A 144,179-nucleotide genomic window follows, 5' to 3' on the forward strand; every position below is an offset into this window, starting at 1 on the left:
TCAGGAACTTTAACAACTTCTCGTCACTTTCACTTTCCATCACTTTAAAGCTATTGCAATATATGCGGCACAACAAATCGAACGATATATTCATCCTGTCAAATGCGTAAATTGTGGTGAAACAGCAAACTATAAGGGCAATCTTGTCTACCAGCACACAATAAGACGTTGAAAAAATCTTCCATCCCAGGGTACCGCTCTCCCCCAAAAATCCTTTACAAAAAGGAGGACTGTTCGTTTGTATGTCGTGGGAGCTCTGTCATACGCAAATGTCACCAATGGTCATTCTCGACACCGAGCCCAACAGGGTGTCCGACCCCAGATGCAGCAACTTGCAAACCAGCACCAGAACCAATTCCCTCCATTGGGAACAAGCAATAGGAGGCCTAACCAGCAACATAAACCAAAGGATCATCCCCGGCTACAGCCACAAACCATTCAGACGACAGTCCTACCCCAACAACAACACTCAGAGGCCCGCCAACAGCAGCAACAGTCCTTCCAGCAGCAACATCAACGAAATCTCCAGCAATTTTAAAACGATCAGCAATGGAAACGACAAGAACAAATATTTCTACGATATGAAGAAAAACTGTCTGACCTCGTTGGTCGGTTTGACAAAATACTCCACATGATGATGTCCATGATGTCCCTTATAACCAACCTCTTTCCCCAAATAGCGCCAACCGTGAGTCAAAACAGCCCACCTGATCCACCTCATGCCATTTTAAAACCTGAGGTCCTGGATCTCGTGAGGTTTAAAAGGACATTGCGCCGCAGATTTATGAGTTCTCGAGACCCTGCTGACAAAAGAGAATATCGTCGTGCTGAGGACGATCTTAAGTAACTTTTGCTTAGAACAAAGAGCGAATACTTGCCGATATGATCCACAATGATGATCCCACAAAGCCGTATGGATTTAATCTCTAGAGAGCAACAAGGAATATAAAACGACAGCCCCCTCGCCAAATTCCAATAAAGAGTGCCGACAACACATGGTGCAGATCAGACAGCGAAATTTCGATGGCCTTTCCTGGGGAATTGGAAGGGCGCTTTCAGCCATTCAATCTTGATACGCCTGAAGACATCGATGAAAGCCTAGCATTCCTAAATGCACCCTCCTCTGCAATCGAACCTATTCGGAAGAGTCCGGAAGAGGTCTGTCTTCAAATTCGAAAGCTGTAACGCAGTAAAGCTCCGGGTTTCGAAGGCATCGACAGCAGAACTGCCAAGGTTACCTTAGAAGGGTATACTATTTCTTTTTCTCCTTTTCAACTCCATGTTACGTATCCGCATTTTTCCCACTCAGTGGAAGTGTGCTGTGATATCGATGATAGCCAAGCCAGGAAAACCGGAAAAACTTGTTGGGTCCTACCGACCAATAAGTTTGCTGCCCACCTTCTCTAAAATATTCGAAAGAATATTCCTTAATATAATGATGGCAGTAAGAAATATACAGGACGTTATTCCAGACCACTAGTTTGGCCTTAGAAGTTACCATGGCGTCGGCACCCTGAAGATCTCTGGTCACGAGGACGTCATCAAACCCGCGTCTTGAGACAATAGTGCAGTGTTGTCTCTGTTAAAAAGTTGTTAAATTTTCCCATTTCTGTTATGTTTCATATTATTTTATCGTTGTTATTACGATGCGCTTTAAAGCCATTAAGTTGGTTGATCAACGCTCAATAAATATTTGTACAAAAATAAAATTAGAGTATAAGGGTAAACTAGATTCGTCAGAAAGTATGTAACAGGTAGAAGAAAGCGTTTCCGACCCCATAAAGTATATATATTCTTGATCATGATCCATAGCCGAGTCGATCTAGTCATGTCCGTCTGGCTGTCCGTCCAGAAGAACGCTGAATTCTCGGAAACTACAAAATATAGAAAGTTGGAATTTTGGTGAGTATATTCCTGAGCTACTTGCGGAGCGCAAGTTTATTTCAGCAGGGTGCAACGCCCACTCTAACGCTCAAAAACCGCCCAAACCTGAGGCACCCACAATTTTCATGCTAGAAAACAAATTTTTCACTGAAATGTATTAGTCTCGTCAATACCTATCGATTGACCCAAAAAAAGTTTGCCACGCCCACTCTACCGCCCATAACGCTTAAATCTGTCTGCCGCCCATATAACCAATCTCGCTTGGCTGCTTGCATATATCCATCTCCCTTTGGTCCCTTAAGCTGAGTATCGGCTATCTGATAGTCGAGGTACTCGACTATAGCGTTCTTCCTTGTTTTTTTCTTGTCTCTTATTTTTTCCGCATCTGCAAAATAAATAAATGTTTTAATAAATAATAAAACAAGAAAGGAAGTTAGCTTCGGCAAGCCGAAGCTTATATACCCTTGCAGCTATAATTATTAAATTTAAAATCACAAAAAATGATATTCCCAGTAGTATAAGATAATATGTCAAAAAACACCGAAGCTATAATTTGTTTCATATTATTTTCCTACCAATTTTCCGATCGTTCCTATGGCAGCTATATGATATAGTCGTACGATTTTGATAAAATTAAATTCAAAATTCAGAACTAATTAAAAAATATCATTTCCAAGCGTTGGAGGTTATAAGTTAAAAAACACTGAAGCTATAATTTGATTCATATTATTTTCCCACCAATTTTCCGATCGTTCCTATGGCAGCTATTTAATATAGTCGTCCGATTTTGATAAAATTAAATTCGAAACTCAGAACTAATTAAAAAATGTTATTGTCAAGCGTAGGAGGTTATATGTTGAAAAACACCGAAGTTACAATTTGTTTCATATTATTTTTCCACCAATTTTTCGATCGTTCCTATGACAGCTATATGATCTAGTCGTCCGATTTCGATAAAATTTAATTTAAAATTCAAAACTAATTAAAAAATGTTATTTGCAAGCTTTGGAGGTTATATGCTAAAAAACACCAAAGATATAATTTTTAAAATTTTTTTTTCCGATTATTCCTATGGGAGCTATAAGATATAGTTGTCCGATCCGGCTGGTTCCGACTTATATACTACCTGCAAAAGATATAAGACTTTTGGGAAAGTTTCAGCTCGATAGCTTTAAAACTGAGAGACTAGTTTGCGTAGAAACGGACGGACAGACGGACAGACGGACATGGCTAGATCGACTCGTCTAGTCATGCTGATCAAAAATATATATACTGTATGGGGTCGGAAACGTCTCCTTCACTGCGTTGCAGCTTCTGACTGAAATCAATATACCCTCTGCAAGGGTATAAAAGTACATAAATTATGTTTGGTATATTATTCTTAATAATTTTTTTACAACAAAATAAAATAAATCTAGTGACCGAAAACAAAAGTTTGCAAATTACTTCTCGATATTTTTTTCATTTTCTTATGTTTTTAGACAAAGCTGATGGAAAATCTATTAAAAAATGGAAGGCTAAGTCGTTCCATTTTAAGCATATTATCCGAGGAACTTGTTCTGCGCCAAAACATGGAGGGGGGACAGAACCATAAGATGCTGAAGGTCTACTCAAATTTTGACGGCGCCTTACTAAGTAAGTTTTTATTGGGCCGAAAGTAACTATTATTTCAATGTTTAATATTTAAAAGACTTTTAGGACTTTTACTTTAAATGTCAAAAATAGCATTTCTTTTTAAAAAAAAAAACTTACAAAAAAAGATTACTTTCGGTCACTCGATTTTATTCATGTCTCGTTCTATTTTGAAAACAAACTTTTTTGGAAAACTAGATACAATCGCTCACGTGGAATCCTCTGAGCCTCAAGAAGACGTGATGCGGTGCGTAAAAAAACTGAACTGCTCAAAAAAGAAGGCAATGCAGATCCCAGATGCTGGCGAGGAGGTGCCAATGACTCCGATAACACCGGGAGCCCCCGAGCCCAAATTTTAAAGTAAATAAAAAAAAAAAAATAAAAATTAAATACAACTGAAATTATATTTGCTGCTAAGCGCACAAAAGGTGCTGAACGTGTGCTTTTTCTGCTGCTTAATTGAGCGCTCAAAGTGTGCTGAACGTGTGCTTTTTCTGCTGCTTAATCGAGCGATCAACGTGTGCTGAACGTGTGGTTTTACTGCTGCTTAATCGAGCGATCAACGTGTGCTGAACGTGTGCTTTTTCTGCTGCTTAATCGAGCGATCAACGTGTGCTGAACGTGTGCTTTTCTGCTGCTTAATCCAGCGATCAACGTGTGCTTTTTCTGCTGCTTAATCGAGCGCTCAACGTGTGCTGAACGTGTGCTTTTTCTGCTGCTCAAAAAAGCGCTTAAGACCGTGCTCAAACAAGCGCTCAATGCGTGCTAGTTTTTGAGCACTGATGAGAAAATAATATGAAACAAATTATAGCTGCGGTGTTTTTTAACATATAACCTCCTACACTTGGAAATAACATTTTTTAATTAGTTCTGAATTTCGAACTTAATTTTATCAAAATCGGACGGCTATATCATATAGCTGCGATAGGAGCGATCGGAAAACTGGTGGGAAAATAATGAAACAAATTATAGCTTTGGTGTTTTTATACCCGTTACTCGTAGAGTAAAAGGGTATACTAGATTCGTCGGAAAGTATGTAACAGGCAAAAGGAAGCGTTTCCGACGCCATAAAGTATATATATTCTTGATCAGGATCACTAGTCAAGTCGATCTAGCCATGTCCGTCTGTCTGTCCTTCCGGATGAACGTTGAGATCTCGGAACCTATAGGAGCTAGGCTATTGAGATTTGGCATGCAGATTCCTGAGCTTCTTACGCAGCGCAAGTTTGTTTCAGCTATGTGCCACGCCCACTCTAACGCCCACAAACCGCCCAAAACTGTGGCTCTTACAGTTTTTATGCTAGAATAAAAAATTTTAACTGAAATGTATTGTTCTCATCAATACCTAGCGGTTGACTCAAAATAAAAGTTGCCACGCTCACTGTAACGCCCACAAACCGCCTAAACCTGTGGCGCCCACAATTTGCATGCTAGATAAAAAACTTTTACTGAAATGTATTGGTCTCGTCAATACCTATCGATTGATCCAAAAAAAAATTTGCCACGCCCACTCTAACGCCCATAACGCTTAGACCTGTCTACCGCCGGTAGGTGGCGCATTTCAATCTCGCTTTGCTGCTTGCATATTTCCACTTCCCTTTGGTCCCTTTAGCTGAGTAACGGGTATCTGATAGTCGAGGTACTCGACTATAGCGTTCTTCCTAGTTTAACATATAACCTCCTATGCTCGAAAACAACATTTTTCAATTAGTTCTGAATTTCGAATCTCATTTTATCAAAATCGGATGACTATATCATATAGCTGCCATAGGAACGATCGGAGAATTGGTGGGAAAATAACATGAAACAAATTTTAGCTTCGATGTTTTTTGACATATTATCTTATACTATTGGGAATATCTTTTTTTTTGTATTTTTAAGTTTAATAATTATAACTGCAAGGGTATACAAACCTCGGCTTGCCGAAGTGAACTTCCTTTCTTGTTTTTATTAAAATTGGGTGCAAAAAAGTGATGAACAGGGAGAAAGATTTCATTAAGATATCTCTCTCTCATTTGAAAAGCGATATGACTGTTTTGATTCTTTTTCTCAGATCCGACGCAGTTCTATAAAAAAATCTTCTTTCCTTCCTACGCAAAAGTAACAGTCCAGTTACATGGTCAATCAGACTTCTCCATTCAACTGGTCTTTCAAATGCGAAATGGCATCTCTTTCCATTTCTAAAAAAGGTTGCACGCACACAGAGTTGCACGCACACAGACTTCCAAGCCAAAATACTGTTGAAAGTATATATAACTTCTGCATACGTAACAAAATTTATTATCGAGTGCTTGTTAGAACATAATGTGAAAAAACTGACGTCATCATCATAACAATCCTTTTATCGATAAAAAATGTGATGGTATTGAATACTTTTACTAAACCAACCATACCGCTTTTGATTTGCCACCGATTTTTGCAAAGTTCGTCTTAACATTTAAAGGAAAATTAAGGGCTCAAAAGGTATTTAAAAAAAAGAGCGAGAAAATTTAAGTTTTGGTAACTTCTTTGGTAAATATCTCCGTTAATTGAAGAATTAATCTAAAAAGTATTTGTTGCAGTTACGAGGAAATCATTTTCATATACTTTTAGCAAGAAAATAGCAAGGAAACTGACGTTATGCATTACAACTTGCACCAAATTCTTACGTTCCCCAACACTGAAAATTTAAAATAATGTTTAACGGCCGCTGCTCCCGAATACTGAACTTGGGTATATACGTTTAAAAATCTGTAAAAAATCGATTTACCAACGGATTGTCGTGATCAATGGCTCATATTCTCCGTTAAAGTTTAACCTTTAAGAAAACAACATAAAACTAATTTCGGTTTTAAGGCGTGTATTTTTAAAGAAGCTATTTATGTCGTCGTTTTGCATTTTTTCCAACTTTTTCAACGTTGACGAAGAGTAGCTTCTAAATTAATAAATGGAACTAAATATTGTGTATAAGAAAGTTAAAGGGCATTCTATTACCTGTAAAATGAGTCTTTGATGACCGAATTCGGTTTATCAGAACTCGAGGTAGAAAATAAAAACGTGCGAAAAACGTTTTTTACAATTTAAAAAAAACTGGTACCATAGAAAAAATTTTAAGTGCCCTTTTCTTAATCAGGGAGATGTACCTCGCCGGAAAACTAAAGTCGCCTTCAAGGCGTATTTCGCCTATTTTTTTTGTAAACTGGTGTAATATAAACACAATACACGCCCACTATAAATGTACCTATGTTGTTGACTTTTCAGTAGCAAAAGGTTCACACTTGTTTTTCCTGTATGAATATTGATTGGCTTGAAAATTAGTTCAATAACTATGGTTGAGTTTTAAATAGTTAATTTAATTCAACCGAAAAACTTAAACAACGCGTTAAGAGCTCCCAATAATAACATAGAAATTGCTTAAGCGCGCATGTAGTTGAAAATGTCATTTCTCAACATTCATTTGGACTTTTTATACCCTTGCAGAGGGTACATTGATTTCAGTCAGAAGTTTGCAACGCAGTGAAGGAGACGTTTCCGACCCCATAAAGTATATATATTCTTGATCAGCATGACTAGACGAGTCGATCTAGCCATGTCCGTCTGTCCGTCCGTTTCTACGCAAGCTAGTCTCTCAGTTTTAAAGCTATCGGGCTCAAACTTTCCCAAAAATCTTATATCTTTTGCAGGTAGTATATAAGTCGGAACCATAGGAATAATCGGAAAAAAAAAATTTTTTTTAATTATATCTTTGGTGTTTTTTATCATATAACCTCCTAAGCTGGGAAATAACATTTTTTTGATTAGTTGAATTTCGTTTAGTTTTTAATTTCGAATTAAATTTTATCGAAATCGGACGAATAGATCTTATAGCTGCCATAGGAACGATCGGAAAATTGGTGGGAAAATAATATGAAACAAATTATAGCTTCGGTGTTTTTCAACATATAACCTCCTACGCTTGAAAATAACATTTTTAAATTAGTTCTGAATTTCGAATTTAATTTTATCAAAATCGGACGACTATAATAAATAGCTCCCATAGGAACGATCGGAAAGTTGGTGGGAAAATAATATAAAACAAATTATAGCTTCGGTGTTTTTTAACATATAACCTCCTACGCTTGGAAATGACATTTTTTAATTAGTTCTGAACTCGGCTGAGGAACTTGTGAGATGGTTCCAAAGTCGCCTAGCTGGGGCAACCGAGCGGGTCGCGGGTTGCGGATAGCGGACGACCTCTCTTGAGGCCAACTGTAAATAAGCTGGTGGGATAAGTCAAACACGGAATCGTGGACGGAAACCCCAGTAAATAAACAGTCCCGGACAGCCAGCGGGTATTTTGCAACGAAGCAATACCGACGATGCGAGTTGTTCAGCCGCATCCAAATAGTTGCTTTACACAAACCCACTCCCAACACAACACCTACCCAACTCCCCTCCCAAACAACATCTCACTCCGGGCCGGACTACGGTGTAATACGGACCGTGCCAAGAGTCAGCCTGGCTGGGGGCCCGGATCAAAACTAGCCCGGTCTCAAACGGTGTGCTCAGGGACATGGCGACCCCCTGTTCTAACTTTCGCCTTACCCGGCCATCGCGGATCTCTGCCCGGGCATACTTTTCCCCATCTCCGCAACTCGTGGGACCAATTATGGAACAAAGAAAATCAATTAATAAAATAACACAAAACACAGAGACGGGTACTCTTAAAAAACCCATGGATAAGACGAACACTGGTTCCACCTTCCATACCAGCAAGGTCCAGAAAGCGCCGCATCCCAAACTGGGATGATGGGTGGCAGAAAGCCAGTCGCAAACGCCTCCGCCACGTGCGCATCTGCGCCGAAAGCAGCGGTAGGCACTGCCAAGGCGCTCGGGCCACCCGCTGGTGCTAAATACACTTACGCAGAAAGGCGGACTGCCGCCCAGACACTGCGCTCACACAATAGGAGCACCGTTGCCACACCTTCGCCTGAATGGCTAAAGAAGGTAGAGTGGGCAAGGAAGGTGCTTCCAAACTACGGGCAAGAAAAGCCCACTCAAGAGGGGACTCAGGCGAAAAGGCAGCGATCCCTCGAACTATCAGGGCCATCGGCGAAGAGATCGAAGATCCAGCCATCTGTCTCTTTCGCCGAAATCACGAAGAACCGTGTACTACTCGGCCTGATTGACAGGGGAAATCCGGAGGGCAGGGTCCCCAGAAACAAGTGGAAGGCAGTGGAGTCCCACCTTTCCCTCATTTGCCTGCGAATGGTACGAGAGAAGCCAGGCACCTCGCCCTGCTGCATGGACGCGGGCTGGTACCAGGGCAGCGTCAAGGTGGTGGCCTGCGACAGTCAGCGGTCGGCTGACATGTATAAACAGGCGACGAGCCTGTAGACCCCGAGCCAGGATCTGGCTTCCAGCAGCGATCAAGGCGCCGGAGGACATCCTCTTCATGTTGCAAGAATGCAACCCGCACCTCCCCACGAAGGACTGGAAAGTCGTCAAGGTGGAGGAGTATGAAGGGGATGTCAACCAGTTGCTCCGATCGAGACTGCTCGAGGAGTGCTGAACTTCGGGTTCAGTGCGATACACATCAAGGTGTATAAGGGCGACTCCAACGCCGCTAGCAGCTCTGCCGGCAACCCAGCCGAGCAGGTGCTTGCTGAGGAGCTGGAGGCACCTGGAGGGCCGGAGGACGGCTACTCTACCAATTCGTCGCTAAGCAGAGAGATGCAAGCGCTCGGACCGGCAATCGAGGACGTAGACCTCAGCGACACAGAGGAGGCCGACGTCACTGTGGTGGAGGTTGAAGCTGTAGATGTCACTAAGACTTCTACAAATAAACCTTCACCACAGTAAAGCAGCGTCTGCTGCACTTCTGCTTCGCCTGACAGAAGGCGGAGCCGACCTAGTCCTCGTACAGGAACCTTGGGTAGTAGGAGGCAAGGTTGCTGGACTAGGAACAAAGGAATACAAGCTTATGCTTGACCCCAAAGAAGGTAAAATTCGAACCTGCATACTAGCCAAAAGGCATCTTAGTATATTTCTACTTCGCAATTACAGCAACGGAGACAACACCGCAGTAAGCCTGGAGCTGCAAAGTGGCTCTATAAGGGTTCTATCGGCCTACTTGGCCTTTGAGAAGGAAAACCCCCAGATGCGCTGGTCAGAGACCTGACAGAGGAATGCGAAAAGCTCAAGAACGGATTGGTAATAGGCTGTGACGCCAACGCCCATCACACCCAGTGGGGTTGCCCAAACAACAACGACAGAGGTGAGTCTCTTTTTGATTTTATTCTAAATTCGAACCTATTCTTATGCAACAGTGGCAATGTCCCTATTTTCATAACTAAAGCGTGCCAAACGATCATAGATCTAACTTTGGTATCAGATTCACTCCTAGGCGCAGTCAAAAACTGGGCAGTCTCTGACGAGCACTCCTTTTCGGACCATAGATTCATAGAAACTGTATTGTCTCTTAATTCGCCCTTGCCGGTCAGCTTCGCTAACCCCAGACGAGCAGACTGGCACAGGTACAAAGAAGTTCTGACAAATATCCTCCCCATGGAACCGTCAGAAAGTATCACAAACCCACAGGAGCTGGACGAAACAGTATACAAATTCACAGAGGCATGCAACACTGCCTTCAAAGTGGCATGCCCCACAGAGAAACCAAGAGGAAGGAAAAAACCCCCCAGGTGAACCCAACAACTATCTATCCTCAGAGCCAACTGCAGATGCCTGTTTAACAGAGCAAAGGCGGGAAATGAGGACACAAATTGGCTGAACTACAAGCATGAACTAGCCTCCTACAAAAAGGCCATTAGAAGAGCAAAACGAACGGCATGGCAGACCTTCTGCTCTGACATAGAAAAAACAACTGATGCCGCAAGGCTCAGGAAAATACTCTCTAAGACAGCCGCGCCTTTGGGCTATCGTCAAAAAGCAAATGGATCATGGTCAGACTCCAGTAAAGAGTCCTTGGACCTGCTCCTAGACGCTCACTTCCCGGGGAGCCAACAAGCAGGTCATCCTCTTGAAAGAGGAGCGGGAGAGGGAATCGAATTAGATACACTCCTATCAGACCGCAACATGAAATGGTCCATTCATAGTTTCAAACCATACAAATCGCCGGGACCGGACGGGATAACACCGGCTCACATCCAACAAGCAGGACTAATAACCATAAACTGGTTGAAAAAAATCTTCCAATCCATCCTGGCGGTAGGAGAACTACCAACAGCATGGCAAGAAGCAAAGGTGGTTTTCATCCCCAAGGCAGGGAAGGCCACTCACACCACAGCAAAGGATTTTAGGCCAATAAGCCTAACATCATTCCTGCTTAAGAGCTTTGAAAGAATGATAAGCCTACACATAAGGGCCACAGTAGACCCGACACAAATATCAGAAGCACAACACGCTTACACCAAAGGTAAGTCAACCGAATCGGCGCTACACTTGGTGGTAAGCAGCATCGAGAAATCACTCAACATCAAGGAATACACACTGATCGCCTTCCTGGATATAGAGGGAGCCTTCAATAACGTGCTTCCCACTGCTATAACAGAATCTCTCACAGAACTAGGGGTTGAGCCGCCAATGGTGAGGCTAATCCATAAATTGCTGATAAGCAGAATGGTCACAGCCACACTAGGGACCTCAACCCAGACTAGACTAGTGAACATAGGCACCCCGCAAGGAGGTGTACTGTCAATAAATAAATAAACTACTGCGGATTCTGGAGGGAGGAGGTTGTAAGGTCGTGGCATACGCAGACCACGTCGCAATCATCTTTAATGGAAAATATCCACAATTATTTTGCGATCTTATGACCGCTAAACTTAAAATACTATCGGAATGGACGATAACGAACGGACTCGGGGTAAATCCCTCGAAAACAGAACTTGTTCTATTTACAAATAGGTACAAAATTCCACAACTTAACCCACCCATTCTAAACAATTGTAATCTCTCTTTTAGCGATCACGCCAGGTACTTGGGGTTAGTGCTAGATAAACGCCTCAAATGGGGCTTAAACAACCAAGAGAGAACCAAAAAAGCGACCATTGCACTTTACTCCTGTAAAAAAGCAATCGGGCTAAGATGGGGCATGTCCCCAAGAATAGTTAACTGGATATACACAGCTGTAGTCAAGCCAATCATACTGTACGGAGTGGCTCTGTGGTGGACCGCCTTGCACAAAAAATGCATACTGACTCCTCTAAACAAAGAACAGCGAATGGCGGCTTTGTGTATTAGTGGAGCCCTTCGAACCACCCCGAATGAAGCGCTAAATGCGATCTTGAACCTCCCTAGCCTGGACTTAGCAGGCATGGAAAGGGCCAAATTGGCAACTATTCGTCTGAGGGACACAGGGCAGTGGAAAGCCCAATTTTATGGCCGTGCTAAAATTCTCCAGCAAGATAAATCGATTCCAAAGATCACGGATCTATGCAAATCCATTGAATGTACTCACACACCCTTTGAGGCCCTGATTCCCGATAGAGAGGAATGGGAACAGGGCCGACCGGGCACGACGGACGCAATCTGTTTCTATACAGATGGCTCCAAATTAGAAGGACACGTTGGCGGAGGTGTATACTCCGAACAATTAGATATCAGGAAGTCATTCAGGCTCCCGGACCACTGTAGCGTCTTTCAGGCGGAGGTTCACTCTATAAAAGAAGCACTAACCTGTTTAGGGAACTTTAGCCTCCAGAGAGGACACCTAAACATATATAGTGACAGCCAAGCGGCTATTAAGTCGATCTACTCGACAAACACCAACTCCCGTACAATAGCAGACTGTCGCAGATCTCTCCACGAGTTGGCAAATCAGTTTACTATCAGCCTAATATGGGTTCCGGGTCACCGGGACATCGTAGGCAACTGCATAGCGGACGAATTAGCCAGGCAGGGCACCGCCAAGCCTCTCCTACTAGGAGAGGAAAATGTCGGTATGCCCATGGCTACTTGCAAGCTAAACATAAAAAACCACTTCAACACACTACCCAACACCCATTGGCAAAACGCACCACAGTGTCGCATCTCTCACCAGACATGGCCTGTGATAAACAACAAAAAAACCTCGGAGTTACTCAAACTCAGCCGCACAGAGTGTGGCATGTTGATTCGAGCTCTTACAGGCCACTGGCTTGTTGGAGCACATGCCGGCAGGCTAAAAGCCCCGCAAAATGATTTCTGAAGAAGTTGCAGGGATGAGGAAGAAGGGGAAACGGTAGAACACCTTCTCTGCTTCTGCCCAGCCCTATGCAGACTCAGACTGAAACACTTAAGAAGCCCCTTCATCGACGATCTTACCGAAATATCGGAGATAAATCTCAAAAGCATAGGTGCCTTTATTAAATCTTCCGGGTGGAAGACATGCTGATCAGCTTAACATAGGCTGAAACTACTAGAAACGGGACCCCAGAGAAGGAAAAACGAGATCATGCGGTATCACAATGGACCCATTGAGGTCTAAGTGTGTCGGACTATAGTCCGACAGCCGCCCTAACCTAACCTAACCTAACCTATTAGTTCTGAATTTTGAATTTAATTTTATCAAAATCGGACGACTATATCATATAGCTGCCATAGGAACGATCGGAAAATTGGTAGAAAAATAATATGAAACAAATTATAGCCTCGGTGTTTTTTGACATATTATCTTATACTATTGGGAATATCATTTTTTGTGTTTTTAAATTTAATAATTATGGCTGCAAGGGTATACAAGCTTCGGCTTGCCGAAGTTAACTTCCTTTCTTGTTTTTATTAAAATTGGCTGCAAAAAAGTGATGAACAGGGAGAAAGATTTCATTAAGATATCTCTCTCTCATTTGAAAAGCGATATGACTGTTTTGATTCTTTTTCTCACATCCGACGCAGTTCTATAAAAAAAATCTTCTTTCCTTCCTACGCAAAAGTAACAGTCCAATTACATGGTCAATCAGATTTCTCCATTCAACTGGTCTTTCAAATGCGAAATGGCATATCTTTCCATTTCTAAAAGAGGTTAGCCGAGTTGCACGCACACAGATTTCCACACCAAACTACTGTTGAAAGTATATATAACTTCCGCATACGTAACAAAATTTATTATCGAGTGCTTGTTAGAACATAATGTGAAAAAATTGACGTCATCATCATAACAATCCTTTTATCGATAAAAAATGTGATGGTATTGAATACTTTTACTAAACCAACCATACCGCCTTTGATTTGCCACCGATTTTTGCAAGGTTCGTCTTAACATTTAAAGGAAAATCAAGGGCTCAAAACGTATTGAAAAAAAGAGCGAGAAAATTTAAGTTTTGGTAACTTCTTTGGTAAATATCTCCGTTAATTGAAGAATTAATCTAAAAAGTATTTGTTGCAGTTAAGAGGAAATCATTTTCATATATTTTTAGCAAGGAAACTGACGTTATGCATTACAACTTGCACCAAATTCTTACGTTCCCCAACACTGAAAATTTAAAATAATGTTTAACGGCCGCTGCTCCCGAATACTGAACTTGGGTATATACGTTTAAAAATCTGTAAAAAATCGATTTACCAACGGATTGTCGTGATCAATGGCTCATATTCTCCGTTAAAGTTCAACCTTTAAGAAAACAACATAAAACTTATTTCGGTTTTAAGGCGTGTATTTTTAAAGAAGCTATTTATGTCATCGTTTTTGCATTTTTTCCAACTTTTTCAACGTTGACGAAGAGTAGCTTCTAAATTAATAAATGGAACTAAATATTGTGTATAAGAAAGTTAAAGGGCATTCTATTACCTGTAAAATGAGTCTTTGATGACCGAATTCGGTTTATCAGAACTCGAGTTAGAAAATAAAAACGTGCGAAAAACGTTTTTTACAATTTAAAAAAAACTGGTACCATAGAAAAAATTTTAAGTGCCCTTTTCTTAATCAGGGAGATGTACCTTACCGGAAAACTAAAGTCGCCTTCAAGGCGTATTTCGTCGATTTTTATACCCGTTACTCGTAGAGTAAAAGGGTATACTAGATTCGTCGGAAAGTATGTAACAGGCAGAAGGAAGCGTTTCCGACCCCATAAAGTATATATATTCTTGATCAGGATCACTAGCCGAGTCGATCTAGCCATGTCCGTCTGTCCGTCTGTCCGTCTGTCCGGATGAACGCTGAGATCTTGGAAACTATGAGAGCTAGGCTATTGAGATTTGGCGAGCAGATTCCTGAGCTTCTTACGCAGCGCAAGTTTGTTTCAGTAGAGTGCCACGCCCACTCTAACGCCCACAAACCGCCCAAAACTGTGGCTTCTACAGTTTTGATGCTAGAGTAAAAATTTAAACTGAAATGAATTGTTCTCATCAATACCTATCGATTGACCTAAAAAAAAGTTTGCCACGCCCACTTTAACGCCCACAAACCGCCTACAAACTTCAAAAAATCGTAAATATGAACGCGGATATCTCGGAAACTATCAAAGATAGAGTATTGGGATTTCAGATTTAGATTCCGTAGCCTTGTACGCAGCGCAAGTTTGTTATGCGAATATGCCACGCCCACTCTAACGCCCACAAACCGCCCAAGCCTGTGGCGCCCACAATTTTTATGCTAGATTAAAAATTTTAACTGAAATGTATTGGTCTCGTCAATGCCTATCGATTGATCCAAAAAAAAATTTGCCACGCCTACCCTAACGCCCACAATGCTTAAATCTGTCTTCCGCCGGTAGGTGGCGCATTTAAATCTCGCTTTGCTGCTTGCATATCTCCATTTCCCTTTGGTCCCTTTAGCTGAGTAACGGGTATCTGATAGTCGAGGTACTCGACTATAGCGTTCTTCCTTGTTTTTTGTAAACTGGTGTAATATAAACACAATACACGCCCACTATAAATGTACCTATGTTGTTGACTTTTCAGTAGCAAAAGGTTCACACTTGTTTTTCCTGTATGAATATTGATTGGCTTGAAAATTAGTTCAATAACTATGGTTGAGTTTTAAAAAGTTAATTTAATTCAACCGAAAAATTAAACAACGCATTAAGAGCTCCCAATAATAACATAGAAATTGCTTAAGCGCGCATGTAGTTGAAAATGCCATTTCTCAACATTCATTTGGACTTTTTATACCCTTGCAGAGGGTATATTGATTTCAGTCAGAAGTTTGCAACGCAGTGAAGGAGACGTTTCCAACCCCATAGAGTATATATATTCTTGATCAGCATGACTAGACGAGTCGATCTAGCCATGTCCGTCTGTCCGTCCGTTTCTACGCAAGCTAGTCTCTCAGTTTTAAAGCTATCGGGCTGAAACTTTCCCAAAAATCTTATATCTTTTGCAGGTAGTATATAAGACGGAACCATAGGAATAATCGGAAAAAAAATTTTTTTTTTAATTATATCTTTGGTGTTTTTTATCATATAACCTCCTAAGCTGGGAAATAACATTTTTTTGATTAGTTGAATTTCGTTTAGTTTTTAATTTCGAATTAAATTTTATCGAAATCGGACGAATAGATCATATAGCTGCCATAGGAACGATCGGAAAATTGGTGGGAAAATAATATGAAACAAATTATAGCTTCGGTGTTTTTCAACATATAACCTCCTACGCTTGAAAATAACATTTTTAAATTAGTTCTGAATTTCGAATTTAATTTTATCAAAATCGGACGACTATATTAAATAGCTACCATAGGAACGATCGGAAAATTTGTGGGAAAATAATATAAAACAAATGATAGCTGCGGTGTTTTTTAACATATAACCTCCTACGCTTGGAAATTACATTTTTTAATTAGTTCTGAATTTTGAATTTAATTTTTTTCAAAATCGGACGACTATATCATATAGCTGCCATAGGAACGATCGGAAAATTGGTAGGAAAATAATATGAAACAAATTATAGCTTCGGTGTTTTTTGACATATTATCTTATACTATTGGGAATATCATTTTTTGTGTTTTTAAATTTAATAATTATAGCTGCAAGGGTATACAAGCTTCGGCTTGCCGAAGTTAACTTCCTTTCTTGTTTTTATTAAAATTGGGTGCAAAAAAGTGATGAACAGGGAGAAAGATTTCATTAAGATATCTCTCTCTCATTTGAAAAGCGATATGACTGTTTTGATTCTTTTTCTCACATGCGACGCAGTTCTATAAAAAAAATCTTCTTTCCTTCCTACGCAAAAGTAACAGTCCAGTTACATGGTCAATCAGATTTCTCCATTCAACTGGTCTTTCAAATGCGAAATGGCATCCCTTTCCATTTCTAAAAGAGGTTAGCCGAGTTGCACGCACACAGACTTCCAAACCAAAATAATGTTGAAAGTATATATAACTTCCGCGTACGTAACAAAATTTATTATCGAGTGCTTGTTAGAACATAATGTGAAAAAATTGACGTCATCATCATAACAATCCTTTTATCGATAAAAAATGTGATGGTATTGAATACTTTTGCTAAACTCACCATACGGCTTTTGATTTGCCACCGATTTTTGCAAAGTTCGTCTTAACATGTAAAGAAAAATCAAGGGCTCAAAAGTTTTTATGCCATTTTACCTAAGGTAGTAAAACTCCAAAAAAAAAGGTATTTAAAAAAAGAGCGAGAAAATTTAAGTTTTGGTAACTTCTTTGGTAAATATCTCCGTTAATTGAAGTCCGATCCCAACAAATTATGTGTCTTCGGGAAGGTAAATATATCTATGTACATCTATGTACAGATTGTCAACTGTCGAATTGGATTATGTAATATTAGCTCTTTAGTCAAACAACATCGAAAATCATGTTTTCCGCCAATATCTTAAGAACGGTTCTTTGGAATATTTTATGAGTGATACCAGCGTGTACATGAAAAACATATTTGTCTAAAAAAGGTGGGTTTTGTACGTAACCTATTTCGTCTGCAGTTAGGACTGGTTTCATAGATATCAATTAAACATACGGGTGCACATACATTCATTGTATATATTCAACCTAATCTAATGCAAATAAATGCAAGCACTTACTTTAATCATATCCAATGAAATATTGTTAAGTGGCAAGATGCCATGAAGACATTAACAGTACAATTTTAAGCGGTTTCCCTAGAATATATAATTTGATATATAATTTGTTTAACATTGAACAACCCTTATTCGGTTTATAAGCATTGTGTCTTTTAAGCTACCCCAACAGGGTGCTCTACCTTCTTTGGAGATAACGATTCTAGAATAACTAAATATCTTATGCCAATAAGTTGTTGTTAAATAAAGCGTACGATTTTCTACTATTTCTTTTATTGTGTACATCGGAATGACTTAATCTGTGATATAACTGGCCGTTTTAAATAAATAAATAAGATATACTTGCTCTTCATTTAGATCGAGACCAAATCAATGAATAACGTATATTTGATTTGGGCTGTTTGTGGGCGTTAGAGTGGGAGTGGCAAACTTTTTTTTAAGCCAATCGATAGGTATTGATGAGAGCAATACATTTCAGTTAACATTTTTTTCTAGCATCAAAACTTTAGGAGCCACAGTTGTGGGAGTCAGTATATTCGGCTAAGTTGGCATTTTTAGTTAGGACATTACCCATGGTAATTAACATAAATAGCTCAGATGCAACCCTTCAGTTTAGCAAGGATCCGATCCTCGCCCGAATACCAAAAATACCATTTTGATAGGTTTTGTGGATTTTGTGCATCCTACATCCACTCTAGACGCCATGATTTCCTCCTCTTTGTTGCAAGCTTCTCTCGAGATCGGTTCGTTTCCTGCGTAAAGTGTTACAATTTTCAAACCCGTCCGCATCCATACATCCGCGTGTGAAATTCTTAGAATTTTGTTGACCAGTACGACCTGTTGTCACTCCCAATATTGGTGGTAAGATGTTTGGGACGATATATTGAGAGAATCTAATCGCAATTCCCGGAAAAAAGCAGTGACCAGAGACACGTGCGAATTCTCGGAATTGTCGGAAGTTTTCCAGTCGTCCTTTGCGCACAGCAAGGAGCAGGTGCCGCGTGCAGCGGTTTATTACCGGAACCATACGTTTCGTCAGCGCCAGGCCAGAATCGCCATTCGAGATTCTCATACCGCACACCGTGTGAAAGGAATCTTTCATCCTTGCCACACCTGGATTAATTTCATTTCGTCAAACCATAAGAGGCTTCAACTATCGCCTCCGTCAACCTGCGAGAGGTTTTGACCTTACCAAGTCCGCACCACGATCTAAAAGTCGGATCACGTTGCAGTTCGGGCGAAAGTCGCACCGGCGCCGATTCGGTGTAATCCGGGCAAGACCGCGGAAGCACGATGCCGCATCCCAATTGGAATTTGAGTTCCAATTCTGGTTTCCAGTTAATTTTGGCCGGGACTGCCAACTTGTTTTTGTATCGCTAAAGCGATTGTAGCTTAATTTTCTTATTCTAAATATTTTTAAGACAAGTTTCTAATTTAATTTACGATTCCTATTTAGCCATTAAACTTGCGTGTGTGCTTACGACATAGTATGACATATACATATATATATATTCATTCTTGTCTGAGCCCGCACACTTTTGGTACAAATATATACATGTTATTTTTCCTACATTCGTGTATTGGTAAGTATTAAATAAGAATCGTTTGCCCTTATATAATTTAACGTAATCCGCCTAAGTGTTTTTCTGTAATTTTTGAATAAGTTTACCGCATATCGATAAAATATGAAATCAGTTTCGTAATAATTTAACGAAACTAAATATGGATTTCTTTATCTATTTGATAATCTTGTACTGACACACGATCATATAGAGAGTCGTTTGGCGTGAAGAACGCTTAGTTTTAAGGTTTTAGTGTTAGGATTTGTAGTATTAAGAACCATGAACCATATCGTATTTGCCGTATTAAATGAAATTTAAGATGAATTAATTTGTGATCTTTTGAGGGCACCTTAGAGGATGTAGCGCAGCGGTTGTTTTAAGGGTGGAGTCTGATGAGACTTCACAGGTAGGGTGGGTATAGAAGGTGGCCAATAACATCTGGGCCTCCGTCTTCGATAGGTACAGTCTCTCGTCCGAATCTTAGCTACTACTCTGTGTACTATTGTTAGTTCTTTGACACTCTTGTTTCATCTTAACACAGACCCACACCCATCTCCCTGAGCAGGGTCTGTTCGTGCAAAAGCGGTGTGGAATTTAAAAATTAAAATATGAAAGAAAAACCCAAAAAACGCCTAAAGTGCAGAAGAAAAAGGACGCCTAATCCAAGCTGTGGGATTGTGGGATTTCAACGACAGGAAGCAATACCACGACAGGGAAAATCAGGAGAATAGTTGAAGTGCTGGAGGAGATCCACTAGAGAATCCCAGTGGAAAGGTACATGCCGAGTGGGACTTCGCCCGATCTCCGACGAGCTTCCATTGAGGAAGCACCGAACTCCACCTCCAACAGCTACTTGGCAGCTAAAGCGGAGATGGAGGACGCGCCAGCTTCTATAGGGAGGAGGAAATAAGGTCGCCCGCTGAGGGACAACTGGAGGAGCCATCACCAGCCGTTACCAGGATGCTGGGCGACTTCGAGCAGCATCAGGCGGAACAACCCCGTTTCCAATCCGGCTCCCACTTCCTCAAGGTCCAGTTTGCCTATTGGAATTCGGAGCTGGACTGCAGATGGAAAGATGAGACGAGAAAAAAGCTTAAAACTACTAATTTACTTTAAAAAAACATTTGTTGAACATTCCATTTAATTTTTTGTTAATTTCTTTGTGCACCAGCAGACTTCTTTTTTAAATTGCTCCAGTTGATTTCTTTTCCGTTTGGCAACAAATCCAGCTACCTAACAGTAAGACCATGCTAGATGATTTACGGGTGAACTTTGAAAACTTCGGTCACACTACAAAGATTAAGATTTTTCAAGTCTAGTAAGCATAGTACTCAGATCGGCTAAGAGTTTCACTAGTCGAAAAATCTTATTCCTTATAGTGTGACCGAAGTTTTTAAAGATCACCAGCAATGCATATGGCATGACTGTCAAGCAGCTGGGCTTGTTGCCAAACGAAAATAAATCAATTGGAGCAATTTAAAAATGAAGAGTCTGCTGGTGCACAAATAAATTAAAATAAAAATATATAAAATGTTCAACGAATGTTTTTATTTATGTAAATTGGAGTTTAAGGCTTCCTTCTCGTCCCACGGATGCTCCGCCATCTTTCCCGCGCCATCTGCAGTCCAGCTCCGAGTCCCAATAGGCTGGCTAATAGTTGCTGGGCGACCTTATTTTCTCCTCCCTATAGAAGCCGGCGCGTCCTCCATCTCCGCTTTAGCTGTCAAGTAGCTGGTTGAGGTGGAGTCCTCAATGGAGAGCTCGTCGGAGATCGAGCGATGTCCCATGTTCCTTCCCACTGGGATTCTCTAGAGTATCTCCACCAGCACTTCAACTATTCTGCGGGTTTTCCCCGTTGTGTTATTGCTTCCTGTCGGTCAAGTCTCACAATAATGGGCAACAGCTTGAATTAGGCGTCCTATTTCATCTGCTCTGACCTTCTGCAGCCGATTTTGGTGTTTTCCTTACATTTTTAATTTGTAGTTCCCACATCGCCTTTGCACGAACACCGCCAAAGATTAAATTTCTTATTCTTTGGGCCGCGGCTAACGGCGTTCATCGAAAATTCACTCGCGAAATCTGGTATTTTTTATCGTATTTCCTTAGTTCATCTGAATACCAAGCTGATAAACAGATCCGACGAAAAGCTTTAGCCGCCTGTTTGCCTCTCGCTCACTCTTATAGTTAGCTCGCGGTTTTCGTCGATGTAAGTACAAGGCCTTATAAAAGAAATTTGGTCACTGAAGCGGAAACCCGCTCTGTGTGTATAGGGTATTAGAGGTTTTAACCCGGTATTACCTTAATAGTGTTTACACCGTTTTATAGTGTGTTCAGACAGATGGCGCATCAGCAGCGACTAAGGTAAGTATGATTTTGTTTTGATTATCAATATTCATCTATATGCCAAAAATATAAAAATCGGACCATTCATTAAAAAGTTATAAGCAAATAAAGGGTGCAATCTTGGGAACAGTCGCTAGCTGCTTGCATATCTCCATCTCCCTCGCACTTCTCTCAGCTGATAGTTGATGGCATCGACTAAAGCGTTCTCTCTTGTTAAAGTTGCTGTTAATCAATTTCTATTCCTTAAGCCTAGTACTCATATCGACGAAAACCGCGAGCTAACCATAGGAGTGAGCGTCGGCTCTGTTTTTCAGCGCGGTACTCAGATGAGCTAAGGAAATACCAGAAAAAATACCATATTTCGCGAGTGCATTTTCGATGAACGCCGTTAGCCGCTGCCCAAAGAATAAGAAATTTAATCTTTGGCGGTGTTCGGACTTGACCGACAGGAAGCAATACCACAACGGGGCAAATCCGCAGAATAGTTGAAGTGCTGGAGGAGATCGACTAGAGAATCCCAGTGGGAAGGAACATGGGACATCGCTCGATCTCCGACGAGCTCTCCATTGACAGCTAAAGCGGAGATGGAGGACGCGCCGGCTTCTATAGGGAGGAGAAAATGAGGACGCCCGCTAAGGGACAGCTGGAGGAGCCATCACCAGCCATTATTGGCCAGCCTATTGGGACTCGGAGCTGGACTACAGATGGCGCGGGAAAGATGGCGAAGCATCCATGAGAAGGAAGCCTTAAACTTAAAATTTACATAAATAAGAACATTCGTTGAACATTTTATTTTTTTTATTTTAATTTCTTTGTGCACCAGCAGACTTCTTTTTTAAATTTCTCCAATTGATTTGTTTTCCGTTTGGAAACAAACCCAGCTGCTTGACAATAAGACCATGCTACATGCATTGCGGGTGAACCTTGAAAACTTCGGTCACACTACAAAGAATACGATTTTTCGACAAGCGAAACTCAGCCGATCTGAGTACTAGGCACGGTTTTTGTTCTAGTCGCTTTTGGAATGATGCAGTTGCGGCTTTGCTTGATTTCGATCTCCAGAGGCAGTATTCGTGTACTTATGCACTCATATCGTTAAGTCATCTTCGCGAATTATTGGCTGCCGATAGTCGGCAAAACGTCAGCAACATGTAAAAAATTCAAAGCGTGTACGCTTTGGTAGTTCAGGTGGTCTTAGAGGCTTTTGTGAAACTTTTGGGGACAAACACTCTGATTTAAAAAAAATAAAAGCATGCAAAAAACTCTGTTAAAATAGTCTATGTTAAACTAAAAATTAAGCGTTGTACTTACAGTTTTGTCTCATTTTCTAAATGTGCTATTAGAGAAAAAAAAAAGAAAAAAACGATGTTGGGCAGATATATTGATGTTGAGATCGCTGTTAAAAATATCGAATCGGTGTTCGCTATTTTGTCTGGAATATCGATACATCGGGGATACATCGATGTATCGTCCAGGCTCTACTACAACACGCCAATTCTTTATTATATTATATTATTTCAATACAAATTTTTCAAGTTGGGACTGGCCACACACTGTCGATAACGTTTGTGCGCTCATACGAGAGAGCCAAAGAAGTCGTCAATCCTTACAGTAACACGTACCAACTTTCCCCGCACTTCAATGATCAAATCCGAGGCAAATTCCGAACGGACCAAGCTAGAGAGAGAGATCTCCGAATTGCGGGCAGCACTTAACAGGAAAGAGCAATGTCTGCGGGACCTGAGCTCCACGGTATCCGCCGTTGCAAGAGCACAGAATCAGGCCGAGGATAATGCTATGAAATCGCAAGGGGAGTCCGCCCACACCAAGTTGACTAAAGATGACGTAGCCCGGTATAGCCGGCAACTCATACTGCCGAGTTTTGGGGTCCAAGGACAACTGAAGCTGAAAAACAGCTCTGTGCTGATTGTGGGCCTTGGCGGATTGGGCTGTCCGGCGGCACAATATCTTGCGGCAGCTGGCTGCGGAAACTTGGGACTCATAGACTACGATGACGTGGAGCGGAGCAACTTCCACCGCCAGATTCTGCATTCTGAGGCTCGGTGTGGTATGTCCAAGGCAGAATCGGCAAGGATAGCCCTGCTGGAGCTAAATCCAAACTGCGAGGTACGTTGCCATTCCAGGCTATTGTATAGTCAGAACGCAATGCACATCCTCCGTGGCTATGATGTGGTTCTAGACTGCAGCGACAATTTGCCTACGCGTTATCTACTTAGTGATGCATGCGTGATGCTGAGGAAACCCCTCGTCTCTGGGAGTGCCCTGAAAATGGATGGTCAGCTCACTGTTTACAGCTATGGAAATGGACCTTGTTACAGATGCATATACCCAGTGCCTCCGCCGCCGGAAGCGGTTACAAATTGTGGCGATGGTGGAGTCCTGGGCGCTGTCACTGGTACCATTGGTGCAATGCAGGCTTTGGAGGCTATAAAGGTTATTGTGGGACTGGGCGATGTCCTAGCCGGTCGCCTGCTCATCTTCGATGGCAGCAGCGGCATGTTCCGAAACGTTCGCATTCGCAGCAAGCGACCCAACTGTCATGTGTGTTCTGCTCAGCCGATAATTACCGAGTTAATTGACTATGAAATTTTCTGTGGCATGCAGGCCACCGACAAGAACAATCCCGTGCAAGTGCTGGCGGCGGATGAGCGCATGTCCGTGGAAGAGTATCGAGAGAAGCTCCAAGCACAGTCCCATCTGTTAATCGATGTAAGGCCAACGGCCGAGTTTGAGATATGCCAACTGCCTAAGTCTGTCAATGTGCCATTGATCGAAATCCTGAACGATGGCTACTTGAAGCGATTTTCCAATCATCTGGAGGACAAGGCGCTGCCTATTGTTCTGCTTTGCCGGCGTGGAAATGACTCACAGATCGCCGTTCAGCATGTGCGCAATCGATTTCCAACGCACTTCGTGCGAGACCTAATTGGCGGACTGCACGCCTGGGCAAGCAATATAGACCCTAGTTTTCCGATATACTAATGAATAGGTATTATACGATCTACTAAATAAATGCACTATCAGTTTTTCTTATTCTCATTTCTAGCTTTTTTCAAATGTTTTTAAGCTAAATCGTATAATGCGTCAAAAAATTCCAGTACCGTTACACAAAAAACATGGCAAACCGACAAACATACTCGTTCTTTTAAATCCTTATTTGAAAATGGCCTGAAATTCATTTAAATTGTACAACTTTGCGATGGAATATCGTATTGCAATAGTACCAAAAGCGCGTATTTTGTTAGGAAATGTGAAAAAATGTAAGACCGGTAAATTTTGTTTTTCCGGTTTATTATTATAATCTTTTAAATTTAACTTTCTCCTTAACCAATCGACTTATTAAAGGTCTTTGTACCAAAAATTAAAGAAAATCACAAAACCTTTCGATCAGTGTATCACTCGTCAGTCCGTCCGTGTGAAAGCTGCGATCTCGGAAAATATAAAAGCTAGGAACTTAGGATGACGCAGATTCTAGAGATTCTTGCGCATTGCAAGTTTCAAAAAATCACGAAGGAACTTGACAATTAGATACCCGATACTCAGCTAACAAAAAGCGCCACCTATCGTTCATTCCTATCGGATGTTTACAAGATTTCACTAATACGCCACATAATGTGAAACCTAGGTGGTGCTAGTGAAATTTCGTAAGCAGTCGATTTTCCTTATGAATATATCTAAGTCCCTCTCGCACTCTCTTGAGTTTGTTTTGAGTTTATTATTGTTTGGATATAACTTTTTAATGAATGTTTCGTTTTGAATAATTTTTGGAATGTGGATGGGTATTGATAATAAGAACAAAGTTTGTACCTAATATTAAAAAGTGTGGGTGCTAGACGGGTTTTAGCGTTAAGCATCATGCTGAATCAAACTTGCGCAGGAAGCCCAAGAATCTATGTACATGCCAAATCCCACCATTCTTTCTCTTATAGTTTCCGAGATTAAAGCGTTCACACGGACAGACGGAGACGGCTAGATCGACCTGTCTAGTGATCCTGATCAAGAATATATACATATACTTTATGGGATCGGAAACGCTTTTAATACCTGTTACATACTTTTCTTCGAACACAATATACACTTTTACTCTCTAACAAATTAAACAAGAAAGGAAGCTAGCTTCGGCGAGCCGTACTTTCTATACCCTTCAGGTCGCTCCCGTGGTCGCTTAAGCCTAGTACTCACATCGACGAAAACCGCGAGCTAACCAGGAGTGAGCGAGAGGCAAACAGGCGGCTAAAGCTTTTCGTCGGGTCTGTTTTTCAGCGCGTTATTTAGATAAGCTAAGGAAATACCAGAAAAAATACCAGATTTCGGGAGTGAGTTTTCGATGAACGCCGTTAGCCGCGGCCCAAAGAATAAAAAATGTAATCTTTGGCGGTGTTCGTGCAGAAGCGGTGGGGAATTAAAAAATTTTAAATGGAAGAAAAACCCCAAAAACGGTTAAAGGAGGTCAGTGCAGATGAAAATGGATCCAAGGTGTTGCCCATTATTGTGGGACTTGACCGACAGGAAGCAATACCACAACGGGGCAAGTTCGCAGAATAGTTGAAGCGCTGGAGGAGATCCACTAGAGAATCCCAGTGGGAAGGAACATGCCGAGTGGGACTTCGCTCTCTACATGGACATCCTGCCGGGCGTGTCCTCGCAAAGAATGTAAGATCTGGCCAAAATAATTTGGTTGCGTTGTACTAATAGAAGATTCTTTTTAGCAGAACCACCAGTAATATGATCGCCGAAGTCCTCTCCATTAGGACTCCGTACACCATAACCATCAGCTACTTGGCAGCTTAAGCGGAGATGGAGGACGCGGTGGCTTCTATAAGAAGGAGGAAAATAGGGCGCCCGCTAAGGAACAGTTGGAGAAGCCATGGCCAGGATGCTGGGCGACTTCCTGCAGCATTAGCGGATCAACCCCGTTCCCAATCCGGCTCCCACTTCCTCAAGGTCCAATATGCCCATTGGGACTCGGAGCTGGACTGCGGTGGCGCGGGAAAGATGGCGAAGCATTTGTGGGACGTTAAGGAAGCTTTAAACTACAAATTTACATAAATAAAAACATTCGTTGAACATTCCATTTATTTTTATTTTACTTTCTTTGTGTACCAGCAGACTCCTCCTTTTTAAGTTTCTCCAATTGATTTGTTTTCCGTTTGGCAACAAGCCCAGCAGCTTGACTGTAAGACCGTGCTACATGCATTGCGGGTGAACTTTGAAAACTTCGGTCACACTACAAAGAATAAGATTTTTCGACTAGTGAAACTCTTAACCGATCTGAGTACTAGGCTTTATTACAGAAACATTAAGATTATGTTCTATTTCAGTTTACTATAGTATATGATTACCGAACACGAAATATACCGGCTTGGTATTATTTAGACATTAATTATCTGAATTATGGCAGCTACATATATGATAAAGTCGACCGATTTCTTAACATTTTATTCGAAATCCTGAAATAGTATTAAAAATAAAAACCGAAATTATAATTTTCTTTACATTTAAATAGCTATAGGATATACATAGTTTTCCAAACCGGCTTTTTCCGACCTCTTTACTACCTGCAATAGAAATAAGACATTAGGGAAGGCTTCATCCCGATAGCTTTAAAAGTGAGATACTAATTTGCGAACACCCGGATAAAAACTCGTTCGAAACGTTTAAAAATCAAGCCGAAACGGGGTCAAAATGCGCGTTAGCCCGTTTGTTGACAATTCTTGAACGCTCGTTCATAAAATTTGACCGAAACCTTTGGGCTGGGTCAGTTTGAGAACATTCGGGCTTAACTTGAGAAGATATAAAACAAGGAAGAACGCTATAGTCGAGTACCCCGACTATCAGATACCCGTTACTCAGGTAAAGGGACAAAAGGAATATGAAGATATACAAGCATTGAACAGATTTAAACGTTATGGGCGTTAGAGTGGGCGTGGCAAACTTTTTTTTGGGTCAATCGATAGGATTGACGAGACTTATTACATTTCAGTTAAAATTGTTTTCTAGCATAAAGCTTGTGGGCGCCACAGGCTTAGGCGGTTTGTGGGCGTTAGAGTGGGCGTGGAAATTTGATCAAACGATAGGTATTGACCAGACTAATACATTTCAGTTAAAATTTTTTACCTAGCAAGAAAATTGTGGGCGCCACAGGTCTTGGCGGTTTGTGGGCGTTGGAGTGGGCATGGCATATTTGCGTAACAAACATGCGCTGCGTACAACGCTACGGAACCTATATCTGAAATCCCAATTCTCTAACTTTGATAGTTTCCGAGGTATCCGCGTTCATATTAACTTTTTTTTTAAGTTTGTGGGCGTTAAAGTGGGCGTAATCATATACTATAGTAAACTGAAATAGAACATAATCTTAATGTTTCTGTAATAAAGCCTAGTACTCAGATCGGTTAAGAGTTTCACTAGTCGAAACTCTTAACCGATCTGAGTACTAGGCTTTATTACAGAAACATTAAGATTATGTTCTATTTCAGTTTACTATAGTATATGATTACCGAACACGAAATATACCGGCTTGGTATTATTTAGACATTAATTATCTGAATTATGGCAGCTACATATATGATAAAGTCGACCGATTTCTTAACATTTTATTCGAAATCCTGAAATAGTATTAAATATAAAAACCGAAATTATAATTTTTTTACATTTAAATAGCTATAGGATATAAATAGTTTTCCAAACCGGCTTTTTCCGACCTCTTTACTACCTGCAATAGAAATAAGACTTTTGGGAAGGCTTCATCCCGATAGCTTTAAAAGTGAGATACTAATTTGCGAACACCCGGATAAAAACTCGTTCGAAACGTTTAAAAATCAAGCCGAAACGGGGTCAAAATGCGCGTTAGCCCGTTTGTTGACAATTCTTGAACGCTCGTTCATAAAATTTGACCGAAACCTTTGGGCTGGGTCAGTTTGAGAACATTCGGGCTTAACTTGAGAAGATATAAAACAAGGAAGAACGCTATAGTCGAGTACCCCGACTATCAGATACCCGTTACTCAGGTAAAGGGACAAAAGGAATATGAAGATATACAAGCATTGAACAGATTTAAACGTTATGGGCGTTAGAGTGGGCGTGGCAAACTTTTTTTTGGGTCAATCGATAGGATTGACGAGACTTATTACATTTCAGTTAAAATTGTTTTCTAGCATAAAGCTTGTGGGCGCCACAGGCTTAGGCGGTTTGTGGGCGTTAGAGTGGGCGATAGAGTGGAAATTTGATCAAACGATAGGTATTGACCAGACTAATACATTTCAGTTAAAATTTTTTACCTAGCAAGAAAATTGTGGGCGCCACAGGTCTTCGCGGTTTGTGGGCGTTGGAGTGGGCATGGCATATTTGCGTAACAAACATGCGCTGCGTACAACGCTACGGAACCTATATCTGAAATCCCACTTCTCTAACTTTGATAGTTTCCGAGGTATCCGCGTTCATATTAACTTTTTTTTAAGTTTGTGGGCGTTAAAGTGGGCGTATCAAACTTCTTTTGGGTCAATCGATAGGTATTGATGAGAACAATTCATTTTAGTTAAAATTTGTATTCTAGCATCAAAACTGTAGGAGCCACAGTTTTGGGCGGTTTGTGGGCGTTAGAGTGGGCGTAGCACGCTGCTGCGCTGCGCAAAAAGCTCAGGAATATGCATGTCAAATCCCAGTAGCCTAGCTCTTATTGTTTCCGAGATCTCAGCGTTCATCCGGACGGACCGACAGACGGACCTGGCTAAATTGACTCGGCTAGTGATCCTGATCAAGAATAAATATACTTTAGGGGGTCGGAAACGCTTCCTTCTGCCTGTTACATACTTTCCGACGAATCTAGTATGCCCTTTTACTCTGCGAGTAACGCCCATAACGCTTAAATCTGTCTACCGCCCACATAACCATATATTGAGATCGCGGATAGGTGGCGCATTTCAATCTCGCTTTGCTGCTGGCATATCTCCATTACCCTATGGTCCCTTAAGCTGAGTAACGGGTATCTGATAATCGAGGTACTCGACTATAGCGTTCTTCCTTGTTTTTTATAAGCTGTCAATTATTTAAAAAAAAATGTTTTTAGATGTATTGATTGGGACTTTAGAAAGAAATTGCTCCTCCACATATATTTTTTAATGTACGTAAAAAACATTTCGAGGGATTAGAACACGTTTTCATTAACAATCAAAGCAAGTACGCTTTAAACAATATTTAAAGAAATAGCGATTTTTCATCGTGGCTTGATGAATATGATGCGTGCTTTTTCATCAAATGAACATATTTAACAAATAGATTCAAGTTTTCCTGTTCAAACATTATAATATCATTATGTATTTATTTATTTGGGGCGAAGACTGTTTAGCTTATTGCTACTTTAACATTTGTCTGGGGAGTCAAACTACTTGCAATGTTTGTACAGCAAAAAACTTTTTTTCAACAATAAAAATTTTGGAATTCGAATTCGAAGTTTCTACCTGTTTTAAAAATATTGCCACATATTTTTGATCCGGTCAAATGCGAGACTGACCTTTTTTGCAGCAGAGCACACGAAATTATACACTGACACAACCAAAGATTCTTACACGGACAACGCACACTAGGAAGATCGAAAATCGAAATCGAAAATCCACACCAAAAATTTTCCGTACATTCCGTTGTATGGTGGTTACTCATTTTGTAGTCTATATTATCTTTGCTACAACCCACTTCAGGCTCTCTTTAACCTAAGGTTATGGAACTGGTAAAGTTGAAAAGACCCCTACGTCACAGATATATAAGATCTCAAGATTCAGTCGACAAATGTGAAACAAAACTCGAATATTTTGATGAAATGCTCCTCAACGTTGAACCCCCCAAACCGTACGGCTTCAACGTCTGAACTTACATGGAATATGAAAGGAAGCCAACGATACATGGTGCAGGTCCGACTCAGAGAATTCTTTCAAACTAAATAAAAGCTTTTAGCCATTTGACTTCGTGAGCTAATTTTTAACCCTTTCAAAAATGTTTCGCTTTCAAATAAGCTCCTAAATTATTTTATTTTTGTATAAGGATGTGCACGGAAATCGACAACCATTACTTTTATGTAGTGCATCATGAGCTAGGACACATCCAATACTACCTGCAATACGAACAGCAGCCGGCTGTCTACCGGGGAGCTCCCAATCCTGGCTTCCACGAAGCCGTTGGCGATTTGATAGCCCTGTCTCTGATGTCCCCAAAGCACTTGAAAGCAATTGGACTGATAGATAATGGTAGACTGGACGAGAAGAGTCGAATCAATCAGTTCTTCAAGCAGGCTCTCTCCAAGATTGTCTTCCTGCCCTTCGGCTATGCCGCGGATAAATATCGCTATGCTGTTTTTCGCAATGAACTAGATGAATCGCAATGGAACTGCGGCTTCTGGCAGATGCGATCCGAGTTTGGTGGCGTCGAACCACCAGTTTTCCGCACCGAAAAAGACTTTGACCCGATACATGGTGCAGGTCCGACTCAGAGAATTCTTTCAAACTAAATAAAAGCTTTTAGCCATTTGACTTCGTGAGCTAATTTTTAACCCTTTCAAAAATGTTTCGCTTTCAAATAAGCTCCTAAATTATTTTATTTTTGTAAACGTAAATATTTATCACTTTAGACAAAAAAAATTGTGAAAATTTCAAAAGGCATTCTGCCAGGAAAAAAAAAATAGGGTCGTGGTTCAGGGATCAAGTGCCTGGCTCTAGCATTTCCTTATGCTCGGGTCACAGTACTTTTTATACCCGTTACTCGTAGAGTAAAAGGGTATACTAGATTCTTGATCAGGATCACTAGCCGAGTCGATCTAGCCATGTCCGTCTGACCGTCTATCTGTCCGGATGAACGCTGAGATCTTGAAAACTATAAGAGCTAGGCCATTGAGATTTGGCGTGCAGATTCCTGAGCTTCTTACACAGAGAAAGTTTGTTTCAGCAGCGTGCCACGCCAACTCTAACGCCCACAAACCGCCCAAAACTGTGGCTCCTACAGTTTTGATGCTAGAATAAAAATTTTAGCTGAAATGTATTGTCCTCATCAATACCTATCGATTGACTCAAAAAAAAGTTTGCCACGCCCACTTTAACGCCCACAAACTTCAAAAAATCGTAAATATGAAATTGGATATCTCGGAAACTATCAAAGATAGAGAATTGGGATCTCAGATTTAGATTTCGTAGCCTTGTACGCAGCGCAAGTTTGTTACGCGAATATGCCACGCCCACTCTAACGCCCACAAACCGCCCAAGCCTGTGGCGCCCACAATTTTCATGCTAGATAAAAAGTTTTAACTGAAATGTATTGGTCTCGTCAATACCTATCGATTGAAAAATTTGCCACGCCCACGCTAACGCCCATAACGCTTAAATCTGTCTACCGCCGGTAGGTGGCGCATTTCAATCTCGATTTTGCTGCTTGCATATCTCCATTACCCTTTGGTCCCTTTAGCTGAGTAACGGGTATCTGGTAGTCGAGGTACTCCACTATAGCGATCTTCCTTGTTTTGTAATTAGCAACACTAAAATTGTTAGGGAAATGTTAAATATGCTTTTTGAAAACTTTTCTATCACTCTGACTCAGCGTGTATCCAAACCGGGATCCTTTCGCATCAGAGGAGATATGCAAGCAGCAAAGCGAGATCGAGATTGCAAGGCGCCACCTAGCGGCGGTTACAACATTTGGTCATGTGAGCGTCAGAAAGGTTGTGGGCGTTAGAGTGGGCGTGGCAAACTTTTTGTTATGTTATTTCTCGCATTAAAACTGTGGGCGCCCAGCTTTGGGCCAATAGGTATTAAGTTCAACTTACAGAATACAGACTTTGAAAATTTGATAAACTCCTGTAAAATTATGACTATGAATTCTGACCTTTATGACTCTTTATCATGGTCAGCAATGAAAAGAACAGCTGAGAGGCGTTTAAGCCATGGATACTGCGGAGACAACAGCAAAGAGTTTAGCAAGACAGGTAGATTGGCGGGCAGGTGTACAATTTCTGAACGCGCACACTCTTGTGATTGTAAGTGAATGCGAGGCTTCAAGCAGTTTTTAATTTTGTATCGATATCAAGAGTGCAGCCTTACTCAGCTTTTTTTCTAGCCAGAACAAACTGACGAATATATTCAGTAAATTCGTAAAATAAAATGTATGGCACAAATATGTGAAAACAATTAATATTACGTAAAAAGATGATATTTTTTGTATTGCGGAACTGTTAAAAATTAACAAAATATTTAAACAATAAAAAGAATGACCGTTATAGATTTATTCGCCAACCAATAACAGCTGACATGAACAGCGTTACAACACAAAGAAAGGGGAGTTCAATTCAGCGATACTGTTGTAAAATGTACTTTTCCTGTTCTTATTTTATAAAATTTAAACTGTCTAAAAAAGTTTGAGGTTTCAGTAAATGGCACATAATATATTATTAATATATATTTGTTATAATTTATGTATCGCATATCATGTTTTCATATCACTTCTTCGTGCTAAAATTAATATTTTTGTTCGCAGAAAGGCTTAGATTTTGTCCCTTAGATAACAACCACTAACCTAAGCAAATTTAATGAGTTTTGCCTTTATTGAATTTTTCCTTTCTTATAGTTACTTACGTTGTTACTGTGAATTAACGAACTTTTCAGTGTCATGAAAAAGAATTTAGATTAACACTGAAAAAACATGGGTGTGGGAAGAGGATATTAATTGTACCCGTAAGTTAATTAATGGCCACATAGATCGGAACTTAATTATTAATATTTATATTGGAAAAAAGTATAATTATTTTCTTACACGATAGATAAGGAAGTAATGCGATATTAGTATGTAAAAACAAAGGTGACTACTCTGGTTCCTTAGAAACTTTACTTTTTGATATACAAATGGTTTTAGATTTGATTTATTTATTAATATATTTAATCACGCTTATCAACCATTTTACATTTTTAGCTATTTTTACGGCCTTCAGCTGGCAGCACTGAGAATTGCATTATCTCGTATATAAACAGTTCTCCGCTGAGTTCAGAATTCAGAATTCCACAACAACGGCGAGAAGTCCAAGCAATCGGAAGTGTTGCGTCTTTGTTTTGGAGCAGTGTTACTGAAAATTCAAAGTGCAAAGATAAGCGCGGCTTGACCTGGGATCGGCTTTAAGCAATGGGGATATTCAATTTAACTGCGTTATGGCTTGTTCTAATGCTTTGGGTAAGTATTTCTATCCCACCGAACCCTTCTTATTTTTATATTTAAACATAAATGTTTTATCAGCTACCCCATGGACTATCCATGGGAAATAGTTGTTCGGCTTCAGTCCTAGAGGCCCGCAGGTTCTTCGAGTTGGAGAATGAACAATTGCGTAGACGTTTTCACGAGGAGTTCTTGTCCGGCTATACATATAATACTAATGTTTCGGAGGCAAATCGTCAGGCCATGATCGAGGTTTATGCTCGGAATGCGGGGCTTAATAAACGTCTGGCCGAAAGGATAAAGGTCTCCGATTACGTTCAGTCCGAGGATGCAGACATACGTCGACAGGCCGAGCACCTCTCCAAACTGGGAGCCTCCGCCCTAAGTCCCGACGACTACTTGGCCCTGCAAAATGCCATCAGTTCGATGCAGACGAACTACGCCACCGTCACAGTGTGTTCCTATACAAACCGCAGTGATTGCTCTCTTGCTCTGGAGCCACACATCCAGGAGCGCTTGTCACACAGCCGGGATCCTGAGGAGCTGTCCTGGTACTGGCGGGAGTGGTACGATAAGTCCGGAACCCCCATGCGGGATCACTTCGCCGAGTACGTGCGTCTCACGCGCAAGGCTTCACAATTGAATGGTGAGTGGCATTGATAACCCGCTGTCTGACCCAAAACGGGGAAATCGTCTGGCCAACACGGGGAGAAAATGTGTCCTGATTGCGTGTAATACAGAGAAGAGAGTTTTTGTATTTAATTCAACTTAATCTATTCAATCTGTTTTTACCATGTATTTTTAAAATGAAAAGGGTAGAGGCTATCACTTTATCTGATTGCAACAGCAATTTCCTTTATTCGAATAATTTTGAATGAAAATATTTGGAAAGCTATTGTACGATTCCAAATTGGTTTGGTTAATATGTACTGAAATGGTTTTAACATAATTTCTCTTTCAATATATATGTAGGTCACCGTTCCTATGCGGATTATTGGGTGCAGTTTTATGAGGACGCGGACTTTGAAAGACAACTTGATGCTACATTCAAGCAGCTGCTGCCCTTCTACAGACAACTTCACGGCTACGTGCGCTTCCGCCTGCGACAGCACTACGGTCCGGATGTGATGCCAGTGGAGGGGAACATCCCAATAAGCCTGCTGGGCAACATGTGGGGTCAATCGTGGAACGAGCTACTCGGTCTCTTCACTCCGTATCCGGAGAAGCCTTTTGTGGACGTTAAGGTTGAGATGGAACGGCAGGGATACACGGTGAAGAAGCTATTTGAGCTGGGCGATCAATTCTTCCAGTCGCTCGGAATGCTCGCCCTGCCACCCAGTTTCTGGAATCTAAGTGTGCTCACCCGTCCCGACGATCGTCAGGTGGTTTGCCATGCCTCCGCCTGGGACTTTTACCAAGACAGAGATGTCAGAATAAAGATGTGCACGGAAATCGACAACCATTACTTTTATGTAGTGCATCATGAGCTAGGACACATCCAATACTACCTGCAATACGAACAGCAGCCGGCTGTCTATCGGGGAGCTCCCAATCCTGGCTTCCACGAAGCCGTTGGCGATTTGATAGCCCTGTCTGTGATGTCCCCGAAGCACTTGAAAGCAATTGGACTGATAGATAATGGTAGACTGGACGAGAAGAGTCGAATTAATCAGTTGTTCAAGCAGGCTCTCTCCAAGATTGTCTTCCTGCCCTTCGGCTATGCCGTGGATAAGTATCGCTATGCTGTTTTTCGCAATGAACTAGATGAATCGCAATGGAACTGCGGCTTCTGGCAGATGCGATCCGAGTTTGGTGGCGTCGAGCCACCAGTTTTCCGCACCGAAAAAGACTTTGACCCGCCGGCCAAGTACCACATTGATGCGGATGTTGAATACCTCCGTTATTTTGCCGCCCACATCTTCCAGTTCCAGTTCCACAAAGCCCTATGCCGCCAGGCCGGACAATATGCTCCTAATGACAGTCGCCTTACTTTGGACAACTGTGATATCTTTGGCAGCAAAGCGGCTGGAAGATCTTTAAGCCAGTTCCTCTCCAAGGGCAACTCCCGGCACTGGAAGGTAGTTCTCCAGGAGTTCACGGGAGAGACGGAAATGGACCCAGCGGCACTCTTAGAGTATTTTGACCCCCTATACCAATGGCTCAAGCAGGAGAACAGACGGTTGAACGTCCCACTAGGTTGGGGACATACAGACAGTAAGTGCTTTACAAAATTTTGAGTTGTAAGTTACAGAATGGTTTTTATATTAATACTTTTATTTTTGCAGAGATCCCCTCGGATTGCTGTGGAACATTTAGCACATAGATTACGCTACCTAGATTTTGACTTAAGGTTGTTGAGACCCACAAAGAAATATACTAAGTCTGTCATAAAAAAAAGAAATTTTAATTAATAGCAAATTCGAGCTATGAATTTTAAATTGATATTTATTGTATCGATAATTACATTATATTTTTTTTTGGTATTATCAACACAATTCAAAAATCAACAAATTGTTTTTTTTTTGTTTTCCCAATTCAGCGACCCATATTTTTAAATGAAAATTGATTGCCAACTCGAGGTCAAAAACATGGAAGAACGCTATTGACGAGTACATCGACTATCAGATACCCGTTACTCAGCTAAAGGGACCAAAGAGAGATGGGATATGCAAGCAGCTAAGCGAGATTGTAATGCGCCCCTTACTCGCGATCTCATTATATGGTTATGTGGGCGGTAGACAGATTTAAGCGTTTATTGACGAGACTAATACATTTCAGGTAACATTTTTATTCTAGCATTAAAACTGTAGAAGCCACAGTTTTGGGAGGTTTGTGCGCGTTAGAGTGGCACACTGTCGAAACAAACTTGCGCTGCGCAGGAATCTCTAGAATCTGCATGCCGAATCCCAGTATTGCAGCTTTTATAGTTTCCGAGATCACAGCGTTCATACGGACAGACGGGGGTCGGAGACTCTTCCTTCTATCTGTTACATACTTTTCGACGAACCTAGTATACCCTTTTACTCTAAGAGTAGAGGGTAACGGATAAACCACAACTTTGCCCAAAGGGGAACTCTGATAAAGCTCCAAGCTGAAAAAAGTCTAACAATAACACATAAAGAAGACTCAGGAGTTCACAGTTTACCGAGATCGCATCCAAATATAGGGTACCGCTTCAGACTCAAATGTCTGAGGGTCCGAGGAGTGCAAAACCGGGCGCTACGTACTATTGCGAATGCGCCTTGGTATGTATGAACCGAGGTCCTTGCTAGCGATCTTCATAACCCCACGGCGAGAGAGCAGATCAATATGCATTCTAGACGACACAATGACTGTCTACTAGTCCACACCAACCAACTAGCACCATCCTTGGCTAATCCAACTACCAGAAGAAGACTGAAGCGTCGGCACCCTGGCGATCTTTGGGCACGGGGACGTCTTCAGACCTGCGTCTTGAGACAATAGCTAGTACTGCCCCTGTTATAAAAATTTTACATTTCCTCATTTCTGTTATGTTTCATGTTATTATACCCGTTACTCGTAGAGTAAAAGGGTATACTAGATTCCCCAGAAAGTATGTAACAGGCAGAAGGAAGCGTTTCCGACCCCATAAAGTATATATATTCTTGATCAGGATCACTAGCCGAACCGATCTAGCCATGTCCGTCTGTCCGTCTGTCTGACCGTCCGGATGAACGCTGAGATCTCGGAAACTAAAAGAGCTAGGGGGCCGTCCATAAACCACGTGGACAAATTTTAAGCACTTCTGCTTGCATATCTCTATTTTCCTTTGGTCCCTTTAGCTGAGTAACGGGTATCTAATAGTCGAGGTACTCGACTATAGCGTTCTCCTTGTTTTTTCTTTGTTATTTCCTTGCGTTTAATAGCCATTTAGTTGGGGGATCAAACGCTTAAAATAAACAGCAATTAATAAACGTTGGTAATTCCTAAATAAAACATCCTCTGCTTAATTTGTGTATTTTTATTCTTTTCAACCCCAAGCCGACGTCGCAACTTAGGTTGGCAAAAAGCGTATCCTTTTTTGAAAATTGTGGTTCCATTCAAAACAAATATTTGTAATAGGATCGGTGAGTGTATATTTTTCACATCTTGCTTGTTTTTTTTGTACACAGCAAAAGCTATTAAAACTTAATCTCGAATGGTGCCCCAGAAATAACTTAGGCGCTAAGTCGTGTTCAAATTGTATATACATACAGTGGCTCGCAGCTTATTTCGTGCAGTTACCTAAAAAAAGTTCTAGTCGTTATTCCTGCTAAACTAAGAAAGATATCAAAAAAATTTAAATGCAGTATATTAATAGGTAATATTAACATCTTTATTAAACAAAATCGATTTTCTTAATCATAAAAACAAAACAGTTATTTAATAAAAACAAAATGTACAGGCTTTTTCCATGCTGAGATCGCGGGTACATAGGTGGCGCATTACAATCTCGCTTTGCTGCTTGCATTTCTCCATATCCCCTTGGTCCCTTTAGCTGAGTAACGGATATTTGATAGTCTAGGTCAGGGGTCGGCAGCGGCCTATCTAGTGAGCATAGGGAAGTGTTCTGCCCATCCTCTGCTCGCTCAAGTATAACGTAGATGTTCGTATGACTTCGGCATGGGTCTTCGGGTCTTTTTTCTATCAGCTTGGGCGCGCTTTTTTGCTGCTGCGGCAATGATTCTCAGTGCAAAACAGGGAAACGTCAGGCTTCAGAGCGCTGCGCGCCAACCCAGTCGTAAATGACAGCATTCCAGCATGCGTTCTTTCATTATGAAATGGCATCAAAAAGGTGTTCCGGAAGTGATGAGTCTGTCCATTCTTTTTACACGGGTGCGGGACAAAAAAGAATGCACCCGTTGCATGCTTCTGGAAGCATATATCTGGAATGCACCTGGAAGTAACAAACTAAACACATTCTGGGTGTACTCTTTTTTAATGCACCTGGAAGCAACATACTAAACACCTTCTGGGTGTATTCTTTTTTAATTCACCTGGAAGCAACATACTAAACACATTCTGGGTTTATTCTTTTTTAATGCACCTGGAAGCAACATTTAAACTCCTTCTGGGTGTACTCTTTTTAATGCACCTGTAACATGTACCCAGGAATGCACCTAGAAGCATTCGAAAATCAAATATCTGGAAGTTTTCCCCAGGAATACATAAGACTGGATTTCAATTTCATATTTATTTTTTATTTCAATATTTAAGAACTCAACTAATTTTTTATCGGAGTCACTCTCCTTCTGTACGGGGCTTTGCTGCTTCCTTCTTGTTGATGTACTTTTATCATTTACGCAGTTCAGTCCTTGGTGTGCCCATTCATTTCTTGCGATTCTGAAAGATATAAAGGAAATTTAATATTATATATTTTTAAACATGTGTATATATATTACAAATATACAATATATTTATTTTGTCACATTAACACTGTTGTTTGTACGATTTACATTCAAATAATTATTATTTTATTAATTTAATTTGTTTTTAGTTTGAATGTTCAATGTACATGTACTCTGTTATGTTCATATTGAACTGTGTTGTGCTCATATTGAACTAAATTATCTACACTTTGCTTACCTGTGAAAATATTGATGTAAAATTGGTGGCAGAAAGCAACAAACTTTTTCAAAACACGAGGCACGAACTTCACTTTTCAGAACTAAAAATGGAACTGACGAGAAATGCAAGAGACAAGAAAAACCGCGTGCTTCCTTGCATATTCCTTTTTGTCTTTATTATTTGTTTGTCAAGAGAACAGTACCGAAAAAAGACGATTGTAAAAAAATGGGCATCGGAAACCTTCGGGTTTGAGTTTGGTTTTTTTACATTCCCTCTAAAATACACCTGGATGCACTATATTGAAATACACCCAGATGGCACCCCAAAGACTGCCCCCATACGTGCTGTTTTGCGTAGAAAAGATACGACCCAGAACTATTTTTTTCGGAATACGTTCCCGAAACGGGTGTTTGGGCATGCTTCTGGATGCATTATTCTGAAACACATCTAGAAGGCACCGCAATAGAATGCACCCAGCACACACATTTTCCTTGGAAAATTTGCATGCGTGCTGTTTTGCGTAAAAAAGATACGACCCAGAACTATGTTTTTTTAAAACACGTTCCGCAACTTACGACTGGGCACTGGTCTAGGTACTCGACTATAGCGTTCTTTCTTGTTTTTCACTGAATTTCCGCTATCACTCTGACATTCGAAGAAAAGTTTCCATATAAAAGTGGAACAATTTTGGCTGTTTGTTTGATTTTGGAAATGGTTAATATATCAAATTCAATTGTATTTTCTAGATGTTTGACTAATTTTCCTTTATTTACTGTTTGAACACTGTAACGTGCTTCCGGTGGCTGGACTTCGCATACTGCACTACATCAATGTCAAATAGCTGGCCAGGATGCCGAGCTGGGCAATTTGGCATCCACCACTTCGTTGGGAGACATCTATTGAAGACCGGAGGACTCCGAGTTCTGAGTGATCATCCATACATTGCTAAGTTCTCGAAGTATGTTTGTGGACCCAAAATATATTGAAAATAAATAATTTAATAAAAGGTTTTAATATTCATTTTTATAAATGAAGCAAAAAACTAAAATCAAATATATCAATCTGATATGAAAGCATATCAGTTTGGTATTGAAAAATTCCACACTGTTACTAAAAATACCATTTTTTTCTGACAAATTTGATATGTGCGCATATTTTTCTGGTATGATATGCTCGAAAATATCAATATCATATGGCACCATAAGGGACCAAAATTGGTATGCAAAAATACCCCGTTGATGACCAGATTTGGTATTTTATTTTCTGTGTCTAGTCTTTTCTAGAATAATGAGCATGAAGTGGAAATAAAGAGCAGTGAATTTCTATCCTTTGAACTTAAATCCCAATCGTTTGACTAGTAAGGGGTTTTAATTTTAGTAAAGAGAAGTAAAATATGTTCTAAGAACTAACAATAAATATTTAAAATTGTTTAATTCCATAAGGTTATATATGTAAATCTTGTTTTATTTCGCAATATCCCGTATTATGCTTGCTTATGGTAAATACTAATGTGTATTTACTACGTTCCATCAACTATCGCTTTTTAACTTGTTATGTGGAAAACATTGTTTGTGTATTTAATACATATAAATTATATGCAATGCGTTTCAAAGCTGTAAGACGGTTGCATTGTATTTCATATATTTATCAATCAATTACATATTAAAATTAGTTGAACCAACAAAGAAAGTCACATTCGTACGAACCTTGAATTCTGCCATACAGAATTTCGTATGCAGCCGACATTCAGTTCTGAAACGCAGTGTACAACTGCTCGGGGATTTTCTTCAATACTTGAGCTTTTCGTATATGTCTAGATTGTTTAGTTTTAACGATAGGATTATTGAACTAACAGTAAGATCAGCTAAGTTTTGCTTTGAGATGCAGATACATGTTCATGTAATATAATTTAGCGTTTGATTCGCCATTATGAAACTAAGACTTAACTGGGTTATAAAATCCATCCAGATACCCTTTTGTATATGCCAAGAGTTTAGTTTTGGTTAGTGCTAGATGAGTTGGAACAATATTATTTAGTTTTTGTTGGATAGTATTCATTCTAACAAAACATTTTAGAGTCAACGCAAATAATGGAGCTAGATCTATTAATTTGATGCGGAATTTGAAGCATTTTAAATTTATGTTTATACAATTTGAGTAACACGTATATGCATATTAGGATCCTATCCTTTACTACTTTGCGATTATTATTGAATACAAATTTCTTTTATTAATTAATAATCAACGTGAAAAGTGGTACGCTTACATTCAAAAACATTTTCATCGTTTGGCGAAAATCATTTTTAAGCCTCTCATATGTATTGTGTGAAAACGATGGAATATGGCAAGCATTTTAAGATGAGAGTTGATAGAATGAGAGTGTGTGATCTTTCTGAATATAAATTTGAATTGACTCTTGGGGAAATGTCGCTTAATTGACCCTTTCCGAAGTGTTGGCAGCGGCTGCTATTTGAATGTGCTTTTGTTCTTGAACTTGTCTTAGTCCAAGAACGGGTTTTGTCATACAGGCCGCGGATGATGTGCTTGTTGGGGATGTTGGTGTGAATGTGAATGCGGCTGGTTGACACTGCTGATGCTGTGGTTACTACTGCTGGTGCTGGCTCCGCCTCCACCCTTTTGCCTTGTGGGTGGCGGCGGAGGCGGGGCCTGTCTCATGCGCTGCTGCAGAATTCTAGGCAATTGCGGATGCGCCTTGTGCTGGGCTGGAGGTGCGGGTGGTGGAGCCGTCCTCTGATGGTAGTGGTTCGCCTGTTGCATTTGTTGCTGCTTGCCCATAGATGAGGCAGCCGACGAGGATCCCGAGGCCCCCGATGTGGAACTCGTCGAGGCGTGGGAGGTGGTGGAACCCGTTGCAGGTTTGGTGGATAGTCCTCCGCTGGCCGGAGAGACCATGGCCCTGGAGCTTACCACACTCACACTCCCACCTCCGGCAGCATCTGTAATTTTGGTCAAGGCCACAGGCGCATAGGAGCCATCGTCCTCTTCGTCTGAGCTCAAAGAATTCGCATCCGACGGCGTGCGAGACCTCGAGGGCGGCGACAGCGCATCTTGCTCCTGCAGGAACACCCGAAATCCCTGTATCGACTCGTTTAGTGCCCACAGCTGTGACAGCAGTGAAAGATCCAATTGCCTCAAGCCGTACATTTCCCTTCGCAGGATGGCCAGCTGGTTGTCAATAGTAGACGAGGTGGCTCCAGTGCTGCTCGAGCTGTTGGTGGGTGTGTGTCCCGGTCCAGCACTGTGTGTGCTGGATGCGCGACTGTGCACGGATTCTCGATCGCTGAGTGACTCCTGCGTGGAGGAGAGACTCCCGTGCCGCTGGCCGTGTCCATGTCCGTTATAGCTGCGATTCCTGGACGCCGCCGCCGACGAGGAGGTTGAGGGTCCCAGGTACAGTTCTCCTGCGGCGGCCGCCAATGCGGAAACACTGGACGCCGGCGAGGCCGTGCGGGTATGCGGGCCTGTTGTCACAGGAACCGCCGTGGCGGCACTCAGACTTTTTGGCAGTGGCGGCAGCCCCGTCAAATGCGGCTGGGCATCGGTGCTGTTCTCCATCATTCAATAAAGCTTACTGTCTCTACGGTTTTATCTTGCTGGTGATCTTCAAATAAATTGAACTGGAATTACAACACGATCCTAATGCACGTTGAATTTCCAGCTCTGGCGGCACATGGGGCACTGTTTATTCAACGGTTGCAGGTTCAACCACTTGACAATGCAGTGCATATGGAAGCAATGGGAGCAGACACCCCACACCAGTGGGCAGTCGTCACCGGGCAGCGCGCACTCCGGGCAGGTGCTCTCGAAGGACATGCGACAGATACCGCAGTTCTCGTCATTCGCTATCCAACGCCAAGTTGCAACTCCCGTCCATGACTTGATTCTCACTTTCATTTTGCGCACATTTGCCTTACACTGTAATTGCCTGGTTTCCTCCCGCTTTGCGTTTGCATTCAGCAGGGTTCCTTTGGCCAAATGAGTGGGTGTTTTTCGGTCGGTTCCGAATGTTTTTCGCAAAATATTGCTTTTTTTCTTAAGGCTGCTGAAAATAGGTCGATAGGTCCTAGAATCGATTGCAAGATAGCTCTTGTTGGAGACTATGCTATCGACAATTAAAAAACTTGGGGATGACCAACTTCAGCGACAGTTTTAAAGTGCAATGCGATGTTTATTTTTACCCATTAGTCTGTTCAGACAGACTGCGTCAGCGACCAAATTCCGCATCAGCGACTTTTTCTTCCCTAAGTACGTGCGACTTAAAAAGGACGGGTAAAATAAATTCTCTATTTCATTGATTGCTTGTTACGAATTTAAGAAAAGGAAAGGAGATGAATTTCTTCTGCAGCCAGCTGATTTAAGGAAGTTTGTTGAATTTTAATAATAAGGAAAGACTCCACACCACAGACCTTTAAAAGAACACGCACAGTGCTCGCCGGCTAGGAAAAGGGACCTAGTGGTGCTGACTCACTTTCATGTTAAGTAAATATAAAACGCATCCATACAAAATTGCCTTGGCGTTTTCACATCATCCGCTCACTTTAATAACAAATGCAAAATTCGATTCGAACAAAAACAAATGATCAGTGGAGGAGGAGAATTCCGGAAAAAAAGAGGTCTTTTGGGCCGTACTCTATGAAAATAGTTATGTCGACGCCTGAGGCTAGAACCGAAGACAAGAGCATTATCCGTTTTTCATAGGGAAATGACATCCCTTTCACCAAAGCATTTCAGGTCAATCGAAAATATTTGCAGGGACATTTATCCCACAAAATTGGCCAAATTGTTTCGTGAAGAAACGATATAATCAAAGATACGTACTCGAGGAAAGTGCTATAACTTCTTTAAAGGGTCCAGACTGATTTAATATTATGTAATTCCACAGGCGAAACTTTTTTAAAAGATTGTGGGCACCCAATAGTTTATATTCCATTTTTACTTTGCTGAATCCCTCTCCTTCTTGACTAATTTTCGACCATCAATGGTAAATTAATTTGCAGCGGAAATCATTCCACTGCCTATTTCGAAATGGTATTTAGTTTAGCGTTGTCATTAATTTTATTTTTGCAAAAACATTGTTTTGTTCTAGGCTTCGGTTTGTTTATGTCGATCAGCTGTTTCTAGAACAGCTGTTTTTTATATATATAGTAAAATATGGAATTTCTTTCTCCGCTGAAGTGGAGTTTAGCGACTCTTACCCGATTCTTTCTAGCGCATGTACTTCCTATAGCCTAGTACTCACATCGACGATTATCGCGAGCTAACCATAGGAGTGAGCGAGAGGCAAATACGCGGCTAACACTTTTCGTCGGGTCTATGTTTCAGCGCGGTACTCATATGAGCTAAGGAAATACCAGAAAAAATACCTGATTTTGCGAGTGAATTTCGATGAACGCCGTTAGCCGCGGCCCAAAGAATAAGAAATTTTATCTTTAGCTGTGTTCGTGCAAAGGCGTTATGGAAACTACAAATTAAAAATGGAAGGAAACCCCAAACTTGGCTGCAGGAGGTCAGTGCAGATGAAATAGGACGGCTAATCCAAGCTGTTGCCCTTTATTGTAGGATTTCACCGACAGGAAGCAATACCACAACAGGGGCAAATCCGCAGAATAGTTGAAGTGCTGGAGGAGATCCACTTGAGAATCCCAGTGCGAAGGAACATGCCGAGTAGGATTTCGCTATCTACATGGAAGTCCTCCCGGGCATGTCCTCTTGAATAAAGTAAGACCTGGCCAAAAGAATTTGGCTACGTTGTACTAATATAAGTATCTTTTCAGCAGAACCACCAGTAATACGATATCCGACGACCTCCTCATTAGGACTCCGGACACCACCACCACTACCTACTTGGCCAGCTTAAGCGGAGCTGGAGAACCCACTGGCTTCTACTAATTTACATAAATAAAAACATTCGTTGAACATTCCATTTATTTTTTAAAATTCTTTGTGTACCAGCAGACTCCTCCTTTTTACATTTCTCCAATTGATTTGTTATCCGTTTGGCAACAAACCCAGCTGCTTGACAGTAAGACCATGCTACATGCATTGCGGGTAAACTTTGAAAACTTCTGTCACACTACAAAGAATAAGATTTTTTGACTAGTCTTAAGCCTAGTACTCAGATCGGCTAAGAGTTATTCTTTGTAGTGTGACCAAAGTTTTCAAAGTTCACCCGCCATGCATGTAGCATGGTCTTACCATAGACCATAGAATAACAAGATGCGTAACTAGGAGTAAGACTATGTATATAGTTTTTTATAGTATAGTATAGTATAGTTTTTTTTTATTTTAATATTTTTTTAGCTGTACTTTTTTGATAATTTTTTTTAATATATCGATTTTTTATTTTTTTAGTTTGTTTTTAGTTTTTGTTTATTATTTTAAATAATGTTTTTATAGCCGACATTTTTTTTAGATGTACCAATTGGGACTTTAGCAATTAATCGCTCCTATAGATATATATTTTTTTTTGTAAATTACATATCAAAGGCTTTAAATATATATCCAATAACAATAAAAACAGGTACACAATAAGTAATTCACTTTGAATAAAAGCGTAATGTGTACTCGAGAAAACGATTTTTCATTATATTTTGATGAATATGGTGAGTGCAAAATGCAAATTTTTGATAAATAGATTAAAGCTTAACTGTTCAAAGATCACCAGATATTTATTTATTTATGACGAAGTATATTTAGCTTATTGCTACTTTTACATTTGTCTGGGGAGTCTAGCCACTAACAATGTTTGTACAGCAAAACTCTTATCAATGTATCTAACATTAGCATTTTATTTTTACTCATGATTTTCATTAATTAAAAAAAAAAACGATTGCATTAAAAAATAAGTTGTTCCCAGTCGGGGTTGAACTCCGACCTGCAATTCCCGCGGCTGAGCGACTAGATCCATGGCCTACAGGCCATTGACACCTCACGTTAGTCAAATGTGACATTGAGCCCTTATTGCAGCAGACCACACGAAATGATTCACCAACACAACCAAAGAGCTTTACACGGACAACGCACACTAGCAAAATCGAAAATCCACATCGAAAATCCACACCAAAAATTTTGCCGTACATTCCGTTGTATGGCTGTTACGCATCTTGTTATTCTATGGTCTTTGGTCTTACTGTCAAGCAGCTGGGCTGTTGTCGAACGGAAAACAAATCAACTGGAGCAATTTTAAAAAGAAGAGTCTGCTGGTGCACAAAGAAATTAAAATAAAAATAAATGAAATTTTCAACGAATATTTTTATTTATGTAAATTAGAAGTTTAAGGCTTCCTTCTCGTCCCTACATCTGTAGTCCAGCTCCTAGCTTGCCAATAATGGCTGGTGATGGCTTCTCCAGCTGTCCCTTAGCGGGCGACCTTATTTTCTCCTCCCTATAGAAGCCGGCGCGTCCTCCATCTCCGCTTTAGCTGTCAAGTAGCTGGTGGAGGTGGAGTCCTCAATGGGCAGAGCTCGTCGGATATCGAGCGATGTCCCATGTTCCTTCCCACTGGGATTATCTAGTGGATCTCCTCCAGCGCTTCAACTATTCTGCGGATTTGCCCCGTTGTGGTATTGCTTCCTGTCGGTCAAGTCCCACAATAATGGGCAACAGCTTGGATTAGGCGTCTTTTTTCATCTGCAATGACCTCCTTTAATCGTTTTGGGTGTTTTTCTTCCATTTTTTATTTTTAAATTCCCCACCGGCCTCTGCACGAACACCGCCAAAGATCAAATTTCTTATTCTTTGGGCCGCGGCTAACGGCGTTCATCGAAAATTCACTCGCGAAATCTGGTATTTTTTCTGGTATTTCCTTAGCTCATATGAGTACCGCGCTGAAAAACAGACCCGACGAAAAGCGTTAGCTACGTATTTGCCTCTCGCTCACTCCTATGGTTAGCTCGCGGTTTTCGCCGATGTGAGTACTAGGCTTTATAGAAGAAAAATTCGCTGCATCGGAACTTGGCCGCTAAAGCCTTGTAGTCACATCGACGAAAACCGCGAGCTAACCATAGGAGTGAGCGAGAGGCAAATACGCGGCTAACGCTTTTTGTCGGGTCTGTTTTTCAGCGCGGTACTCATATAAGCTAAGGAAATAGCAGAAGAAATACCAGATTTAGCGAGTGAGTTTCGATAAACGCCATGAACGCAGCCCAAGGAATAAGAAATTTAATATTTGTCGGTGTTCGTGCAAAAACGACGTAAAAACTCAAAATTTAAAATGGAAGAAAAGCCCAAGAAAACACTGCAGGAGGTTAGTGCATATGGAAAAGGACGCTTTGTTCAAGCTGTTGCATATTATAGTGGCACTTCACCGACGGGAAGCAACACCACAACATGGCAAATCCGCAGAACATTTGAAGTGGTGGAGGAGATCCACTAGAGAACTTCAGTGGGAAAGAACATGCCGAGTGGGACCTCACGAAGATGGAGGACGCTCTTACTGAAGGAGCCATTGCTATGATGCTGGGTGACTTCCTGCAGCATCAGACAGAAAAACCCCCCAATGTCCATTATGCCTATTGGGATTCCGAGTTGCACTACAGATGGCGCGGTAAAGATGGCGAAGCTTCCGTGGGACGGGAAGGAAGCTTTAAACTACTAATTTACATAAATAAATACATTCGTTGAACATTCATTAATTTTTATTTTTATTTCGTTGTGCACCAGCAGACTCCTCATTTTTAAATTGCTCCAATTGATTTGTTTTCCGTTTGGCACGAAGCACAGCTGATTGACAGTAAGACCATGCTACATGCATTGCGAATGAACTTTGAAAACTTCGGCCACACTACAAAGAATAAGATTTTTCGACAAGTGAAACTCCTAGCCGATCTGAGTACTAGGCTTAATTCAGAAAACCCTCTGTCTGACCAGACTATTACCAATAAGTATAGATTTAGAATCGAGCATTGTGAGTTCCACGGTTAAACTGCGGGTTACCCGCCATAAAGCCTAGTACTCACATTGGCGAAAACCGTGAGCTAACCATAGCTGCCAAATACCCGGCTAACACTTTTCGTCGGGTGTGTTTTTCAGCGCGGTACTCAGATGAGCTAAGGAAATACCAGAAAAATACCAGATTTGGCGAGTGAATTTCGAAAAACGCCGTTGGCCGCAGCTCAAAGAATAAGAAATTTAATCTTTGGAGGTGATCGTGCAGAAGCGGTGCAGAAACTTAAACTTAAAAATGGAAGGAAACCCCCAAAAACGCATGCAGGCGGTTAGTGCAGATGAAAAAGGACGCCTAATCTAAGCTGTTGCCCATTATTGTGGGACTTCACTGACAGGAAGCAATACCACAACGGGGCAAGTCCGCAGAATAGTTGAAGTGCTGGAGGAGATCCACTAGAGAATCCCAGTGGGAAGGAACATGCCAAGTGGGACTTTGCTCCCTACATGGACATCCTGCCGGGCGTGTCCTCGCAATGAAAGTAAGTTCTGGCCAACAAAATTTGGTTACGTTTTACTAAGAGAAGTATCTTTTTAGCAGAACCACCAGAAAGTTATCCGGTGAGCTCTCCATTGGGACACCACAGGACTCCACCTCCACCAGCTACTTCGCATCAAAAGCGGAGATGGAGGACGCCTTGGCTTCTATAGAGAGAAGGGAAAAAGGGCACCCCATAAGGGAATCCTGTTGGAGCCATTACCAGGATGCTGGGCAACTTCCTGCAGCATCACATGATCAACACCGCTCCCAATCCGGCTCCCACTTCCTCAAGGTCCAGTATGTTCAGTAGGTCCATCCGGGGGACGAGAAGGAAGCTTTAAATTACTAATTTACATAAATAAAAACATTCGTTGATTATTCCATTTATTATACCCGTTACTCGTAGAGTAAAAGGGTATACTAGATTCGTCGGAAAGTATGTAACAGGCAGAAGGAAGCGTTTCCGACCCCATAAAGTATATATATTCTTGATCAGGATCACTAGCCGAGTCGATCTAGCCATGTCCGTCTGTCCATAGGCTATTAAGATTTGGCGTGCAGATTCCTGAGCTTCTTACGCAGCGCAAGTTTGTTTCAGTAGACTGCCACGCCCACTCTAACGCCCACAAACCCCCCAAAACTGTGGCTCCTACAGTTTGTGTGGCGCCCACAATTTTCATGCTAGATAAAAATTTTTAACTGAAATAACGCCCATAACGCTTAAGTCTGTCTACCGCCGGTAGGTGGCGCATTTCAATCTCGCTTTGCTGCTTGCATATCTCAATTTCCCTTTGGTCCCTTTAGCTGAGTAACGGGTATCTGATAGTCGAGGTACTAGACTTTAGCGTTCTTCCTTGTTTATTCTTTGGGCCGCGGCTAACGGCGTTCATAGAAAATTCACTCGCGAAATCAGGTATTTTTTCTGGTATTTCCTTAGCTCATCTGAGTACCGCGCTGAAAAACAGGCCCGACGAAAAGCTTTAGCTGCCTGTTTGCCTCTCGCTCACTCCTATGGTTGGCTCGCAGTTTTCGTCGATGTGAGTACTAGGCTTTAAAGTCTAAATGAAAAGTATAAGCAACATATAAGTGTTGGATAGAGCATTTCAGTTGTCGTAGTTAAAAATAAAGGTAAGAAAACAAAATAAAATTAAAATTATAAAACGGAAATAAAATGTATTAAGAAAATTTATATAAAAAGCATTTCTAATGTAGCAGACAAAAATTTGTATACCCTTGCAGAGGGTATTATGATTTCAGTCAAAAGTTTGCAACGCAGTGAAGGAGACGTTTCCGACCCCATAAAGTATATATATTCTTGATCAGCATCACTATACGAGTAGATCTAGCCATGTCCGTCTGTCCGTCCGTTTCTACGCAAACTAGGCTCTCAGTTTTAAAGCTATCGGGCTGAAACCTTCCCAAAAGTCTTATTTCTTTTGCAGGTGGTTTTAAGTTGGAACCAGCCGGATTGTAAAACTATATCTTATAGCTCTCATTTGAGTAATCGGAAAAAAAAATTTTAAAAAATTATATCTTTGGTGTTTTTTAACATATGAACTCCTACGCTTGGAAATAACATTTTTTAATCAGTTCTGAATCTCGAATTTAATTTTATCAAAATCGGACGACTATATCATATAGCTGCCATAGGAACGATCGGAAAATTGGCGGGAAAATAATATGAAACAAATTATAGCTTATAGTATCTTATACTATTGGGAATATCATTTTTTGTATTTTTTAATTTAGTAATTATAACTGCAAGGGTATACAAACTTCGGCTTGCCGAAGTTAATTTCCTCTCTTTTTTTTTAACAAATCTAGTATAGCAGAGGCGGCCAAAAATACTTCCAGTTGCAATATTGAGCTGAACATTTTTGTACTGCTTTATAGACCCAAAACGATAAATAAAAAATCAAAAACAGCAAAAAAAATACGTTTAAGCCCAAAAATATTAAAAAATAAATAATTAAGACCTAATTCAATTGCATTTTTTAGGGTAAGGAAATCTCAGAATATATTTTATTTTAATGTCATTATCTATCCATACAAAATAAAATAAAAAGTGTTTGTTCAAATATATAGTTGCTCTTTGTATTTAAATTAAATATAACAATGCAAAAAGAATATATTTTTCTGTATATATATTCTAAATATTTTTATTCTAAAGCCTAGTACTCAAATCGGCTAAGAGTTTCACTAGTCGCAAAATTTTATTCTTTGTATTGACCGAAATTTTCGAAGTTCACCCGCAATGCATGTAGCATGGTCTTACTGTCAAGCAGCTGGATTTGTTGCCAAACGGAAAACAAATCAATTGGAGAAATTTAAAAAGGAGGAGTCTGGATGGAATGTTTAACAAATGTTTTTATTTATGTAAATTAGTAGTTTAAAGCTTCCTTCTCGTCCCATGGATGCTTCGCCATCTTTCCCGCGCCACCGCAGAGCAGCTCCGGTCCCAATAGGCATATCGGACCTTGAGGAAGTGGGAGCCAGATTGGGAACGAAGTTGATCAGCTGATGCTGCAGGAAGTAAGTCGCCCAGCATCCGGGCAGTGGCTGGCTATGGCTTCTCCAACTGTTCCTTAGCGGGCGCCCTATTTTCATCCTTCCTATAGAACCCAGCGGGTCCTCAAGCTCCGCTAAAGCTGGCCAAGTAGCTGGTTTTGGTGGTGTCCGGAGTCCTAATGAGGAGGTCGTCGGATATCGTATTACTGGTGGTTTTGCTGAAAAGATACTTATATTAGTACAACGTAACCAAATTCTTTTGGCCGGGTCTTACTTTATTTACGAGGACACGCCCGGGAGGATGTCCATGTAGAGAGCTAAAACCCACTCGGCATGTTCCTTCGCATTGGGATTCTCTAGTGGATCTCCTACAGCACTTCAACTATTCTGCGGATTTGCCCCTGTTGTGGTATTGCTTCCTGTCGGTGAAATCCCACAATAAAAGGCAACAGCTTGGATTAGGCTTCCTATTTCATCTGCACTGACCTCCTGTGGCCGATTTTGGGGTTTTCCTTCCATTTTTAATTTTTAGTTTTGCACGAACACCGCCAAAGATCAAATTTCTTATTCTTTGGGCCGCGGCTAACGGCGTTTATCGAAATTCACTCCCAAATCTGGAATTTTTTCTGGTATTTCCTTAGCTCATATGAGTACCGCGCTGAAAAACAGACCCGACGAAGAGTGTTAGCCGCGTATTTGCCCCTCGCTCACTTCGAAAGAATCGTTGTACTCTTGTTGGGTAAATTACGTTGCCCGGTTATGAAAGGATCTGAAGTTAATAACAACCGATTTATAAAGTCTTTATTAGTGGCAAAGCGTGAGGTTTTACGTGTATGATTGAGTCGGTACATCCTAACGTCCTTGTTCCTAGACTCCGCAGCTTCTTTTGATAGCTTCCAATTGAAACTAATGCATATTGAATAACATCTGAACATGTATTAATATTTTATGCACTGAGGAAGGCAAATAATACCAGAAATATTTTGATGTCAGTTCTTTTGCAGTATCCAGCGCAAATTTTCGAAATTTTTCTATATTAATTTTATATCCGGTAGACAAGGATTGTAATGTTGCACAATTTCCAATCAAATGTTGTTCTATGCCAGTTATTTCTGCAGATAAATGAGAATTATTGAAAAATTTTCTTGCAGTGTTGCCATCATTTGAGTTTCCACTACCACCTGATTTTGGTTTATCGACAATAAGACCCAATTTTTCACGAAATTCGGACTGAATATTTTGTTTCCTTCTCTGAAATAGTTTTTTATTTACTTTATCTCTTATTTGCCATTGTCTAATTTCCAGTTTATATGAAACGTGAAGAAAATATTCAAAGAAACGATTATAGGCATGTAATAGAGCCAATCCAAATTCGTAACGATCTGTTTCGACTTCTTTTTGTTGTCATTTCTTAATGACGTTCATTTCCGTAGGTTTGGCTTGATATATGTAGCACTTTGAAGATGGTGTTTCACTTAAGGCATTGCAGACTTTGCCATCCACCATAGTGAGTTGAAGAATATGATCGATATGGAATATCCGGTTGGTGGCGGTTTTAAATTCCGTGGGAGTCAATTGTTTAATTTTATTTTTAAAATATAGTTATTCATTATACCCGTTACTCGTAGAGTAAAAGGGTATACTAGATTCGTCGGAAAGTATGTAACAGGCAGAAGGAAGCGTTTCCGACCCCATAATGTATATATATTCGGGTGAACTTCCGTTTAGCTCCAACGCCCGATTTCGTTCAAAATTTCAGTATCCTCGTTATTTGGGGTCCTGATTACGGGAAAAAGAGTCAAAGTTGGCGCAAATAACGGGATCATGGAAAATAACGGTAAAAACAGTTTTTCGTAAATATTTTCGATTATATTAACCTAATCAAAAAGTTTGCCAAGGAGAAGTGAAAGCTATTAAAGAAATGAGTAATTTATGTTTTATACATTTTTTCTGTAAAACTAATAGTTTTCGTTTAAAACGCTGAATAAGATTATATTTTCACAAGGTGTTAAAGAAAAAATCGGCGCGATTTTTGTTAAGAAAAATTTTTGCTTGCGACAATTTGAATTTGATTTTGTTTTCTTATCTTATTTTTAACTACGACAACTGAAATGGTCCTTCCAACATTTCTATTTTGCTTTTTCTTTTCATTTAGACTTTATTATTTTAATTTCGTGTTCCTAAAAATTTTAATGCCGGTCTCGTGTCTTGGTCGTTCCATCACTAAAACATCGAGTGACATCGATATCAATATCGACACGCCGATATAACAAGCTTTCGTGCGATATATCGGTCAAAAGGACGCAAGTGTGCTCCAACGGTTTTTTTCTTTCAAACCTTGTGAAAATGTAATCTTATTGAGCGTGTTTAACGAAAACTATTAGTTTTACAGAAAAAATGTATAAAACAAAAATTACTCATTTCTTTAATAGCTTTCACTTCTCCTTGGCAAACTTTTTGATTAGGTTAATAAATTCGAAAATATTTACGAAAAACTGTTTTTACCGTTATTTTCCATGATCCCGTTATTTGCGCCAACTTTGACTATTTTTCCCGTAATCAGGACTGCAAATAACGTGGATACGTGGATAGTTTGAACGAAATCTGGCGTTGGAGCTAAACGGAAGGTCACCCGCTGTTTTAAATTCCGTGGAGTCCATTGTTTCATTTTATTATACCCGTTACTCGTAGAGTAAAAGGGTATACTAGATTCGTCGGAAAGTATGTAACACGCAGAAGGAAGCATTTCCGACCCCATAAAGTATATATATTCTTGATCAGGATCACTAGCCGAGTCGATCTAGCAATGTCCGTCTGTCCGTCTGTCCGTATGAACGCTGAGATCTCGGAAACTATAAGAGCTACAATACTGGGATTAGGCATGCAGATTCCAGAGATTCCTGCGCAGCGCAAGTTTGTTTCAGAAGAGTGCCACGCCCACTCTAACGCCCACAAACCGCCCAAAACTGTGGCTCCTGCAGTTTTGATGCTAGAACAAAAATTTTAAATGAAATGTGTTCTTCTCATCAATACCTACCGATTGACCTAAAAAAAGTTTTCCACGTCCACTTTAACGCCCACAAACTTCAAAAAATCGTAAATATGAACGCGGATATCTCGGAAAATATCAAAGATAGAGAAACGGGATTTCAGATTTAGATTCCCTAGGCTTGAGCGCAGCGCATGTTTGTTACGCGAATATGCCACGCCCACTCTTACGCCCACAAACCGCCCAAATCTGTGGCGCCCACAATTTTCATGCTAGATAAAAAATTTTAACTGAAATGTATTGGTCTTGTCAATACCTATCGATTGATCTAAAAAAAAGTTTGCCACGCCCACTCTAACGCCCACAAACCGCCCAAGCCTGTGGCGCCCACAATTTTCGTGCTGGATAAAAAATTTTAACTGAAATGTATTGGTCTCGTCAATACCTATCGATTGATGTTGAAGAAAAACTTTGCCACGCCCACTCTAACGCCCACAACGCTTTAATCTGTCTACCGCCGGTAGGTGGCGCATTTGCTGCTTGCATATCTCCATTTTCCTTTGGTCCCTTTAGCTGAGTAACGGGTATCTGATAGTCGAGGTACTCGACTATAGCGTTCTTCCTTGTTTTTAAAATATAGTTATTCATTATACCCGTTACTCGTAGAGTAAAAGCGTATACTAGATTAGTCGGAAAGTATGTAACAGGCAGAAGGAAGCGTTTCCGACCCCATAATGTATATATATTCTTGATCAGGATCACTAGCCGAGTCGATGTAGCCATGTCCGTCTGTCCGTATGAGCGCTGAGATTTCGGAAACTATAAGAGCTACAATACTTGGATTAGCCATGCAGATTCCTGAGATTCCTGCGCAACGCAAGTTTGTTTCAGCAGAGTGTTACGCCCACTCTGACGCCCAAAAACCACCCAAAACTGTGGCTCCTACAGTTTTGATGCTAGAATAAAAATTTGAACTGAAATGTATTGTTCTTATCAATACCTATCGATTGACCCACAAAAAGTTTGCCATGCCTACTCTAACGCCCATAACGCTTAAGTCTGTCTACCGCCGGTAGGTGGCGCATTTCAATCTTGCTTTGCTGCTTGCATATCTCCGTTTCCCTTTGGCCCTTTAGCTGAGTAACGGGTATCTGATAGTCGAGGTACTCGACTATAGCGTTCTTCCTTGTTTTCATTAGTTTCCACCTGGTTTAAATTTATTCGCACATTTTCTTTGTTCACTTAAACGACTTTTAATAGTACGTGGCCACACTTAACGGCTTGGCTTATTCTATTTGCCAGAGAGCGAGACAGCAAAATGTGGAGGCCATGACGTCACAATGAACAGAGCGGAATAGAAAAATATTGGGCGACTTGGTTAGAGGGGCTTAATATCCAAAAAAATGTATGCAGTTATTTGCGGGTATGCCTTAAGATTATGAACAGCACATTTTAAAACCACTTTGAAAAAATTAATAACAGTGAAATGGCAAAAGAAAAAAATTGGAAAAAGACAAATGAAATTTTGAGGCAGTTTGGGTTCGCCTATTGTATCAATTTATATCAAGCCCGCTTCTTCGAACTATTTTCGAGTTTCCGTTTTTATAGCGTTAGAGTAGTCATAGAGTAAAAGTTTATACTAGATTCGTCGGAAAGAATGTAACAGGTAGAGGAAAGCGTTTACGATTTCATAAAGTGTAAATATATATGTATTTTTGATCAGGATCACTAGCCGAGTCGATCTAGCCATGTCCGTCTGTCCGTGTGATCGCTTTGATCTCGCAAATTATAGGAGCGTGAGATTTCAGAGTTCGGTTCCTGAGCTCCTTACGCAGCGCAAAATTTGTTAAGCGAATATTTTTTTCGATTTAGGAAACCTTGTTATACGACTTTCTATATCATATATTAAGTCTTGTCCCTAATTTTTGACAATGATAGGTCGGACCCCGGTTTAGATCTTTGATCAGCAAAATGAACGTCTCGTGTCTAAAACGAATTCCGAAAGCTCATGCTCATGCCTCACCGGATTCGATGGGGCTCTCCGTTAGCCCTGTGGGGCTTTGTTGTTGGGGCTGGTGGAGTTGTTGTCGTCCCCGGTTAATTCACATTCAATTCAGTCAGCCGACGATTGTTGAACCCGACCGACGTGCGCGTACCGTAGCTGGCTTGATCCGCGGCTTTACTTGTTTAGCGTCATCGCGAAAAAATTAGGGTTTCGTTTTATTTCTGTGGCGTAGTTTTTTTCGGTTCTGTAAAACTTTAATCAAGATCAGCATAAATCAAGGTGCATACAAAATAAGTTGTAAAATAAACGCCAGGAGTCGCTGGAAAAGCCAAAAAATAAACGTCTGTGAGTGTGAAAAAATAAAAACACAAATTGTAAACTACAACTACCTGCACTTAACGGACTTGAATACACACATACAGACAAGAATAAAAAAGGCTAATAAGAGCTAAAAACACGTTGTTGACCTTGGAGGCAGAGCCTCGTGACTTTCCAAGAAGATGTAAAGCCCACTCTTTAGACACCAAACTCGCTTATATTATTTAGTATTCGTATTCATGTTGAAGTTTATTGCACTTTTTTCTTTCATAAACTGTGTTTCTCTGGGTAAAGCACATTTTCGCGCCTTAATTGGAAATTCTGTATTTCTACGAAATACTAACAAACCCATAAGCATCCATCAAAAACTTTGTGTGTTTGGATAAAAATGCAAAGTAAAATGTTGGTTCGATATAAGCAATTTATTTAACTTTGATTTGTCTTGCCTTGTCATGTGCCTCGTCCATAAAATGCATAAAAGTGTGGACAATTTTACACTTTATCGCCTTCGGTACTAATCCAAATAAGCAATTTACAATCATAGCAACTTTTGATGCTGTACATGATGTTGTATCTCACTATACCTATGCAATCTCGGTAGTCGCATGGCTGATTCTCTACCTCATGTTCTCTTGGAAACTTTATAAGAAACAGGGGAGAACGCTATAGTCGAGTCTCTCCACTACCTCTTACTCAGCTAAACGAAGAGCAAGGGAGATGATGATACATATACAATTAGTGGTTTGTGGGCGTTATAGTGGGCATGGCAACCTTTTTATAGGTCAGTTAATAGGTATTTACTAGTCAAATACATTTCAGTTAAAATGTTGTATTTTAGCATAAAAACTGTTTGTTTGTTGGCGGTAAAGTGGGCATAGAGTGGCACATTCGGATAACAAATTTGCGCTGAATCAGAGTTAGGGAATCTGCATATGAAATCTCAACCCTCTAGGTTTTATAGTTTGTAAGACAAAGGACTCGGCTAGAGATCCTGATCGACAATATATGTATGTACTTTATAATTTTAAATGGTTTTCCCCGAAAAAATTTCCAGGTTTTTAATAACATTTTATGATAAGTTGTATATTAGCTTCCCACAATATAATACAATAGATTAATACTTGTACTCTACTTAGTATTATAAGTTCAGCGCCACCCAAAAAGCGGAAACACAATAGTTTGTGGTTATCAACATAATTTTGATTAATTATATATATCACACCGATTTGTTAACATTCTCAAAACTCTTCCATTCGTCATATCTTATCTGTTATCGTAAACAACAAAAAAAGTACCCATATCATGTTGAAGCCATCAGCTTTAACATTAAATCTGACGTTGCATTTGCTATGAGACTGTGTGATGGTGGACAACTGTCTTGAACTAGCATTATTAAGAAGTCCCCGAGTCAGCCGATCAACCCACTAGAACGCAGCTTTTAGCCCTCGCGCTTTATAGTCATGCGCAAGTAATTACTGATAAAAATTGAAGCAAATAGAGGACAAACAAAATACTTGGCTAGTGGATTTGGCCAAGATAAGTGTGCGTCTTATACACTAATAATGTTCACCGCACATATACGCACATACATTCTAAGGAAGCAACTCGGAAGAGGGACGTATTCTGAGTAAATGATTCAAATAAGAATTACTTTTGAGAACGTGACTCACTCACCTGCGAAAAAAATAAATAACCGCGGAATCGAATATATGACAATGAATAATAAAGCCGTTTATTGAGAATCGCCTACATAAATGGCGTTCATTCATAAAAAATTAAAACGTTCTAGACGTATTTGCAAAGCAAATTTAATGTGATGGGAGTCCGAAATTCTAGAAAACAGATCCATATCCGTGATAATAGTTTTCCGCTTATGCTGGAATCACATTTAGTTCCGAGGTTTTTACCCTACTCAATTAGGGGTAAACCATTTAACAGGTGCCATTATAGCTGTAAAACATAACAAGAAAGGAAGGATATATTTCCGTTTACTACCGTATCCAATCGTCGTCGACGAAAATCATCAGATTTTTTTAAAATGCTATGCTATATTCCCAAGAGTAGAAGTTTACATGTCCATATACACCACAGTTAAAGTATGCAAACATTTTTATACCCTTGCAGAGTGTATATTGATTTCAGTCAGAAGTTTGCAACGCAGTGAAGGAGACGTTTCCGACCCCATAAAGTATATATATTCTTGATCAGCATGACTAGACGAGTCGATCTAGCCATGTCCGTCTGTCCGTCTGTCCGTCCGTTTCTACGCAAACTAGTCTCTCAGTTTTAAAGCTATCGGACTGAAACTTTCCCAAAAGTCTTATATCTGTTGCAGGTAGTATATAAGTCGGAACTAGCCTGATCGGACAACTATATCTTATAGCTCCCATAGGAATAATCGGACAAAAAAATGAAAAAAAATTATATCTTTGGTGTTTTTTAGCATATAAACTCCTAAGCTTGGAAATAACAATTTTTAAATAATTTTGAATTTTGAATTAAATTTTATCGAAATCGGACGACTATATCATATAGCTGCCATAGGAACAATCGGAAAATTTGTGGAAAAATAATATGAAAAAATTATAGCTTCGGTGTTTTTCAACATATAACCTCCAACGCTTGGAAATAACATTTTTTAATTAGTTCTGAATTTCGAATATAATTTTATCAAAATCGGACGACTATGTCATATAGCTGCCATAGGAACGATCGAAAAATTGGTAGGAAAATAATATGAAACAAATTATAGCTTCGGTGTTTTGTAACATATAACCTCCTACGCTTGGAAATAACATTTCTTAATTAGTTCTGAATTTCGAATTTAATTTTATCAAAATCGGACGACTATATCATATAGCTGCCATAGGAACGATCGGAAAATTGGTACGAAAATAATATGAAACAAATTATAGCTTCGGTGTTTTTTGACATATTATTTTATACTATTGGGAATATCATTTTTTGTGTTTTTAAATTTAATAATTATAGCTGCAAGGGTATATAAGCTTCGGCTTGCCGAAGCTAACTTCCTTTCTTGTTTTAAAATATTTTGTTATTCCTTTAGGAGCTGTAGTATAAAGCTTACCGATCCAGCTCGTTCAGACTTATATACTACCTGCAATAGACTTTTGGGAAGGTTTTATCCCGATAGCTTTAAATCTGGGGACTAGTTTGCGTAGAAACGGACAGACGGACATGGCTAGATCGGCTCGTCAAGTGATGTTGATCAAGAATATATGGCGACACCTTCACTACGATGCAGACTTCTGACTGAAATCATTATACCCTCTGCAAGGGTATAAAAATGTACACTGGTTTCAGTGCTCCCTAGTGATTTGACTACGGTAAACAGACAAGGTTATACGCCGTTCTCAATAAAAACTTTTTAGTGATATACATTTTTGGCGTGTTTGTTTAACAGATCCAAATCATGCACAAAAATTAGTACAAACATTTTCTACCGCCTTTTTTTACTTTATCTTACATTTTTATAAAACTTGTTTTTAAATCATTAAGCGTGTATATTACTACAGAAAGTCAAGCCGACAAATACGACTCGAAAATATTTGTGAACGTCATTACGCTCGAGATACTAATTTATAAGATCAACACAGAACGGTGCTCGAGCTTTAAAAACTGAAATTTGAAATATAACATTCGGGAAGGAGTCCGCAATTGTGAAAACGATAAAAAGGGGGTTCGGTTTCCAAGAGAAACTCGGCGGCAATGAGGTCCAACTCGACCGGAAACAACTCCGTCTCAGATGTCTGATGCTTGTCAAAGCCTAAAAACTGAAACGAGGCCAGTGCGCGCTACTTTTCGTCTGGGGTTTTTAGTTTACCATGAGCCGAGGGGGCATTATATTACAAATACATACAATATATTTATGTGTCCAAGCAGCAAGTCTGGCTGCGGTTAATGACACCGGCTTTCGATCTTTTTGTACGGTTATGGAAGCGAATTCCAGCTGCCGAGGTGTGTGAATAAATTTTTTTTACAAGTTTTTGTAATTTACGCTGCGCGTTTAATCAAAAAGTCAACAAAAAAACCACCTGGGGCAATCTAACTTAAGGATCATTCATTTATTGAGATATAAATAAGCTAAATGATAAAAAAATTATTTCTTTTAATCTACATTTTAGGTGTTCCAAAAGCTTACGGAACTTAATATCAATTTTTTTTTTAATTTCGAAAAAGAGTAAAAATTGAGAAAATACAAAAATTGTAAAATTTTTTTTAAAACGACTATTAACAAGAGAGAAGGCTAGAGTCCAGTGTAAATTGGTATTTATCATTAAAATTCATTTCAATCTACGTAATTTTCTACGTGATAGTGTACGCGAAAGCAAACACAGCAAGAGAGAACAACAAGAGAACTATCAGATACCCGGTACTCAGCTAAGGGGAGTGTGAGGGAGATGCAGATACGCAAGCAGCAAAGCGACTGTTCCCAAGATTCCACACTTTATTTACCTAGAACATTTTCGATTTTATTGTTTAAAAATTAGTAATAAATATACTTTGTTATGATGTAAGTTTTGTTTGATAGTTGATGAATTTAAACAATAAAATCGAAAGTAACATGAAAATAAATAAATAATAAATAATTGTTCTGTTTTTTATTTATTTTGGACGGGGGAAACTACTCTATTCCTTTTAAATTGTTTATAAATTTATTGGGGCAGTATATTAAAGAGTTTTTTCTGATAAATAAAACAAATCCTTGCGCTTTTCGTTATTAAGGGTACGTAATACACTTAACAAGAAAGTATAAGGAAAATATATCAGTTTCTTTTAGTAAAATCAGAAGAAAACAATCGCTACCAGGGAGTTTTTTCTATTACTTATTCATCAGTTTAGTATTAACAATTTTAGCATCGACATTACTCAAAGCAATGTTAAACTCAATTAAATGAAGCAGGAATTCAATTTCAATTTATACTTCGCAAGCTAATGATAAAATTGGATTAAATAGTAATATAATAGATCAACTCGATAAAGTACTCGTGTTTCCTCGAAATGCAAAAACAATTACTTTTTTACCCTGTAAAGCCTAGTACTCACATCGACGAAAACCGCGAGCTAACCATAGGAGTGAGCGAGAGGCAAACATGCGGCTAAAGGTTTTCGTCGGGTCTGTTTTTCAGCGCGGTACTCAGATGAGCTAAGGAAATACCAGAAAAAATACCAGATTTCGCGAGTGAATTTTCGATGAACGCCGTTAGCCGCGGCCCAAAGAATAAGAAATTTAATCTTTGGCGGTGTTCGTGCAGAAGCGGTGGGGAATTTACAAATTAAAAATGGAAGAAAAACACCCAAAACGGCTAAAGGTCAGTGCAGATGAAAAAGGATGCCTAATCCAAGCTGTTGCCCATTATTGTGGGACTTGACCGACAGGAAGCAGTACCACAACCGGTCAAATCCGCAGAATAGTTGAAGCGCTGGAGGAGATCCACTAGAGAATCCCAGTGGGAAGGAACATGGGACATCGCTCGATCTCCGACGAGCTCCATTAAGGACTCCTCCTTCACCAGCTACTTGGCAGCTGGTGATGGAGCGGAGATAGAGGATGCGCCGGCTTCTATAGGGAGGAGGAAATAAGGTCGCCCGCTAAGGGACAGCTGGAGGAGCTATCACCAGCCATTATTGGCCAGCTCGGAGCTGGACTACAGATGGCGCGGGAAAGATGGCGAAGCATCCGTGGGACGAGAAGGAAGCCTTTAACTTCTAATTTACATAAATAAAAACATTCGTTTAACATTCCATTTATTTTTATTTTAATTTCTTTATGCACCAGCAGACTCTTCTTTTTAAAATTGCTCCAATTGATTTGTTTTCCGTTTGACAACAAGCCCAGCTGCTTGACAGTAAGACCATGCCACATGCATGGCGGGTGAACTTTGAAAACTTCGGTCACACTACAAAGAATACGATTTTTCGACTAGTGAAACTCTTAGCCGATCTGAGTACTAGGCTTAAAACGTTTCGGTGAATTTCCAGTGCTAGATTCTAGATAATGTTCATTTCGTCGTTTATTATGTTGTATACATATGTGTATTTCTATACTGCTACAAAACCAGTTGTATTGTCGTTAAATTTTTGTGAAGGTCCAGCCATATAAAAAGTTAATAAAGTAAAATGCATTAGATTAATACTATCTTAAAAATTGTCCATAATTCAAATCAGTTTACAGACAAACTCCTTAAACCAAGACTGTTATACCATTTGTTGTTTTTTAATATTATGTAACATCCGTTACTCATTTACGTTTTTCGTTTATTTATTTTTGAAAGAATTTACCGCAAAGCATGCATCGCTTGAGTGATTCGTATAATGATATATTGTAATCCGATTGTTATTGCTCACGGTTTTTGCGCTATATTTGTTTATTTCTTTCTGCGGAAGTTAGTTGCGCATGTTTACCTGTGACATGAGATTTTGTTTATTAAATCGGCGAACCAATCCGATTTCAGCATAGTTCAAAGGTCATATCAAAAGATTGGGCATGTCGGTTTAACGAAATATTATTCGCAATAACTTGGGCATTCCATTAAAAGGATAGTGAGACAGCAACTCTATGTTTACCCTAATTTTGTGTTCTGTAAGTGTAATTTATCTGGATATGTCAGGATACGTTTCAGTTATAATGTAGGTTTTGTTTATTGAGACTTTTAATACAGAACCCTTATGAAAAAATAATTATAAATAGTGAAATTAACATATTTAATAATATTTGGAATAGATAACTTGAAGTAATCTTCTTATCATATTATATTTTGGTTTATGTCGCATAAGGTAAGAAAAAAAGGAAGAACGCTATAGCCAAGTGCCTCGCCCAACAGATACCCGTTACTTAGCTAAGGGGAGCAAAGGAAATACGGAGATATACATATATATATAAACCATAACGATATTTATTCTAGTATACAAATTGTGGGCGCCACAGTTTTGGGCGGTTTTTGGGCCGTTAGAGTGGTCGTGGCACATTCGCGTAACAAATTTGCACTGCGTAGGAAGCCTAGAATTCGAAAACCGAAAACTCAACTCTAGCTTTTATAGTTTCCGAGATCAAAGCGTTCACACGGACGGACGAACATAGCTAGAGCGACTCGGCTAGTGATCCTGATCAAGAATATGTATATTTTCCCCGAATGTAACATACCCTTTTACTTTACGAGTAAGGCCTAGTACTCAGATCGGCTTGTAATGTGACCTAAGTTTTCAAAGCTCACACTAGGTGCATCTAACAAGGTATTTCTGTCAAGCAGCTGGTTTTATTTGTTGGCGATTTTAAAAAGACGAATCTGCTGATGCACGAAGAAACACTAATAAATGGCATGTTCCAAGGATGTTTTTATTTATTTTAATAAGTAGTTCAAGGCTTTCTTCTCTTGTCACGGATGCTTCGCCATTTTCTCCGTTCCATTTGCATTCCAGCTCCTATTCGCAATATGCTAACATTGGCCTTGAGTGAGTGGGAGCCGGATTGGAAACGGGGTTGTTCCGGTGATGGCAATGGCTGGTAATGGCATCTCAGACTGTCACCATTCATCGCAATTCACTTGCGAAATCAGGTATTTTTCTGGTATTTTCTTTGGTAATCTGAGTACAGACCCGACGAAAAGCGTTAAGCCTAGTACTCAGATCGGCTAGGAGTTTCACTAGTAAAAAAATCGTATTATTCGTAGAGTGACCGAAGTTTTCAAAGTTTACCCACACTGCATGTTGCACGGTCTTGGTGTCGCAGCTGGGCTTGTTGCCAAACGGAAAACAAATCAATTGGAGCAATTTAAAAAAGAAGTGTCTGCTGGTGCACAAAGACAATTAAAATAAAACAAGGAAGAACGCTATAGTCGAGTACCTCTACTATCAGATACCCCTTACTCAGCTAAAGGGACCAAAGGGAAATAGAGATTTGCAAGCAGCAAAGCGTGATTGAAATGCGCCACCTAGGTATTAACGAGACCAATACATTTCAGTTGAAATTTTTTATCTAGCATGAAAATTGTGGGCGCCACAGGTTTAGGCGGTTTGTGGGCGTTAGAGTGGGCGTGGCATATTCGCGTAACAAACTTGCGCTGCGTACAAGGCTACGGAATCTAAATCTGAGATCCCAATTCTCTTTCTTTAATAGTTTCTGAGATATTCACGTTCATATTTACGATTTTGTGAAGTTTGTGGGCGATAAAGTGGGCGTGGCAAACTTTTTTTGGGTCAATCGATAGGTATTGATGAGAACAATACATTTCAGTTAAAATTTTTATTCTAGCATCAAAACTGCAGGAGCCACAGTTTTGGGCGGTTTGTGGGCGTGGCACTCTGCTGAAACAAACTTGCGCTGCGTAAGAAGCTCAGGAATCTGCACGCCAAGTCTCAATAGCCTAGCTGTTATAGTTTCCGAGATCTCAGCGTTCATGCGGACGGACGGACAGACGGACAGGCGGACATGGCTAGATCGACTCGGCTAGTGATCCTGATCAAGAATATATATACTTTATGGGGTCGGAAACGCTTCGTTCTGCCTGTTACATACTTTCCGACGAATATACACTCAGAGAAAAAACCAAGCACATTGGGCTTCTTTCAAGCCCAAATGGTCACAAAACTTCGACAGGTACGAAATGGGCTTGTTTTTTCATTTCAAGAACGTTTTGTTCTTAAACCGGCATTCTTAATTTGAGAACATTTTTGGTCGAAATTAAGAATGTGTTCTACTTGATTTAAGTAAGAAATCTTCTTTATTTAAGTATAAATGCAACTTTATTTTAGTATGAATTGTACTTTAATTAAGTGTAAGAATTCTTAAATCAAGTATGAATTGTACTAAAATGAAATATAATTAATTCCGTAATATAGCCATATTTATTCTTAAAACAGGTCTAAAATGTTCTTAAATGAACCATGGTCAATGCTTATATCGAGATGATATGCAGCTTGCATCAAAAATATATAGTTCTCATTTTAAGCTGGACTTAGTCTTCAAAAAAGAATTATTTATACTACACTCAAGAACAGTATGTACTCATTTTAAGTATTAAAAAGCGTTATCTTTAACATAACTTGGTCTTATAATGAGAACAAATCATGCTCCATTAAAGAGTTTAAAATTCCATATTCCAGCCGAAAAAGTTCTTTACATAAGAACTTATAATTCTTCAATTAAGAAGGCATTGGGCTTGCAGAAATAAAAAACTGGTTTTATTTTATTTTTGTTTTATTTTATTGTTTTAATGTATCGCATCATTGAGTTTGTTGATTCTTATTGTAGTATAATACTGCAAACTTAAAAAGGAAATAACACATACATACTTCAGCCTTATATAAGACTTAGAATTATTTAAAGTATACACATGAATTGGAAGGGATATGAATTCTTGAATGTTTTTTACATGTACATTTTCAGTGCTATTTCCAACTTGGTATGCACAAAAGTGGTTATCATAACTCAGTAAATTAATTTCTTCGCAAACAACAAAAACGTTATTACTAAAATTAAAAAAAACTTAAAATTTTAAATAATTTTGTATGGACACACTAAGTCCCAATTGTTACCATCTCTATTAAGAGAGGGCTTCAGCGAAAGTGCGATACGATCCGATTCTGAGACTACAGGGGTTTGGTTTTCCAAATCTTCATACTTTTCAAACAACTCATTTTGTGCTAGATTTAGCTGGATCCTTGATCTTCGATTTTTGTATTTGGAATACAGTTTGCCCGATGGATTTTTTTTACCGTCTCGGGAAATGAAGTAGTAATCCTATAAAATTGATTAAAAATATCAGTAAAAATCAATATTAAAAGCTCTTCAATTAAATTTTACCTTGCATTTCTCTTCGCCAGGTAAGTGACAGCAAATTTCGTCCAGCAACAGACTAAAATCGGAATATTTGATAGTTATCCCTGTTGAGAAGATCTCCTCAAGGATAATGCTTATAAGATCGTTCTTCATATTCTGGCTTAAATACATCTGTTTTTTTCCTTGATCCAAAATAGCTCTCCCTCTATTGGTCTCCGCCAATAAGGTTCCCAAGCCTTTGCCTAGCACCTGCTTTGCCTTATAATACAAATTAGGCGGCGTCTCCTTTGATTTTTCTATGTTTGTGGGAAGCAACTGCGATTCACCATCTGGTCCAAGCTGCATTCAAAAATATTTAATACATGTTTAAACTTCAGAAATTACTTACTATTGATTTTCTCCAAGACAGCAGCTTCTCTCGAAATCTCAAACGAGGACCCAAAGGTGGAACGGCTTCCTTCAAATCTTCCTCAGTTAAAATATTTTTTAAGTCACCATATTGAATTTGTGCATCTAAGAATATTTAATTTATTATAATTCAGTCTTAAATAAGTACATGCATACAGTGTATAACATTAATATTCGGTTTTTTTTATGCAAGATTCTCCTTTAAAGAAAAGTATTAATGTATATAAATCTATGAAAAGGTAATAAAATAAGTTTTTGCATCATTACATTTTTTGTTTTTATTAGTTTCAAACATTTTACTCACGTTTGAAGTTGAAAAAAAAAACCGAATATTAAAGTTATACACTGTATGTATGTACATATATAGATACACTGGCGAAGCACATCGTCAGGCTTGCATAAACCATTGCGATAAAAATGATAATTCTTTAATAATCTTTAAAAATGTAGTATAATTTGCTAAATAAAAACCCGCAAAACTATTACTGGAGCGCAATTACTAATGCAAGCCTTAACATGTGCTTTGCCAGTGTACCTACATATGTATATATGAATGTGTGTTGACAAGTCACAACACGCGGTTTTTTCCTAGAAATATTCCACAAATACGCGTTCTTGATGAATGGTGTACATATGTACATGTGCATTGTACAGATTTAAGAAAGCGAGCAGTCGCACTTCCCTAATATCACTTTAAAATGTACATTCACACATATTTAAGTCCATAAATATGTATATGCAAAAAGCCAAAAAATAAGAAAAGTGCGTTTTCTTTGCGTGTGTGTTTATGTACTTAATTTGTTCTGTTTTGACCGGATATATGTGTACGTTTAGAGAAATCGAAGTCACACTTTTTTAGTATCACTCAAAACTGTACACATACATATGTACATAAGCAAAAAACTACGAAAAGCGCGCCTTCCCAGTCGTAAGTTGCGGAATGTGTTTTAAAAAAACATAGTTCTGGGTCGTATCTTTTTTACGCAAAACAGCACGCATGCAAATTTTCCAAGGCAAATGTGTGTGCTGGGTGCATTCTATTGCGGTGCCTTCTAGATGTGTTTCAGAATAATGCATCCAGAAGCATGCCCAAACACCCGTTTCGGGAACGTATTCCGAAAAAAATAGTTCTGGGTCGTATCTTTTCTACGCAAAACAGCACGTATGCAAAATTTCCAAGGCAAATGTGCGTGCTGGGGGCAGTCTTTGGGGTGCCATCTGGGTGCATTTCTCGTCAGTTGCATTTTTAGTTCTGAAAAGTGAAGTTCGTGCCTCGTGTTTTGAAAAAGTTTGTTGCTTTCTGCCACCAATTTTACATCAATATTTTCACAGGTAAGCAAAGTGTAGATAATTTAGTTCAATATGAGCACAACACAGTTCAATATGAACATAACAGAGTACATGTACATTGAACATTCAAACTAAAAACAAATTAAATTAATAAAATAATAATTATTTGAATGTAAATCGTACAAACAACAGTGTTAATGTGACAAAATAAATATATTGTATATTTGTAATATATATACACATGTTTAAAAATATATAATATTAAATTTCCTTTATATCTTTCAGAATCGCAAGAAATGAATGGGCACACCAAGGACTGAACTGCGTAAATGATAAAAGTACATCAACAAGAAGGAAGCAGCAAAGCCCCGTACAGAAGGAGAGTGACTCCGATAAAAAATTAGTTGAGTTCTTAAATATTGAAATAAAAAATAAATATGAAATTGAAATCCAGTCTTATGTATTCCTGGGGAAAACTTCCAGATATTTGATTTTCGAATGCTTCTAGGTGCATTCCTGGGTACATGTTACAGGTGCATTAAAAAGAGTACACCCAGAAGGAGTTTAAATGTTGCTTCCAGGTGCATTAAAAAAGAATAAACCCAGAATGTGTTTAGTATGTTGCTTCCAGGTGAATTAAAAAAGAATACACCCAGAAGGTGTTTAGTATGTTGCTTCCAGGTGCATTAAAAAAGAGTACACCCAGAATGTGTTTAGTTTGTTACTTCCAGGTGCATTCCAGATATATGCTTCCAGAAGCATGCAACGGGTGCATTCTTTTTTGTCCCGCACCCGTGTAAAAAGAATGGACAGACTCATCACTTCCGGAACACCTTTTTAATGCCATTTCATAATGAAAGAACGCATGCTGGAATGCTGTCATTTACGACTGGGTTTTCTTGCAGTATGCGTCTATGCACATGCATACATATACATGTAATTGGTAGTATTTTGTCAGATGTGTGTATGTTTAGAAAAATCAAAAATGCGCTTTAGCACTAAGAAATGTACACACACATGTACAATGTACAATGTAGTTTTCCAGGAAAAAAAACCACGTGCTGCGCTTTTCGCAGGAATACCAAGTGCACAATTATTTCTTCACTTCAATTCAGAGTTATTACACCTTATTATTACTTACTTTCGAGGTAATCCCGAACATCTTCTAGTTCATATTGTTTCAAAAACTCTTCCAGCTTCGCTTCCCTTTTTGCACTCATTTTCACTCAACTTTGACACACGCGATCAGATAAAAAGTGAACGGCACCTTTCTAGAGCTGGGGCTACCATTCAATTGTATCGATATTTCAAGTATCATCTCGCGTTGGTATCGAGATTTTTGTTTTATAGTAAACTTTACCTATTATATGTTTTTAGTTAAACGTTTTTGGAATTAAATTTATTAAAATATTAGTTATATTAATATTAATAATAATATTGCGCTTTTTGTATACATGTTCGTGAATTTAACCTCTATTTCTGGGATTGAGTTGTACAATACACCAGCTAGAAAAGATGTTAAAACCCATTTATAGACATATATAAGTCGTTGGCAAAACAATAATATGTGATTTCTTAAAAAGGATATGGTTTAAAGAGTTCTTTATACTTTTGTTAACGTTTTGATTCAAATGAATACTTTTAATTTTGGGCAAGCTTCAAACTATCGATATTTTTTCAGCCCATCGCTTACATTATAGGAAAACACTTACACTTGTGTCATTGCACAATTGTGGATGTGTATAAGCGATCAGGCGTACATTGGACTGTATAAAAAATGCAGACGTATTTCCGTATTCCGTTTCAGAGTACATATGTATATACGGGAAATTATTAATTTCCTATTTCTTTCTCCGATCTAAGCACAAAAAGTGAGGATCTGTTTTATAACATTTAATGTTTGCAATTTTTGTCTACACTACACTAAGTGCAAAATCTATTTAAATTAAGCAAGATTTGTTCTTTTTTAGCAAACATAATAAGAGCGTTATATTATTGACTTAAGCACAAACTGTACTTGTTGGTATACTTTATATTTTTGATGTTTTGTACTATAAATAAGAATAATTCATTCCTATTTTAAGGATACTAAAACCTTATTTTTCTTGAATCAAAAACATTTTCGGATAGTTTGGGTTTTAAGAATGATTTATTCTTGATTCAAGAACGCGCAGCAAACATAAGAAGTGCGTTATATTATTGATTTGAGCACAAACTGTACTTGTTGATATACTATTTATTTTTGAAGTTTTGTAGTACTAATGAGAATAATTCATTCCTATTTTAAGAATACTAAAACCAAATTTTCTGAAATTAAGTACTTTAGTGATCACATTGAGAATGTTCGTGCTTAACAAGAAACATTTTTTTTTCAGAATATATTATACTTAGGTTAAGCAGAAATCGTACTTGTTTGGTCCTGTTTATTGAATAATGTTCTTGAATCAAGCACTTTTTCGGATAATTTGTGATTTAAGAACGATTTATTCTTAATTCAAGAACGCTCAGCATTCTCATTCTTAAAACAAGCCCAAAAAATACTATCCGAAATCAAGTATAAATCGCCCTCAAATTTAGGATGCGTTTTTTTCTGAGTGTAGTATACCCTTTTACTCTACGAGTAACGGGTATAAAAAATGAAATGTTCAACGAATGTTTATTTCCCTATAGAGGCCAGCGCGTCCTTCATCTCAGCTTTAGGAGGAGTCCTGTGGTTCCCCAATGGAGAGCTCGTCGGAGATTGTTCTGGTGGTTCTGCTAAAATGATACTTCTATTAGTACAACGTAACCAAATGTGTTTGGCCAGAACTTACTTGCGAGGACACGCTTGGCAGGATGTCGATGTAGGGAGCGAAGTCCCACTTGGCACGTTCCTTCCCACTGGGATTCTCTAGTGGATCTGCTCCAGCACTTCAACTATTCCGCGGATTTGCCGTGTTGTAATATTGCTTCCTGTCGGTGAAGTCCCACAATAATGGGCAATAGCTTGGATTAGGGGTCCTTTTTCATTTTTAAAGTCTTCCTCCCGTTTTACATTTTTTAATTCCACAACGCTTTTGCACGAACACCGCCAAAGATTAAATTTCTTATTCTTTGGGCCGCGGCTAACGGCGTTCATCGAAATTCACTCGCTAAATCTGGTATTTCCTTAGCTCATCTAAGTACCGTGCTGAAAAACAGACCCGACGAAAAGCGTTAGCCCCGTACTCTCGCTCACTCCTATGGTTAGCTTGCGGTTTTCGTCGATGTGAGTACTAGGCTTTAGCCGACTATTTGCCTCTATAACATTTTCCTCACGTACGGTTATTTGACTGACTTTATTTATTTATTAATCCACAATTTTGGGTGCGCCTAAAGATGGCTTTTTATTCAGATAAATGTGGGGTTTTTATTATTTTTAAAGTATATAAGTTTAAGTATTTATTTAAATGATATGATAAATATGGGGTATGTAACAATGTGAGTATAATTAAGACCGTCGTCGCGTCGTTTTGCTTTTCACATAAGCACGTCTTCTTTGGATCAGATCTCGTCAAATACTGCCTCTACTCGTCGTTATCGTCTTATCGTCGTTGTTCTCGTCCTTTACTTCTTTTGGGTCGTCTTCTTCTGGAATGTGTGTTACTGCTCGTCGTTCTCGTTGTCTAGATCGGGATTGTTAGGGTGATTCTCGTAATATCACTCCCACATTCGGCCATTCTGATCAAACATTCGCCTCGAATGTTTCGTCGTTGTCATCGTGGGTGGGCCATGGCTTGAGATATTCGGCACAGGTTGAAGAAATTTTTGGACCGTCTGAGTTGCCGACTTTCTGGACATCGTAGGCGTTGTTGTGCTTGACTTTCGTGATTTGGTAAGGACCCAAAAACTTCGGCTTTAATTTGAGACCTCCGCCAAATTGTGTGCGCTTTATGGCTACCATGTCGCCAACGTTGTAAAGCCTTGCTGGTTTGCGTCGCAGATTATACGTCTTTTTGTTTTCCGTTTGAAGCTTTAATATTTGTGATTTTGCTTTCAGCCTTAGATCGTTTCGAGAGTCCTGAAACAGCGCTATGGTTTCGTTGTTGATTAGCTCACGGAGCTGTTGGTCATCTTTGTTTCTCATTTTGACACCGATTAGAAGCTCAAAAGGTGTGGCGTTGATGCTTCTCGAGAAAGTAGAGTTGATGGCTTGTTGAACTCGATCAACGTGTCTGTACCATTTTGTAGGATCATCCACACTGAGCTTTGACAAAACTGGGATAATTATGGCATTGAGTCGCTCCACTTGTCCGTTAACCCGTGGTAGGCCTGTCGTAGACTTGACTACCTTTATATTTTCATCGTCGCAATACTGGAGAAAATCTTGGGCTAAGAAAGCTGAACCTCGATCCGAAATGATACAAGCTGGGTTACCAAACACATTACTTTGTCCTCGTAGCTTTGTAATGACTTCGATTGCGGTCGTTGACTTTGTAGGATAAAGCCAGCAGAACTTCGTAAAAGAATCGATGACGGCGAGTATGTGTTTGTAATTCTTGCTTGTAGAATCTAGTGGACCTAAGAAGTCGATGTGGTAGGTGTGCAATGGAAAGTCTTCTTTGTGCAATGGATGCAGCCAGCCCTCCTGCTTGCCACGTTTGCGGTTGCTTAAAATGCACGGAATACAGCAGTCGATGAATTTCTTGATTTTTTCGTCAATGTTTTGGATGAAATATTCATTGCAAATCATCTCCTTCGTCTTTTTGACGGCGAAATGTCCTCGGTCGTGTGCTCTGGCTATGATCTGTCTTTCCATGTCTCTGGGGACAACAAGAAGTTCTGCGTCGTTGACTATCTTGTATAAGATTCCGGACTTAAGAAAATGGTCGTCGTAGGGTGAGTCAGAGTCTTCGATAATTTTGCAGATAGCCTTCAAGTGTTCGTCCTTTTCTTGAGCTTGTTTAAAGCCAAGGGCTACGGAGTCGTCAACGATGGTCATTATTGGGTATCTGGAGAGAGCGTCAACGTGCTTCATACGTGTACCTGAACGGTGTTCGACTTTGTAGTCGTACTCTTGAAGCAATAATACCCAACGTGCCACTCTAGTGCACAGACTCTGCTTGTCTAGCGATTGCATTGCAATCGGTGACAATCTTGAATGGGATGCCAAGGAGATAAACTCTGAACTTGGTTATAGCTTCGATGATCGCTAGCACCTCTAACTCGTAGCTGGAATATTTACGCTGCGCATCCGTGGTTTTCCTACTCATAAAGTAGACTGGGTGAAATTGGCCGTCGTCAGCTGATTTCTGCAAAAGCACGGCGCCAAACCCGTCTATGGAGGCGTCAGTGTGTACCTCGGTTTCGTACTTCGGGTTGTAAATAGCTAAAGCAGGTGTGGAAGTCAGGTATTTCTTTAGGGATTCAATAGCGTTCTCTTCGTCAGGGCCAATAACAAATTCAGCTTTATTTTTGGTAAGGTCAGTCAAGGGTTTCGAAATCAGAGCATAATTTTGGATAAACTTTCTAAAGTATCCTGTGAGACCTAGAAAACTTTCTAGCTGCTTGAGGTTCTGTGGCGTCTTGAATTTTGAAACTGCGTCGATTTTCTGAGGAGTTGGAGAAATGGTTTTGTTTTCGATAATGTGACCTAAGATCTGGATACGGGTCTGCAGAAAATGACATTTCTTTAGGTTAAGCTCGAGACCATATTCGCTGCAAGTTGATATAACTTCGGTGAGATTCGACACCGCCTCCTTTTCGTCCTTCGCTGGGATAATTATGTCGTCTACATAAGGGAGAGCGATTCCTCTACGGGACAGAGTTCGGAAAATCGCATTTATGTGTCTCTGAAACACACCTGGTGAGTTTGACAAACCAAAAGGCACCTTTAGGAATTGGTATTGCCCACTCTGCGTCACGAAAGAGGTGTACTTCCTGCTAGATTCGGCGACTGGCACATGGAAAAAGCCATTCCGCAAATCGATTGTGCTGAATACCAACGCTTTTTGCAGGCGGTCGAGCTGGTCGTCAATCAGGGGCAACGGAAAATGATCTTTTACGATTACCTTGTTTATACGCCTGAAATCTACGCAGAGTCGTTGCGATCCGTCGTTTTTCTTCGCCAGCACTACCGGGCTTGTGAATTCGGAGTCGGACTCCTCGATTATACCGTTATCCAACCATTGCTCGATCTGCTCGTCGATAACGTTCGTTTCAGCAAAAGCGAATCTGCGCGGACGCGAGAAAATTGGCGATTCGTCGTTTAGAAGTATTTTCATTTCAATGTTTGTCGACTTCGATTTCAGCGGCTTGTAATTCATTATTAGTTCACCCACTTCTTGCTTCGCGCACTCACCAGCTGATTCGTTTATATCAAGTTCATCGTTGTTAATAACCGTGTCAATTTTCAGCAAGTTAGATGGGATGTTCTCTTCGCAAAGGTTATTTAAATTTCGCACACGCAAACCACTTGGACCGAACGATATTTCTGATTGCAAGCACAATTCCTCGCCGATGATCATACGAGTGTCCATACAATCGAGCGGAACTATGAAGAAGTTCAATTCGTAGGCACTGCTGTCGATCCACACTGCTTGCTTGCACTGTCCAATTGGCTTGATCTTATTGGCATTACGATTTTTTCCAAATCCAATTAGGTATACACTGCACTCCTTCAGCTTCGGCAAAGCTAGCTCATCGTAGATGTCTTCGCGCAAAATATTATATTTACTGCCTGTGTCGAATAGAGCAATACAATTTTGGCTTTTGATTGAAACAACTTTGCTCGTCATGTTGTTGTGCTCACTTAAAACACGCGCGTTTGGCTTGCACTCTTCGACTGATTTGTCGCCTTGGGGGCAGTTTTTGGAGATGTGACCGAATTTATTGCATTTAAAACACTTTCTGCCTTTCTCTTTGTTGTTGCAGCCACTAGACAGATGTCCCTTCTCGCCACAATTGTAGCAAACGATTTCTTTCTTTCCAGTTTTCGAACCACCGTGCACTGCTTGAGCTTTCTTTTCTTTAGAACTGTTTTCGCCAAAATGGGATTTTGCACTGATCGTTTGGTAGTCCTTCAATTTGTATTTGAATTCGGTCATGTTTCTAGCTCCATAAAGCATAGATTTGTTAATTGAGAGTTCATCAATACCGTCGATCACGTATTGGATGAGAGCGTCTTCTTCAACATTTCCCCGTGAGGCAATATCTTTCATACGGTAAAAATATTCCTGTACACTTTCGTTTGCGCGTCGTTTTCTCTCTCCAAGTTGCTTGTGGATTTGTTTGCTGCTCACTCTCGATCTGAACTCGCTCAACAAACACGATTTCAAAGCACTCCACGAATTTATTCCTTTCTCGCTCAACACAAACAATTTCGCGACACCTTTAAGCGATTTTTTGGCAAAGATTAGCTTTTGCATATCGTTCCAACCCATAAGTACAGCTTGGTCTTCAAAATCACTAATCCAGACGTCGACTGGAATTTCGTCTGTGCCCTCGAATTGTTTTATAGATTCCTCTATATCGCGAAAACTTAAAGCGAAACGCGGCATTTCATTGTATTGAATTGGTACTGGTTGCGAATTATTCTTTTGGTCTCTTTCACTCGTTGGATTTGTTCCTGCGGAATTTGCAACCATACTCTCGATTTCGTCGTCGCTTTGATTCTCTTCGTCGTCATCCCTGTCTTCATCAGATTCCTCTGGGTCTTCCACTTCGTTGCCACCGAGAAGTTGGTCAAATCGAAGATTTTGAAAAATATGCAATTGCATGTTTTCGACGTCGTGGCTTATATTCAAAATTAGGCATATTGAAATTAAATCTCTTTCAGTCAGTTTCGCCTGCACGTATACACTTTTGGCTTTATAAACTGCGTCATTTTCGTCGAATTGGAAACCAGAAAATTCGCGAAGTCGTTTGCGATTATTCCTGTCCCCCTCTTTTTCAAAGACAAATTTGTGCAAAGCACAAATGCTTCCCTTTGACGCATTTTTCAAATTGTTAGAAATTAAATCGTTTAGACACGCCATAATTGAAAAAATGAATGTTTCACGATGAGTTTATGTGTCCACTCCTTCACGTCGAACAAAGTTTTCACTAATCACTTTCACCTTTCTCGGATACTTCCTGGACGAGCACCCAAATGTGGGGTTTTTATTATTTTTAAAGTATATAAGTTTAAGTATTTATTTAAATGATATGATAAATATGGGGTATGTAACAATGTGAGTATAATTAAGACCGTCGTCGCGTCGTTTTGCTTTTCACATAAGCACGTCTTCTTTGGATCAGATCTCGTCAAATACTGCCTCTACTCGTCGTTATCGTCTTATCTTCGTTGTTCTCGTCCTTTACTTCTTTTGGGTCGTCTTCTTCTGGAATGTGTGTTACTGCTCGTCGTTCTCGTTGTCTAGATCGGGATTGTTAGGGTGATTCTCGTAATATCACTCCCACATAAATAATGTACCTTTTGGCACCACAGGTACCAGGTCTTGCCAAGAAGAACATAAGCTGGAGGTTGGTTATTTTCTTAAAAAAGATCATAGCTATATTTCCATTCAAAATGAGATTCATTACAACGGCACAAAAACTCAAAAATCACCAAAACTCGCACAAAATACTGAATAAAGCATTGGAATACTGAATCCATTTGCGTGTGCGGTCCCATTTTCCGTTGAAGAGAGTTGTACCGACTTTTCCCTTCTCTTCCTAGCACGTGTATTTCCTATGGAGAAAAAAGTCTCTGAAGCGGAATTTGGTCGCTTAAGCCTAGTACTCAGATCGGCTAAGAGTTTCACTAGTCGAAAAATCTTATTCTTTGTAGTGTGACCGAAGTTTTCAAAGTTTACCCGCCATGCATGTGGCAAGGTCTTACTGTCAAGCAGCTGGGTTTGTTGACAAACGGAAAATAAAACAATTGGAGCAATTTAAAAATGAAGAGTCTGCTGGTGCACAAAGAAATTAAAATAAAAATAAATAACATTTTTAACGAATGTTTTTATTTATGTAAATTAGAAGCTTAAGGCTTCTTTCTCGTCCCACGGATGCTTTGCCATCTTTCCCGCGCCATCTGTAGTCCAGCTCCGAGCTGGCCAATAATGGCTTGAAATTGCTCCTTCAGCTGTCCGTTAGCGGGCGACCTTATTTCCTCCTCCCTATAGAAGCCGGCGCATCCTCTATATCCGCTCCATCACCAGCTGCCAAGTAACTGGTGAAGGAGGAGTCCTCAATGTAGAGCTCGTCGGAGATCGAGCGATGTCCCATGTTCCTTCCCACTGGGATTCTCTAGCGGATCTCCTCCAGCGCTTCAACTATTCTGCGGATTTGCCCCGTTGTGGTATTGCTTCCTGTCGGTCAAGTCCCACAACAATGGGCAACAGCTTGGATTAGGCGTCCTTTTTCATCTGCACACACCTCCTTTAGCCTTTTTGGGTGTTTTTCTTCCAATTTTAATTTTTAAATTCCATAACGCCTTTGCACGAACACCGCCAAAGATTAAATTTCTTATTCTTTGGGCCGCGGCTAACGGCGTTCATTAAAAATTCACTCGCAAAATCTGGTATTTTTTCTAGTATTTCCTTAGCTCACCTGAGTACCGCGCTGAAAAACAGACCCGACGAAAAGCTTTAGCTGCCTGTTTGCCTCTCGCTCACTCCTATGGTTAGCTCGCGGTTTTCGTCGATGTGAGTACTAGGCTTTAACCGGAAACTGTGTGAATAGGGTATTAGAAGTATATTTTTTCTCATTTATAAGAGATGCTGTAAAAATGGGATCGGGTATAAAAACTAATTTTATTATTTTTGATTTCAGCTACTTGCGGCCAATTTGGTGCTGCAAAAAAATAAAAACAAAGAAATAATACTTTAGCGTCTTAATAAGTTTTTTGCGACCAAAAAATAACTCTGAAACCTATAGATAAGGACAAAACTGTATAATAGCATTTAGAAAAAAAAAAAACTTAAAGGGCGTTTTGAAGAAATTATTGCCGGAGATGATAAAATTAAAAACATTAACAAGCTTTGCTCAGCACCAAAATAATTTGAAGTCGTATTAAGTGTCTGATTTTACGGCGAAACACACTACTAATTGCCGAAAATTGTATACCTACTTAGTTGGTTATTTAAAAGGTTTGAAAACTAAAATCATCTAGTTAAAGTTATTTGAGTTATAAAACTTGAAGTTAATGTTTAAATGCTAAAGTTTCATGCCCTCTTATCCAAACAAGTAACAGTAAATGTCATACATATACATACCTCTAAAGAATGCTCTTATTACTGAGGAGAACAATACTGTGGAAAAACCGCATAACTAGATTTTATAGGTTGATTAACTTAAAAATAACTTAAGTAAAAACCCTTATTGATCTACAATCCGTATATATATACATTATACAAATTTATTTATTTATTTAACATATTAAAGCTGATATATAATACTAAATTTAATATTTGTAGGGGAAGGGCACTGGAAATTATACAAATTACATAACTATTTTTATAGTATCCCTTACGTTAACAAATTACGTAATAACAACTCTTTGAGTGATTGCACATAATTTCCGGGTCGAGTGTTCGAGTTCTGCCTTTTTCGATGTTGTACAAGGTTTGCTCCGTAGAGCAATCATAAAAAATATAAGCAAAATGATTTTTAAAAATTCTTTTTGCAGTTACTATTGTTTTTGTTTGAAAAAACTTTTTGCATCAAAGAATTTAAGTTTTCAAGTCGAGGAAAAAAGTTTAAAAAGTATATGCTTACACAAATTCGTCCTTTTCAATAAATACTGAATGGGTTAAGAAAAGTATTGTATCATTCAAACGGCATTTAAATTACCTTTCCATTGAGGCCAAAGCTTACAAGAAGTAAGTTCAAATTATGAGTATATTTAATTTTTGTTTTGTCAAAAAATATGTATTTTGGAACTTTTTACGCTCTTTGGCTAACATGCAAACTTTTAACAATCAAAATTTTGGAAACAAAAACGGATGCGTTGAGTAGTCGAATTGGGACGAGAAATTGTTAACAAATTTAAGACCAGTTGAAGGATCGAAAGAAGATTTTTTACCTTGAGTTGCTTCGGTCGAGAGAAAAAGAATCTTCCCGTAATTGCATCCATCAATAGTCACTAATTATTCCTTCGTTAAAAACCGTCATAACGCGTTTTATACCCGTTACTCGCAGAGTAAAAGGGTATACTAGATTCTTTGGAAAGTATGTAACAGGCAGAAGGAAGCGTTTTCGACCCCATAAAGTATATATATTCTTGATCAGGATCACTAGCCGAGTCGATCTAGCCATGTCCGTCTGTCCAGCGCAAGTTAGTTTTAGCAGAGTGCCACGCCCACTCTAATGCCCACAAACCGCCCAAAACTGTGGCTCCTACAGTTTTAATGCTAGAATACAAATTTTAACTGAAATGTGTTGTTCTCATCAATACCTATCGATTGACCCAAAAAAAGTTTGCCACGCCCACTTTAACGCGGTTTAACACAAACCGCCCACAAACTTCAAAAACTATCTGATAGTCGAGGTACTCGACTACAGCGTTCTTCCTTGTTAAACGTGGAGATATCCTAATGAAATCTTTCTCGCTGTTCATCACTTTCTGCACCCAAGTTTAATGGAAAAAAGTGCAAATGGTTGTTGAGAAAGTACATTTTCAGAAATAATTTCAAATGTGAAATGGCATATCTTATCATTTCGAAAAATGGCATCATAGCAATCCTTTCTTGGAGGGAAAATGTGAAGTAATGAAATTGAATACTTTTCGAAACCAACCATAGCGCTTTCGATTTGCCACCGATTTTTTCAAAGTTGGACCTTATCTTTTGTATCACTTGCTTAAATTAATTGTAAAATTTTTGTTAAGATAGTAAAACTGAAAAGAAAACAATGAAGAACGCTATAGTCGAGTACCTCGACTATCAGATACCCGTTACTCAGATAAAGGGACCAAAAGAAAATGGAGATACCGGCGGTAGACAGATTTAAGCGTTGTGGGCGTTAGAGTGGGCGTGGCAAAGTTTTTTTTAAATCAATCGATAGGTATTGACGAGACCAATACATTTTAGTTAAAATATTTATCTAGCACGAAAATTGTGGGCGCCACAGGCTTGGGCGGTTTGTGGGCGTTAGAGTGGGCGTGACAAACTTTTTTTAAGATCAATCGATAGGTATTGACAAGACCAATACATTTCAGTTAAAATTTTTTATCTAGCATAAAAATTGTGGGCGCCACAGATTTGGGCGGTTTGTGGGCGTTAGAGTGGGCGTGGCATATTGGCGTAACAAACTTGCGCTGCGCTCAAGCCTACGGAATCTAAATCTGAAGTCCCGTTTCTCTATCTTTGATATTTTCCGAGATATCCGCGTTCATATTTACGGTTTTTTGAAGTTTGTGGGCGGTTTGTGGGCGTTGAAGTGGGCGTGGCAAACTTTTTTTTAGGTCAATTGGTAGGTATTGATGAGAACAACACATTTCAGTTAAAATTTTTGTTCTAGCATCAAAACTGTAGGAGCCACAGTTTTGGGCGGTTTGTGGGCGCTAGAGTGGGCGTGGCACTCTTCTGAAACAAACTTGCGCTGCGCAGGAATCTTTTATAGTTTCAACTTTTATAGTTTCCGAGATCTCAGCGTTCATACGGACAGACGGACAGACGGACATGGCTAGATCGACTCGGCTAGTGATCCTGATCAAGAATATATATACTTTATGGGGTCGGAAACGCTTCCTTCTGCCTGTTACTTTCCGACGAATCTAGTATACCCTTTTACTCTACGAGTAACGGGTATAACAAGGAAGAACTCTATAGTCGAGTTCCTCTACTATCAGATGCCAGTTACTCATCTAAAGGGACCAAAGGGAAATGGAGATATGCAAGAAGCGAAGCGAGATTGAAATGCACCAACTACCCGCGATCTCAATATATGGTTATGTGGGCGGTAGACAGATTTAAGCGTTATTGGCGTTAGAGTGGGCGTTTATTGGGTCAATCGATAGGTATTGACGAGACTTATACACTTCAGTTAAAATTTGTATTCTAGCCTCAAAGCTGTAGGAGCCACAGTTTTGGGCGGTTTGTGGACTTTAGAGTGGGCGTGGCACCCTGCTGAAACAAAGTTGTGCTGCGCAAGAAGCTCAGGAATCTGCATGTTGAATCTCAATAGCCTAGCTCATAGTTATATCCGAGATCTCAGCGTTCATATGGAAAGACGGACATGGCTAGATCGACTCGGCTAGTGATCCTGACCAAAAATATATATACTTTATGTGGTCGGAACCGCTTCCTTCTACCTGTTTCATACTTTCCGACGAATCTCGTATACTCTTTTACTCTACGAGTAACGGGTATAACTAGCTATTTCAGAAAAAGGGTAAAAAAGTTAAGTTTTTGTAACTTCCTTGGTTAATAACTCCGTTAATTGGAGTCCGATCCCAACAAGTGATATGTCCTATCTAACTCTGGATTGTGTCAACTGCCAAACGCTTAGATAATTGAATTCTGTGATATTATATTATAACCAAGCAACATCAAAAAAACATGTTTTTCGCGAATATCTCAAGAACTATTCTCTGGGAAAGTTGTTAAGTGATAGCGTGTACAGGAAAAACATATTAGTCTAGAGAAAGAGGTTTCAAAGCTGACCTTTTTTGGCTGTAAGCATGTGTTATCACTACCCATCTACACGCCAAAAATAATTCAAGTCAGACCATTTATTAAAAAATTAAAGGCAAATAAAGTGTTTAATTTTGGGAACAATCGCTTTGATTCTCCCTCTCACTCTTTTAGCTGAGTAACGGGTTTTTGATAGTCGATGGCATCGACTATAGCGTTCTTCCATATTAATTATTGGGCATGAAATAATTTTAACAAAATATTTGTACTTATTTGTTTTCGTACCGATAAAAGTATCTGATTTGGTTAACGATTCTCATTATTTCGATTTCTTTTTTATAACGCAATACGAGTTTATTTGAGTTTCACGAACAAAACGTGTAGACATACAAATGGCATGGCTTAAATTAAACGTAACAACGGAAAGGTAGCAACAAAATGGATGCTATTTGTTGCAGTGCAGCTAACTGTTATTCAATTACAGATAATCCCACACCAGTTCTCTTTCCACGTCATCTTACGTACTTTAATAAGGGTTGAACACTTTTCAATTCAACTGAAAGCCGAAAGCTTTGAATGCTATAAGTATTTATATCTCGGCCCTATGACCGATTGTTGCAGCTGCGTATCACATGATCTCATTTCGTTTTTTGATGTTATGCATTACTTAACAAGGATTAAACAATAGCGTTAGGCAACTCTTGCTTGTGGTCTTCACATCTTCAAATGGATTGAATGAAATAAAGAGCGATATAGTCAAAAGCCTCGCCTCTAAAATTCCAGTTACTCTCTTAACCAACTTTAAAATAAATATACCTTCCATTAGAGGAAACATTTTTAAGGGTGTTGATAGGTATTGCATTGGAAATATACCTAAGAAGAGTTTGCATGCTTTATCCCAACTTTCTAGCTTTTATTAACGTAGGCTGGCGGACGGACGAATTTGGCTAGTTCGACTTGGCTGTAATATAACTCTATTTTTGGTAGTTTATTAACTATTTACTATTGCATTTACATTTAAAAGTAAACAAAGCGATAACAATTACATATTAAACTATTTTAAATAGTAAAGTACTATATTCACAGTTACATAATTACCTGCATTGGTAAATTTCAGCAAGTTTTTTATTTGTGTAGTCAAGGCATTTGACTAGACCGTTTCCTTTTACTTATATTTGAGAATTCGTCAGTCTGTGAAATGTTTACCTTCCGAATCTAACGAACTGAAAACATAATTAAATCATTTTGTTATAACGATTGTGGCAAAAGTTTAACTAGTTATACCCGTTACTCGTAGAGTAAAGGGCTATACTAGATTCGTCGGAAAGTAGTAACAGGTAGAAGGAAGCGTTTCCGACCCCATAAAATATATATATTCTTGATGACCTAGCCATGTCCGTCCTTCCGTATGAACGCTGTGATCTCGGAAACTATAAAAGCTGCAATACTGGGATTAGGCATGCAGATTTAAGAGGTGCAGTGTGCCACGACCACTCAAACGACCACAAGCCGCCCAAAACTGTGGCACCTACAGTTTTAATGCTAGAATAAAAATTTTAACTGAAATGTATTGTTCTCATCAATACCTATCGATTGACGTTAACGCCCACAAGCCGCCCACAAACTTCAAAAAATCGTAATAAATTTCAGCTAATACAAAAAATAAAAACTTATTCTCACGTTTCAGTTCAACTCACTTAAAATCAATTAGCAATCTGTTGATAAGATTGTACAGAACATGTTCAGGAACTTATTGATAAAACTTCACAAACTTAATTATCCATTCATCGATAAAGAAGTCTGATCATCAAATTATTTTTCTAAATGTTCTTGTTTTAAGAAAGGTTAAAAAAGAGCCTATTAAAAAATTGTGTTAGGTTTTTATACCCTTGCAGAGGGAGACGTTTCCGACCCCATAAATTATATATATTGTTGATCCGCATGACTAGACGAGTCGATCTAGCCATGTCCGTCTGTCCGTCTGTCCGTCCAAATGGCCCAAATAGAGCATTTATTTGGACATTTGGACACAAAATCTCTTTTAAATTTTTCAAAAATATTAAGTAATGTGGGTGCTAGAAGGGCACCCTGCTGAAAAAAACTTGCGCTGCGTTAGAAGCTCACAGTCTACATGCCAAATCCCATATTTCTAGATTTAATAGTTTCCGAGATCACACCGTTCATACGGACGGGCAGACGGACATGGCTAGATCGACTCGGCTAGTAACCCTGATCAAGAATATATATACTTTATAGGGTCGGAAGGAAGCGTTTCTACCTGTTACATACTTTTTGACGAATATGATACACCGTTTTACTCTACGAGTAACGACTTTAAAGACTCCTCTGCTGTCTAGACAGAAGGACATGGCTAAATCGACTTGTCTAGTGATCCTGATCAAGAATGTCGGAAACGGTTCCTGCTACCTGGTACTTACTTTCTGACGAATCTAGCATACATACTCTACAAGTAACGGGTACTGATATGTTCAAATATTATAGTCCGAAAATATCCTTTTAATATGTTTAAAATATTACATGTTGAAATGAATCTGAAACAAGGAAGAACGCTATAGTCGAGTACCTCGACTATCAGATACCCGTTACTCAGCTAAAGGGACCAAAGGGAAATGGAGATATGCAAGCAGCAAAGCGAGATTTAAATGCGCCACCTACCGGCGGAAGACAGATTTAAGCATTGTGGGCGTTAGGGTAGGCGTGGCAAATTTTTTTTTTGGATCAATCGATAGGCATTGACGAGACCAATACATTTCAGTTAAAATTTTTAATCTAGCATAAAAATTGTGGGCGCCACAGGCTTGGGCGGTTTGTGGGCGTTAGAGTGGGCGTGGCATATTCGCATAACAAACTTGCGCTGCGTACAAGGCTACGGAATCTAAATCTGAAATCCCAATACTCTATCTTTGATAGTTTCCGAGATATCCGCGTTCATATTTACGATTTTTTGAAGTTTGTAGGCGGTTTGTGGGCGTTAAAGTGGGCGTGGCAAACTTTTTTTTGGGTCAATCGATAGGTATTGATGAGAACAATTCATTTCAGTTTAAATTTTTACTCTAGCATCAAAACTGTAGAAGCCACAGTTTTGGGCGGTTTGTGGGCGTTAGAGTGGGCGTGGCACTCTACTGAAACAAACTTGCGCTGCGTAAGAAGCTCAGGAATCTGCTCGCCAAATCTCAATAGCCTAGCTCTCATAGTTTCCAAGATCTCAGCGTTCATCCGGACAGACGGACAGACGGACAGACGGACAGACGGACATGGCTAGATCGACTCGGCTAGTGATCCTGATCAAGAATATATATACTTTATGGGGTCGGAAACGCTTCCTTCTGCCTGTTACATACTTTCCGACGAATCTAGTATACCCTTTTACTCTACGAGTAACGGGTATAAATATTATATTTTCTTTTACAAGAATAGCACCAATGTGTAGGCAATTCTTCTTTGTGCTACAAAATGGTAATTTTTTGCAATATTTTTATTCTGTTTATAAGGGTAAGTAGGCTTACATATCTTTTAACTAAAATAAAAGTGGTTACGCCCACAATGCGGATGGTTCTTAAAATTTCGATACATTTATCATAAAAGTAGCAAAATTATGCGGCAACAAAAATAGCACTATTAACGGTTTTTGGCTTAAAACTTCATTTGCTCAGATTTTTCGGCTGCTTTTCGTTTTGTTGTATTAAGAATAAGTACTACCAAGTGAATTGGTAAAATAATGAATAAAATACTGTTCCCAATGGGTCATTGAGCGCACTCTAATGGTAAAAATAGAAGGACATTCAAAAAGCCAATTTATAAAGGCAATGCAAAAGATAAGTTAAGTTGAATCGTCGAATTATTTAAAATAATGATTAGTAGTTACCTAAAACAAGAACACAAAAGAATAGCACGCAGTGGGAAATCCGCAATGACCCCATAACTGTTAAAAAGTCATGTGCGTGAATGGAAGTAGGTCCCGTTTAAGCCCCTATCAAGTTGAATTTTTTTTTTAATATTTGTAAATATATGTACATAAAAAGTTGGATATAATGTACATAAACAAAAATTATGCGCTTGACGTGCAAAAAAAAATCTCCCTAGACTGCAGAGCATGGGTGAATTAGAAGGACGAGTCTTAAATAAGGCCCACAATTAAAGGGAAACTCTTTTATGGTCTGGCGGCTGGAAATTTCTTATGCTTAGATGAAGAAGGCTTAAAATTCACATCAGATACCCTACAAATCCAAAATTGAATCCCCAATTCACATTTGCAAAGAATAATAATGGTGAAGCAAGTATCATGGTATGGGCATATTCTCGTACTATAATAATGGTACCATGTTATAATGTAAACCCATACAGGATCAACATGTAAACTTTGATAGCTCAGAAATTATGATGCAATTTTCTTCTTAATAAAAAATTAACTTATTTTAGAAGCTTTACCACGATTATAAACCAAAACAAGGGAGAACGCTATAGTCGAGTACCTCGACTATCAGATACCCGTTACTCAGCTTAAGGCACCAAAGGAAAATGGAGATATGCAAGCAGCAAAGCGAGTTTTAAATGCGCCACCTACCGGCGGTAGACAGATTTAAGCGTTGTGGGCGTTAGAATGGACGTGGAAAATTTTTTTTTGGATCAATCGATAGGTATTAATGAGACCATTACATTTCAGTAAAAAAATTTTTTCTTGACGAGACCAATACATTTCAGTTTAAATATTTTATCTAGCATGTAAATTGTGGGCGCCACAGGCTTGGGCGGTTTGTGGGCGTGGTATATTCGCGTAACAAACTTGCGCTGCGTACAAGGCTACGGAATCTAAATCTGAGATCCCAATGCTCTATCTTTGATAGATTCCGAGATATCCACGTTCATATTTACGATTTTTTGAATTTTGTGGGCGGTTTGTGGACGTTAAAGTGGGTGTGGCAAACTTTTTTTGGGTCAATCGTTAGGTATTGATGAGAACAACACATTTCAGTTACAATTTGTATTCTAGCATCAAAACTGTATGAGCCACAGTTTTGGGCGGCTTGTGGCCGTTAGAGTGGGCGTGGCACTCTGCTGAAACAACCTTTCGCTGCGTAAGAAGCTCAGGAATCTGCACGCCAAATCTCAATAGCCTAGCTCTCAGATCTCAGCGTTCATCCGGACAGACAGACGGTCAGACGGACAGACGGACAGATGGACAGATGGACAGACGGGCAGACGGACATGGCTAGATCGACTCGGCTAGTGATCCTGATCAAGAATACTTTATGGGGTCGGAAACGCTTCCTTCTGCTGTTACATACTTTCCGACGAATCTAGTATACCCTTTTACTCTACGAGTAACGGGTATACAAAATCTGATAGAGAGTCGTCTAAAGTATAAAAACCCTTAAGCTAAATGGTATAATGGGGACCTTTCAAGCCCCAGAACTAAAACTCATCGAAAATCTTTGCAGAAATGTTAAAAGACTATGTTTTAATGCAAAACCGAAGAAATAAACTGTCCTTGAGCTATTTTGAATGAGTCACACAACAATATTGCCAAGGAAAGATTCTGGTGTCTAGTGACGTCAAGGTCGGTTGTTGTTGTTCTTGCAGCGCAAGCTTTAGAACAATATTTTTTACCTTAAGATGTATAAAGTCATACATTTCAATCAAAACAAATTTTCAAATCGCGTTATTTTTAAGTTTTTTAACCCTCCTTAAGCCATAGATATTTAAATGCATTTTTGAAATATATTTGATAGTGTCTTGAGGCTTTTAGGTCCTGTGCGCCTTTTCTTAGCAGATATTGTTTCAGGGATGTTTATACCCGGTACTCTTTGAGTAAAAAGAAATATTGTATTCGTCGTAAATTAGGGGTAAGTGGAAGTAGGAAGCGTTTTCAATCCTACAAAGTGCATATATTCTTGATCAGGATCAGTAACCGCATCGATAATCGGAAACAATTAAAGCTAAAAAGTTGCGATTAGGCAGATTCTAGAGATTTTTGCGGGATTTGGATTTTTTTGGGAAAATTGATCAAATTGGACCATCCATTAAAATGTATATCCAAGTAAGGGAATCGACCTTGGGAGCAATCGCTTTGTCACTTGCATATCTCCATTTACTTCCCACTCCCTTTAGCTGAGTATCGGGTATCGAAGCCGTCGACTGTAGCGTTATCTGTTGTTTTGGTATATTTGTTGCTAGTATTTTTTCACACCTCTTAACGATGTACAAAAATAGTGACGAACGCACCTTCAAAATACAAAAGCAAATCTAAGTATAACAATTGTTGATTAGGAATATTAGCCGAGTCGAACTAGCTTTGTCCGTCTGTCCGTCCGTCAGCATGTCCGTGTGAACGCTAAGATCTTGGAAACTATAAGAGCTAGAATGTTGGGACTTGGCATGCAGATTCTTGAGCAGGGTGCCACGCCCACAATCGCCCATAACGCTAAAACCCTAGAGCTGAACTTTTTGTAAGTCCCAATTTGATTTAAGTATTTTAAAAGAAGAGGTTTCAAAAGAAACGAAGTCAATCGGATAGCTACAGCTGGTAATATAGACATTGAAACTGAGGGTATTTTTATAGCCGTTACTCGAAGAGTAAAAGGGTATACTAGATTCGTCGGAAAGTATGTAACAGGCAGAAGGAAGCGTTTCCGACCCCATAAAGTATATATATTCTTGATCAGGATCACTAGCCGAGTCGATCTAGCCATGTCCGTCTGTCCGTCCGTCCGTCTCATCAATACCTATCGATTGACCCAAAAAAAAGTTTGCCACGCCCACTTTATCGCCCACAAGCCGCCCCCAAACTTAAAAAAATCGTAAATATGAACGTGGATATCTCGGAAACTATTAAAGATAGAGAATTGGGATCTCAGATTTAGATTCTGTAGCCTTGTAAGCAGCGCAAGTTTGTTACGCGAATATACCATGCCCACTCTAACGCCCACAAACCGCCCAAGCCTGTGGCGCCCACAATTTACATGCTAGATAAAAAATTTCAAATAAAATGTATTGGTCTCGTCACGAACAAATTTTTTTACTGAAATGTAATGGTCTCATCAATACCTATCGATTGATCCAAAAAAAATGTTCCACGTCCACTCTAACACCCATAACGCTTAAATCTGTCTACCGCCGGTAGGTGGCGCATTTAAAACTCACTTTGCTGCTTGCATATCTCCATTTCCCTTTGGTCCCTTTAGCTGAGTAACGGGTATCTGATAGTCGAGGTACTCGACTATTATTCTTGTTAAAAATGAGTGCGTATTCTAACAACCTAAAATAATAATAACAAAATAGTTTTTCGGACAAGTCCTAATAGAGGTGTTTTCTTGTTTACCGAATATGTACGTATACATTAAAAAGTTTCAAGTAAATCAAAATTGTGACCCAAAAGAAGGGGTTCGGCTTGTAAAGGAACGGCCCATATGCATAGTTTATTTGGCAACATGGATTAGAATTATCCATAGATTGTGTTCCGCCCAAACGATTTGTTACGTTTTTCGCGTCCATATAAATCTATCAAATTCAAGGCTATTGAAATTTTTTTCATTAAAAGTATACTTTTCTTGCAAATGCGGAAAATTATAATTGTCCACGAAACAGGTCCCCTCACTACGGTTTAAAGACCCCAAAGACAATGTACATTGTATGTTTATTTTCTGTACTATTAGCATACATATATATGAGTATAGTGCGTATTTACAAACTACGCATTAATTTCAGGAAATTTCTTCGAGATAGAGTGAAAGGAATTCAAGGAAAAGGAGTTTGATTGCGGTAACGGTTGAGAGCACGCCTTTGCCTCCTGACCCCAAAGTACAAAAGAGAGTGTGACGAAGTTTATTTAGGAGAGCGAAAAAGCCCAGAAAATATATATAGCCGACGAGACTACCTTGTATAGTTGTATCTAGGTTTAAACATTGTCTCAAAATCGTTACTCTCTGGGCAGTAATCTATCATGCACGATCGATCAATGGCTCTCCTATCATGCCCACCACCCCCTTCCTCATCCATGCTCCCAGAGAGATTAATAAAGTAAAGAGAGAGAGAGAGCCCTCTTCGGAAAACGTGAACGTAGCTCCTCCAAAATCACCCGCTTTTATCACACACACGTACGTACATCCGGACAAAATTGTTTTTTTTCCTTTTATAATAATAAGTTTCTTTAAAACAAAAAACATATTTTAAAATTCAATAGTTGTGAAATGCTTAAAAAAGGTACTCAAATTTTTGTGTACTTTCATTAAAGATTTATGTTTATTGAAGGGATTTTTGATGGTATTTGTGGTACTCATAGGTAGTCGCAATTCTGAATTGATTTTCCTCAGTGTTGGCTTGAGAGAGGGGGAGAGCCGATTGGGCTGAGAGCGAGAGCATGGTCATCAGAGCGCGAGATACGATTTGTAGGTTACTTCATTTGCCGATAAAACGCTCTCCACTCGCTCATCGCTCGCCACTGAACAAAATTTCTGAAACGAGTCACACGCACGTTCCCCCACTACAGAAAAAACAACAATAACAAGTCGTAGTCACAGAAATCCGAATTTAATTTATTTTCCCAAACAGAGATCATAAATTAATCAAAGCATTGTTCCAACATAAACGGTTTTCGGACTCGGATTCTCTTTTTTTGCTGAGAGGGCAAAATAAGTCAGTAAAGCAAGAGGAAGCCAACAACAAAATGTGCCGCTGCTGTCAAAAGTAAGTAAACACTATTTTCCCTCTCGCTTACCAAGTTATGTCGTGTTCGGGCCAACAAATTACTTGGGTAACAATCGAGTTGCTTTTTCTTACTATTTTTATTTCTAGCTGTTGGGAGGATTTCTATTGGAATTGCTTCGAGGAGCGTTTTTGCTACGACGAATCGATCGGTGAGTTTTTCGAGCCCAAGGGTTTAGTTTCAGCTTTAATTTGGGCAGTTGACGGTTACGGTTTGCTGAAACGGGTACCTCAAATAAATACTATCCAGCTATTTCTCTTCGCACAAGTAGATCTTGAAACGCAAAATGCGACTATGATACGTTCGCGATTTAGCGTGTTTGGCATTTGGAATCAAGTACTAGTTCAAAAAGGAAAAAACAAAACACAAAAGGATAAAATAAAATAAATAATGGAATGTTCGCTAAATATTCAGGTAGTTGATATTGGGGAGCTTATAAAGTTGCTTCTAAATAGACCATGGTTAATTCCAATAATATTTAAAAGTTCATTTTTATACCCGTTACTCGAGAGTAAAAGGCTATACTAGATTCGTCGGAAAGTATGTAACAGGCAGAAGGAAGCGTTTCCGACACAATAAAGTATAAATATTCTTGATCAGGATCACTAGCCGAGTCGATCTAGCCATGTCCGTCTGTCCGTCTGACCGTCTGTCCGTATGAACGCTGAGATCTCGGAAACTATAAAAGCTACAATACTGGGATTAGGCATGTAGATTCCTGAGATTCGCAGCGCAAGTTTGTTTCAGCCCACTCTAACGCCCACAAACCGCCCAAAACTGTGGCACCTACAGTTTTGATGCTAGAATAAAAATTGTAACTGAAATGTATTGTTCTCATCAATACCTATCGATTGACCCAAAAAAAGTTTGCCACGCCCACTTTAACGCCCACAAACCGCCCACAAACTTCAAAAAATCGTAAATATGAACGTGGATATCTCGAAAACTATAAAAGATATAGAACTGGGATCTCAGATTTAGATTCCGTAGCCTTGTACGCAGCGCAAGTTTGTTACGCGAATGTGTCACGCCCACTTTAACCCTTACAAACCGCCCAAGCCAGTGGCGCCCACAATTTTCACGCTAGATACAAAATTTTAACTGAAATGTATTGGTCTCGTCAATACCTATCGATTGATTCAAAAAAAATTGGCCACGCCCACTCTAACGCCCATAACGCTTAAATCTGTCTACCGCCGGTAGGTGGCGCATTTCAATCTCGCTTTGCTGCTTGCATATCTCCATTTCCCTTTGGTCCCTTTAGCTGAGTAACGGGTATCTGATAGTCGAGGTACTCGACTATAGCGTTATTCCTTGTTTATTTTTAACTTTACTTCTTATGGGAGTCTTCAGTTAATTTCGGCACTAAATAGATACAAAATTTGTAAACTAAAAATGAATTGTATATACATATGTTCTTTAAAGAAATGCAATGTGCATCACAAATATCAATAGGCGATTAGGTAATTCTATCTCTTTTATCATCTTCAGCCAACTACAATCCCGAGGAGGACGAGGACTACTTGGAATCCAGAAAGAATGGCCAGATTATTGGGCGCATTCAGCCTACATCGATGGATAACAATAATTTGTTGACGGCGCCCCAGCCAATTTGCGATCAGCCGCAAATGAGGCAAGGCAACTCGAGCTTGGGCCTGAGCCTAATGAGGTACTAACAGATAAAACTCCCATTTAGATCCCATCCAACGTGCTAGAAATCGCATTTCGAACTATGTTTGCGCGATTAATTGGCAAAATCGTGTTGGCTTACTGTTGACAATATCAATTTACGTTTTATATATATCTATCTTTCTTTGCGCAACATTAAGCGCCAAGATTCACGAAGAGGACTATCGGCGGGAGACTCAGATCAATGTGCCCAATTTGGGACCGGAGATATTGGCGGTGTTTGCCAATTCGCAGATCTTCCAGGACCATCAGCCCACCAAGCTAAACCGGATCAGCACTAAGACCTATCTAGCCGGGATACATTCGCCGAATCGCGAGATGCCAACGACTCCGCGACCCAGTGATCAGGATCGATTGCTCCGACGTCTGGAAGGTAATGATGGCCCCAGTGGTGCGCACACCCCACTTTTGGGTTTTGCTGGTAATGGTAAAAGCAGCGGCAAGAGCACCCGCAGCAGCAGCATCGTTTCCAGCGGTGTGCCCAAGGTCAAGTTCTATCTGAACTGATCTTTATAGGGTTTTTGGGTTCAAAGGGAACTAGCAGTATTTGTGCCAATGATTCAGAAACTTTCGCAACGCACATATAAACAATAAGAGAGTGACCAAAATCGCCAAAATGTTACTTAATATAAATAAATAATTAGGGGTTATTATCACCAATATTGGACTTACACAACGATATACAATATTCAAAACAGACAGCAGTGCTGGTGCCGACGGCATTTAGTATTATCTTGACCACTAAGCAGCCCAACTGATGTTAATTTAGACATATTAGATTTAAGTCTTGATTGTTAGACAATGTAATTATTTAGTCATAAGTAAGAAACACTAAGCGGTGGTTTTCATAAAGTTTTTAATCACAAAACGCGTGGGTTTCACTATGCTTGTAAAGGATTATTTATTCGTGCTATTTTACATGTACCCCTATGTAGATATTACAGATTGTGAATGTTATGATATATTTTATAAAGATAAAATTTCGTCATCCCTTTCACTCATTTTTGCCAGCGTTCATGGAAGTTAGCACTTTGAACCATTGCTTTGTTCGTCAAGTTGGCATTACTCACATATTCCACTGATTCTTGAGATCGGTTAGTCATACACACCTTTTAACACTTTGAGAAACATTTCGCAGAAATTTGAAGTAAAGCTCTAAGTAATATTTTGAAACAATTCAGCAACTCTGCATATAAAACTCAATTGCAAACGGATAGTACTTGTGGTTTAAGGCCTTGATTGAATTCATTGGCACAAAGCGTTCGCCAGTGTGATACCTATCATTTTCTCGGCGGTAAGTTTAGAATCGAAGATATCGAAGTTTTCGGCAATTCAGTTAGTATTCGAGGACTTGGGGATAAGGATAACACCCAGACCAACCAAATAGCGCAAGACGATCTGCGGGGCAGCTTTGCCGCATTTCTTGGCAAAAACGGCCACCTCCGGGGAGTAGATGTAGTCCGGCATCTGGAGGTCGGGCTTGGGCTTTCCCAAAGGTGTATAGCCCGTCAAGGTCACACCGTTTTTCTTGCAGAAGGCCGTCAAAGCCTTTTGGTTGAGGGCAGGAGAGCACTCCACCTGGTTAGTGACGGGTTTGATCTCGCAGTTGGCCAAGACTCGTCGCAGCTGTTCGCTATTAAAGTTCGATACTCCGATACTGCGGACCAGCCCCAGTTTCACCAGCTTTTCCATGGCCTTTTAGGTTCCAGGTTGGCAACATGGCTCAGTTGGAGCACGTCGTCCTCATTCTTGGGCATGAGGGTGTTCTCGTCCACATACTTGTAGCCCACTGGCATGTGCATCAGGTACAGGTCGATGTAGTCCAAGCCAAAGTTGCTCAGTTGCTTGCGGCAAATGTCCTCGAAAACGTTCCAGAGCTTGGTAACAAGGAAAATGTCCTCCCGCTTGCGACTCCCTCTGCAATTTTATCGCCGACCGCCTTGCCCACTTCGGCTTTGTTTTGGTAGAAATAGGCAGTATCTACATGACGATAGCCCACAACGATCGCGTGCTTCACAGCGGCCTCGTCTTCGTTGTCCTTAGAATTGTATGTTCCCAGACCCAAAATCGGCATTATAGCCATTGTTAAGTTTTACAGTCGGAGCAAGCTTCTTTTTTAACGTTTAAATAAAGAATAAATTAATAGAATCGATCGCAAAAAATCGCCGGTTAGTCTAAGTGAACTTATTACTTAGTAATTTAATTTCAATAAGAAAAGTACTTGCTAAAACAGCTATACGCTGAGTACGAGACTTAATAAAATGTTTACAACAGGGATCGTAATCATTATGAGTCTTATTTTAAAATATAATCATTATATTTGATTTAAGAAAATATTACTCTGAAATATTCATAATTTTTGAGTTTTATAATAAAAATCAAAAATAATCATTCTTGTTTGAAAAAAAATAAAAATAAAGAAAAATTATTGTTTCTGAGTGTTATTTTTTTTTATCAAAATAAAACTCATTTTGAAATCACGACTTTCCTGTGCCGATTTTTGGTAATATTTTGTAGCAGACCTAAAGATAACACAAAGGTGTCTCCCCTGGATAACACAATTGTTATATTGGCCTTTTGCAATTGATATTATTGATTTAGTTGGAAATAAAAATGCTTCTAACCTAACCACGCTAGTATACATACATACATATATGTTTATGTTGTCACACATCCCAAACGAATTGTACTTGCAAATGTAAAGCTGCAAATTATTAAAAACAAACCATTCAGTGATCTACACAATCTAATGATAAATATTGTGTGAAAGTTTATCTTCTTGATCTTAAGAATCCGCGGTTTCCTAAGAAGAAGGGGATTAACTTGTTTACTATTAGATTGTGTAGATCACAAGAATCTGCAGTGAATAAAAAATTGATAGAAACAAAATTTTAACTGAAACGTATTGTTCTCATCAATACCTATCGATTGACCCAAAAAAAGTTCGCCACGCCCACTTTAACGCCCACAAACTTAAATAAATCGTAAATATAATCGCGGCTATCTCGGAAACTATCAAAGATAGAGAATTGAGATTTCAGATTTAGATTCCGTAGCTTTGTACGCAGCGCAAGTTTTTTACGTGAATATGCCACGCCCACTATAACGCCCAATCCTGTGGCGCCCACAGTTTAAATACTAGAAACAATTTTTTTTTCTGATAGTCAAGGCAATTAACTATTGCGTTCTTGTTATCTTTAGATTTTGAGGACCATTAATTAAAAAGTTGGTTGAATATTTAAACGCGGTCGTTTCTTACAGTCCCTGGATTACAATCAATATATATAGACAAAAACATGGAAGAACGCTAAAGTCGAGTACCTCGACTATCAGATACCTGTTACTCAGCTAAAGGGACCAAAGGGAAACGGAGATACATATGCAAGCAGCAAAGCGAGATTGATATGCGCCACCTACCGGCGGTAAGCAGACTTAAGCGTTATGGGCGTTAGAGTGGGCGTGGCAAATTTTTTTTGGATCAATCGATAGGTATTGACGAGACCAATACATTTCAGTTAACATTTTTTATCTAGCATGAAAATTGTGGGTGCCACAGGCTTGGCGGTTTGTGGGCGTTAGAGTGGGCGTGGCATATTCGCGTGTCAAACTTGCGCTGCGTACAAGGCAACGGAATCTTAATCTGATATCCCAATTCTCTATCTTTGATAGTTTCCGAGATTTCCACATTCATACCTACGATTTTTTGAAGTTTGTGGGCGGTTTGTGGGCGTTTAAGTGGGCGTGGCAAACTTTTTTTGGGTCAATCGATAGGTATTGATGAGAAAAATACATTTCAGTTAAAATTTTTATTCTAGCATCAAAACTGGAGGAGCCACAGTTGTGTGCGGTTTGTGGGCGTTAGAGTGGGCGTGGCACTTTGCTGAATCAAACTTGCGCTGCGCAGGAATCTCAGGAATCTGCATGCCTAATCCCAGTATTGTAGCTTTTATGGTTTCCGAGATCTCAGCGTTCATACGGACAGACGGACAGACGGACGGACGGACAATGCTAGATCGACTCGGCTAGTGATCCTGATCAAGAATATATATACTTTATGGAGTCGGAAACGCTTCCTTCTGCCTGTTACATACTTTCCGACGAATCTAGTATACCCTTTTACTCTACGAGTACCGGGTATAAAAAGCGTAGTTGACAATACTAACTTACATGATATAGCGCTGGAGCCTGCGGCTATGTTGGGTTACAATGCTTAGAGTGGTCTATATATTACATTATATTACATTCTTAACCCAATATTATAATTTAATATTTATACTCGTTATTCGTATAGTAAAAGGGTATATTGTATTCTTCGGAATGTATATTTATCCTTAGTCAGGACACTAGCCGAGTCGATCTAGCCATTTCTGCCTAGAAGCTAGAAAGTTGGGATTAAACATGTAGATTCTAGAGCTTCTTGCGCAGCGTAAGTTTGTTTCAGCAGCGTGCCACGTCCACTCTAACGCCCACAAACCGCCAAGTTTCTAAATGATTCCATGACCCCAAACCAGTGTTTGGATACGCACGTACCAAATTCAATGCTGTCCAAACGTAGCTTTATAAATTCACAAGTTACGGGTGTACGAAATTTAGCTATTTATAGCTGTTTTACCGCCAAACTAGCGAGTTTTTCTCAAAGTGGTGAACTAAAGTTTATTTTATTAGGCTTTTTAACATCGTCTTGAATTTTCCGGACATTTATATAAAGTTCGGATACGAATAAGAGTTTAATTCTCAGGCAGTGTTAGATGTTCTGAACTGGAAAATGTGGCAATTTTTGTTGGTTAATAACTTTATAACGTGACTTTTTACAACAAATTTGAGGAATCTAAAATCTCAAACAGAAATCGTTACAGCAGTTTTTGAGAAATCCAAAAAAAGGAAAAACAAATCGGAATAAAAAAACTGTTGTTCATAGTTCTTAAACGATGGTATTTAGACAAATCATGTTTGAAAAGCGTACACAGTATTTCAAAATACCTTTCTAAAGTCATATAGCATAAGCCTGTAGCTTTAGTAGTTCACAAGTTACGGGTGTACGAAATTTTGAAATTTATAGCTGTTTTCCCGCCAAACTAACGAGTTTTTTTAAAAGTGGTAGAACTAAAGATTCTTATATTAAGCTGTTTAACATCCACTTAAATTTCCAGGACCTTAAAATAGAGTTTGGATACGTACAAAAAAAGTTCAATGCTGCAATGCAATGGTCAATGTGACCATTTTTGTTTATTTATAACTTTAAAACGTTTGTATGTCAAAAGTTGAGGAATTTCAGGGGCTTTAAAGTTTAAACAAAAATCGTTAGCACCGTTTTTAAGAAAATGAAAGCTAAACAAAATCGGATTAAAACATATGTTGCCCATAATTTTTAAACTATGGTATTTAGACAAATCATGTTTGGAATTTTCTAAGTTTTCACTTTTACACTTTCACCGCTGTTTCTCCCAAACCAATTGATTTTTTAAAAGTCTTGGTATGCAATTCTTTTAGTTTTTGCGATACCTTTCGGTTGATGTATCACTCGTTATGATCGGACTAATACAGTAGATTTTCATTTTTTCGCCTTCGCACACTCTCCTGATGCGCTTTGTCACCACGTGGACTGTCGTCCACAGTGATATGTTGACTGTTAAATAAAATAAATAAAACCTATAATAAATATTAAATAATACTTATTAATGTATACGTGTGTATATTATCAGCTTTTGCATGCTAACTATCGATTCCTCAGTTTTTTTGAGCTGATAAAAAATAATCAGCAAAGAAGTCGTCAAAAAATGTTAGAGCACATTGACTTGACATTTCTTTTTATAGAATTTATATATTCAAATGTGCCTCAGAGCTGATTTCGGGTAGAATTTATAAAGCGCTTAGCGAAATCGATGTGCCACACCCGATTATCTCTATTTTGTTAAGGCCTATTAAAGGGAAAGTAAAATTTGGGAATTTTTGTAAGGAACTATTAAAATTTGGAACTTTAATATTTATCATTTTTGTTTAATCCAAACAAACTTCAATCAAATTTTAAAATCGTTAGAAATAGCTGTATTCCAGATATGACAAGAAAGGAAGTTAACGTCGGCAAGCCAATGTTTTTATACCCTTGTAGGTATAATTATTGAATTTAATTCAAAATTCTTAAAAATACAAAAAATGATATTTCCAATAATATAAGATAATATGACAAAATACACCGAAGCTATAATTTGTTTTATATATTTTTTCCCACCAATTTTCCGATCGTTTCTATGGCAGCTATATGATACAGTAGTTCGATTTTGATAAAATTAAATTCGAAATTCAGAATTAATTAAAAAATGTTATTTCCAAGCGTAGGAGGTTATATGTTGAAAAACAGCAAAGTTATAATTTTTAAAAAAATGTTTACCTATTATTCCAATGGGAGCTATAGGAAATAGTTGTCCGATCCGGCTGGTTCCGACTTTTATACTACATGCAAAATAAAGAAGACTTTTGGGAAAGTTTCAGCCCGATAGCTTTAAAACTGAGAGGCTAGTTTGCGTAGAAACGGACGGGCAGACAGACAGACAGACGGACATGGCTAGATCGACTCGTCTAGTGATGCTGATCAAGAATATATATACTTTATGAGGTCGGAAACGTCTCCTTCACTGCGTTGCAAACTTCTGACTAGAATCATAATACCCTCTGCAACGGTATAAAAATTGACGTATATGTCTATTTTTTTTAAGAATCAAAAAATAATTATTAATTTTTAATTTTGAAAATACTGAAATACAAGGTGAGAATAGTTTGTTTCTTGGGAATATCTTAAGCTTTAATTTAAAATTTAGCAACCAATATAACGAACAATAAACAATTAATACCTCTGATTTCAAAAAACAAGACGACATTGTTTCCTGAATTTTTTTTAAGTACTTACACAAAACACAGACAGTCATTGCGTTTTATAGCTGATTTGTGATGACTTTTCCGATTCGCCATTTGAGGGGCTACATTTCAAGTTTACTGCTTGTAAGGAAACAGTAGGTTTAAAAAATATAGTTATATGCATCTTAAGGCAACATTTTTTTATATATGATGTGGAAAAATCAAAAATATGTACATATGTAAATACACTGCGCGTCATCAGATTAGCGCCCCCTGAGCATTCTCGGGTAATTTCCAATATTATCCAAACTATCAAGGCAAAAGCCATAAAACTTTTTTTGACGATACTTTTAATAATATTCTTCAAAATAAGATAAGGTACTTAATGATAAGTATAACAATAATATTTTATTTATTTGAAAAGAAAATGTATACCAAAAATATGAATTTAATTTTGCGTCATCAGATTAGCGCCCCCTGCTTAAATTTAATGAATTTTCACTTAATGCTTAACAACTAGTAGTGTTTTATGTTTTATCTTATTATTTACTTAATTTCTAATCAAATTAATAGTGGGTGGTCCCGCCACCATTTTCCAGGACCTCACAGATCCTGCTGGGAAGTGACTCGTACAATTTCTCAATGTATTGTAATGATATTGAAGACCAAGCTTCTTTAATCACGTCGAAGAGCTCCAATTTTGTACTATACTGCTTTCCAGACTCGTATACTTTTCTCGAGAGCCATCCCCACACGTTCTCTATTATATTTAAGTCCGGAGAGTATGGCGGCCACTCCAGGACATCAACGTTTTGGCCCTGTATCCACGATTTTACAGATCGGGCAGTGTGGATTGGAGCGTTGTTGTGCTGAAAACGCCATTTAAGATTTCCAAAACAATTTTGGAAATGTGGGAAAGCCGTTTTTAAAAGATTATTATACGCCACGGCGTTCATTTTCGGGGTGAGAAATTGTAACTCATAGGTGCCATAATAGGATATGGCTCCCGATACCATTACGCCACCTACCCGGCTATGTAAACGATCTAAAATATGCTCTTCTGTACGCATGTCATGGAAATAATAATTATAGCCGTCAGGGCATTCTAAATTAAATTTTTTTTTTATCGAAAAGACTACAAAGCGCCACTCCTTCGACCATGTCATATGCGAGCGAGCAAAATTTAGGCGAATTTCCTTTCGTAACTTATTTAGTTGTGGTTTTTTTTTTAGGTTTAGTCTTTTCAAGTGTTCTGCTTTTTTTATGACTCGTAATACCGTGGACTTGCTAGCTTTCACACCACTTTTTTCTTTAATTTTGGTAGAAGAGTCGTGTGAATTAGACGCATGTCTAACTATAGACCGAATGTCTGCTTCGGAAAGAACTCTGTTGTTACCGCCTTTCATATTTTTACCATAGCCTTGTTTATTTTTAAGAAAACTGGCTATTGTTTTTCGATGCCTTCCCATTTTTTCAGCAATTTTATGTAAAGATAAGCCACTTTCACTAAAGGCTTCGATCTTAGATTTTTCTTCTAAAGATAGGACAGTTCCTTTACCCATTTTGATTCTCAGTTTATAAACAATTATTCAATTAATCAGCACAAAAAATTTCACAACTGTACGCCAAAAATTACGCGAGATAACTAAATTTGAATTTACAGGCGCTAATCTGATGACGCAAAATCAGTGCAAGCTTTTGCAGCGAAAGTAAAACAAAATAAAGAAAAAATTGATAACGGAATCTCTCACCTAACGGTATTTCTCTCAGAGAGCGACAATTTGTGCATTTTAAAAGCAACAACAAAAATTTTGAAGTTGCGTGCAATAGAAACAGAGATAGATGCAATAAATTAAAACCAAAAGGGGGGCGCTAATCTGATGACGCGCAGTGTATGTATTTCGAGTGACCAAAAATTTTTCTTAGCTAAATAAGGTTGGAAGTGAACAAACAAAATTTTGCTGAAAACGAACTTTGTGTTACCTCAAATTAAAAAAAATGTACATGGTACAATCAAAGACCATAGAATAACAAGATGCGTAACAGCCATACAACGGAATGTACGGAAAAATTTTTGGTGTGGATTTTCGATGTGGATTTTCGATTTTGCTAGTGTGCGTTGTCCGTGTAAAGCTCTTTGGTTGTGTTGGTGAATCATTTCGTGTGATCTGCTGCAATAAGGGCTCAATGTCGCATTTGACTAACGTAAGATGTCAAAGGCCTGTAGGCCAGGGGTCTAGTCGATCATCCACGGGAATTGCAGGTTTGAAGTTCAACTCCGACGGGGGACAACTTTTTTTTTTTATGCAACTGGTGTTTTAAACAATCTCCACGGTATTCAGCATATGTGTCATTTGATTTTTTAAAAAATGGCCGATTGAAAACATCATCGATGCTTATTTAATACTCAATGTTTTGGTCGATTGTTTGTGTCGAATATCGATAATAGATGCTTACAATAATATCAACGATTTAAATCAGTGGTCGGCAGCGGCCTATCTAGTGAGCATAGGGAAGTGTTCTGCCCATCCTCTGCTCGCTCACGTATAACGTAGATGTTCGTATGACTTCGGCAAGGGTCTTCGGGTCTTTTTTCTATCAGCTTCGGCGCGCTTTCTTTGCTGCTGCGACAAAGATTCTCAGTGCAAAACAGAGAAACCGTCAGGCTTCAGAGCTCTGCGCGCCAACTTCGTGTTTTTACACTCACACTAACGCAAGGCAAACTTGTGATGGTATGTGTGTGCCGACCACTGATTTAAATCAACGATCAGCTGTTTTATTTTCAGAAATTGTGATGGAAAATCAAGCTTATTTTGACAGCTCCGCAGATGATTTTGCTTGCACCAATATACCCATTGAATTGACCTCAAGCCGAAATTTTGTAGGTTATATTGCTAAGGAATCAAGAAACGGCATTCTAAAAATAGATTCCCATACGTGTGAGGGTTGCTTTGCAAAAATTAGGCCGCCTGTGTACATTTTCTTACTCCTCGTTACTCTTCTTGTTATTCTATGGTCTTTGGCAGAAAGATATACAAAATATTGTTACAAATTTAGTGCTATTTAAGAGTAAGCTTAGTTATTTTATTTAGTCTTAGAAAAAGGTTGTATAAATCACAATATTTTTAAAAAATAATATATAAATCACATTATTTTTTTATCGAAAGTATCGTTTTTATCCATAAATACATTTTGAAACCCCGATAACTAAGTTTGTATTTTACAGCTGTTTGTTTTCGAAAGTTCACTGTGCATATGCCTTTAAAAAATAAATCTTGGCAAATATTGACTGCATCAGCATGATTAATATATTTTTTACAGATAAAGAAAACGAGTGGCTTTAATTTAGAAACACAGTAATAATAACATAACTTAAATTGGAACGACAACAATGTATTTACTATTTCAGTTTTGTAATGAATTTCTCCTCAGACTTATTTTTATCTGCCCATACCTTTCCTATTTGTTATAAACTAAGCACTTATCTTGTTTGTCTACCGTTTGTGCGACTTACTTGTCATCTGCTGGTCCACTTGTCCAAGGCCTGTCTATGCTTAGAAAATCCTTTCCTTTAGTTAACTTCGTTAAGTGTTTTGATTCTTTTTACAGGCGATGATACGGATGCAAGAACAGGATCGGCGGAGAAGCGAATTACATTCACCTTGGCGCCCAGTTCCGCTGAATGCTCTCCTTCGGGAAGCCAAACGACCCTTACTCCCAAGAAATTCGAAGCCATTGCCGAGGAAGAGAAGGACGACGTTAAGGCCGAACAGGAGGTGGTGCTGCGACCTAGACTGATCGACCGCCATCCCCACTTGTTGTCCAATCCCAGCGGTCTTCGATCCGCTAAAAGCGTTCCGCACATGAATGTACGATCGTCGGCCAGCGAAACAGATATATTCTCAATTAGCGGCACCATGACCGGAAGCAGCCAGATCAGCATGACGCCCGAGGTGCCGTCCATATCGTTCAGCATTCTGCCGAAAAACTACGAAGACACGCCCACCATCGAAAAATACAGGGTATCACAGAGTCTTTATTCCATCCAGACGGCAAATGCAGCTCGGGCCACCCAAGATGATTACTCGATGCCACGCTATTTCCGTCGATCTGCCATGCTTCTGACCCAGAGCTCCGAAGTTCTGCCGGGTTCCACTTCATTGGTCTCCATGTCGCCATCAATGACCTCTTCTTCTGCTTCGCCGGGATCGTCCAAGGACGAGCTGAGACGGCCCGAGAAGGAGAAGAACAAACGACTCCAGATGCTGCGCGGAAATCTCCCGCCCCTGCTTATCCACTCCGTGTCCTTTAAACGCAACCGTGACGAGGGAAAGCAAATGCAATAGTTGCATTCCCCAAATATGTGTATATTTTTAACCACTTTGTCTATGTTAACTGTTTCAAATAGCTTAGCTTTTCGTTCTGCTCACGCGTTTTCTGTTTTATGTTTTAAGCTAAAATTTTGTCTATCCAATTCACTCAGTATTCGAATGAAGTATATTTTACGTTTAATTACAAAATAAATTGTGTTTTACCCCCAAAAACTATATGACTTTTTTAAAGAAGATAAAACTTATTTCTGAATTTTTTAATGGATAGAAAAGATTGAGGTTCAGTTTAAATGCCAAATAATAAAAACCTCAAAAAGGTATGGGACAAATGAAAAGAATAAGAATGACGTTTCGCGACTGTAAGATATACATTTTACTACACCTGAAATTTTATAAAAAAAAAAAATAATAAGAATGACTGAAAGATATACATTTTATTACATCTGAAAAAAAGACGAAAAACCATATTATATATTCCTCTCCCCAACGGGGAATTGAACCCCGGTCTCCCGCGTGACAGGCGGGGATACTAACCACTATACTATCGAGGATGATAGTCAAACTCTCTTTCTTTTAGCAATCCTTGGTTCCATTTTCGTTCGTTCCACTGCGCCGAATCAAAATGTAGATCTGACAAACCGTTTCGTGAGTCCTCGATAGTATAGTGGTTAGTATCCCCGCCTGTCACGCGGGAGACCGGGGTTCAATTCCCCGTCGGGGAGGCTTCGAAAATTTTTTTATCATAAAAAAGTAGATACAAATTTATTGAAGGTGGATTGAACAATGTAAGAGAAAATATAATTTTTGTGTTTTTATTAGAGCGAGAGCAAAGCAACTAAAAATGTCATTCGTTTTATAAAAGTATTAGACAGCATTGTAAATGCATGCTCGATCCCCGCATGAAGAAAACCGGGTTTCCAGCACTATATTTTTATACCCGTTACTCGTAGTGTAAAAGGGTATACTAGATTCGTCGGAAAGTATGTAACAGGCAGAAGGAAGAGTTTTCGACTCCATATATTATATATGTTCTTGATCAGAATCACTAGTCGATCTAGCCATGTCCGTCTGTCCGTATGAACGCTGTGATCTCCGGAACTATAAAAGCTGCAATGCTGGGATTAGGCATTCTATAGATTTCTGCGCAGCGCTAGTTTGTTTCAACAGGGTGCCACGCCCACTCTAACGCCCACAAACGACTATAACACTAAAACCCGTCAAGCACCCATTTATTATTTTGTAAACATTTAATAAACATTTGTTCTTATTATAAATACCTATTAAAAAAATTATTGAAATCGGACCATTTATTAAGAAGTTATAACAAAATAATAATCAATATTGTACACGACATGCAGCAAATAAGTTGATTTCACCAATACTGAAACGCGCCACCTATCCGCGATCTCAATATATGGTTATGTGGGTGGTAGACGTTATGGGCGTGGCAAACTTTTTTGGGGCAATCGATAGGTGTTGACGAGACTAACACATTTCAGTTAAAATTTTTTATCTAGCATAAAAATTGTGGGCGCCACAGGCTTAGGCGGTTTGTGGGCGTTAGAGTGGGCGTGGCAAACTTTATTTTGGGTCAACCGATAGGTATTGATGAGAGCAATACATTTCAGTTAAAATTTGTATTCTAGTATGAAAACGGTTTTGGGCGGTTTGTGGGCGTTAGAGTGGGCGTGGCACATTAACGAAACAAACTAGCGCTGCGCAGGAAACTCTAGAATTTGCATGTCTAGTCCCAGTATTGCAGCTTGTATAGTTTCTGAGATCACTGCGTTCATACGGACAGACGGACATGGCTAGATCGACTAGTGATCCTGATCAAGAATATATGTATATACATTATGGGGTCGGAAACGCTTTCTTGTATCTGAAAAAATTTATTTTAATGGCGATTTTCTAAAAGTTAGCGTACAATTTATTATGTTTGGAATTTTTGTTGGTTATTTGTCATTTGAAAATCTGACGTAGCACTCGAATAGGCAACGGATTTTTTCGACACAACACAGCCTGTTACGAATATAAAAACGATGATTTATTTATTTTATTTTTATTTATTTCAAACGCTGTCTTACCCAAAGTGGGCCTTCGTTCGAACAATTTACAGTATAATAAAAGGGTATCTAAAAGTAGAATTGTTTGTTTTAAGAGTACTGACCAGTGGTATCTGGCAACGCTGGTCTAAAAATTCCTGCCGGCAACGCCAATCGACAAGTTCTCACTCGTACATACATATTTGCGTGTGTTAGTGCAAGAAAACAATCTTGTAGATTATATGCGGTATAACATTCTTATAGATAAACAATATATTGTGTTCAATAAACCTTTATCTACAAAAGACCTTCAGAAAACTTATGCAAATTACAGCTTGTGAGAGTGCAATTTTTCAATTGTAAATTATAAATAAAGCAATACATATAAATGGCCGGCAAAAACAGAGAGCACAATTTGAAGAGAGCGCAAGGTGAAGGGTTGTCAGATTATATGTGGGTACAACAATGAAAACCGGTATAATTTGAATGTTACGGCTTGAATTAACTTGTGGGGGCTATACATAACATTGAGGATTTTTGGTGAAACAGTAAAATATTTGTTTAGATAACATTTTTTTTCCAATTTTAATATTTATTTATATGCTTATGTTTATGTTTTTGTAGCACGTGCTGTAAAGACTTTGTTGCCATAAAGAAATCGTGCACAAAAATTGCTCTTGGCGCGCGCAGTCTCACCCGCGCCCACTGAGAGCTCAACGGTAGAAGTGGAGTTACTTACTAACTATTTCTGCTTTCAACTTAAAAATTTTTCAAAATATTTTACATTAGTTTTGTATTACAATGTTCAAACGGCCCCTTTAGTAATTGTTTATGATTTCGCGGAGAAATTAACTAACCTTCCGAGAGGGAGACTTTGATAAGAGGGAGTTTTAGTCAATCAAGAGAATGTGAGAGAAAATTTCAAGAGATTGCCTATAGCCCCTTTAAAAATTCTCTTAAATTTAATATACAAAATTTGTATTGAAGTCTTTAACTTAACAAAAATTAATTTTGTTTGTTTTTAATTACAATGTAGTGCAAACAAGTAATTAAGGAAATTAATACCACACATATGTAGGTATGTATATTATGATTTTGTTGTGATAAGAACTCTTTAAAACGTAAAAAAGATTCAAGTCTTGAATTTATCTTATTTAATATTTTAAAATTAAGAAAAAAGTTTGAGAGAACCTTAACATATTTGAAGAATTATTTTTGTTGATGCCAAAATCTTAGTTTATTTAGGCAAGCTGGAATGAATGAAAAATTATTCTAAGCACAATTGTTCCAATATGATTATTAGAAATTTCCAACTACATATTTCGGTCAATATGGGCAAATCCGAAAAATGGTCAACCAGGCCCGAAACAAAAAAATCTTCAAAATCATCAAATTTTTTTCGTATTTTCACAAATTAATGGCCATATTTTCATAATACAGTGGAACCAAAGCATATTTCATTTGTTTTGTTAATGAAATTTCCCTTTAAATATTCCGTCCCAATTCGCAGATATATGCATTTTACTAGATTAAGCCAAAGTCGACTTCCATTTTGTGTACGTTCGCGACCGCATGTTTTTTGCCAATATTATGAAAACGATAGCTCAATAAATCCCATCATTAAAACTAAGCTAAGAGCTAACAAAAATATATCGAATAGCAAAAAAAAATTCAGAAAACGTTTATTTGCTTTTTTTTATTTGCACTAATTGCGTACCCCTGGAAATGCCCATATTTAAAAATATAATAACCTTATATGGGCTAATTCGCCAAATGGTCAACCAGGACCGAAATTAAAAAACCTTCATAATCACCGTATTATTTGCGTATTTTCATAAATAAATGGCCATATTTTCATAATACCGTGGAACCATAGCATATTTCATTTGTTTTGTTGAAGGAATTTCCCTGAAAACTGAAAAAATTAACTTTTTATCATTTTTAGCTACTTTTAAGGACATTTTTATGTTTAATTATTTTGCAAGGAAAGAATATAATTTGCTTGCACTTTTTCTACCAAATCTCTTTATTGCAATCTAAATAAGAAGATACAAATTCAAAGAGAGCCAAAAAATGTTCAATTAACTGTTAATAAAACAACATGGAAAAATCGTACGATCGCGACCGGTACTTAATTCAATAAAAAAAAAACAAATGGATATATTTCCTTGGGAACAGACTCATTAGAAAGCTAAATGAATCCATTTTAAAGGTAAAGTTAATGCATAAGAATATTCCGTCCCAATTCGCAGATATTTGCATTTTAAGCCAAAGTCGACTTTCATGTTGTGTACGTTCGCGACCGCATTTTTTGCCAATATTAATAAAACGATAGCTCAATAAATCCTATCATTTATACTAAGCAAAGATCTAACAAAATGCTATCGAATAGCAAAAAAAAATATAGAAAAGATTTTTTTTAATTTTTTTATTTGCACTAAGTGCGTACGAACGTAGGTTCGCGACCCCTGGAAAGGCCCATATACAAATGCTTTATAACAGCAACTATTAATAAAAATGTACATATAAGTACAACAGGGCGGACTTTTATAATAATTGATTTTCTATTCTCAATGCATAACATAAGAAAAAAAAAAAAAAATTTTTATACGGTGGGCAATAAGCGATAAAAATATTTTTTTATTTGTATTTGTATTTGTAAAAGTTCATCCCAATGTAATGAGTCTCTTCAACTGTTAGAAGGTTAGCAGTAAGATAAATGCTTACAGCTTAGGAAAATGCTCTTAACAGTTGAAAAAGAGAGCGGGGAGAGAGAGAAGCGCCAGAGAACGTGCCGTTCGTGGGTCTCTTTTTACTTGCTGCTGCAGCCAGCAGCGCGTTGCTCTCCTCTCTTTGAACAGAAATGTTGAGCTGCGCCTCTGCCTCTGCGCTGGCCGCTGCTCGAATCTGTACACTTCTCGTGAGAATTAGGAGCGGCACTCTCTATCACTCCCTTTCACATTTCTCTGGATCTTTCTCCACCGAATGGCGCGTTTAAAACGCGTTTCAGTCGCGTTTTCGGAGCGGCTACGTAAGAACCGTAAGTGTCAGTAAAAAAGCGAGATGCAAGATAGTTCGCAGCGGCGAGCAAAGTGAATGAAAAAACCATTTGTGGCCCAAGTGAAATTTACTCAAAAAACATTCAAAGGATTGGCAAAGATGTTGAGACCAAAATAAACTGTCAGTGAAAAATAAAAAAATCGATCGGGAAAACGGTTTTGTAACATTAAGCAACATCAGAAATAACACGTTGGACAAATCGCCGGGAAAGTATTTTTAAAAACCGATATTGGTTTCCTGATAAAATATTCTTTTCCAAGATATTCTCACAAATACACTCGACAAAGAGATATGTATCTTTCGGGTTGATAAACAAATTCCAACACCAAAACGTTTTTGTCGCGCAATTGTGAAATTGTTAAATTTATAATGGGTAATTTAGCTTAGAAATGTGCAAGATTGAGTGCGTGTGTGGTGGTGTATAAAAAATAACAATAATAAAGCCGAAAATTGCCCAAATGCAAATTGCAATCACAACATATGTATATGGAGAATAAAAAAAGGAGAAATTAATAAAACTGCGTCGAAAACGCAGCAAAAAAGCCAAATCCCAAAAATACAAAATTTTGGCAATTTTTTCACATATTTTTCATTGATTTTTCGCCTGGCGCGCACCCTTCTTGTGGGAGTGAGAGAGAAGGCGAGAGCGTTGAAGGGAGAGAGAGGCATTCTGTTTTGGCAATGGAACGGCCCTCTCGCGCTCTCTCGCCTCCTTCTTCCAACCGTTTGTTTATTTCTCTATTTTCCTGCATCTCCCTTTTTCACTGACACTTACGGTGGCTTACGTTTCGCTGCATTTCAATCTCGCGGCGTTTCAAATTGACCACACACCGACTCAGAGAGAGAGAGAGAGCAGTTGCTCAATTCCCTCTTTCTCAATTTTCCCTCCCCGCATTCATTTTTCCGCCTCTTCCTTGTGCTCCGCATTCGCATCTCTCTGCAGTCGTTGTCCTTTGTCCGCATTCGCGTTGCCAACCGAAAAAAAAGTACTGTTGTCATAATAAGAAACTAACAAGCAAAAAAGAAATTAAGAACAACAGTTTATCTACATATGACTTCATTTTTAAAACTTGGACACATATATATGTATATATGCTAAAATTACTTAAACTATCTTAACAAAAAAGAGTTTCTTTTTAATAAAATTGCATTATTTAATGTATTTGATCGAAGTGAAGGAAACTAAAAGTATTTGAAATATAATAATATTCTTGAATGATTGATGATTGGACTTTATTGTTTATGAGGATGTACATACATACATACATGTGTATGTGAAAATAATTACCCTAACAACTTTGTAAATTCAATTGAACAAAAATATATGATCTGTTATTATCTAAAACTAAATCTTCTGCTATCGACGTCCAGAGTCTTGACTTGGAACCAACAACCGAAATATAACCCAGCTTTTTTCACACTCCCACAGTATTCAACGCAGAAACAAAGTGAATAAGGAAAATATACATAGTACAGAAAGAAAAACTGAGGAAAATATGGACCCATAGCTCGCATACAACGGGTTGAAAGATTTGCTGTCGCGTGAATTCGACTTCTCCGCCGATACGTTCCTCGCCACCAAATTATATATCCGAATAACCGTTGATCGGCGCGCGTATATCTGTATCTGTGCGCGTGAGCCCTTTTATCCTTTGTACATATGTACAATACTTGTCGTCGTCGTGTGCATCATTGTTGTTGTTCTTGCTGTTATCCTATTTATTCATCGTCGTCCGCTGGCATTAATCTGCGAATAAAGTAAATATAATAAATTTGTGTTTTTCGGTGTTGTCTCGTGTAAGTGTCTATAATTTGTTTGAGTACGACAAGCGATCGGTGCGGTTTAAAAAGTTCCAAATCTCCTGTCTGTGTGTGCAATTTGAAAATATCGCTATCAAAACAACAACTGGAACAAGCAGATCAATCAATCGACGTCACCAAAAACTCAATAAACTGGAATTGCCAAGACAACTAAATTTCTTTGTCTTCAAATCGTTTTGGATCCACACTTCCAGGAATAATATAGTTGTAAAAAAAAACCAACTTTTAAAATCCGTTTTATTAACACTATTTGGAAGGTGAGTTTGTATATTCATTGTATTTAACATTGTATTTAACATGGAAAAATGAAATATACGGGGATGCGACAGAAATCGCTCAGCGCTAATCTGGCCTGAATTTTATATTGACCTACCCTCATTCAGCGCTGCACAACTTCTGTGGCACCACCGATACTTTGAAACGAGTTTGAGCAAAAATGTATTATAAGTATAAGGACTAAATACAAACTAAGTTGGGGGCATCAAGTTATTAAGTCAGTAAAACTTGAAATATTCAAACTATGCTTAATATCAACTTTAAATTGCACTTGTTTTTAAGTTACTGGTACAACAAGCAAAACTTTAACTATTCGAAAATGTTTTTACGGAGACTTAGACGTTATTTATCCGAAAAATGTACTTGATAAATCAATTGGTGCTCCTGCTATAACATTTATAAAAAAAACCTTGATACAAATCAGTATAAACAAAATAAGTAAATTAAAGAAAAAAATAAATATTAATTCACAAAAAAAACAGAGTTTAATAACTTAATTACCAGCACAATAACAACGACGATGTACATATTTTGTTACTTTGCAAGACAACAACAATTTACAAAATAGATTTGTCAAAATGGTTCACATTAAGTTTTCTGTAAAAGAAATCCCTTATAAAGAAAATATCACTTAACATTTTTGTATCGAAAAATTTTCCTTGATGCTACAAATTGTTGTACCCCTTTTATAAAGACGACACCTACCGTTTAAAGCTGTTAGCAAAGACAAAAGAATCTAGCGTCTTCAGTTGCCGTCAAAGTAATAACATCGACAATTAAGGCTGCTGTTATTTCTGAATTAGGTTCTTATAAAATCTTTACTTATAAAACTTTTTTAAAAAAAAACGCATGCTTTTTATTTAGTCTATTGCTGAGACAGTTTAATTCTGTTACCAGCCTAACAATGCCATGCTATTTTAAATAAAACTAAATCTATTTTGCCATGTGTTTTGTCCAAATATAGCTTGTTTGGTTCGTTTGGAAGGTAACGTTAAAATTATACTTGTATCTGTTTTTTGCCGATGGCATGGAGAAATGCTTGCAGCAAATCTGCTTTTTTTTAATAACAAAGCCTATCGCGCCACCTAGCCTATAGCGCCACGTAGGTTATAGGGTCACCTGTCCTATACCGCCATTTAGCCTATAGCGTCCCTAGCGTCTTGGTGGCGTATTAGTGAAAACAGCTGATTTGCTGCATATTGATTAATATTTGGTTATAAGTTTTGATCTATAATTATAAAAATATATATATCCTCGGTCGGAGTCCCATCTTTTGGCCCTTTGATTGGGTTTTTCGATTCCATTTTTTATATATAGGGTACCAAGGTAACAGATCATTCTCTGACAAAATGTAAAATGGGGACACTTTCGGGGAGCTCTGCTTCTAATACGATAGGGGCAAAAGTAAAAATGAAAATATTTGTAGTTGCTTGTAATTGTAATGTTGTTTTGTCGAGTCGAACTGCGCTCTGCGCTCTCCAGAAATAATTCAAATTCAAAGTCACAATATCTCTACCCGTTAGGGTTAGGCCACGCTATAGTACATACTTGATTTAAAGTTGAAAGCCACTTTTAAATAAGAAAAAAATGTAAGAACTTAAGTCGTAATACGAATTTTTATGAGCGAAAAGCAAAACATCTCTTGTTTTAAAAATATTTATTGTAAAACAATTTGGTCTTTTCACGTATAATCGTCAATTTTAACAAATGGCAAATTGTTATTAAGAAACAAGTGAGAACTCGATACCCGATACTGAGCTAAAGGGGGTGTAAGAGAGATGGAGATGTGCAAGCAGCAAAGCGACTGTTACTGGGATTTCAACAAGAGACAATTCCTTTCTTTGCTTGTAACTTTTACAAAATATTTAAAAATATGGGCACTTCAACTTGCGCTGCGCAAGAAGCCCTACAATCTGCATGCTTAGTTCCAACTTTCTAGCTTTTATAGTTTCCGAGATCTCAGTGTTCATACGGATAGACAGAAAAACAGACAGACGGACGGACATGGCCAAATCGACTTGGCTTGTGATCCTGATCAAGAATTAAAATACTTTAAAGGTTCAGAAACGCTTTCTTCTACAACAAATGTTTGATAAGTTAATTACATATACTTGATAAGTTAATATTATAAAAATGATGTATTGCATTTTAATATAATAGTTTTCAGTAAAATAAAAAACAGAACAAGGTAGAACGCTATAGTAGAGAACCTCGACTATCATATACCCGTTACACTGCTAAAGGGACCAAAGAGAAATGGAGATATGCAAGCAGCGAAGCGAGATTGAAATGCGCCACCTACCCGCGATCTCAATATATGATTATGTGGGCGTTAGACAGATTTAAGCGTTATGGGCGTTAGAGTGGGCGTGGCAAACTTTATTTTGGATCAATCGATAGGTATTGACGAGACTAATACATTTCAGTTAAAATTTGTTATCTAGCATGAAAATTGTGGGCGCCACAGGTTTGGGCGGTTTGTGGGCGTTAGAGTGGGTGTGGCATATTCGCATAATAAACTTGCGCTGCGTACAAGTCTACGGAAACTCAATTTAAAATCCCAATTCTCTATCTTTGATCCCAATCTATCTGAAATCCCAATTCTCAATCTTTGATAGTTTCCGAGATATCCGCGTTGGGTGGGTTTGTGGGCGTTAAAATGGGCGTGGCAAACGTTTTTTTCGGGTTAATCGATAGGTATTAATGAGAGGAATACATTTAAGTTAAAATTTTTATTCTAGCATCTTAACTGTATACGCCACAGTTTTGGGCGGTTTGTGGGCGTGGCACGCTGCTGAAACAAACTTGCGCTGCGTAAGAAGCTCAGGAATCTGCATGCCAAATCTCAATTGCCTAGCTCTTATAGTTTTCGAGATCTCAGCGGTCATCGGGACGGATAGAAACTCTTTCTTCTACCTGTTACATACTTTCCGACGAATCTAGTATACCCTTTTACTCTACGAGTAATGGATATAAATATGCTTCAGTACGAGTATACAAGTCATGGAATAACTTTTACTTTTAGATTAAATAATAACAGTTATTTTCTTATTTGCCTATTATGCGGTAGATTTGTATTTAGTATACCGATAGATCAATTAAAGTCGTCCTATTTTTATAAAAAAAAAGGAAACTATATTCAACGGCCACGACTATTATATATTAACTACTCCGTGCGAGGGAGATGGAGATATGCATGCAGCAAATCGGCTGTGTCCCAAATTGCACGCCACGCCGACACGCCACCTAGCGTCTTTTCCTTCTATCGCTTGTCTGGTTTGAAAATTTTTTGACATATAGATGGGTATTGATAGCACTGTGCGACATCTGTAGATACGGATAATAAACATTGATTAAAAAGTGGTAAATATTAGTTCACTATCACTGTCATTCGATTGCAATCATTAAAAGAAAAAACAAGAGAGAACGCTATTGTCGATGCCATCGATTTTAAAATACGTTAATCAGCTAAGGAGAGTGCGAGGGAGATGGAGATATGCAAGCAGCAAAGCGATTCTTCCCAAATGTGAACATTTGATTTGCTTAGATGAGTATCTACATGCAACAAATATTCAAACCGGACCATTTATAAAAAAATTTAAGCATATCAAATTTGAGCTGAGTAACGAGTATCTAATAGTCGAGGCCACCGACTTTACCGATAACTAAAAAAAAATTATTTTTTATTGAATTTTGTTAATTAAAATTAAACAATTTAATTTGTTCAATTCAAACCCAGAACTGATATAGACATTTTTTTTTGAGTGTATAGTTAAAATTTGTATTCCATTATTGTACAATTTTAACTTTTCTTTAAGAAAAAATAAATAGTTTTCACATCTGCATAGAGTGTGTATTTATCAGTTCGTCACTTTTTCGTCAGCTTTTAAAAGTGATAAAAATATTGGCTTACCATCGAACTTTGACGGGAATATGCTGATTAGATAGATGTCAGAAACTTTCTGCTGTTAAACTTTGAAAAATATTGATTTTTGGAAAACTTACATTCAAAAAACGAATCGTTCGTCACATTACCCTACACTCTCCTATAAAATATATTTTTGATTATCATCATTATCACCATCATTCTGTCCGTCTGTTTCAATACCGTTTGTGAACTTTCCCTAATACTGGGTATAAAAAAAGCAGCTTGCCTAATTATACCCGTTACTCGTAGAGTAAAAGGGTATACTAGATTCGTCGGAAAGTATGTAACAGGCAAAAGGAAGCGTTTCCGACCCCATAAAGTATATATATTCTTGATCAGGATCACTAGCCGAGTCGATCTAGCCATGTCCGTCTGTCCGTCTGTCCGTCTGTCTGTCCGTCCGGATGAACGCTGAGATCTTGGAAACTATGAGAGCTAGGCTATTGAGATTTGGCGTGCAGATTCCTGAGCTTCTTACGCAGCGCAAGTTTGTTTCAGTAGAGTGCCACGCCCACTCTAACGCCCACAAACCGCCCAAAACTGTGGCACTTACAGTTTTGATGCTAGAATAAAAATTTTAACTGAAATGTATTGTTCTCATCAGTACCTATCGATTGACCCAAAAAAAAGTTTGCCACGCCCACTTTAACGCCCACAAACCGCCCACAAACTTCAAAAAATCGTAAATATGAACGTGGATATCTCGGAAACTATCAAGGATAGAGAATTGGGATCTAAGATTTAGATTCTGTAGCTTTGTACGCAGCGCAATTTTGTCACGCGAATATGCCACGCCCACTATAACGCCCACAAACCGCCCAAAACTGTGGCGTCCACAATTGTTATGCTAGATGAAAAATTTTAACTGAAATGTATTGATCTCGTCAATACCTATCGATTGATCCAAAAACAAATTTGCCACGCCCACTCTAACGCCCAGAACGCTTAAATCTGTCTACCGCCGGTAGGTGGCGTATTTAAATCTCGCTTTGCTGCTTGCATATCTCCATTTCCCTTTGGTCCCTTAAGCTGAGTAACGGGTATCTGATAGTCGAGGTACTCGACTATAGCGTTCTTCCTTGTTTATATTATGTGTTCGTGTAAAATTCGTTTATTGTTACTAAGAATATTTTAATGATTTTCTGTTTTATGGAAATGTAAAATATTTTGTATATAGCCAAAAAAGTTCATGTATATGTTATGATTGAAATAAAATGGATCCTTTTTATTTTTATTTGTCTTTTATTCTTGGCTTGATAGCTTTCAAACATGATCTGTGTTCATTTATCCGAATTTTATTAATCAAAACATGTTTGTTTTCCATTGTGCAATGGCGGTCCGACTTAGTCTATCGTTTGGCAGACTGTGGACTTCTTGTTATTTTAACCGCCTTCTCCTCCCGAAACCCATTTCACATTATCCTAACCATGTATGTATCTAAGTATAACCAAAGAAGCACGTATATTTTGGATTATGTTACACAAATACTTAAGCTGCCTGAGGTAGGTACAACAAAACGCGTTAGAGAAGGAAAGTCCCAAAAAAAAGAGCAACACCATAAGCGTCTTGAAAGCTAAAGTTACATTTCAGCTAAATGTGCGGCTGATGAACCCTATGGGAGTGCGAAGTGCAAGTTTAATACGCTTATGATCTACATGTAACTAAAATAAATATTGTGTCTAAATTTATAAGCAACAGTTAAAAACAAGAGAAAATGGTCTCGACTATTAGGTACCCGTTACTCAGCTTTAGGGAGTGCGGGAGGGATGGAGATATGCTCAAAGCATCTCTGCTTTTTTCACTAACACACATAGCCTATAACGCCACCTGTTTTCTTCTTCTATAGCGTCATTTTAAACAAAATATGAATTTTCCTCGTAAAGAAGTCATTTTTTGAAAAAAGTTGTACAACAATAAATTTGTATTTATAAAAGGCAACTTTTGCTGGAAATAATGGTTTTATTATAAAATGCAATGATAAAAAGACCAAAGTTGAATTTAATTTGGTGTTTCTCCAAGAAATCGGCCTTGTTGCTATCTTTTACCTAATTATTCCTATTTAGGTCTGAAGATACATGAATTTTAACGTTTTTGCAAAGTATTCAAAGTTGGCCAACTTAGAATTTATTAATTAAATTATTTTTTTAATTTATAAAATTTAAATTCAAGTTTCTCTTCTCTTCGACTATTTAACTGGTTCTAAGTTCGGTGTTATGGTCTCCTTTGTTCTTCTTTTCCATTACCCATGTTCGCTATTTCCACATGTTGTCATTTGCTTTTTGTTGTTGTCCGTCGATGCATGTTTGCCTCTTCTTGTTATCCGCATATCGATTGCCATTTACCCTCGCCCTGAATCTATTCTATTCAATTTCTACGGTTTTATCTCGACCAGACTACATGTTGGCAATTACAGAATACAAAAAAAACTTAGCATCTTTGAAATACTTTTTCAAGATATTTCAAACCAACAACAATCCTCACTGTGCTTATGCTAATAAATTACCATAAATTCATGAAGTATTTTGCGGCCTAAATCTTGCTCGTTTATTCCCTTTTCATTTTGTATTATTATCTGGTTATGTGTTTTCTATCATTTTGCTGTTGTATTCTGACTTATAAGCAGTGTAGTTGTGTATGTTTTTAGCAGAATATATAGCCAACAACGCAAACAGTCTAACAGGAGATAAATAGGATTAAAAAAAATCGCTTCGTTTTTATACAGACCTGATTTGTTTTCAGTTTCGAAAGGATTTTGGAATATTTGACAATGTAGCAATCTAAATATCGCCTTAAAATATATAATTTCAAGTAACATGAATTCTTTGCGCACATAGGTATACCTATTGTATACAATATGGAATTTGATAAAGAAAGAAGGACACAAAGTTCCAATTTAAACTCCCACTTAGCCTAAAAGGATTTAGTAAAGTCACTTGTAACGGATTTTTAAATAGCAACGCTAAAAAAGTTTATTTAAATAAAAGAAAAACGGTTTGGGTATCAATGAAGTACTTTATTTCAGTATAAGTACATTCGATGCCATTATGTATAAAACTCGATTTCTTTTGCATGGCCACCACGGGAACGCTTGCAGAAGTCCAGACGCTCAACCCAATTTACATTTCACATTCGATATTCGTACGAAGATCATCAATCGTCGCTGACTTCAGTTCTTGGGCCAATTTGATTTTGAAAGGCTCCTACAACCAAGATCGTTTAGCAAAATTTGCAACAACGACGTCAAAAAGATCCCAACGCCATAAATTGGACGTAGCGATCTTGAAGTTAAGCCACTGACACCGAATTTCGGTAGTACATTTTAATAATTTCGTGATGAAATAGCAAACCTTGCTGAAGAGAAATGGCAAGGAGCGGGAAAAAATATGGCGTCGTTTGCTTCGATATCCGAATTCCCCTATTGAAAAACAATAATAAAAACCATGAATATATAATTAGTTTACTAATTGAACTACTGTAAAAGTTGTGTGTTAAAGCGATTTTACCTTAGAACTAAGCCTACCCAATTTCCCCGTCCGTCATGCCTGTCCACTCGCGTTCGTAAAGTTAATTGTAAAACAAAAAAAACAACACAAAAGCAGTTAATGAAACTATTGAATTATATCGCACTACGCTTCCCTCCATTTCTAGCAATGACAAATTATTTCATAATATTCCTTGTTTATGACTTTGTGGCGTATTTACTGCTGTTAAAGCCGGTTACCACTACAAAATAATCCTAGTATTTGCATACTTTTCAGCAGTGTCATTTGTCTTTAGTAGTTTATAATATAATTTTCTGTCTTAAGTTAATATGTTATCTAAAAAGCATAAATTATTTAAAAGTAGAAACCACAAATAAGCTTTCAGAGGATTCTTTCAAATATTTATACCCACTAGTCTTAGAGTAAAAAGTTATACAAGAATCATCGGAAAGCATGTAACAGGTAGATGGAAGCGTTTCCCACAAGAATAAAAAAATCGTCCGGTGATATCTCGAAAACCTTAAAAGCTAGAATGGGATTAAGTTCGCTCATAAATTTTTTTTTAATTTTAATTTTAAAAAATCGCCTTAAAAAAGACATCGCCTTTAAATTAAATAAAAAATGTCCTTTTTCAAGAAGGGCTAGCCCTGAATATAAAAAATTACGATAGAAAATATCTAATAATAACATCTAGAAATGATATCAAACTGATAATCTTTCATATCAGATTGATATGATTGTAATATCAATATTAGCCATGTTACAGTGCCCAAAAAGTAAGTAAATGTAAATAAGACAAACATTAAGTAAATACAATTGAATTTGATATACTATACCATTTGCAAAATATAACAAACCGCCCAAATTGTTCTACTTTAATATGGAAACTTGTTTTCGAATGTCAGAGTCACTGCTGCGATTCAGACAAAAAATATATTTAACACCGTACTAAAAACCACAAATACACGAAAAATACGAAGGTAGTCATACCTTTTATTCAAAGACTTTTCAATGCTACGTTTGATATAAAAAACATATCAATTTGATGAGAATTCATTTCAATATGATACGGATTCATGTCAACATTTGTAATTGATATAATTTGGTAAGGCGCTTTACCTTTAAAGCAAAAAATTACCATTAATTTAAACAAGGGAGAACGCTATAGTCAAGTACGTCGACTATCAGGTACCCGTTACTCAGCTAAAGGGACCAAAGGGAAATGGAGATATGCAAGCAGCAAAGCGAGATTGAAATGCGCCACCTACCGGCGGTAGACAGACTTAAGCGTTATGGGTGTTAGAGTGGGCGTGGCAACATTTTTAGAGTAAAAGGGTGTGCTAGCTTCGTCGGAAAGTATGTAACAGGCAGAAGGAAGCGTTTCCGACCCCATAAAGCAGTGGTCGGCAGCGGCCTATCTAGTGAGCATAGGGAAGTGTTCTGCCCATCCTCTGCTCGCTCACGTACAACGTAGATGTTCGTATGACTTCGGCATGGGTCTTCGGGTCTTTTTTCTATCAGCTTCGGCGCGCTTTTTTGTTGCTGCTGCAAAGATTCTCAGTGCAAAACAGAGAAACGTCAGGCTTCAGAGCGCTGCGCGCCAACTTCGTGTTTTTACACCAGTGGTCGGCACACACATACCATCACAGTTTGCCTTGCATTAGTGTAAGTGTAAAAAACACGAAGCTGGCGCGCAGCGCTCTGACGCCTGACGTTTCTCTGTTTTGCACTGAAATTCTCTGCCGCAGAAGCAAAAAAACACGCCGAAGCTGAGAAAAAAAAGACCCGAAGACTCATGCCGAAGTCATACGAACATCTACGAGCAGAGGATGGGCAGAACACTATCCTATGCTCACTAGATAGGCCGCTGCCGACCACTGTTTTACACTCACACTAATGCAAGGCAAACTTGTGATGGTATGTGTGTGCCGACCACTGCCATAAAGTATATATATATTTTCGTCAATACCTATCGATTGACCAGAAAAAAAGTTTGCCACGCCCTCTCTAACGCCCATAACGCTTAAATCTGTCTACCGCCGGTAGGTGGCGCATTTCAATCTCGGTTTGCTGCTTGCATATCTTCATTTCCTTTTAGTCTCTTTAGCTGAGTAACGGGTATTTGATAGTCGAGGTAATTGACTATAGCGTTCTTCCTTGTTTTAATTTGCAGACTCCTATCAGTTCATAAAGAGATATTGGTATATTAAATATATTATGTTATGAAATGTTTTCCGTTCACAATTGAGTAGTTATCATGTAACTAACAAGAATGTATAAATTCGGCATGCAAAAAAATAAAATTCGAGTGAAAAGCAGTTAACAATTTCAGTGACTAATGGAGTTCCGTTGGCTGACTGTAACCAAACTTTGATAAAAAGTCCGAGAATAAGTAAACGCAATCAAACCAAAAAAAAACAGAAACAAATATTTTCAGAAAATTTTATTTCAATGCTTACAGTTTTTTCAGAATTTATTTGTATATACATATAGTTACATTTATATTAATGGATGCACTTTTTCCTTAATCTACAGGGGTGGTCAAAAGTATTTACACAAAACAAAAATTATATATACTCATAATTTGAAATTACTTCATGTACATTTTGGAATCAATGGAAAGGTCATTTAAATTGATTGAATGATACAAAACTTTTCTTAACCCATTTAGTACTTATTGAAAATGACGAATTTTTGTGAAAATTGACTTTTTAATCATTTTGCCACGTCTTGAAAACTCAAATTTGTTGATGCTAAAAATTTTTTTAACAAAGCTCATAGTAGCTGCAAAATTTATTTTTTCAAAAATCTCTTTGCTTATATTTTGTATAATTTTTCGAATGTGACAATGTCTGAAAAAGATTAAAATATGGACCGAATCCAAATTTCTAAACATTTTTAAAAAACATAAGCAAAACGATTTTTGATTTTTTTTTTTAGTTTTTATACCCGTTACTCGTAGAGTAAAAGGGTATACTAGATTCGTCGAAAAGTATGTAACAGGCAGAAGGAAGCGTTTCCGACCCCATAAAGTATATATATTCTTGATCAGGATCACTAGCCGAGTCGATCTAGCCATGTCCGTCTGTCCGTCTGTCCGTCTGTCTGTCCGGATGAACGCTGAGATCTCGGAAACTATGAGAGCTAGGCTATTGAGATTTGGCGTGCAGATTCCTGAGCTTCTTACGCAGCGCAAGTTTGTTTCAGTAGAGTGCCACGCCCACTCCTACGCCCACAAACCGCCCAAAACTGTGGCTCCTACAGTTTTGATGCTAGAATACAAATTTTAACTGAAATGTATTGTTCTCATCAATACCTATCGATTGATAAAAAAAAAATTTGCCACGCCCACTTTTACGCCCACAAACTTCAAAAAATCGTAAATATGAACGTGGATATCTCGGAAACTATCAATGATAGAGAATTGGGATCTCAGATTTAAATTCCGTAGCCTTGTGCGCAGCGCAAGTTTGTTACGCAAATATGTCACGCCCACTCTCACGCCCACAAACCGCCCAAGCCTGTGGCGCCCACAATTTTCATGCTAGATACAAAATTTGAACTGAACTGTGTTGGTCTCGTCAATACCTATCGATTGACCCAAAAAAAAACTTTGCCACGCCCACTCTAACGCCCATAACGCTTAAATCTGACTACCGCCGATAGGTGGCGCATTTCAATCTCGCTTTGCTACTTGCATATCTCCATTTCCCTTTGGTCCCTTTAGCTGAGTAACGGGTATCTGATAGTCGAGGTACTCGACTATAGCGTTCTTCCTTGTTAAGTTCTGCATATTTAATAATTACTGAATGGGTTAATAATTACTGAATGGGTTAAGAAAAGTCTTGTATCATTCAAACGGAATTTAAATGACCTTCCGTTAATGCCAAAATGTACATGAAGTAATTTCAAATTATGAGTATACCTAACTTTTATTTTGCGTAAATTCCTTTCGACCACCCCTGTATTAATATAATAAATTATGGGTTGTGCAAATCATAAAAAATCGTTTTACCCGTGCTTACCGTATTCTGCTCGGTTTATTCGGTAAGTAAGCCTTTGACAATTTAGGTTTGAAAAGTATAGTTTAAATATATAATTTCCAAATTAGTGTTAAAAATATCTTAGTATTTTTGTGTTGATTACTTTGGAGATTTCATCACGAAATAAAAAGCTTTTTTTATATATAATTTAAGAAGAGATAAGTGTACAAGTGTATATAACCTTTTAAGTAATAAATAAACATCTTTAATTCAAAAATAATTGAATGTTTAAATGAGCACTGCCAACTGCATTGATAGATCTCCCCCCCCACTCGGTTTAAAAAGTATATGTAATATGTATTTTATTTCACTTGTTTTGATTTCTACTCAAAGAAATAGTGAATGTTAGTAAACTAACCTTACATTTTTTAGGATTGTTGTTAGCTTCAGCTTCTCTCTTTTTCATTATTTTTCCGATTATTATTATGAGCCAGAAGATATAGTTATCCATATATACATACAATGCCGGCAATACAAAGAACAATTTTCTGAAAGCTTCATTGCGATAGCTAGACTAGTTTGTGTAGAACGAACAGACAGAAATGGCTATATCGACTCAGCTGTTGTTGCTGATACTGAAATGTCTCCTTCATTGCGTAGCAAGCTTCTGACAGAATTATATTACCCTCTGCAAGGTATAATAATACGTTTCGGGAATCGCTTGCATTGGGAACGGGGAACCAACCCCCGATAAAGAAGTCTGGTTTGGTTTCTCTCCTGTTAAAGTGCACTCATTGAAAGTAACGACAGCTGTAAATTGAACTTTTTGGACTCGTTGCAGGGATATCTCCACCTTTTTCCGCCTAGCCTGAGGGAACGCCACCGCATTTAACACATGAGCGTCCATTGCGCTTAGTAATTTAAGACTAATTGGGTTAAGGCTGAAGAGAAAAGCACCAACAAGGAAAGTTGTGTGCATAAAACAATATGAGGGGAGAGAGCTCAGCTTCATTTGCTCTATTTCATCACAATTAAAATTGAAATTCAATTTTAAATTGAAAATGTAAATTTCTCCTTTCTTCCTTTGGCTTCCTGGCCTGTGAAAACATCCTGCAACAGCATGTGGTAGTTTTCATTCTTGGCTCATACAATAAAAGCTCAATTTGTTGAGCAAAAGTTACAAAATTAACACCTAAGTGCTTCCAGATGTTGGTCTCCTTTTTCTCCAAAAGAGTAAACTGAATGGAAAAATAGATCTAGATATGACACATGTTGTGCCAATACTCGAACCATAAGGGTCACCAAATAGTGCGTACACAGAAATAATTAATTGGTAAAATTGGCCAATATAATAGTAAAGCTGGATCCAACCATAGAGTTGTCAACTTTACCCATCAATTAGTTATTCTTTCGCAACACGTGATCGTAATGGTTACTATAAAATTAGTTATGCAACTATAAAAAAAAGATAGACTGCTCCCAACCCATGGATTGTAGTTAAATAACAAGTTAAGTGAATTTTTTTTGTAGTAAAGAATATACCTATAAAATTAATCAAACTAATTATTAAATTCATAGGTACGTCACTGTAGCGTGGTAATTTAAAAGCAAAATTTAAAAAAAAAGTATTTTTCAAATTGCACTTTGAAATTTGAACAGTGACTTCCAGCTAGTGTGGAAGTATGTTAAAGACTTTACAGAAAATATGTTTTGAGTTAAGTCTTGGGCGACACTCCACTTCTGCAAATTTAATCTAAGGGTGTACCGACCACTAGAAAAAAAAGGATCAAAATACCTTGCATAGTTCAGGAGTTATTATTTTATGCCAAAAAAACAGGTCAAAGTCCCCATAGTGCAATGCACTATGGAGAATTTGCCCACTTTTTGTGGCATTAATTAATAACTTAAAAACGAAGCAAAATTTCAAAGTTTTGTTTTTTGAATTAAGTATATAAAATCCAAAGGAAGTAAATTTAAAATTATAGGCGTGGTTCCGCCTATTTTTAAAGAAAAATTTTTTTTTTCTTTTTGTCAATCAAATAAAAAACTTTTTTTCTTAATTTAAAAAAAATGTTGCGTTTTTTATTTTTCATTTTCTTAATGAAATAGTAATTTTTTGTTGTGTTATCACTGTAATTCTTAACAAAAATTCTAAAATCCTTTATATCAACGGTTAGTAAGTGAAATGATGTTCTAAAATAATTTTAAAATAATCGTTATTTAATAAGAAATATAATTGCACACTGTTTCTCTTAAGATAACATCGAAACTGGCATTTACCAGACAAAAATTCGATAAATATACCATATTAGGTAGAGGTCTTTAAAGCTAAATTTTAGAGAAAGTGCGCAAAAGTGCACTTTTATACTAACCGAGGTCAATGAGAATTAAATACTCTACAAGATAAAAAAGGTTTCAGAGGTGGAAACAGCTGGAATCACTTTGTAGCTCCATTTAAAAATACAAATTAACTTAAAGATTTTGTTTTTTTTTGAGGTTAGAACTAGAACACGAATATACGAGAACCACAAGGTCACAAACACAAGATACAAGTCCCTCTGGTTGGATGGTATTTCAAAAACTTCAGTGCTATGTTTAGTTTTACACTTTTTGACAACTTAAACTATTAAGAATAATAGGCGTTTTACCAGCGCTGCCTCCTCGTTGAAATAAAAACAGGCTTTAACAGCTGATAACTTAACAGTGGGGCGCACTGTTAAGCTTTTCTGTTAGTAACATTAGATATTGATGTTATCCTGATGCATTGTGATAAACAAAACCAATTTTTAACGACTTTTAAAAAATGGGTTTTGGCCAAGAAAAGTGGTCAAATTCCCCATAGTGCAATGGAGAAAATTTGTAAAACTATTGTTGCATACTTTTGTGTGGAAGATTTTACGATAGGATAACTATTTTTGACAGTTACTATTTACTATTGCAATAACAAATTATACAAAACGTATCTACAAGTATGTTAATAAAAAATGAACCAATACATATACAACCATTTAAAATGCTAAAGTCAAATTTTTTATAGTTACTAAACTATCTGCTTTGTCCAATTTTACCAACTAATTTTTTTAGCGTGTAGTCTAAATCTTATACCAATAAATTAAGCTGAACAATATATAAAAAGCTGTGCAGTTTTTAACAATTTCGCTTAATTAAATCGAAGATTTGACATTTAATATGTAAACCATCCCAAAATAAATGCGTATGTTCTTTAGAAGCACTAACAGCCGAGTTAATCTAACGATGTCCGTCTATCCTGTTTCAGATTTTATGCTATCGATATATAACTATAACTATAGTATATATAACTATAATATATAAAAGGCTCTTCTTAACTCGACATGCAACATTTGAACTCTCTAAGCTAAATTGGGCGACTGGAACTTGCGCTGAAGTTAAGAAACATTCGGATAACAAACTTGAACTGAACCAGAAGCTAAGGAATCTGAAATCTTAACTTTGTAGAGTCCGAAACGCTTGTATACCTTTCCCCATATATAGTACAATATACCATTTTACTCTACGAGTAAAAGGAAAACTCAAAACCATTTCATTTCTATACTACTTGTTTTAAATACACTTTCCTGGAGTTACTTCAAAAAAGATCTAGCGCAACCCAAACAGCTTACGATACCTTGTAAATGTATCGGTAACCTACGTAATTCTTTATCGTTTGATATTAAAATGTCATACACGTCTTTCCTTTAATAGGGAAAAATGTTAAATAACACAACAAATTGTACACAGAGTACCTCAAATTTTTTTGGTCTAGCTACTTAAAAATAAAGGACTGCAATGAAAGGTAGGGGTGGAAAACCAGAAAAGTCGGAAGATGCTAAAGGCAAAAGACGACAAGTCTCGGCGAATAGGAAACTTTTCTTTTAAAAAGTTTCGTACACTGGATGACACTTCTGGTGGAATAGTTGGAGTTGGGCTGTGGAGCACTCAAAATAAAATTTACCCTACGAATTCGAAAATCACCATTAAAATTTATGTGTTCTCTGTATAATAATTATACCCGTTACTCGTAGAGTAAAAGGGTATACTAGATTCGTCGGAAAGTATGTAACAGGCAGAAGGAAGCGTTTCCGACCCCATAAAGTATATATATTCTTGATCAGGATCACTAGCCGAGTCGATCTAGCCATGTCCGTCTGTCCGTCTGTCTGTCCGGATGAACGCTGAGATCTCGGAAACTATAAAAGCAGATTCCTTAGCTTCTTACGCAGCTCAAGTTTACTTCAGCAGAGTGCCTTGCCCACTCTAACGCCCACAAACCGCCCAAAACTGTGGCTCCTACAGTTTTGATGCTAGAATAAAAATGTTAACTGAAATGTATTGTTCTCATCAATACCTATCGATTGACCTAAAGTTTGCCACGCCCACTTGAACGCCCACAAACCGCCCACAAACTTCAAAAAACTTCAAAATATGATCGCGGATATCTCGGAAAATATCAAAGATAGAGAAATGGGATTTCAGATTTAGATTCCGTAGGCTTGAGCGCAGCGCAAGTTCGTCACGTGAATATGCCACGCCCACTCTAACGCAAACAAACCGCCCAAGCCTGTGGCGCCCACAATTTTCATGCTAGATAAAAAATTGAAATTAACTGAAATGTATTGGTCTTGTCAATACCTATCGATTGATCCAAAAAAAACTTTGCCACGCCCACTCTAACGCCCACAACGCTTAAATCTGTCTACCGCCGGTAGGTGGCGCATTTCAATCTCGCTCTGCTGCTTGCATACCTCCATTTACCTTTTGTCCCTTTAGCTGAGTAACGGGTATCTGATAGTCGAGGTACTCGACTATTGCGTTCTTCCTTGTTTTTTTTTTCAAAAGTCAAGGAAATGTTCCCTAAATCAAGAACATTTTTCTTTTCTTCCTGAAAAATAGAAACGCTATCGCAAAAGAAAGTTGTTACTTTCTTAAAATGGTTCTTACCCTAAAAAGTTTTTTTCTAAAAAAAGAAATATTTTTTAAAAATGGTAATATTTGTTTTTGCATGATCTGTCGCACCGAAATATTACATTGCAGAACTTGTTAACGGTCGTGGGGCTGCATGGGTAGCGCAGACGGTTAAAGCGTTTGGTTACATATAAAATTCATTAAAATGCATAGATACCTATGTACAACGCGAATAATAAATATTGTAATGTTAATTCACATGTGTTTGTCTGCTTTCACCACTTATATACAACAATTGGTTTGCCTAATTTAAGTGCAAAATTGACGCGCGGGAGACCCGGGTTCGAACCCGCCGGCGGACAAATAAAAATGTAAGTTTTTTTTAGAAAGATAAATTATTAAATAATTAAAATTGTCTACATTTCCCATCCCTTTCCCCCGCGATTCTCATTAATAACGACAGTTACTTGTCTAACCACTTGCGCGTTCGCGCGAATACTTAATATTCAATCAACATTTAAGAAAGCCTAAGATCATAACATACATACAAGACTAAGATGACTGCATATGTATCATATCTCGACTAAAAATGTTTTTATTTCTTAAAAAATATTTCTACTTTTCCTTGACTTTAGGGATAATTTTATTTTGAGTGCAGTGTAGCTAGATGTTGCCAGGAAAAGACTAAAAATGCAACCCCGAAAACTAATTTACTTTTTCACATTTCGCAGCACTGTACTGCCTGGCAGTTTGGATGTGGGTTGCGGCTTTTCATGCTGGACATGCATTATCCGTTGTCTCATTTCGGATAGATACTGCACAGGAAAAATGATTTTTATAGTCCTAGAAATTGCAATAAGACTGATATACTAATTTTATACCCTTTAACAATAAAAAACAAAAAAAAGTGTGTAACAGGTATATGGCAGCGCTTCCGACCCTATAAAATTAAACTAATTATAAGAGCTAGAGGGTTGGGATTTAAGATTCCATAGCTTCTGGTTCATTGCAAGTTTGTTATCCGGATGTGTCTCGCCCACATTCGCCCAAAACCCTAAAAACTATCTATAGATAGGCGCTAAAGCGCCCACCGTGTTGTTTATCAATACCCCAACAAAAATCTTTGAGTGTCAATTTGATATGTATGGGTGAAAATGATACTACACCTAGGATCAAATTATTGGGATTATTTTGATCCTAAATAAGTATCAAGTATGAAAAATCATGTTTGACCCTAAAAGTGTCATTTTGACAAAAACCGTGAAAATTTCGATACCGATAAAAGGTTTTTTTTTGGTTGTTTGAGTTTCGAACTGCGCTCAAGTATCGGTTAGTATGGCATTTGAACTAAACACCCGCGGGAAACGTTGTGCAACAGATCAATGGGTAAGGTGTTTGCAAAGATAATAAAACTACAAGATGAGTAACAGCCATACAACGAAATGTACGGCAAAATTTTTGGTGTGGATTTTCGATGTGGACTTTCGATTATGCTTGTGTGCGTGGTCCGTGTAAAGCTCTTTGGTTGTGTTGGTGTATCATTTTGTGTGGTCTGCTGCAATAAGGGCTCAATGTCGCATTTGACTAACGTGGAGGTGTCAATGGCCTGTAGGCCAGGGGTCTAGTCGCTCAACCACGGGAATTGTAGGTTGAAGTTCAACTCCGACTGGGAACAACTTTTTTGTTTTATGCAATCGGTCTTTTATTTAAACAATTAAATAAAAAGAACATGGTGTTCATCAAAGATAATATAAACTATTCTATGGTCTTTGGTGCCTGTCTCTGATGCGAAAGGTCCCCGGTTTAAGAACGTGCCGATGCTATAAGATTTCAAAGAATAATATTTAACATTTTCTAATCAATTGTAATAACAAAGTTCTATTTATATCGTTTTCAGATTTCAAATAAATAAAAAAAAAATAAATTTGTAACGAGCGGGACTCGAATCACTAACCCTGAGGCCAGTGCATACAAAACAACGCGTGATGTTATAATAGGGTTAATTTGATGTTCTTCGTGTTAGAGATTTTTTGACACTCAATAGTATCATATTGACACCTAAATAGGGGCATATTGATGACGAGATTTTTTTTGGGTGAATACATGTCAATGATAAAATCTGACAATTTATTAAAAGACTACGAGAAATTAACATTTTCACCACTGGTTAAAAAAGTTTGCGAAAACTTTAAAGTTTTAAAGCTAGTTGCATGTAGATTCTAGAAGTGCCTATGAAGTCAAATTTTGTTTTAGCCGAGTGCCACGCCCACTGTAACGCCACAAACGCGGAAAGTATGCAACAGGTAGAAGGAAGCGTTTTCGACCATGTAAAGTACATATATGTATATATACATATTTTTTGACACCCAATAGTATCACATTGACACCTAAATAATGACATATTGATGACGATTTTTTTTGGGTGTACATATGTGCAATGCACATTGTGCATGGCCGAGTCGATCTAGCCATGTCCGTGTGATCGCTGAGATCTGGGGAACTATCAAAGCTTAAAAGTTGATTTTCTTCCAGTGTAAATTTAAATTGTTTTTATTCGTGGATACCAATTTAAATGCTTAGCACAAACTCCTACACATGCGAATTTGTTTGTTTATTATTGTTATTTTTTGTTTTTGAGGAAATATAAGAGGAAAGCAATTTCGATAATTCACATACATATATTTTTATATCCGTCTCTCGTCTGGTAAAAGGGTATATTGAAACAGGTAGAAGAAGTGCCTCCGATCCCATAAAGCTTATATACAAGGGTGGTCAAAAGTATTTTCACAAAACAAAAGTTAAATATATTCATAATTTGAACTTACATCTTGTTAACTTTGGCATCAATGGAAAGGTAATTTAAATGCCGTTTGAATGATACAATACATTTTTTAACCCATTCAGAACTTATTGAAAAGGACGAATTTGTGTGAAAATCTACTTTTTGAACTTTTTCCTCGACTTGAAAACTTAAATTTTTTTATGCAAAAAGTTTCTTCAAACAAAAATAATAGTAACTTCAAAAAGAATTTTTCAAAAATAATTTTGCTTGTATTTTTTATGATTTTTTGAAAATGCTTAGAAACATGCATGCAATTGAGCCATATTTTTCTCTTTTTCATACAAATTTTTTCCGACATTGTCACCTTCCAAAAATCATAAAAAATATAAGCAAAATTATTTTTGAAAAATTCTTTTTGCAGTTACTATATTTTTTGTTTGAAGAAACTTTTTGCATCAAAAAATTTAAGTTTTCAAGTCGTGGAAAAAAGTTCAAGAAGTAGATTTTCACACAAATTCGTCCTTTTCAATAAGTACTGAATGGGTTAGCATATGTATAGTATCATTCAAACGGCATTTAAATTACCTATCCATTGATGCCAAAGTTAAGAAGATGTAAGTTCAAATTATGAGTATATTTAACTTTTGTTTTGTGAAAATACTTTTGACCACCCCTGTATTCTCGATCACCAGTTGATTTGATCTAACCATGTCTGTCTGTTCGCCCGTCCGTGTGAGCGCTGTGATCTCGGAAACCATAAGAGCTAGAGAGTTGAGATTTCAGATTTAGATTCCTTAGTTTCGAAGGCAGCGGGAGATTGTTACGATACTGTGCCAGGCCCAGTCTTTCGCCCAAACACCGCCCAAAACTGTCGCGCCCTTTCCAATGACACCACTTTCAATGGGAAGACTCCTTATTTATAGCTGCTATGTTCAACCAAACTTTTCTTACTATCCTTACCCCTCTCTTCCTTATTACTAAAACTGTTTGGTAGAGCTGATTGTTTTTTTAATTTTTAGATAAGTAATTTGTCAATTTAATATATAGGTTATGTTTTTGATAAATAATTAATAATTCAATGGCATAATAATAATTTTAGAAGAGCTTGCACTATTTAAAGCCAATGCTCAAATTTTGCTCAAGCCAATGAGAAATTCGAGGCTCAAAGATGTTGGTCAACAGCATGGGACGTTTCTGGTCAGGGGGATGAAATGGATGGGGTGGTATACATTCTCGACTGTTGGGGCTTGTAGCTCATACCATGATGGTGGTCTACTGGTCAAGTGCAGTTTCTGTTGTTGCATTTCTCTGGTGAGGATCGCCCTTTAGAGCATGGGCCAAGCAAATTGTGTCGTTGTCCTCGTCGCTGACCAAGCGGAAAATGTCTTCATCTTCATCAATCAAGGCCCTGGCATCTGACACTCAAGTCACTCATGCAGTCACTCAGCTCAATTCAATTCCCAGAGACTATGCTGCCCCACACCCTTTTGAGTAGGTTTTTGTCTTGTCGCTCAGCTTCAATTACAAGTGCAAGAACTAAGTGCATCAAGTCAACTTTCTTGAACTTTTCTCGGCTGCTATCATTCAATGTATTTTCATTTATTTCGTTTCGTTGACATAAATAATGTTTAAGATGCACAAAAATCAGACAGTTAAAGATGCAGCACAATTACACACTCATACATAGTTACGCTTACGTGATGGGTGTATTTATACCCGTTACTCGTAGAGTAAAGGCGTACACTAGATTCGGTGGAAAGTATAAAGTATATATACTCTTGTTCAGGGTCACTAGCCGAGTCGATGCAGCCATGTGCGTGTTCTCGGAAACTACAAAATCTAGAAAGTTGGGATTGGGCATGCAGATTCTAGAGATTACTTCGCTGCGCAAGTTTATTTCAGCAATGTGCCACGCCAACTCTAACGCCCACAAACCGCCCAAAACTGTGGCGCCCACAGTTTTGATGATAGAAAAACAAATTTATCTGAAATGTATTTGTCTCGTCAATACCTATCGATTGACCTAAAAAAGTTTGTCACGTCCACTCTATCGCCCACAAACCTCCCAAGAAGAAAGCAGTGAAGTCAGAGCCAGACAACAAATCTATTTATGCATGTGTGTATGTGAATAATTACAGGCCGAGCAAAAAGCGATGCAGGCGCTAAGATTCTATTGAATAATAAACAATTTAAGCAATTTGTCCTTTTTGTCTCAATTATCTAATTCCGATTAGGATAATGTAAACCTTAAACTCCATTCTGACCTGCAGTGCATTCACATATGCAAAAAAGGGAGAGACCGAAGATCGTTTACCCAGTGTTGAAAAGCATTACAAATAGTTGCCCTTGCGTAAAATCTTCCATAAATAGACGTACAATGTTCTACAATGTGTTGTTTATTATTCCCCTGAAAGGTCTAGGATAAACTTAATTTTGGAAAAGATCATTAAAAAATTTCTTTCTTTACTTAACTCATAAGGAATTGTTTATTTATCTGGGTAAATGGATTAGATAACTAAAAAATAGTTAGTTAATTATAATGGAAATGTTAGTTACTCTTTTAGTTACATAATAGTTATAGTTACATAACTATTTTTAATAGTAACCCTACGTCAACATTTTACGTATCGTATTACGTACTATTTGTTGGGTTAGGCCCATTTAACTATTATGGTACATTTTTCCAAAGAGTTTTCGTGTCTAAAACATAATATGAATATCCCTATTATATCCATTCCGGGTTTCGATGGCAATTGTTTCTGTCAGCAGCTGATATTGTGTGGTTGCTGCTACACCGCCTCCTCGACAGCCTATACCTCCTGCTGTTTTAGCTCAGCTTGGGGTCTACCATACATATTACGTGTGTTCGGGTGCGTGTGCGACCACCAGCCGCATTTCCGTTGAGATATCTCTATGTATATATGGGGGATATCTCTTCCCCCGAAAGTTGAGTGACATTTGGCTTTGGCTTTGGTCTCGAGCTGCTGCTTAATTATTACAGCATAAATTATCAGCGTCTTGAATTGTGCTGCCAGAACACAGCGCTAAGTATGATTCACCCACTTAATGTAGCCCGATGTCTCGATTTGCATACTAAGAGGCTTTTGTCGTTGGTCAATCCCCTTCTCTTAACCCAACCGCTGTGCTTTAACCCGCGGCTGGTGCAGATAGCACTCGCTTACACACGATCACATAATTCTTGGCTTTGTGTTTGCCGGAATTTATTGAAATTGATTTCGATCGGATGTTTTCCTTATCGACATTAAGACTCTGGGACATTAAATTCGATCATTTGAGCAGGCGGCAATCGACTCCGGCTTTTATTCTCTTCTTTTCCATGAGAATTATTGATTTCTTCCCATTGCTGTTGCTGAAACACTTAAAAGCGTAGGTAGAGTTTGGTTAAAGGGTGAAAAAGTGCAGTGGTGACACAGAAAAGATAATTTCAATGCCGAAATGGAAGTTTTACTCAACTTCAACTAAGGATGGTAAAAACTATTGTGGTATGACCAAACTTTAGACGGCCACCGATTTTAATAATGCGATAAGTGTGCGATAAATAGATACTCATATTGATACTATATTGAAACAACTTGAAGTCTGGGACTCTGAAAAAGAATTCGAATTCATAAATAAATAAAAAATCTCTTGGCGACATTAGTACCTTCTGGAACTTAATACGTGGCTTTAAATTTGCGAGGAACCACTGTATTTTCTATTGGCTTTGGTTAGTGGTGTTCGATTTTCTGTGGTTCAGTCATTTTATGTGATCAGTGAGTTAGACCCATTCGCTTTGGCCTAGGGATATCCCCGTTTATATTTTCAGTCTATCGCGTGAAGCTTTCCGTGGGTAATCGTGATTTCGTGTTCAAGTTGTGTGGGACAAGAGGCGAGGCTTTGTGATGGATTTCCCGTTATTTTTTGCACTCACCCCGTCTGTCCTAAGTAAATATAATGTGTAATTTCTAATTAAAGGTTCTGCGTGGGCCATTCGAGAAATTGAAATTAAATTGTAAATGCTTTGTTCTATCCTTCTTAAAAAGAAAACAAAAAGTTTTTAAACCCTTCCTCTCCTCCGCATGAAATAGGAACCAATTCTTAAAAATAATTTTATTATCTATCTGGACTATCAGATACCCGTTACTCAGTTAAAGGCTCCAAAGGGGAATGGAGATATGCAAGCAGTAAAGCGAGATTGAATTTCAGAAAACATTTTTTCTAGCATGAAGATTGTGGGCGCCACAGGCTTGGGCGGCTTGTGGGCGTTAGAGTGGGCGTGGCATATTTGCGTAACAAACTTGCGCTTGCATACAAGGCTACGGAATCTAAATCTGAAATCCCAATTCCCAATCTTCGATATTTTCGAGATATCCGCGTTTATATGTACGATCTTTTGAAGTTTGTGGGCGTTAGCGTGGGCGTGCCAAACTTTTTAGGCCAATCGATAGGTATTGATGATAAAAATACATTTCAGTGTAAATTTGTATTCTAGCATTAAGACTGTAAGAGCCACAGTTTTGGGCGGTTTGTGGGCGTTTGAGTGGGCGTCGCACACTGACAAAACAAACCTGCGCTGCGCAGGAATCTCAGGAATCTGCATGCCTAATCCCAACTTTCTAGCTTTTGTAGTTTCCGAGATCTCAGCGTTCATACGGACGGACGGACAGACGGACATGGCTAGATCGACTCGGCTAGTGATTCTGATCAAGATAGTGATTCTGATCAACTTTATGGGGTCGGAAACGCTTCCTTCTCTTACTTACTTTCCGACGAATCTAGTATACCCTTTTACTCTACGAGTAACGGGTATAAAAATAATAAATATTTTTAAAATGGCAAATTAAAAATCAAAATATTTAAACGAAAAATGCATCAATGGTGTTTAGTGGCAGTTAAATCAATTAAAACATTTTTTAAAGTACAAAGTAATCTGAGAATAGCTAAAATTACCTTATCTAGCGGAGTTTTTTAAAAGTACCTGTACTTTTAAATTACTTTGTGAATGACATGACATTTTTAAGATAAAAATTGGCGCTGCCTATCTGCCGAATGTCAGTTTCTTTGATAGAGGCAAAAATGGGCTAGGACTCGTGAGCTATTATTTGAGATGCAAACATGACTCGAGCATTTAAGATATGACTACAAAAATGTGGACTATCCCTCATTACTTGGCAGTCAGATTTTTGCAAAAATAACACCAAAAATAATTCCCATGGCACGCGCTGGCGACACTTTCAAAGAGCAAACATTTTTGCTTAATTTGGGTGGGAAAAGACAGGGCGCACGTTTCATGCATGTTGTGAATTTTCCTGTTTTGTTTGGACAAAAATACAGGGAACAAATCGAGGAGAGCGAGGGCAGAGGCACGCCACAAAGGGGGTAGTAAAAGCGTATACCGTTATGTAAACATTACATAATAATAATAAATTTATGACGCAATAAAAAAACAGTGTTAACAAGAGAGAATGAGATAGCTTGTGCAAGGCCTGCGAGTATGCTTTCTTCAAACGCCAACTCCAGTGGTGAATAAACCGAGATGGAAAGAAGGAAGAACTACTTAGAATCGTATGGTTACTTATTACAATTTTTAGCTAAAGCCGCATGAAAACAGTTACGTTGTACGAAACAGTGGTGTAGCTTCGCCCCAAGTACTGCGTCATCCCCCACATTTGTCACTGGATTCGTGGGAAAGTTTGTACCAGGTAGAAGGAAGCGTTTCCGAAGTTTCCGAAGCGTTAACCGTCCCCCGAAAAAGTGGTGAAGATGCTGTTGATGTTCGCTTTTGGGCTGTGAAACGACCACGTAGGGCGAACGGCAATACCACTTGTAATATGAGCAAGCGATGTCTTTTTGATGTGTTGGCGAAAAATGTTCCGTTTTCCTTGTTATACCCCTGCAGAGGGGTGATTTCAGTCAGATGTTTGCAAGTCAGTGACTAACCTAGTTTCCGACCCCATAAAGTACACAGAAAGAAAAAACCAAGTACGTTGTACTTGAATTGAGAACATTCGTTCTTAAAAATCTTTTAAGTACAAATGTTCCGATTTTAAGCTGAATGATTTTAATACAAAAACGAACTGGTAAGAATTATAAAAGTGAAATGAGTTCATTTAGTTCCATTTTCAAGTTGATTTTGGTCTTAATTTAAGAACATGTTTGGATTAAATATTCAAATAACAAGGAAGAACGCTATTGTCAAGTACCTCGACTATCAGATACCCGTTACTCAGCTAAAGGGACCAAAGGGAAATGTAGATATGCAAGCAGCAAAGCGAGATTGAAATGCGCCACCTACCCGCGATCTCAATATGTGGTTATGTGGGCGGCAGACATATTTAAGCGTTATGGGCGTTAGAGTGGGCGTGGCAAACTTTTTTTTGGGTCAATCGATAGGTATTGACGAGAACAATACATTTCAGTTGAACATTTTTTTCTAGCATAAAATTGTAGGCACCGCAGTTTAGGGCGACTGGTGGGCGTTAGAGTGGGCGTGGCACCCTGCTGCGCAAGAAGCTCAGGAATATACATACCAAATCCCAACTTTCTAGCTTTTAAAGTTTCCGAGATCTCAGCGTTCATCCAGACGGACAGGCGGACAGACGGACAAGGCTAGATCGACTCGGCTAGTGATCCTGATCAAGAATATAAAAACTTTATGGGGTCGCAAACGCTTCCTTTTTCCTGTTACATACTTTCCGACGAATCTAGTATACCCTTTTACTTTACGAGTAACGGGTATAAAAATAAGTTCTTTTGTTCTGTTTTTCAAAACATTTTGGTATCAGAATGATAACGTTAAACACGATACATACATATTTATAAATTAGTAGATATGTATACACCTATGTATGTAAACACACGTGAAGACGAACGATTTTGTCCTTACCGAGTTGAAAAAAAAACTTGCACTTTAATGCACCCAAACATTGTGCATATATGCCTAGATACATTCATAGAATTTACTGCAAAAAAAAGAAAAAAAGAGCTGTAAAAGTGTATTTTATTTGGAGGCTTTAAGTATTAAGTAATTTATACTTTCCGTTAAGGAATGTCCCACTGACTCCATTTGAATTTAATTTTAGGAACATTTCCAATTGCTCGTCTCATTTCACCACACTTTTAATCTTTTTGCAACTTATTTTTGCGGTACACACAAAATGCAAAAGTCAAGTGACAAAGAAATGGTTTAGAAGAAGTGCAAAAAAGAAGGGTCTAACTCGTGCTAAGAGTCAAACGAAAAGATACTACTGCGTTCTAAAAAATCGGCGAAAACCCATTTCCAATCGAAATGCAACTCACCTTCTGATACTTTTCTAGTCCTTTCCGTTCTTACTTTAAGGACATTTTGAGATTATTTCGTTTTTGAGAACAAATTGAATTTGATTTACCACTTGCAAAATGTTTAACATTTCTTTCTTGTTTTGAGAATAATTTTGATTTAACTAAACATTAAGAAACAATCTAACTTTATTCAAGCACAATGAAAACATTTTAACTCAAACAAGGGAGAACGCTATAGTCGAGTACCTCGACTATCAGATACCCGTTATTCAGCTTAAGGGACCAAAGGGAAATGGAGATGTGCAAGCAGCAAAGCGAGATTTAAATGCGCTACCTATCGGCGGTAGACATATTTAAGCGTTATGGGCGTTAGAGTGGGCGTGTCAAATCGATCAATCGATAGGTATTGACGAGACCAATACATTTCAGTTAAAGTTTTGTATCTAGCATAAAAATTGTGGGCGCCACAGATTTGGGCGGTTTGTGGGCGTTATAGTGGGCGTGGAATATTCGCGTAACAAATTTGCGCTGCGTACAAAGCTACGGAATCTAAATCTGAGATCCCGATTCTCTATCTTTGATAGTTTCCGAGATATCCACGTTCATACTTACGATTTTTTTGGCAGTTTGTGGGTGTTAAAGTGGGCGTGGCAAACTTTTTTTTAGGTCAATCGATAGGTATTGATGAGAATAATGCATTTCAGTTAAAATTTTTATTCTAGCATCAAAACTGTAGGAGCCACAGTTTTGGGCGGTTTGTGGGCTTTAGAGTGGGCGTGGCACTCTGCTGGAACAAACTTGCGCTGCGCAGGAATCTCAGGAATCTGCATGCCTAATCCCAGTATTGTAGCTCTTATAGTTTCCGAGATCTCAGCGTTCATACGGACAGACGGACATGGCTAGATCGACTCGGCTGGTGATCCTGATCAAGAATATATATACTTTATGGGGTCGGAAACGCTTCCTTCTGCCTGTTACATACTTTCCGACGAATCTAGTATACCCTTTTACTCTACGAGTAACGGGTATAAAAATGTCGTTCTATTTATTGAACAATTTCAACTCAGATGAGAGCATCACTAGAGTCGATCTAGCCATGTCCGTCTGTCCGATTCTAGGCAATCTAGTCTCTCAGTTCTAAAGCCATCGGGATGAAACCTTCCCAAAAAGATTGCTGTTTCTATGACATTAATAGTTATCCTGCTTCCATTCGTTTGGGACTTTAAGTATACTTTAGAAAATGTTTTTTTAATCACATCGAAAATAAATCCTCACGTCAAAAATGGGGATTCACATTCAGCGTTGCATTCACAAACCATCAATTTGCATTTTCCAATCGCTGCGGAGGTTCATTCTTCCATGAGTTGCCAATTTGCATTCTAGATAAACATTATAATGGAAGGAACATGCAATCTCATGTTGGGTAATGGAAGGAGAAGGTTGGTTTTGGGGTTGAAAGTTAGTAAATAATTCCAAACACGCGACTACTAAGAGCGCCAACAACAACATTTCACATTTGAAATCTCGTAAATCAATTTTTTTTTACATTCTAATAATGAGATTAAGTGATTTATGAGTTTTTGTCCCAGTTGGCACGGGGAGGTAGCGCCGCCAACTCATACTGTTCCTTTTTTTCCTGATTCCTTGCTCAACATTTTTGCTTCGTTTTGCTCGTTTTTATTATTTGTTTGTTGCGGCTTGAACTCTTGAAGAGTAAGTAAAAACTGTATGGTAGCGCTAAACCGAAAAAATCAGATGAACAAAATGTGTCCGCGACATTTATGATATGACACCTTATATACATACCCAGCTCATTCAGTTATAGAAACTACCTTGTCATCTTAAACAAATAAAATCAAGAAAGGAATTTATCTTCGGCAATCCGATGTTTGTATACCCTTGCAGTTATAATTATTAAATTTAAAAATACAAAAAATGATATTCCCAATAATATAAGATATGTGGGATTGGTTTTTCTGTTTTAAATGAAAAGTCCCACTAATTGTAATTATACCCGTTACTCGTAGAGTAAAAGGGTATACTAGGTTGGTCGAAAAGTATGTAACAGGTAGAAGGAAGGTTTTCCGACCCCATAAAGTATAAAAGCTAGAGTGTTGGGAATTGGCATGCAGATTCTTTGGCTTTCTTCGCAGCCCAAGTTCTATTTGACGACCACTCTAACGCCCACTAAAGACTATAACACTAAAGCCTGTCAGCGCCCACATTTTTCAATATTGTGTCAAAATTTAAATGAGATCTTGTTCTTAATATTAATGCCCATCTACATGCCAAAAATTATAGAAATTGTACCAGTCATTAAAATGTTATAACCAAATAATAATCAACATTTTGGAAATCAATCCAAATTGCATAACACTTACAGAAAATTAGCCGTTTTCACTAACACGCCACCAAGCCGCTAGAAGCACTATAGGCTAGGTGGCGCTATAAAAGAAGAAGATAGGTGGCGCTAGGTGGATCTTTAGGATTGGTGTGCAGAGTTGCTTTAAGCATATATCCGTCCCTCTCGCACTCCCGTAAGCTGAAAAACGGGTATCTTATAGTCGAGGCCATCGACTATAGCGTTTTCTCTGGTTTCATCTCCAAATTGATTGAGCAGATCGTAAATGCATTTAGTACGCTTCTTAAATTTTCAAGTACTTCTTCCCGTGTTTCCTAATGCCCCTCCTTCGAGGCTAAGTACCCCACTAATTTGTGACAAACATAAAAATTAGGTAGGTTCAAATCTTGTTTTCCCAATAAATTGTGTTCTATGGCTTTCTCTTTCAATGTTTCTGTTTGTATCATGATAAGGTCAAAAAGACCTAACCATAAAAATGGGGATGACTGATTGTGTTTTTCTGTTTATAAAATTGGTTAACTTTTTATCGCTTTGTAACTGTCAATTTTATTTTAACTGGTTGGTTTCAAAATCTTTTGTATATTCTCACTTTAGATGTTCGATTTTGCCTATTTCTTGAAATCATTAATGAAATGAACAAAATTGTGTGTGCACACGAAAGTTGACTACGAATTCAGACAAGAAATGCATGAAAGGCTGAGGCACAACCTACTTTACTCTTTGAAGCTCTATGTAAATTTCAAATTATCTGACACCTCTGCTAATATCATTTTAGTGTCTGTGTTGTATTCACAGGAGTTATGCCCGTTTCTCGTAGAGTAAAATGGTATACTGGATTCGTCGGAAAGTGTGTAACAGCTAGAAGAAAGCGTTTCCGACCCCATTAAGTATATACACTGAATTTACTTCTTGTAAACTTTTGGCATCAATGGAAAGGTAATTTAAATGCCGTTTGATTGATACAATACATTTCTTAGTATTTTTCAGTATTTATTGAAAGTATTTATTGAAAAGGACAAATTTGTGTAAATCTACTTTTTTTTTTTTTCTTTTTTCCTCGACTTGAAAGCTTAAATTTTTTGATACAAAAAGTTTCTTCAAACAAAAATAATAGTAACTGCAAAAAGAATTTTCAATAATCATTTTGCTTATATTTTTTATGATTTTTTGAAAATGTTTAAAAACATGAACTTGAGACATATTTTTCTTTTTTTCATACAAATTTTTTCCGACATTGTCACCTTCAAAAAATCATTAAAAATATAAGCAAACTGATTTTTGAAAATATTTTTTTGCATTTACTATTATTTTTGTTTGAAAAAACTTTTTGCATCAAAAGATTTAAGTTTTCAAGTCGAGGAAAAAATTTAAGAAGTAGATGTTTACACAAATTCGTCCTTTTCAATAAGTACTGAATGGGTTAAGAAATGTATTGTATCATTTAAACGGCATTTAAATTACCTTTCCATTGATGCCAAAGTTTACAAGAAGTAAGTTCAAATTATGAGTATATTTAACTTTTGTTTTGTCAAAATACTTATGCCGACCACTGTATATATTCTTGATTAGAATCACTAGCCAAGTCGATCTAGTCATGTCCGTCTGTCTGCTAGTCTGTCCGTCCCACTATGTGGAATTGGACCACTTTTTGTGGCATTTATTAATAACATAAAAACGAACAAACATTTAAACGTTTTGTTTTTTGAATTAAGTATATAAAACTTAAAGGAATCAAAATAAGAAAGAAGGGCGTCGTGCCGCCATTTTTCAAACATAAAAAACACAAATTTTTAAAAAAAATTTATTAAAAGACCAAAATAATTTTTAAAAAATATTGTCGTTTTTATACCCGTTACTCGTAGAGTAAAGGGGTATACTAGATTCGTCGGAAAGTATGTAACAGGCAGAAGGAAGCGTTTCCGACCCCATAAAGTATATATATTCTTGATCAGGATCACTAGCCGAGTCGATCTAGCCATGTCCGTCTGTCCGTCTGTCCGTCTGACCGTCTGTCCGGATGAACGCTGAGATCTCGGAAACTATGAGAACTAGGCTATTGAGATTTGGCGTGCAGATTCCTGAGCTTCTTACGCAGCGCAAGTTTGTTTCAGCAGAGTGCCACGCCCACTCTAAGGCCCACAAACCTCCCAAAACTGTGGCTCCTACAGTTTTTATGCTAGAATACAAATTTTAATTGATATGTATTGTTCTTATCAATACCTTTCGATTGACTCAAAAAAAAGTTTGCCACGCCCACTTTAACGCCCACAAACCTCCAAAAATCGTACATTTGAACGCGGATATCTCGGAAACTATCAAAGATAGAGAATTGGGATCTCAAATTTAGATTGCGTAGCCTTGTACGCAGCGCAAGCTTGTACGCAGCGCGAATATGCCACGCCCACTCTAACGCCTACAAGCCGCCCAAGCCTGTGGCGCCCACAATTTCGTGCTAAATAAAAAATTTTAACTGAAATGTATTAGTCTTGTCAATACCTATCGAATGATCAAAAAAAAATATTGCCAGGCCCACTCTAACGTCCACAAACCGACCAAACCTGTGGCGCCCACAATTTTCATGCTAGATACAAAATTTTAACTGAAATGTATTGGTCTCGTCAATCCAATAAAAGATCCGAAAAAAGTTTGCAACGCCTACTTTAACGCGCTTAACGCCTAAATATGTCTACCGCCCATATAACCATATATTGAGATCACGGGTAAGTGGCGCAATTCAATCTCGCCTTGCTGCTTTCATATCTCCATTTCCCTTTGGTCTCATTAGCTGAGTAACGGGTATCTGGTAGTCGAGGTACTCGACTATAGCGTTCTTCCTTGTTTATTTTCCATTTTTTAAGTGAAACTGTAATTATACCCGTTACTCGTAGAGTAAAAGGGTATACTAGATTCGTCGGAAAGTATGTAACAGGCAGAAGGAAGCGTTTCCGACCCCATAAAGTATATATATTCTTGATCAGGATCACTTGCCTAGTCGATCTAGCCGTGTCCGTCTGTCCATATGTCCGCCCACAAACTTCAAGAAATCGTAAGAATGAACGTGGATATCTCGGAAACTATCAAAGATAGAGAATTGGGATCTCAGATTTAGATTCCGTAGCCTTGTACGCAGCGCAAGTTTGTTACGCGAATATGCCACGCCCACAAACCGCCCAAACCCAAACCCATGCTAGATAAAAAGTTTTAACTGAAATATTTTGGTCTCGTCAATACCTATCGAGTGATCCAAAAAAGAATTTGCCACGCCCATTCTGACGCCCATAACGTTTAAATCTGTCTACCGCCGGTAAGTGGCGCATTTCAATCTCGCTTTGCTGCTTGCATAACTCCATTTTCCTTTGGTCCCTTTAGCTGAGTAAAGGGTATCTGATAGTCGAGGTACTCGACTATAGCGTTCTTCCTTGTTTTATATTTTATTATCATTATAATTCTTAACAAAAATACTAAAATCCTTTATATCAACGTTAAGTAAGTGAAATGATATTGTAAAATAATGTTTAAATAATTTTTATTTAATAACAAAGATAATTGCACACCCTACAAGATAAAAAAGTTTTCAGAGGTGGAAACAGCTGGAATCTCTTTGTAGCTCTATTTAAAAATAAGAATTTACTCAAACTATTTGTTTTTTTGAGGTTAGAAGTTGCACACGAATATACGGGCACCACAACCAATATAAACCATATCAAGGTCACAAACGCCAGTTACAAACCCCTCTGATTAGATGGTATTTCAAAAACTGCAGTGCTTTGTTTAGTTTTACACTTTCTAACAATTTAAACTATAAAGGATAATAGGCGTTACCAGCGCTGCAACCTCGTTGAAATAAAAACAGACTTTCACAGCTGATAACTTAACATAAAACAAACATAAACGTAACATAAAATATTGATGTTATGCTAATACATTCTGATAAACAAAAGCTATCCTAACGGCTTTTAAAAAATGGTTTTTGGCCAAAAAAGTAGTCCATTTTTCCATAGTGCGTCCGTATGAACGCTGTGATCTCGGAAACTAAAAAAAACTACAATGTTGGGATTAGGCATGCAGATTCTAGAGATTATTACGCAGCGCAAGTTTATTTCAGCAATGTGCCACGCCTACTCTAACGCCCACAATCGACCATAACACTAAAACCGGTCCAGAGGCCATATTTTTGGTTTTGTTTATATTATCAATACCCATCTACATGCCAAAAATTATTAAAATCGGACCATTCATTTAAAAGTTATAATCAAATCAAAATCAACATTTTGAAAATATAATCGAGATTGCACACCACATGCAGCAAATCAGCTGTTTTCACTAGCCCGCCAACAAGCCGCCAGGGGCGCTATATTGTTGTTGACGTTTTAGGCTAGGTGGCGCTACACACAAGCAAGCATATCTCCACCCTGAGTAACGGGTATTTGATAGGCGATGACATCGACTATAGCGCTCCCTCTTGTTTGTTTTAGTGAGGATGAAGAATATTCTTTTGAATGTCTTGAGTTTTATAAATCTGCGTATTCCCCTTATATCATATCATTTGGGAGGATTACCAGTCACAGCTTCATTATTTATGAGCGAGCTCAGGCCGAAAGTAAACACGCAGCCAAAAAGGTCAAGTCAAATGGGCCGTCAGTGGCATTGGACATACGCAAAATTGTAGGGGATTATCAAATGCAAAAGAGATGAGAGTGCGCTGGTCCTTCTTAAAGCCCATAAATCATGGAATCAAAGTGCCACATTTTGGACGGAGTCTTTGGGGTGGGGAATGCGGTAAGCCCTTTGGCCGAGGTCTAACACGTACTAAATGCTTGTCAACAGAAATAAGATGGGGTTTTCCAAACAAAGTGACAGTGCGCAGACGTGACGTGGAAAGTATTTATGGATAAATATTTGTTAAGAAATTTCTGGTTGTGTCTGACAAACACATGCAGCAAACGGAAATGCGAATGGATTTTCCAGCATAGAATAAATATATTACAATTTCCAATGTCAATCTTATGACAGAATATTGAGGAAACTTAGGTGCTTTGAATAATTTTAATTTTCAACTGAGTTTTAAGGAATTTGTCGAACTATTTTTGCATTTTATTCATTAATTCATCGACGGGTCCAGATTATAAAAAATGCGAGCTTTTCAACAAAGTTATACAACGAAACTCCTCT

The 144,179-nt window shown here is 38.3% G+C and overlaps 6 protein-coding genes, 1 long non-coding RNA gene, 2 other non-coding genes and 1 pseudogene across 12 annotated transcripts; 5 read left to right on the plus strand and 5 right to left on the minus strand.

Annotated features, from left to right (window-relative positions):
- The first annotated feature begins 19,361 nt into the window (after nt 1-19,361).
- LOC119548076 lies at nt 19,362-20,163 on the plus strand. The gene is made up of 2 exons (XR_005219266.1): nt 19,362-19,478; nt 19,561-20,163. It is a non-coding gene; the product is annotated as an uncharacterized LOC119548076 (long non-coding RNA).
- A 2,654-nt stretch (nt 20,164-22,817) lies between these two features.
- On the plus strand, nt 22,818-24,422 carry LOC119547843 (adenylyltransferase and sulfurtransferase MOCS3). Its single transcript, XM_037854873.1, has one exon. The coding sequence runs from the start codon at nt 23,004-23,006 to the stop codon at nt 24,363-24,365; it is 1,362 nt and encodes a 453-aa protein (XP_037710801.1). The 5' UTR covers nt 22,818-23,003; the 3' UTR covers nt 24,366-24,422.
- Nucleotides 24,423-33,384: 8,962 nt separating this feature from the next.
- On the plus strand, nt 33,385-36,058 carry LOC119547230 (angiotensin-converting enzyme-related protein). Its single transcript, XM_037853990.1, has 4 exons — nt 33,385-33,581; nt 33,645-34,209; nt 34,536-35,777; nt 35,849-36,058. Exons 1-4 carry the CDS (start codon nt 33,534-33,536, stop codon nt 35,884-35,886), a joined length of 1,893 nt encoding a protein of 630 aa, XP_037709918.1. The 5' UTR covers nt 33,385-33,533; the 3' UTR covers nt 35,887-36,058.
- A 4,516-nt stretch (nt 36,059-40,574) lies between these two features.
- LOC119547679 (mediator of RNA polymerase II transcription subunit 1) lies at nt 40,575-42,748 on the minus strand. The gene has a single exon (XM_037854639.1). It carries the CDS (start codon nt 42,708-42,710, stop codon nt 41,652-41,654), a length of 1,059 nt encoding a protein of 352 aa, XP_037710567.1. The 5' UTR covers nt 42,711-42,748; the 3' UTR covers nt 40,575-41,651.
- Nucleotides 42,749-42,765: 17 nt separating this feature from the next.
- Nucleotides 42,766-43,249, minus strand: LOC119547681 (anaphase-promoting complex subunit 11). The gene has a single exon (XM_037854640.1). The coding sequence runs from the start codon at nt 43,044-43,046 to the stop codon at nt 42,789-42,791; it is 258 nt and encodes an 85-aa protein (XP_037710568.1). The 5' UTR covers nt 43,047-43,249; the 3' UTR covers nt 42,766-42,788.
- Nucleotides 43,250-56,202: 12,953 nt separating this feature from the next.
- On the plus strand, nt 56,203-103,267 carry LOC119546369. 4 transcript variants are annotated; one of them, XM_037852598.1, is made up of 6 exons: nt 56,203-56,423; nt 90,039-90,173; nt 90,282-90,343; nt 91,684-91,861; nt 92,022-92,254; nt 102,343-103,267. In XM_037852598.1, exons 2-6 carry the CDS (start codon nt 90,154-90,156, stop codon nt 103,077-103,079), a joined length of 1,230 nt encoding a protein of 409 aa, XP_037708526.1. In that variant the 5' UTR covers nt 56,203-56,423; nt 90,039-90,153; the 3' UTR covers nt 103,080-103,267. The 4 variants fall into 4 exon arrangements, with proteins under 4 accessions (XP_037708526.1, XP_037708528.1, XP_037708525.1 ...); XM_037852597.1 differs by lacking the exon at nt 56,203-56,423 and adding an exon at nt 89,328-89,584; XM_037852599.1 differs by lacking the exon at nt 56,203-56,423 and having other exon boundaries at nt 89,918-90,173.
- On the minus strand, nt 65,596-69,144 carry LOC119546370. Its single transcript, XM_037852602.1, has 4 exons — nt 69,035-69,144; nt 66,584-66,708; nt 66,220-66,534; nt 65,596-66,156 (listed from the first exon to the last, which is right to left on the minus strand). Exons 1-4 carry the CDS (start codon nt 69,111-69,113, stop codon nt 65,911-65,913), a joined length of 765 nt encoding a protein of 254 aa, XP_037708530.1. The 5' UTR covers nt 69,114-69,144; the 3' UTR covers nt 65,596-65,910.
- On the minus strand, nt 93,059-96,379 carry LOC119548417 (annotated as a pseudogene).
- A 276-nt stretch (nt 103,268-103,543) lies between the features above and the next one.
- Nucleotides 103,544-103,615, minus strand: Trnad-guc. Its single transcript has one exon. It is a non-coding gene; the product is annotated as a tRNA-Asp (tRNA).
- A 99-nt stretch (nt 103,616-103,714) lies between these two features.
- Nucleotides 103,715-103,786, plus strand: Trnad-guc. Its single transcript has one exon. It is a non-coding gene; the product is annotated as a tRNA-Asp (tRNA).
- Nucleotides 103,787-144,179: the final 40,393 nt, after the last annotated feature.

This window comes from Drosophila subpulchrella, chromosome 2L (assembly GCF_014743375.2).
Source record: "Drosophila subpulchrella strain 33 F10 #4 breed RU33 chromosome 2L, RU_Dsub_v1.1 Primary Assembly, whole genome shotgun sequence".
Taxonomy (NCBI): Eukaryota; Metazoa; Arthropoda; class Insecta; order Diptera; family Drosophilidae; genus Drosophila; species Drosophila subpulchrella.

Bases quoted from the DNA above. Each gene is read 5' to 3' on its own strand.
- LOC119546370 (XM_037852602.1), bottom strand. From the start codon at position 69,113: ATGAGTGCAAAAAGGGAAGCGAAGCTGGAAGAGTTTTTGAAACAATAT. The intron at 66,709-69,034 runs GTAAGTAATAAT...AAATATTCTTAG, and splicing joins TGTTCGGGATTACCTCGAAA to ATGCACAAATTCAATATGGT. The intron at 66,535-66,583 runs GTAAGTAATTTC...TTTTGAATGCAG, and splicing joins TGTCTTGGAGAAAATCAATA to CTTGGACCAGATGGTGAATC.
- LOC119547230 (XM_037853990.1), top strand. From the start codon at position 33,534: ATGGGGATATTCAATTTAACTGCGTTATGGCTTGTTCTAATGCTTTGG. The intron at 33,582-33,644 runs GTAAGTATTTCT...ATGTTTTATCAG, and splicing joins GGCTTGTTCTAATGCTTTGG to CTACCCCATGGACTATCCAT. The intron at 35,778-35,848 runs GTAAGTGCTTTA...TTATTTTTGCAG, and splicing joins AGGTTGGGGACATACAGACA to AGATCCCCTCGGATTGCTGT.
- LOC119546369 (XM_037852597.1), top strand. From the start codon at position 89,460: ATGCCCACCACCCCCTTCCTCATCCATGCTCCCAGAGAGATTAATAAA. The intron at 89,585-90,038 runs GTACGTACATCC...TTTCCCAAACAG, and splicing joins CCCGCTTTTATCACACACAC to AGATCATAAATTAATCAAAG. The intron at 91,862-92,021 runs GTACTAACAGAT...CGCAACATTAAG, and splicing joins TTGGGCCTGAGCCTAATGAG to CGCCAAGATTCACGAAGAGG.
- LOC119547681 (XM_037854640.1), bottom strand. From the start codon at position 43,046: ATGAAAGTGAGAATCAAGTCATGGACGGGAGTTGCAACTTGGCGTTGG.
- LOC119547679 (XM_037854639.1), bottom strand. From the start codon at position 42,710: ATGATGGAGAACAGCACCGATGCCCAGCCGCATTTGACGGGGCTGCCG.
- LOC119547843 (XM_037854873.1), top strand. From the start codon at position 23,004: ATGATCAAATCCGAGGCAAATTCCGAACGGACCAAGCTAGAGAGAGAG.